This window comes from Coptis chinensis, chromosome 3 (genome assembly GCF_015680905.1).
Source record: "Coptis chinensis isolate HL-2020 chromosome 3, ASM1568090v1, whole genome shotgun sequence".
NCBI lineage: Eukaryota > Viridiplantae > Streptophyta > Magnoliopsida > Ranunculales > Ranunculaceae > Coptis > Coptis chinensis.
The window spans coordinates 40,455,259-40,599,437 of NC_141458.1; the positions used below are offsets into that span (position 1 = coordinate 40,455,259).

The 144,179-nt window shown below is 38.9% G+C and overlaps 3 protein-coding genes and 2 long non-coding RNA genes across 6 annotated transcripts; all 5 read right to left on the reverse strand.

Annotated features, from left to right (window-relative positions):
- Positions 1-20,233: 20,233 nt before the first annotated feature.
- Positions 20,234-26,828, reverse strand: LOC147509608 (QWRF motif-containing protein 3-like). 2 transcript variants are annotated; one of them, XM_086601893.1, is made up of 6 exons: positions 25,326-26,824; positions 25,036-25,155; positions 23,483-23,599; positions 23,302-23,391; positions 23,119-23,226; positions 20,234-23,005 (listed from the first exon to the last, which is right to left on the reverse strand). In XM_086601893.1, exons 1-6 carry the CDS (start codon positions 26,499-26,501, stop codon positions 22,922-22,924), a joined length of 1,695 nt encoding a protein of 564 aa, XP_086458019.1. In that variant the 5' UTR covers positions 26,502-26,824; the 3' UTR covers positions 20,234-22,921. The 2 variants fall into 2 exon arrangements, 1 of the variants encoding a protein (XP_086458019.1); XR_015218531.1 differs by having other exon boundaries at positions 21,705-23,005; positions 23,491-23,599; positions 25,326-26,828.
- An 896-nt stretch (positions 26,829-27,724) lies between these two features.
- On the reverse strand, positions 27,725-35,723 carry LOC147509609 (B3 domain-containing protein Os07g0563300-like). Its single transcript, XM_086597863.1, has 12 exons — positions 35,582-35,723; positions 35,477-35,500; positions 35,188-35,299; positions 34,309-34,405; positions 33,518-33,692; positions 33,161-33,240; positions 31,999-32,046; positions 31,639-31,908; positions 30,949-30,998; positions 30,415-30,528; positions 30,090-30,160; positions 27,725-28,832 (listed from the first exon to the last, which is right to left on the reverse strand). The coding sequence occupies exons 1-12, from the start codon at positions 35,721-35,723 to the stop codon at positions 28,279-28,281; spliced, it is 1,737 nt and encodes a 578-aa protein (XP_086453989.1). The 3' UTR covers positions 27,725-28,278.
- Positions 35,724-35,769: 46 nt separating this feature from the next.
- Positions 35,770-42,687, reverse strand: LOC147509610 (uncharacterized). The gene is made up of 3 exons (XR_015218532.1): positions 42,477-42,687; positions 36,821-37,075; positions 35,770-35,813 (listed from the first exon to the last, which is right to left on the reverse strand). It is a non-coding gene; the product is annotated as an uncharacterized LOC147509610 (long non-coding RNA).
- Positions 42,688-50,503: 7,816 nt separating this feature from the next.
- LOC147509611 (sphingosine kinase 1-like) lies at positions 50,504-81,322 on the reverse strand. Its single transcript, XM_086601894.1, has 10 exons — positions 80,863-81,322; positions 79,529-79,651; positions 79,336-79,436; positions 78,702-78,774; positions 57,181-57,267; positions 56,962-57,039; positions 56,745-56,815; positions 55,257-55,550; positions 51,604-51,726; positions 50,504-51,089 (listed from the first exon to the last, which is right to left on the reverse strand). Exons 1-10 carry the CDS (start codon positions 81,209-81,211, stop codon positions 50,898-50,900), a joined length of 1,491 nt encoding a protein of 496 aa, XP_086458020.1. The 5' UTR covers positions 81,212-81,322; the 3' UTR covers positions 50,504-50,897.
- A 56,910-nt stretch (positions 81,323-138,232) lies between these two features.
- LOC147509612 (uncharacterized) lies at positions 138,233-140,169 on the reverse strand. The gene is made up of 3 exons (XR_015216588.1): positions 139,127-140,169; positions 138,874-139,041; positions 138,233-138,785 (listed from the first exon to the last, which is right to left on the reverse strand). It is a non-coding gene; the product is annotated as an uncharacterized LOC147509612 (long non-coding RNA).
- Positions 140,170-144,179: the final 4,010 nt, after the last annotated feature.

The window sequence follows — 144,179 nt, forward strand, 5'->3', positions numbered from 1 at the left end:
AGATGCAGAACGCATGGTTGTGATTCATCGTGGCATGTGTTCACTCAACACTATCTGCGAAGACCTCCGGACTCGACAGGCAACTATCCACCATAACATCGAGATCCGTACCCAGAGAGAGGATGAGAGGTGGGAACAGATGAGGGCCGAGCTAGAAGCTCGGCGCCCGATTCGACATGCATGCTTTGACACGATTCCCACCTCACGAGGATTCTCCTTTCGAGGACACACCATCGAGGCACGGCGTCGTCGCCGAAACACGAATGGTGCTGGCCCATCGGGAGCTCAGGAGCCATCTCCTGAGCATGTGCCCTCCGCTACCTGTACCGAAGTGGTTAGGGATAGTATAGTTTGATGTTTTTTATTTGTAGTTTCATTATTGTTATTTATTTTAATGTAAGTTTAATTCCGTAATTTGAATTTTGTAGTGAAATGTACTTCGAATGAAAATTTTAATATAATGCGGTTATTTTCATTGTGCGTGGTTGTTTAATATTGATCCCACCTTCCCAAATTGTTTGGGGGTGGTGTTATCTATTCCAGCATGATTTTTATATGACCTTCGTTTTAGAAGTTATTGTGGAGTCAGGGTGAAAATATGGCCGTTTAGGCAGATCTATGAATAAGTATCATGGTAGGATGAAATCTCGATTAAATAGGTAGATTCTATCCTAAATTCAACCTAAAAGATACTAGGTTTGTTTTAGAATCAAGGAAATGAGTTGTTTCCGTTTTCGGGTTTGGAAATTTTAGGATTTCTGGAAACTGCCGTAAAAACTTTTTGGCAACTTCCCGATCCGTTTTAGCAACTTAAAACCTATATAAACTTCATTCATTCTACACTCACAACTCACACTACACCTAACCTCCATCACTCACCTTTCACTCCCACGATTCCCACGTTTCGTCTCATTTTTCGATCTCAAGACCTCGGGCTGGCGCTTGCAGGAGCGCCTTTTCGCTACCTGCACTTTTTCAGAATTTTTGTACAGAGCGCACTCACGCCCAAGGAGAGCGCGACCCGTGCTCAAACACTGGAATTCCAAAATATTCAGAGCGACTCGCTTGAAGTAAGCGCTTTTCAGCCGACTTCCGTGGACCAGAAAAATTCCAGTTTTTCTGGGGGTTGTTCCCGGATCATTGATAACTATAAAATGAATAGTCTACCTACGAAATGAACGATGAATTCAAAACGTAAGTAAACTAAAACTGGACTTTTGAACCTTATTTTTATCAAAGTTTCTACTCTCGATGCGAATTGCACTAAGTGGAGTAGGAAGTTCGTTCCACTCCTAGTTCCCTAGCATGGATTGTTTTCTAAGTCTAAGAAATCAGTCTTAAGTCTCATCGAGAGCTTTACTGAAATAAGTAACTAGACTCTGCTGCAACTTACCCACAAGATACAACTAGTCAATTAAATAAGCGACTATGAAATTACTATGTGATTCTATGATAAGGAGTTAGAGGGGATTGATTCCACCTTAACTCAACTTAATCCACTACCAAATTTAATCGTCAGTATCCGAATCAATGAATCGCACGCTGAGAACAATTGGTTATTCCTAATCCCTAATTACACATGGCATTTCTACCAATTCATAACTAGCATGTGAACAATTAAACCCATTCTCATGGTGAACTAATTATTTACGGAAGAAGAAATAGAAATTACGACGACTACGATAAGCGATTCAAGCTTTCATCAAGGCTTCTCAACCCCCTCAAATGGAGGTTTAGCCTTGAATCATTCGCATAATCATTTCCATTTAGATTAAAACTAAACATAATATAAAGCATTGAAATTTACTTAATTTAAACAATAATGAAATCTAATTTAATGACTAAAATGAAATAAGGACAGAATTGAAATTAGATCTAGAATTGGAAATGACAAAATCGAAATTGATAAAGAATACTACTTTATTGATCTAATCAAATTGAAGAGCAAGATTCAAAGGTTTAATCTAATACAATAATTTAAATGGAACTAAACTTAATTAAAACAATTAAATCTAGATCTAGAAGCTATTCTAATGGCTACTTTCTATATAAGCTATCTACCCTAATTCTCTACTAAATAATCTACCATTAACAATGAGCTTCCTAACCTAACTGCCATTAACAAAGAGTCAAGCTTTTTGTTTTATACATCCAGATCCAAAAATCGTGCATGGGCTTGGAGCCATGTTTTGGGCGGATTCTCCGCCCAAAACCCAATTCTCTTCAAATCAAAAAGGTATCTTGACTAGATTCGGCTTCAACAGACTTTTCGTCCACTTCTGCTCCTCTGATTGGGTCAAGTCTTAGACCATTGCAAAGCTCTTTTTTTCGAGCCGGTCGTTTTGACATAAAAGTAGGCCCAATCAGAGGTCTGAGTCCAAAGATATGGCATTCGGAAGTTCTGGCATTGACTTTTGCTCCTTTATCTCGCTAAAGTGGCACATTTCTGCACATAATGGACTTTGAAGCCCGAAATGCATAAAACACGTAATCAGTATTAACTCTTACTTATTATTCACATAATTGGTCTAACAGTATGATTATTAAGGGGTTAAAACTACAGTTTTGGGCTCTTATCAAACCACCTAAACAAACATTTTGCTTGTCCTCAAGCAAAGATGAGAAATTAGAATAAGTGACCAAAAATGGAGTTCTAACTACTCTCGTTTCGCTGAGTGTGATTGCATTGACCATATGCAACAAGGCCTTAAACCACTAGGAATTCCCTAGTGGACGAGTTATAGCCTCGTGAGAGTTTTCCAGTGAAGGTACTCACAAACTTCATCTATACTACAACGACTAAGAAAATAAAACTATTGTTTCCTTAATCATGCTCAACTATCTATACATCTCTCTAGCAATTGAATAAGAATAACCAAGTCATAAACCTAAGTTAATATATGCATAATAATCTATCATCTACAATAAACATATACACAATGAGTAGTACTATAAAATGTTTAGCGAGGGTTTGTTTCGAGAACTTCGGAATAGTGTCCTTAAGTAGGTTCTCACAATAATAGTCAAGAAACAACACTCGATTTTTCCACTCAAGTTTATTTACTCCGATTAATGCGGTGGGCACACTTTACCTTACAATCTCAATGACAACAAGGAAGTCGGTCGATCAAACACATCGCCACTTACTATCACACTAACATATTCCTAATTGAGCTAGAGGTCTTTATTAGGTGTTGCGGGGATTAGGAGATGGTTTAAGAAGGAAGGAAATGGATATTCAAAAGGACAAGTCCGAGATAATAGAGTCTTCATATTACGTAACTAGAGAAACCTTGTTATTTACTTTTGCTTCTACACTTTGTTTCCATCCTTAGCCATATTTTTCTTTTTTCTTTTCTTTGGCTTTTGACTCCCTTTTATTCTATTTTTGGAGTTTTATTTTATTTCTATTTTTTATTTTCTTTTCTTTGGATGGAAACTTCTTTTCTTTATTTCTGAAGCAACTAACTAATTTTTGTTTACACAGGTTTTCTCTTCTTCTTTTCTTCACTCATTCTATTCTCGGACTTATTCTAAATTGGGTAGGTTGATTTATTATTTTTTTATTTTGTTTTGTTTTTGTAACAGGGTAAAAGAATTGTGGTTTATGGAAGGGCTAATGAAAGGCTCGAGAGGGGCTTACTAAGCGGAACATAATTCATAGGTTTGAATTTACGGCTATATCGATCCAAAGAGGGCCTAAATTCACCGCTTAGGATATGGTTTAGTGATCAAGCAAGTGGACGTGTGATATCTCTATCCGGATTTTACTTCTCCCCTTGTGTCATTTCTCAAATGTTTCGGCTTCATATAAGGCTTTAGGCTATATTCTCACAGGATTTTGTAGAATAAGTACTCTAGCCTAGATTTCAGAAACTTATTGCTAACAATCATAGATACTCATGTAATATATTTATAGATAGATGTAAAGATTATTACCTATATATTAACCTAAGTTTCTAACAATTATTTCGACGCTAACAGCCTCATTGAGACTTCTAGATTGTTAAGAGCATGGAGAAAGAAACAATACCAATATTCCTAAGTGTATAGCATAACTTATTTATTTATATTTTTGAATTTTTGAAATTTTAACTAGAAAACAAATGCATATTATACATATTTATATCCTAACGGATGTCTTAATTACCGTGTTTCTATGCCCCCAAACAAGAAGCATGCTTTGTCCTTAAAGCATTTAAATAAAGAGGGTAGGAAAAATACCATTGAAACGCGGCGTGAAATTCAGAAACATCCGCAAAACAAGGTTAGAACGCATACTAATATAGGAAATAAAACCGACGAACTCTATAAGAGTTCCACCCATTATGGGGTTAACAGAATTAAATTGCTTGGGACATAAGCGGAACACTAATGTAAACTAAAACTTACCTCCACTCCATTTGTTATTCGTCATCTTCATCATCCTCTACTTCTATAAAGAAGTGAGGCTCCTTCGCTGGCGATCTGCCATGCTATGATAATTTGCCGGGCTTCACGCCATTTATCATCTATGGTTGTTAACCTATTAAGTGCCACTTGGTGCGATGGGGTGTAGGGTGCAACCTGGTGAGGTTGTATCCGCCACCCTTGCCAAGTCATTACACGGAAAGATCGAATAATACTATTGGTGGGTCGCACCGTGTCTACCCTAATCCAATCCGTGAAACGTGTACAAAAAACAGGAAAGAAACATAGCATAATACGTGAAATTAGAACAGGCATAAGAAGGTACTTATGCCTCATGGTATGGGCTCGTGCTAAACTAGACATCAAAGTTCTGGGAAGGTCATAGAACCGGGCGTCCCGTGGCTAAAGCAAAGGAAAAACGGCGCAAGTGGGCGTCATTCACGTAAGAAAACGCCATTCCCTAAAATGTTCATGGACAGGCTACCAAGGGCAACGTTATAGTCCCCTTGGTCCTCAATACGGAAAATGCCTGCCCCATAAGCCTCGTGCAAAAACTCATAAGTGTAGACATGCATATTATCGACCCAATAGCACCATGGGTCTTGTATCTCAGCGGGCATAGCAAGTCCAAGAACAAATGCTAGCAAGAACACGGTAATTTCCATTGGTTCATCGTCAATGTTGATGGAGAACACTTGTTCTCCATCCGGTCTCTCAAAGAAAATGCGGTTATTATAAAAATAAGATGCAAGTCTTTGGAGAATAAAGTTCACCGGTTTTACCATAAGAGGTTCCCACCAACGTATGTGATCACCTCATGAAACCAAGCACCCGTAAGTAGTGCTTTGGAACAAATCTTCGAAAAGACTATTCGGTATTATTATAGGAGATGTCATCTCAAAACTACGCGCTCTGGAACAGCTGCAAAACAACCGGGCACAACTTCATGAAAACTGGAATTTTTCTGGTCCACGGAAGAAGTCGGCCGGCCAACCGCCAACCAGCGAAGTCGCTTGACTTGAAAGCAGCGCTCGAAAGCAAAATTTTCGTCGAAGTGTAGCCGCGCGGCTCCGAAGTTGCAGATTTGCGAAAATGGAGACTAAAACGTGGGAATCGCGGGTGTGAAGGGTGCGTGATGGAAGTTAGATGTAGTGTGAGTTGTGAGTGTAGAATGTATGAAGTTTATATAGGTTTTAAGTTGCTAAACGGTTCGGGAAGTTGCCAAAAAGTATTTTGGCAGGTTCAGGAAATCCTAAAATTTCCAAACCCAAAACGGAAACAACTCATTTTCTTGATTCTAATTCAAACCCAGTATCTTGTAGGTTGATTTTATGATTGAATGTACCTATTTAATCTAGATTTCATCCTATAATGATTCTCAATCATAGATATGCCTAAAACGGCCATAATTTCACCTTACTCCGCAATAAATTCTAACACTAGGGTTATATAAAAATAAAGCTTGAATTGATAAAACCACCCCCAAACAAGTTGGGAAGGTGGGATCAATATGAAACAACCACACATACTGAAAATAACCCCTTATATTAAAATTTTCATTCGGAGTACTTTCACTACAAAATTCAAATTACGAAAATAAAAGTTACATTACAATAAAAACAACAAAAATAAATAAAACAACAACCACTATCAATCCTCAGACTCTCTAAACACCTCGCCACCGGGTGAGGGAGGGCACACTCTCTAGTGGTTGCTCACGGGCTCCCGAAGGTCAAAGCAGCAGTCGCTTCCTTCGCCGCGGACGCCATGCCTCGTAGTGAGTCCTCGAAGCGAGTCCGTATGAGGTGGGAAGCGTGCAAGCATATCCACTCTAAACCGGCTGGGCTTCCATCTCAGCCCCTCACTGTTCCATCTCTCATCCTCTCTGCGGGTGCGGATCTCGAAGTTGTGATGAATAGTCGCCTGTCGAGTCCGGAGGTCTGACAGATAGTGTTTAGTGAACGATGCCCCTATGAAGCATAGCCATGCGTTACGATCGAACAACACCTCGGAAGGCATCCGTATCAAAGCAAGTCACATCCTCCTCATCCTCCTCCGAATCATCCTCATCCTCCTCCTCTACCTCATCCCCGTTCCCTATCCGCGGGCAATATCCGCGTTGTTGGACACACTCCCCTATAGATACGCGGTTACGGTGCGGGGTAATGTAAATCCTATCGACGGAGTGCTTGCATCTTCAAAGATGATCTTGGTAATTAACACGGGAAGAGGTGCCAAAGACTTTCCGACCCCCTAATCATGCTCAAAGAAAACTCCAAGATACAGAAATCGTTCTTCGCTCCTGGAGTACCCATAAGATGTGGGAGGCAGGCAGACCGATGTCAACGACCTTGTCCTTCCCTAGGACATTCGACCAATCCATCGAAAAGCCCGGTGGTTGGTCCTGAGGATGCTGGCGAACACAATGGGAGTTTGTATTGTAGCTCCCATTGATGGCGATCCACGCCCATCAAAGGCTCTACCCGTCAAAAACCGGGGCTCTGTAAAGTGGCATCGGATGGATTCTAGGCGGAATGCCTAGAATCTCAGCCAACAAATCGATGAGTCAACTCCTTCCTCTTCTTCCTTACCAACACAAAATCCTACTCCCCAACAACTCTCCGGTGTTGTAGAACCGTCGGACCAAGTCTTTGTGGTAGAAGGCTTCGGTCGAGTACCATAAACTACTCCAGTCTCTACTAGCCATTTCGTCACCGTAAAATGGCGGTAGCGAAGTGGTCGGCAGTGAAAACTTGCTCCGGTAAAATTCGGCGTTGTTGAGCCATTTGAAGTTTGAATACGGTTTGGGGTTTGTAGAAGGTGTAGGAGTAATGAGGAAAGACCTTACTGATAAAAAACGATGGTGGTGGCGATGTAGTGGCGGCACAAAGACCAAATTTTTATTTTTCGGTGGTTTTTGTTGGGTTAAATTGGTGGAGGTGGTGTGGTTTTGTTTTTAGGAGATTTGGGTTGGGATTTGATTTTGAAGTGAGTTATTTTGGTTTTCTTTTTTTTTTTTTTTTTTTTTTAGGTTTTGGAGCTTTGTTAATGGCGGAAAGGAGGAAGAAACGATGAACTGTAGGTGAGGGTAAGGGCGCGGTCGCGCTGTCGGTGGGCGCGGGTTGGGCGCGGGTTGGGCCCAAGCCCAAAATCGAAATTTTTGATTTTTTTCGATTTTTTTGCGAACTTCAAATCAAAATTGCCGCTTCGTTACCGGTCCGATTTTTGCGAATGAGATATGGAAATGATCAGGAGAGAATTTCCTATCCAATGATCCATAAAACACTCTATTCCGACTTCATATGACATACGAGAAAGTGGAAAACGCCTCGAAGTGCGTGCATGACGTAAGTTATGCGAACGAATGAACTCTAAATTAATAGATTATGTCAATCTGAATCGTAATACAATAAAACGGCCTAAGCAACTCTAATGGGACATAAAACATTTTAGTGCGGAAACATTTAACACCCACCCCAAACAAATTTTTTTACAACGGCTTAGAAAATTTGTTTTTAGCGAATGGTCTTTTAAAGTCGATTCCCGAGACTTCCTAGATTACTATGTTTATTTTTATTTTTATTTTTTTTTATTTTTTTTTATTTTTTTTTTTTATTTTTTTTTTTTTTTTTTTTTTTTTTTTTTAGAAGAAAAAACAATAAGCAATAAAGACATAATTCACACCATAGAGAAGCATGACTCAAAAATCCGAGAAAAACATGCAAGAGTGGAAAACGTGAACTATGTGAACCGTGGACTTAGGATCCGGTACTTACAGCCACACACTCCATAGGGAGGGCCCGGTTACCTTAATGGTGCACTCACCAATATATTAAAGTGAAAGGAAGTGCACCAAACACAGAAATTGAGTCGTTTATAGTCAGATACTCGAGACTTCATCTAAAACATATGTATGAATATGCAGTTGATCATATATCAACAACCGAAACAGTTGTGGATCATTCCATAAAAAAATATCACGAAAACATATCCAAACACAATCAAGCACCAAGATTTCCTACGACGCAGCCTAGTGGAATCCAAACGAAGTCGGATAACCCTATTGTGTAACCTATCATGCACCTTCTTTTTCATTTTTGAATGAGTGGGTGTTCTATTAAATAAGTGTGGAAAAGTGAATGGTTGTGGAGAATATGGTGGATATGGATAAGTTGTAGAAGAAAGCACTGTATTACAATGAGGATGTGGTTTTAGCAACCAACTCATTCATTGTGTGTGTAGGGACTGTCTCAATTCTGAAAATGAAGGTGTCAAATAGTTTGTCCTTACGAAAGTATCCGTTTGCTAGGAGGATTTAAAAATTATGAAGCCACGGGAGAAACAAAAGGATCGAGTGCAAACTCAAGATTCCTTTGAAAGGGTGGAAGGAGGGGAGTCGAGGTGGATGTTGTGCAAGTTAGTTCTTGATAGGGTGAATTGTCACCTACTCGAAGAAACTCATCGAATTCCTCATCTAGATTGGTCATATCCACATTACTATGGTAGTCCTCTACATCTTTGAGAAAGTCATCTATCCCGTCCTCATCAATAATATGTGTATCGACTAGTGTAGGAATGAAAATGTTGAGTCCGACTTTCCAAAGGAAAGAATTTTGGGAATATGATTATCGGGAACGTGTTGTTGAAATAATCTCGAGCAAAGCTCTCGATCATGCTAACCTCTCCATCCGTAGGCGAATCGGGTAATGCTTGTGTCCTTGTTTTAAAACATTGACTTCAACAAACAAGATGGCCAAAAGACATGGACATTGAACCATCACGAAATTAATGAGCGCATTGGCGGTTGCCGAGGAAAGGGCGCCCTAAAATGATCGGGACAGAGTCGTTAGCGACTTACAGATCGAGGACTACAAAATCAGCCGGATAGTAGAAATCCTCGAACTTTACCAAAGACATTTTTCGACTACACCCTTAGGATACTTAATAGACCGATCACCTAATTGCAACGCCATTTTAGTGGGTTGCATCTTGTCTAGACCTATTTGTCTATACAAATAAAATGGGAGTAAGTTAACACTAGCCCCCGTGTCTAATAACGCGGTCGTCGTATAGGAATCTCCTAAGGTGCATTGACTGATGGGGCGACCGGGGTCCTTGTACTTAACAATTCCATTATGTTCGATAAGGTTGGGAATTGTTCGTTAAAAAGCGTCTTTTGGTATATTTGTCTTACGCCTAGTAGTACACAATTCCTTAAGAAACTTAGCATGATGTGGTAGCTTTTTAATAGCCGAGGAAGGGTAGGTTTATAGTTAGATTCTTGAAAACATCCCTAATCTCCTCGTAATTTGTATCCCTAGTTAACATGACTAATTTTTGTGGAAACGGTGGTTTTCGTCTATATTTAGCAATGGTATCACCGGATGTTTAACCCGTGACTTTCGTTTCTTAGGTTGTGTTGTAACCGGTACCTCTACGGTGGTAGGCTCTTGGTTTCTATTTCGTATCTAGTAAAATAGTAGGTGTAGGGACTCTTCGGTGGGGTAACCATAGGCATAGTTACCTTGTTATCAACCACTCGCCGAGCGGAGAGTGGTGATGGCATTTATCTCACCTACATTTTCATATTCATTACTAGTATTATCGGTTACCTCAAAGCGTGTTTGTTTGTTTTAGGATTAGGTATTGCGTGACCTGGCAACACACCTTTGGTTTGGGCTTTATCTTGAGCCAACTGTTGGGTTAAATTATTAACGGATTGTAGAATTTGTTGGTTAGATTGAGCCATGGTTTGGAAAAGTTTTTGGCTCACTTGTATGAAGGTGTCAAGGCGATCCGGTTGTGTGGGTGTAGTAGTCACGGGTGGTGTGACTGGAACTATTTCACGTGAATTATTTATGGGTGGATTTTGATAATTATTATTGACCGGAACGATACCTCTATTAGCATTATAATTATTATAATTACCTTGACCTTGTGCTTGACCTTGTCGAGGTTGCACTTGGTTGTTATAATTATTAAAATTACCCTGACCCTGTCCTTGTCGTGGTGGAGCTTGGTTAAAGCGTGTGTTGGCCTAACAAATTGATTATTGTACCCTCGAGGTGTGACTTGTTGGTTATTTCTCCAACCGAGTTGGGATTTTGTCTCCAAGGGGTTAGGTTCACTATTAATGGAACAAGCCCCGTGTTCATAGGCTATAGGGACGATGGGAGTCGGGATGCTTCGGGGACTCCAACGTAAACTACATGGGTTTGAATTTACATTCATGACGGGGGATAGGCTTTTGTTGTACAGAAATGGCCTCTACCTTTTAGTGAGTGATTCGATTAGAGTTTTAAGCTCGAATCGTGTTTAATTTCAAACATACCGTACGGCCTTAATCGTATTAGTAGAACTAGCGGGAGCGGGGAGTAATCGTCGGTGCCCCAATTATTATTTCTCTTAGTTTGGTCCTCTAAAAATTTATAAGCCTCCGAGGCTCCTTTACTTAAGAAACTACCCCATTCATTATATCAAGGACTTCTTTATGGTGATGTTGAAGTCCTTTGAAAAAGGCAACTAACTAACGTGTCTTTTGCTAGGTTATGGTGTGGACACTCTATAAGCAGATCGGTGAAACGATTCCAAGCCTCTGAAAATGATTCATGAGGATTTTGTCGAAAAGAAATGAATCTTGGAAAGCATCTCATCCGCCTTTAGGGGGGTAAAAATTTTCCATAAACAATTTGAACAAGTTTAGCCCACGAGTCCACAGAATTAGGCTTGGGCGGTTAACCAAGACGCGCCTTTTATCGGCTAAGGTGAAAGGGAATACCCCTTAATTTAATTTGTTCCGCACTCAACCGTAGGATGGTGGAATGTTGTTAGGACTTGTTCAATCCTACGATGTAGCCGATAAGGTTTTTCATGGTCTAAACCATGAAAACGGGTAACAAATTAAAAATATTTGGAGGGATTCTCAAATCCCACTGGGTCCGCTAGAACGATGCAAGATTTGGGGCTATCGCCAAGGCTTTGTAGAAGTCCGGAGAGAGGAGTCTCTCTTTCTTCTCCCATTATGTCAGGTGGTGTGTGTGAAATAGTAGCTAGAGGTGTAGTGTGCGGTATACTAGATAGACTTGTTTGTTGCCGTGTAATTACGTTTGTTGTTTTTGTTCGACCAGACCTTAATCTCATGGAAGACTAAGTTGAGCTTAACTAAACATGCAACACTCCAAACAATTCTCGATATACTAGTAGAAAACCTCTAACGGAAATGCGAGGTATGGAAGAAAGGAATACCGATAAGCGTCCTTGCTTCGCTTTTATGAATAGCGTCTTGTTTACGTTTGTTCGGTGTATAGAGCAGGTTAGAACACCGAAAAATATGAATGATCAAAGTTTGAATCAAAATTTGAAAACCGAAAAAAAATTTAACGCAGGCCACAGATAGGCCGCGGCGCTCCCGAAAAGTAATTTTCAAATTACAGTGTTTTAGCGCTGGTCGCCGCTCGGTGTAAATTCAATTGATGTTTGAGCTGGTCGCTTATGGTATCTTGCGCTTGCCTTCGATTGGTAAACGAAATTCCGGTAACTTAGCTGGTCGCTCTCCTGGAAGTGGCGCCCGTCGTATTTTCTCGAATTTGTCAAAGCAGAAATGGGCAACCATAGTATGAAACAACCAAGGGTGGGTGGGTTTAATGGGACTTAAAAATGACTACTTCTACTATGAAAACAATGCTAAAGTGCAACTAAGATGGCAGCGGCGCCATTTGATAACTGTAAAATGAATAGTCTACCTACGAAATGAACGATGAATTCAATCCGTAAGTAAACTAAAACTGGACTTTTGAACCTTATTTTTATCAAAGTTTCTACTCTCGATGCGAATTGCACTAAGTGGAGTAGGAAGTTCGTTCCACTCCTAGTTTCCTAGCATGGATTGTTTTCTAAGTCTAAGAAATCAGTCTTAAGTCTACTGAGAGCTTTACGAAATAAGTAACTAGACTACGCTGCAACTTACCCACAAGATACAACTAGTCAATTAAATAAACGACTATGAAATTACTATGTGATTCTATGATAAGGAGTTAGAGGGGGAATTGATTCCACCTTAACTCAACTTAATCCACTACCCGATCGTAATCGTCGAATCCGAATTGAGCACACGCTTGAGAACAATTGGTTATTCCTAATCCCTAATTACACATGGTATTTCTACCAATTCATAACTAGCATGTGAACAATTAAACTTATTCTCATGGTGAACTAATTATTTTCGTAGAATAGAAATTACGACGATTCTACGATAAACGGATTCAAGCTTTCATCAAGGCTTCTCAACCCCTCAAATGGAGGTTTAGCCTTGAATCATTGTAATCATTTCCATTTAGATTAAAACTAAACATAATATAAAAGCATTGAAATTTACTTAATTTAAACAATAATGAAATCTAATTTAATGACTAAAATGAAATAAGGGCGGGGAATTGAAATTAGATCTAGAATTGGAAATGACAAAATCGAAATTGATAAAGAATACTACTTTATTGATCTAATCAAATTGAAGAGCAAGATTCAAAGGTTTAATCTAATACAATAATTTAAATGGAACTAAACTTAATTAAAACAATTAAATCTAGATCTAGAAGCTATTCTAATGGCTACTTTCTATATAAGCTATCTACCCTAATTCTCTACTAAATAATCTACCATTAACAATGAGCTTCCTAACCTAACTGCCACTAACAAAGAGTCAAGCTTTTGTTTTTATACATCCAGATCCAAAAATCGTGCATGGGCTTGGAGTCATGTTTTGGGCCAGAGAATCAGGCCCAAAACCCAATTCTTTCAGTCCAAAAAGGCCTCTTCAGCTAGATTTGGCTTCAACAGACTTTTCGTCCACTTCTGCTCCTCTGATTGGGTCAAGGCTTGGACCATTGCAAATCTCCTTTCGAGCCGGTCGTTTTGACATAAGGTAGGCCCAATTCCGAGGTCTGAGTCCAAAGATATGGCATTCGGAAGTTCTGCTGACTTTTGCTCCTTTATCTCGCTAAAGTGGCACATTGCACACATAATGGACTTTGAAGCCCGAAATGCATAAAAACACGTAATCAGTATTAACTCTTACTTATTATTCACATAATTGGTCTAACAGTATGATTATTAAGGGGTTAAAACTACAGTTTTGGGCTCTTATCAATCATTCGCAGCTATTCCAGAGCGTAATTTTGAGATGACATCTCCTACATTAATACCGAACAGTCTCTTCGAAGATTTGTTCCAAAGCACTACTTATGGTGCTTGGTTTTCGCTAGGCTTATCACATACGTTGGCTGGGAACCGCTTATGGTAAGACGATGCACTTTATTCTCCAACACTAGCATCTTATTTTTACGATAAGCGCATTTTCTTTGAGAGACCAGATGGAGAACAAGTGTTCTCCATCAACATTGATAATGAACCAATGGAAATTACCAGGTTCTTGCTAGCATTTGTTCTTGGACTTGCTATGCCCGCTGAAATACAAGACCCATGGTGTTATTGGGTAGATAATATGTATGTCTACACTTATGAGTTTTTGCATGAGTCCTATGGGGCAGGCATTTTCCGTATCGAGGACCAAGGGGAATATAACGTCGCCTTTGGTAGCCTGTCCATGAACATAGGAACTGTTATGTTTTGGATCATGCTAAACATTTTAGGGGAATGGCATTTTTCTTCTGTGAATGATGCCACTTGTAGCGTCTTCCTTGCTTTAGCCACGGGACGTATGTGTCATGACCTTCCCCGAACCTTGATGTCTAGTTTAGCTCGATCCCATAGCATGAGGCATAAGTACCTTCTTATGCCTGTTCTAATTTCCCGTATTATGCTATGTTTCTTTCCTGTTTTTTGTACACGTTTCACGGATTGGATTACGATTCGACACTTTAATTGCGACCCACCAATAGTATTATTCGATCTTTTCGCGTAATGACTTGGCAGGGGTGGAGGATACAACCTCATCAGGTTGTACCCTACACCCCGTCAGACCAAGTGGCTCTTAATAGGTTAGCAATAATAGATGATAAATGGTCGAGAAGCCTGGCAAATTATCATGGCATGGCAGGACGAGAAGGAACCTCACTTCTTTATAGAAGAAGAGGATGAGGAAGATAATGAGTAAAGCAGGAGATAAGGTAAGTTTTAATTCTAGTTAGTGTTTGCTTATGTCCTAAGCAATTTCATTCTTGTTAACCCCATAATGGGTAGAACTTCAGATAGAGTTCGTCGGTTTTATTTCCTATATTAGTACGTTCTAACTTTGTTTTGCAGACGTTCCTTAATTTCACGCGTTTCAATGGTATTTTTCCTACACTCTTTATTTAAAATACTTTGAGGATAAAGCATGCTTCTTGTTTGGGGGGGCATAGAAACACGTGTAATTAAGGCATCTGTTAGGATATAAATATGTATAATATGTAATTGTTTTCTAGTCAAAATTTCAAAAATTCAAAAATATAAATAAATAAGTCCATGCTATACACTTAGGAATATTGGTATTGTTTTCCTTCTCTATGCTCTTAATAATCTAGAAGTCTCAATGTAGATTTTGCATTAGAATAATTTTTAGAAACTTAGGTTAATATGTAGGTAATAATCTTTGCATCTATCTATAAATATATTACATGAGTATCGATGATTGTTAGCGAAAGTTTCTGAAATCTAGGCTAGAGTACTTATTCTACAAATCCTGTGAGAATATAGCCTAAAGCCTTATATGAGCGAAACATTTGAGAAATGACACAAGGGAAAAGTAAAATCGGATAGAGATATCACACGCCCACTTGCTTGATCACTAAACCATATCCTAAAGCGAGAATTTAGGCCCCTCTTTGGATCGATATAGCCAAAAATTCAAACCTATGAATTATTTTCCGCTAGTCTCCCCCTCGAGCCTTTCTTTAGCCTTCCATAAACCACAAATCCTTTACCCTATTACAAAACAAAAACAAAAAAAAAAAAAAAAAAAAATCAACCTACCCAATTTAGATAAGTCCGAGAATAGAATGAGTAAGAAAGAAGAAGAGAAAACCCGTGTAAACAAAAGTTAGTTAATTGCTTGAAAAATAAAGAAAAGAAGTTTCCATCCAAAGAAAAGAAAAATAAAAATAAAATAAAATAAAACTCCAAAAAATAGAATAAAAGGAGTCAAAAGCCAAAGAAAAGAAAAAAAAATATGGCTAAAGATGGAAACAAAGTGTAGAAGCAAAAGTAAATAACAAGGTTTTCTCTAGTTACATAGTATGAAGACTCTATTATCTCAGACTTGTCCTTTTTTTGAATATCCATTTCCTTCCTTCTTAAACCATCTCCTATCCCCCATGAACACCTAATAAAGACCTCTAGCTCAATTAGGAATAGGTTAGTGTGATAGTAAGTGGCGATGTGTTTGATCGACTCAGACTTCCTTGTTGTCATTGAGATTGTAAGGTAAAAGTGTGCCCACCGCGACAATCGGAGTAATTAAACTTGAGTGGAAAAATCAGAGTATCAGTATCTTGACTATTATTGTGAGAACCTACTTAAGGGACGCTTATTCGAAGTTTGAAAACTTAACCCGCTAGGCATTTCATAGTATTACTCATTGTATATATGTTTATTGTAGATGATTGATTATTATGCATATATTAGCTTAGGTTTCGACTTGATTACTCTATATGCATTGCTAGTGAGAGGTATAGTTAATTTAGAGCATGAATAAGGAAATAATAGTTTTATTTCTTAGTCGTTGTAGTATAGATGAAGTTTGTGAGTACCTTCATTGGAAAACTCTCACGAGGCTATAACTCGTCCACTAGGGAATTCCTAGTGGTTTAAGGCCTTGTTGCATATGGTCAATGCAATCGCACTCAAATAAACGAGAGTAGATAGAACTCCATTTTTGGTCACTTATTCTAATTTCTCATCTTTGCTTTAGGACAAGCAAAATGCTATTTGGGGTGGTTTGATAAGAGCCCAAAACTGTAGTTTTAACCCCTGTAATAGTCATACTTTTAGACCAATTATGTGAGTAATAATTAAGAGTTAACACCGATTACGTGTTTTATGCATTTCGAGGGCTTCAAAGTCCATTATGTGCGAAATGTGCCACTTTAGCAAGATAAAGGAGCAAAGGTCGGTTACTAAGGAGTTCCGTGATTAAAGGCCAAGATTCAAGAAGACAAAGCCTTTCTAAAGCCGGTCAAAAGCTGAAAAGTCGACGCTGGGTAGAAACAAAGACACAAAGTCGTGAGAACTTCGAAGGGCGTATCGATCTTTGACTCAGACCTCAGAATTGGGCCTACCTTATGTCAAAACGACCAGCTCGGAAAGAGCTTTCCAATGGTCTAATCCTTGACCCAATCAGAGAAGCAGAAGTGGACAAAAATTCTGTTGAAGACAACTGCAGCTGAAAAGGCCTTTTTGGACTGAAAGAATTGGGTTTTGGGCCTGATTCTCTGGCCCAAAACATGCCTCCAAACCCATGCACGATTTTTGGATCTGAAAGTATAAAAACCAAAACTTAACTCTTTGTTAATGGTAGCTAGTTAGACCTAAAATTATAGATAATTATAGATCTAGTTTTCATGTAATAAAATTAAGTTTAGTTTAAATTCAATTCTTGTTTTAGATTAAACTCTTAGAATCATTATTCGTAATTAGTTTGATTAATAAAATAGCTAGTTTGTCAATTTCGATTCTTGTCATTTACAATTGTGTAGATCTAATTTCCCTTATTACGTAGATAGCTGGACTTAGATTAGTTAGATTATTAATTTAGTATTTGAATCATTGTTTTATTATTCATTAGATTAATAAAATAGTGTTCTCCATAAGTTAGTTTCATTTCTATTAATTGTTTAGTTTCAATTCGTAGATTCAATTAATTGTCATTATTAGTTTAATTCAATTATTGCATTAGTAGTTTTGAATTGAGTTTAAACAAGCAAAGTTTCAATCTTTATATCATGTCTTGTTTGAATTCCTTTGGGAATGATAGCGTGATGATTCTCGGCTAAACCCCTATTAGAGGGGGTTGAGAAGCCTTGATGAAAGCTTGATTCCGATTATCGTAGAGTCGTCGTAATTTCCTTTCCACTCTAGAAATGATTAGTTCACCATGAGAATGGGTGTAATTGTTCACATGCTAGTTATGAATTGGTAGAAATGTCATGTGTAATTAGGGATTAGGAGTAACCAGATTGTTCTGCAAAGCAGTTCAATTTGGATTACGACGATTCATCGTTGGTAGGATTAAGTCGAGTTAAGGTGGAATCAACCCCCCTCTAACTCCTTATCATAGAATCGACGTAGCATTCTCATAGTTGTTCTAATAGTCGACTAGTTGCATCTTGTGGGTAGTTGCATCGTAGTCTAGTTGTCTTTTCGTAAATCTCTCATTAGACTTAGAGTAGATTACTTATACGTAGAGAACACAGTATGCGGAAGGACTAGGAGTGGAACGAATCATCTACTCCACTATATCTCATAGGATTGAGAGTAGAATCTTTGATAAAATATAGGCACATAGAATAGTTTAGTTTACTTATGTTTTGAGTTTCATCGTTCATTTCATAGGTAAACTATCATTTTATGTTTTATCAATTGCCAACCCTACTTGCACCTGCATTGAGTGGCAAATGTTAGGAGTGCCTTGTGTACATGCAGTTGCAATCCTCAGACCAAAGAGACCTCAGTGGGCAAGGTACTTCCAAGACTATTAATTTTTGTAGTTTTAAGGTTGCTTTCTTTCAAGACTATTAATTTTTGGGCTAATTTTTGCATGATATTTTATGGCAGGTATTGTAGTCCATATTTCAGTGTGGAGGCATTTAGAGCAACTTATGGAAATTATCTTTACCCAATGGATAACATTGAGGATTGGCCAGAAATTGTAAGTTACTAATGTATTTGTCTCTTTTTAACTGATGCAAAAGATCTTAAATCAAGTAATATAACTAATGTATGTGTTTGTTTCTCTTAACAGGAAGGTCATAATGAACTGGTATTGCCTCTTGAACAAACAAAATAAGATGGAAGGCCAAGAAAACAAAGGATTAGAGGGGAAGATGAACCACATAAGACTCAGAGAAAATGCAAAAAATGTGGAACACTTGGTCACAATGCCTTAACTTGTGAAGCAAGACAGAAGGGGATTTATGGAAAGAAAGGGAAGAGTAAAGACAAAGGTAATTGAATAGATTTCAATTAGTGATGTTTTGGTATTAATTATAAAGGTTTATTGCTTATCATAACTAATGGTAGAACATGACATGTAGGGGTACAAGTGTAAGAAGCAACATCTCAACAAGAAACACCAGATGAACATGTTGAAACTAATGATGGCAATAAGAGAGGGAGGAAAAGGAAAAGAAGTCAAATCCAAGAAGAAACACAACTGTAACATGAAGCACCACCACCAATGCAAGAAGCACCAGCACAAAAAGGAGGTGGAGGAAGGAGTAAAAGGACAAGAGGAGGCAGAACACCACCACAACTTCTAGTTCAGCCACTATCACCACCACCAATGCAAGAACAAGGAGGTGGAGGAAGGAGTAAAAGGACAAAAGGAGGCATAACACCACCACAGCTTCCAGTTCAGCCACTATCACCACCACCAATGCAAGAACAATGAGGTAGAGAAAGGAGTAAGACAAGGGGATGCAGAGCACCACAACCACCAGTGCAAGCAACACCACCACCAATGCAACAAGAACCAACACCACAAGCTGAAAGAGGTAGAAGAGGAAGTAGAAGGTCAAGTGGGCCAACACCAGGCACCAAATCCAGGATAAAGGGTTTGTATAACTTGATATTTGGAGATGATGCAGCAACACCATCCACTCCTCCAGTTAATTCAAGCCATAGAGCTATAGAGCCCCTTACCCAGACACAGTAGGTGGATGAAGTTGGTACTTTTCATCATTTTAGTTTACCAATTTATTTTAGTTTTCAGTTACATTTTGGGCTACACTAGATAGTTTCATAAGTCAGTGGGGAAGAAGCAAAAGGAGCATGATTTTGGTGTTGCATGGTTTTAGGGTTGGTGCTTCAACTTATGTTCTAGGTTGTCACTGGTTTTAGATGTTTGCGTCTGTTGGAATAGCATGTCTGTTTTTTGGATTTGAATCAATCATATCAGATGACTCTTATGGTATGAAGCCATGTTCTTTGTTTCTTACTTGCAGTGATATATATATTAGTTCTTTTGTCCTGTTATACTTCATTTTGCTTACAGAAATGCACACACACACTACACACACTTGCTATATATATGGCATAAATGAACTTTTATTTCATTACTTAGATGTCCTTACAGGGAATACTCCACAACACATCAACACACACACACACACCCTCACTCTGGATACTCCACAACACAGCAGCATTCATGCCCACATGCATCACAATCAAGGACAAATGTGACTTTAATTCTTCTCAATTGGCAGAATAAGCTTGTTGTTAGCAATGGTTGGTTGAACCTTATTGAACCACCCAACCCAATCACAATGGAGCCACATCTCATGTACTTTGCCTGATTTATCTTCATACTTGACCAAATCCATAATGCCTCTACACTTATCCTAATTTCATATCTTTTTTAGGTAAGGGCATTTGGCAGCTGTGTGACCTTCTTGGTAGCATAGCTGACATATCTAAAAAAAACAATTTAAAACAAAGTTAGCATTTGACCCAACTATTAATGTCATCGTTTAGGACATGGTCCTTGCTGTAACTTAAATATTAGGGTTTAGCCATTAAAGAGTTTGAAGGTGAAGTGCAAGTCTACATACTTGTGGTGCAAATGTTTTTTTGAAAGGAGCTCCACCCATATTTCAAACTTCTTGCTTGCTTGTTTTTCTTTTTGGATGATTATTATTATTTTAATTTACTTGGAAAAGAAGTGGAGTATGAAATGCATGAAGAAGAGTACTTTGAAGTTTGAACTATTATACTTTCATTTGCCAACAACTCTTTTTTTTGGGCCGTTGATCCTATTGTGAGATTTTGACACGTGGCACGTCAATTCTGTTGGATTCCAATGGTATTATTTAGGTAAGCGTGTGAGATGCATGCTCAGGAGCATTTTTGCCATTTCAAAAGAGCAGGCAGCACGACCACAATCAACTGAGTTAACTGACGGTCAAGTAGCAGAAGTAACCATAGTAAGACTAGGACCAATGTCTGAAAAACTAACCCTATTTACAACTATGCAGAGCTATAATACATGAATAATATATTGATCACTCATCTAAATTTCTCGCAATGTGAAATCCCCTCTCCATATAAAAAGAAAGAATCTACCTTTTACCCTTGATAAAACCATTTGACTTTTTTTTTGTTGTTTAATAATAAAAGTTTGATTGAAGTTTTGTGAGAATGCCCAATAAAACGAAGATCATATTGATCGAAGCTACTTGAATAGCAATGCATTCCTAATCATAAGAAAAGCGATATGATAAACACCATTTTAAATGCCAACTATACTTGTTGAGACATTCCCACTACATATAATACAACTATATTTTGAGGTTAGTTCAACGCATTTACATCCAATTTCCAATTTCTTGTTAATTATTATTCGAGATTAGTTCAATGCATTTGCATTTAGTTTCCAATTTCCAATTAATTAGTCTTTGAGTTGAGGTTAATCAATGCGTTTGAATCCATTTCCAATTTCCCATTAATTATTCTTTGAAGATAATTCAATGTATATGCTTAAAGTTTTTGATTTCCCATTAATTATTCTTTTTCCGATTTCCCGTTAATTATTATTTAAGGTTAGTTGAACACGTTTGCATCAAGTTTTCGATTTCTCGTTAATTATTATTTGAGGTTAGTTCAATGCATGTGTATCCAGTTTTCGATTTCTCGTTAATTATTCTTTGAGATTAGTTCACTACATTTGCATCTAGTTTTCGATTTCTCGTTAATTATTCTTTGACGTTAGTTTAACGCGTTTGCATCCAGTTTCCAATTTCCCATTAATTATTTTTTGATAATATAGTTCAATGCATTTGCTTTCAGTTTCTGATTTCCCCTTAATTATTCTTCGAGGTTAGTTCAATGCGTTTACATCCAATTTCCAATTTCCTATTAATTATTCTTTGTGGTTGGTTCAATGTAGTTACATCTAGTTTTTGATTTCCCGTTAATTGTTCTTCGAGGTTAGTTCGATGCATTTGCATCCAGTTTCTAATTTTCTGTTAATTATTCTTTGAGGTTAGTTTAACGTATTTGCATCCAGTTTCTTATTTCCTGTTAATTATTATTTGAGGTTAGTTCAGTACATTTCCTTACAGTTTTCGATTTTCCATTAATTATTCTTTGAGGTTAGTTTATTGTATTTACATCTAATTTTCGATTTCTCATTAACTATTCTTTGAGGTTAGTTTATTGCATTTGCATCCAATTTTCGATTTCATATTCATCTAGTTTCCAATTTCTCGTTAATTGTTCTTTGAGGTTAGTTCAATGCATTTGCATCATATCCAGTTTTCGATTTCCCGTTAATTATACTTTGAGGCTACTTCTATGTATTTGCATCCAGTTTCAATTTCCCGTTAATTATTTTTTGAGGTTAGTTCAATACATTTGCATCCAGTTTTCGATTTTTGTTAATTATTTTTTGATATTAGTTTAATGTTTGCACACACAAATATCTATAGACTCACATCATTAGAAAGCTAAGTGTATTGTAGACTGTAAATAATATCTGTGCAACTATGTCTGCTTGCAGATCTGGAGCTCAACTACGAAAACGTCTTTTGTTGTCACAGGCTAATGTACTACCACTTGAATTGGAACCTTATTCGAATAGGCCCGAAAGTTTTTCATCCTAAATAAGAAGAGTAGCAAGACAAAGCATATTAAAAAAAAAAAAAAACTAGGAGCATAAATTGCATACAAAGGGGCATTGTGGTTCTACCATTAGAGGCCCTAATCACAAAGGCAATAAAGGAAAACAATTACTTAAACTTCGAGGACAAACATCAAAATCACCAAAAGTTGATATGCTAATCCATATATACAAAGAGAAAGAAACTATATACCTACCTTTAGTATGTGACTTGCATTAGTATGATGTCATTCTGTTACTTGATTTGGACGTTGTCCATTATGTGAATTTGGCCATAGTCCGATGCCCATAAATTCATTTTTTCCTTTCAAGTATACAAAATCTATATCACCCAATTACGTGTAAAGAGAATAAGATTCAAAACACACACACACACACACAAATCTATCGGTTCAAAACTGGTTCAAAGTTTATTAGTGTAGGTACATTCACTTCATACTTTTGTCAATCAAAGTAGTATCTTTCTCTATCTGTCGATATTAGCATCACATGTAAAAGTACGATAGATGAATAATATATATAATCTCTCAATTTAATCAGCATTATATATATGAAACTTTTGAACAACTCTTAGTATAAGAACTAGAAGTATAATCTACTAGAGTTGTCGAACTTCATTAGAGCATCTCTACGGCTAACTAGGTATAGAAAAAATTTCACATAAATATGTCATGTGGTTGTGGTCTAGACTGAGATTGTTGTTGTTGTTGTTGTTGTACGTTGTGATTTCAATTGAGTAATGCTGCACTGTAGGCTCCTCTCTCGAGTCTGCCATAAAAAAAAAATAAAAAAATGGAATTAAATTGAATCCAAGCATTATATCCAATGCATATAATCCGTGGTGTTATTTTCATTCATATCTTAACATGTTAAATTCTTACCTCAAGAGCTGAAACCGTCCCCAGAAAGTCAAAACACTCTTCCAAAAGTGACTTCTCTACTGTTACCACCTCTGCTAGTTCCATTAGTAGCTCACCCTCCTTTTGTGCCTATTATAGACATAGCTTTCAGGCATGAGCATATATAAACATAACAAATAACAAAAGGTGCAAAGAGAGACATACCATAGGTGAGAAATAAGTTAACATTGTCTTGATCGAAGATGTGAGATCTAGTGCATGCCTTAGAGCAACTGAAGTAGGTTGCGGATCCACCTGAAACATAAGTTGTTAGACTTGGGGATGACATAAAGCATTTTGCATCATATTAATCTGGTATTTTAATAATGGAGTAGCTCTTTGGCACCTTTGCACCTTCAATGAGGGGAACTTTGCACACAACTGAATGTAAGCAGTCTTTAGTTGTTGAAAGAGCTAAGACATGATGTCTTTCCATATCTCCCCATGCTTCCAATGGATCAATCTACATACATATGACGAGTCAATAAGAAAGAATCTACATAAACTTGTGCAACATATTTTAATAAAATGTGAAATCTTTGCTCATATGAAGTATGGAGTGCACAAAATTGTGAAAATGAAGAATGTTATGTTTGTTCATTTTTTTGTGATGAAATGATTCAAGGGGGGAAAGCCTACCCAAAAAAAAAAAAATTGTAGAGTTCATCGTTTGCCATCTAATCAATGTGAATGATTGGATTAGTGTTAGTTTGTTGGAAACTCATGGGCGGCTTAAGACAATCGGGGGCCCTAAGCAAAGTTCCAATAAAATTGTTACATCTTATAGATATGATTTGTTTACGTTATTTCATATGAATGCAAATGCTTAGTTTATTTAACAAAAAATTTAAAAGATAACAATTATTGTAAAAATTGATCTTAACATTTTATTTTTTTCTTTCTTGAATAGTCTCTCCACAAACATTTTTTTTTTATAACAAAAAAATTTAGAAGATATAATTTTTGTAAAAATTGATCCTAACATTTTCTTTTTTCTTTTTTCTTTCTTGAATAGTCTCTCCACAAACTTTTTTTTTTTTAATTGAATTGAATTTTATTGATAAAAAAAACATAAATACAAGGTGGAGTAGAAACATAGGAGTGTTGTGAGGGATGGACATCATCACATCCAGAGAGATCCAAGACAAAACACCATAAATACATGAGGAAGAGTGGAAGAATAAAAAAATGTCCTACACCTAACACTGTAGCAGATCATGGCCAAACAATAATGTCACAAACTTGAAATTTCAATAAATTTATTTAACAAAAAATTACACAAGAGAAAGAGAGAGAAGAAGAAAAAGAATTATACACCAAATTAAACAATATAAAAAAATCAAATAAGGCAAAAGAATAATAAATATAAGATTGGAGTGTTGGCTTCAATGTCTCACATTTGATAAATTGTCATAGGGTGATGAAGAAGTTTAATTAGTTATAGAGGCGTGATTGTTTATTTGTTAGAGAAGGCGGAAAACGGAGGGAAACGTAGGGGTTTAATGCGATATGATTTTCTAATTTCAAATTTTCCAATGTAAAACCGTTTATCTAACGGATTAAAATAAATCAAAACAAATAGTGAGTTTTTTTTACAATAAAACAATAATGGACTTAAGACTGTAGGTGGGCTAAGATATATTGGGCCCCTTAGGTTGCGGGCCCTAAGCGGCTGCTATAGGGTAGAACCGCCCCGTGGAAACTACATCTCTTGGCGTGTCACTGACAGCCCCTCTCTAGATGTTAAAATTATATATAATGCAAACACACACATATAATGCCCAACTGTCTGCCTTTGTAAGACTTTGGCTTCAAGTAAACACCAATTAAGGAAAAACATTTCCTACTATAAATATTTAGTTTTCCTAACTAGACGTGCTTTAATTCCTTGTTGCTGACCTGAGATTGTAGAACACTATTTAGGTTGAACTCTAACTTCTCTTTCTCGAACTGGATGCGCTTTTGTGCTACGGAGGATTGCAAGTTGGATAGGCTAGCCCCTGCATTTAACATGGTCCCCTGCATATCGATAACCACATGCTTTTGAAAATGCCATGGAAGATCTTGATAACCTGATAAGCTTCTCCTATTCACTGATATATGTGTACATAAGAGTTACTCTAGAAATTTTAAAGTCAGATTTTAAATTGATATGTAAAAAGCTGAGTAGAAAAATGAAGATTGAATACCTCTGCCTCCGTCATCTTGGTTGAATTTACAGTATCAGCTCTAGAATTCACAAATCGCCATTGAATCAACCGATTGTGCAGCATCCTTAGCTGATGACTATTTTCTCCTACTCCATGTCCAACCGGCGACGAACACTTAGAAGAAGATTTCTTACTCTTAAACAAATCCAATCCCAAATTAAACAAATTACTAACACCTTTGCTTCTAGATGGACTACTAGGAGGGCGCAAACTAGAAAACGACGCAACAGGTTTCCCTTTATTCTCCACCGACATTGGTGGTGATCCTGTTCTCCCCGGCGACATTGCCCATTGAGATATAGTTGATTTATATGCTGTTAACGAGTTTGCTCTTTTCATCCCATTCTTTGGAGGTAAATTGTTAAAACTGTGAGAGTTATCTGGTGTTAGAATATTCGAATCAGAAGTACCTCGACGCGTCTTTGTTAAAGCATCCTGCATATACCTTGAAGAAACTTCCACTCCAGCCAATCTTCTTGAACTCGCGGTGGAAGCTAGGTAAGTTGTGGAAGAAGAACTCTTTCCAATTGATAAAAACCCATAATCACTACATTCAGATTCAGAACTTAAGTTCTCAGCAAAATTATCTGAGACTCTTCGTCGGTTTAAATTGTTTTCATCCACAGATAATCTTCCTGGTACTATATTACTATGACTCGAAGATTTTGACGACTTTCCTGGAAATAACTTTAACTTTCCAGTGTATCGCATTGATCCACCAAAGATAGGACGATGATTCTCTTTCGAGCTTTCTTTTTCTTTTTCAAACCTATTGAATTCAGAACTACTCTTTTGTCTACCAAGAAACTGAGGTCCATAATTTGATGATGATTTATCGCTATCAAGAAGATCTTTTAATCTATCATTTCCTAGATGATCAGCTAATGTACCTATCTTCTTACTTGACGAATGCGCAGAAGGCCATAATCCTCGAATAGACCCTACTTCATCTACACTTTTATGTTTTCGAGTATCTATAGTAGTTGATCCAGTTTTCCTCTTGGTCGGAGATAAAGTTTGAGTTGGAGAAGACATTCCACTTCCACTATCTATTGAAGATGTTGGGGAAAGAAAACGGGAGCTGACTTCGCGATTCTTCGATCGTCTAGATTTTGGTGAGTAATCAAAAACTGGAGTACTAGTGTCTTTCTTCATGTTTAGTACTTTTGTTCAAAACTATTAAGTACTGTGTTTGTTTGGGTTTTGAGGAGAAGAGAGAAAGACTTTGTTGGGTTTAACAGTTAGAAATAGTGAGAAAAATAAGGAGATGAAACTAACTTATTCAAAATGAAGAAATAGTTTGTTATGTTTGGAGATTTTTGTGGATATTTTGTTTTGTTGGAAGGTGTTGTGATGAATAACAACACTTGTAATTTGGCGGCAAATTAAACACTTGACCGGCCAGGTACAAGAGTGTTTTTGTGAGTTTGTTATGATAGAGGTTAAAACCTTTGCAGCATTTTCTGCCGGCAAAATGTCTAAGCATAGCGTAGTATAATATGGTATGTACCAAACTTTCAAGATGTCAATTGAGAAAATAAACACTTATTACATATATTGATTATTGGGTGAACTAGTATTATCCTCCACTAGATGAGCCAACAAAAAAATTTAGGTCAACCCACTTTGACTTTTTTTTTTTGTGTATTTAGGGGGGGAATCCTAATTGGCTCATCTAATGGGGGCTAATACTAGTTAACCCTTGATTATTTAATAAGAACTTCACTGAATCACTTATCAAAGAATTAGATAGAAAACAATCTCCACTCGTGATTTAGTGTTAAGCACGTAGACAAATGGCAATAGTAAGTGAATACAGGTATGCTGGCCATGTCAACGTTTTCTTTTTCTTTAAACTTTCTAAGCCGGCAATCAATATGACGTGAGGTCCATAAGGCTAGAGAGAAAACTGTGTACAAGAGACTTGGTCAGCTTCGGCAGTTTTGGATTGAACAAGAATTTAGTTCAAGTTCGATAAGGCACTAAGGCAGGCAGCCTAATTGTTTCACTAATTATTCAAAATCAAAACCTATCAAAACCTTAGAAACACAGGATGTTACAGGTCCAGCCTGATCCTACATTTATACCTCTACGATCAGGGGATGTTTTGAATCTGAGAATTATTGTAGTACCACTCTTACACAGTCACATTGACGTTCTTGGCCTAAATCAGAACAAGGTTGGATTATTACCGTCTATATAGTTCACTTCCATACATATAATAGGACGGACTAGGCCACTCTTTCACCAATACAGCCACTGATTCTTCGGTTTAATAGCAAGCCAAATATCCTGAGTCAGGATCTGACCCTTGTACGTTTAAGCTGCATTCTTTGCACATATACGTATACAATAATGGTTACATATTCAGTAGGAGAGAGAGAGAGACTTGGTTCTTGATTGATCCTTCTCTGTGGATCAAAAACAGGTACAGAGAATAATGGTTACATATTCAGTAGGAGAGAGAGAGAGAGAGACTTGGTTCTTGATTGATCCTTCTCTGTGGATCAAAAACAGGTACAGACAGTGTATGTGTATAGTGTATACTCAACCCTCTTTACCGCAAAATATCATCTACTTTTCAGTTGTATATAGTAATATGATTAATGTATAATGTATGCTTCTCCCAACTCCTATCCACGATTCTGTATTTACATGAGAATGCTGTTTGGGACTTGGGACTGAAGCTGATCAGGAGTCACTAGTCAGGACCACTACCAAGTTGGTGCATTAGCTATGGCGACTATGCAAAAATGATCAATCATTAGATCGGGGGACAGTATAAGCTACTTACAGACATAAATCCTGACATGGATAGGCAGAAAGGGCCAGGATGTCCTTGCCAGTACTTGGAAATGTGAAATGTTGAAAACCACTGTCAAGCTCACCCCTTGCACCTCTGCCACCCACCTTCAACATGCTCAGTCTCATATCAAGCCATGTCTACATCACTAGACAGACTTGTTGGCCCATGCAGTATTGAGTAAAACTGATGGTTACCACGAAACAGCCTCACCAAATGGCTAGAATTTAATAGTTTCTTCTCATCAAGGTCAACGTCAAAACTCTCATTGCCTATCATTTTCTGCTGTGGCTCAGCATCATCTGGGTCAAAACTCATCGGACTGATCGGAGTATCATCCTCCAGTAGGGGATTATCAGGCTGCTGGAGTTGCTCAAGTTTCTTCCTAGCTAACTCTCTGTCCTCGGCAAAGTGCTTCAAAAGTGAGAGTCTGCAACGACTCACAATTGAGCAGACATTGCATATACATGTTTCCTTGTGCTCGAGTCCCTTCCCAGTAGGGGGTTGGATGCAGACAATGCATGTACATCCAGAAGAGTGGCAAGGATGCTTTGTGGTGGTCTGGACAGGAGGCAGAGTGTTATCTTGTCCCTGGATGGCAATGTTTCCAAGAGTACAGAGGCCTTCTGAGACTTCAACGGTATTTTCATCTTTGTTGACAGCGCTGGATTTCTTCGAAGGACCTGCTAAATCAAAATAAAAGCAGATTGTGATTTGTTTTACACTAGGTTACATTGACACGGGACGGATACGAATTGTCGGACACAGCAAAATATCAAAATTTGAGGTAAATTACATGCAATATGTGTCCGACACGGACACGTGGATATGTATCCGACAAGAATTTTTTTCAAAATATGGTGTGTCCATGTAACCTAGGTTTTACATGTCTACCACCACCGAAATGGGTTAAATGGATGCACATATACAGGTACCAAAACTAAAGAAGTGAATGTATTTTTCCACAGTAAAGCTAGGGATACCTATTCTGGAAACCAGTGACTCTCTCTCTTCTCTCAATCAAGGAAAAATCTCTCTCCCTATTTCTCTCAACAATTTGGGGTTTGCTTTGGGAGATAATATCGGAATTATCTTGAGATAATTTTATTATTATTATTAATACTTTTTTATTTTTACTTCTATTTTTAATGAGTATCACATTGTATCCATGCAGTATCCTGTACCCGTATCCATATCGTACCGTGGATACGGGTGCAATGGCATAACTGCTATATCTGTGCATCATAGGTTAAATATGATAAGCACCATCATTTTCATTTAAACCATATCCGACTAATTGGATTGCACTCTAGCATTCTGCGATTCCGAGAACATAAATAACAAAATGTTGAAGGAATGTTGAACAAAAGAAAAATAAAAAGAAATAAATAACGATTTGGCATATAAGCAAAGAATTGAAATCACCAATATAACGACATCCCTATAAATTCAATTTAGACCACAATGAACTTTTTGCAATTCAGCAATTGCTTATGGTTCTTTTTGCTGAAAATTGTGATGTATCAGTAAATATCGATAACTAATGTGTCCAGGAATGATATATCACAACAACTGTTTTTACAAGTTATTCAAATCATACGACTCTTTGCAATCCTCATAATTCGTCAGTATTGGTACAAATTGATATATTTGACCTACAATGGTTTTTACCAACTCTGACAAGTTGATTGGATGGATGATTTGAGTGGATCAATGCAAAATGATAACTGAAACAAGTCGGAGTTCGTGATTTGGCGATATATCACAATTTCCACCAATGGTTGAACCAGGATGGACAATGACACAAAAAAAGGGTGGGTGTGTTGCAAACTTACAAAGCAACGAGTGAATGACTAAGGGCAAAGGAAAAGTCATTTGTTGAAAGTTGTGTGCAAGTGTATAGGTCAATTACTGCATTTAATATTCGAAGCAATTCATACCAGTTTTATTAGAAGAGACCACATCTTGAAGCTGTTTGGAGGTAATTTCTTGAGCTGATGAACACAAAGACCTAGCAGCATTAAAAGAAATAAAAACGTCAAATGAACATGAATCCAAGAATTCAAGTGGCACAAAATATTTTACATATAATTGATTGGAAATTGGATAAAAGTAATAAAAGTGCATATGACCAGACATGTTAAATTACAAGATAAACTTTAAGAGAAGAGAAATTAAAGACTAAGAAAAGAAAATTCATATGAAATATGTTCATAGTAACCAAGATATCGCATAAGAAAATAGATCTGCTCGAAGCCAAATTACCTTTTTGGATCCCAAAAATTAGCAGAACAGGTCCATATTGAAGGAAGAATTACAGTGGACGGTAGTTTGTGCCACTTAGAACAGTCATCACACTGAGCCAATTGAATCTTTTCACTGACAATATTGAACAGCATTGGTGTTCACTTAAAATCATATAAACATGTCCAATCAAAGTACTCAATGTTCAAAACAATAAATCAAATGAAAGTCTCTTGGAGCAGTTAAAATTTGTGGTTGGATGCAGAAAATGTGTAACTGTACAACTATGAAGATGTAATAGGTCTGTTTTTTGATATAGTAATGGGGTAATCCAAACAATCAGGCCACACCTAGTAGCTAGTAATTCTCCCCATTTTTCTTCCTGTTTTTCTGTGTGTGGTGGTGGTGGTGGTTTTGTGTGTGTGTGTGTGTGTGTGTGTGTGGGGGGAATAAAACAGTGCATGTGTATCCATGCATTTAAGGATCAAATGAGAAATTAAAACTGAAACAGAAAATATATCCAAGGCAATTGACAACTGAGAAGTAGAGATATACCCATCATGATCTGTAGTGAAAATTGTGGACTTCCCAAGTATTGGCGCCTCCTATTACAAAATAAAGTTCGAATCAAGACATTATTTCGATGTAATGATTTTTTCAATTTTAATTTAAAGGAGTGGTAACAATAACAGTGCATCATAATATCGAGTGAACTAATAATGAGTTATCATAAAAACAAAATAAAAGCATGGCATTATCGCATGTCTTTTGTTTTATCACTTTATGCTGGTTCAGAGGCGCGCAGAGTTCACATAAATGCATGCCCAACATAACATCTTGAGAATGGAAAAACTCGAGGTAGCATTTTCTTTATAGATTTATCGCTGGATGTCTCAAACAAAACTACTACGCAGGGGAAGGAAACTTATACAATTACAGATACAAATAAAAAGAAGTATCTCCAACGTCGTGGAAAGTACGTTCGTAAGGAAAATATATAGCTCTTTTATACTTTAACATCTCTCCTCTTTCTTTTATTTCTTTTATTTCTTTTTTTTACACATTAAAGATTTTGAAACTTGTACTCTGCTTCATTTTAATGGGCAGTATACCAACAAAAAATCTTCAAAGACAAACATGGTCATGCTTTTATTCCTTCTTTTATCAGTAACTGCATACACCTTCCTATTTCAATCAATCCTTAGCACTCATATATTACAAACAAAACTGCATTTGTCATCATACCTCATATTCCTCAAACTCATATCCTTCAACAACCACAACATCAGGAACAAGGTTAGGAGGTGGACAGAGCAGCCCTTGTGCTTCCTCCCATGTCAGTTTAAGTTCTATCAAGTCCTCATTATCTGTCCTTCTACGTTTACGCTTATAGGCAAGACTGCTGCTTTTCCTCCTCCTATTTGAAATAAACAATTTAGCCCCTGCGACATCTTTCGCTATATAACCTGATCTATCAATCTTAGACCAGGTACCAACTGGATCTGCTGCTTTAACCTGGTCGATTGACGAATAACTATTTGAATCTTTATCATTGTTAGCAGACTGAAGAGGAGCTGAAATAACTGAATTAGATATAATACTAGCCTCAGAATCTTTTGAGACGCCACTCCCACACTTCAAAGACTGCTGATCCTGTCAATAGAAAACATCTAATGTAAACAACATAAAGTAGTTAAGCACTCAGATCTTTTCTATTATTACAATCGATAAGAATAATGTAGGACTTGGGATACACTTCATTAACACCACACGTCAATACACATCAACTTAAAGAAAACCAAATCCTTACAACTGAGTTTTAATGGAAATTACAGTGTAAAAGTCAGGGGGGGTGGTGCAATATATATATAACAAGTCATAGGATTTCTATAGTAAATTGGAAATCAGGTCAACAATGAAAACCTCACAATTTCTTGAAATCAACACCAGATTACACATTATTATCATATTTTAAGCTGGCCTACATGTTGAGCCCAAGTTTCTTTAAATCTACTCCTATAATTCCAGACATGTCTGATCCAATCTTTCTCTCACTCTGTTTAGAACACATGATTGCTAAACTCTCTTGTGATTGGAGCTGGTCTCAATCTATAATGCACATGACCAAAATCATCCACTCGCTTTCCAAATAGTTTATGACCGAGTGCATGAAACAGACAGGTCTACCTAAGACAAAGCTGCAGATTCCGGCCAAGTATTCAATAACCACAAGCCGTTATTGTTCAGAAGAGTATTATCAGACAATACTGCAGATCCGTTTGACAATTGATGTTGTGAAAGGAATAGAATGGGAGAGGGGAGCTAAGAGTTTCAAGTTATTACAAAGTGTAAATCATAAATGCAATATAAAAACGGTTAACTGGCAGATGTAGTAGTCCATACTCCATATTCTAAGTTAAAATATTAACCAAGTGAAACCATTTTGAACTTGAAGCATGTGGGGTGACAATGAGTCCATAACCTTATTTCAAATTGTTAAATATTCTGCTCAACAGAACTATCTTTTGGCATCACTCACAAAATGAATGGACACCAGAAAGTCAATAAGAAGTAACAAGAGAAACAATGACACGCGAAACATTAGATCTCATTCACTATACTGCAACTGAGAATGGACACCCAATAAGAGAAGTTTCATGAACATTTGAAAAATGAAAACTAAAATATTTATATATGCCATGCAACAGAAACTATCAAAGCTAGTACTAGTGAATGAGATCTAATGAGATCAATAACCATGTCAAACCTGGTCTGGTGGTGGAACGCTTGCAGCCTTTCGGAATCCAATTACCAAATTTCCTTCGGGATCTATCTGACTGAATGTTACTGAAAGGAAACCACTTGATAATTACTTGCAATTCAAAAGTAAATGAAATGAACAAAAAGTTCATTCAATTGCAAGACAAGACCCAGTTGAAATGTTTTATATCAGCAGACAAGAGGCGATAGGAGGTCAAGGTATCCGATAAGAAAGTGGAGTGCTTCATAACCCCTTGAAAATTGTGTAATTTTTACCAACAAAAAAAACTGGAGCGTGGGAGAAAACCACAAGCCTACCTGTACCAAAAGAGTAGATGTAGTTTCTTATACCTTAGGACATTACCTGTGTCACCGGCTTGCTGTTGCATTGGCTGAAAGCATGGAGCTAACCCCTCTAAAATGTATTGTCTACCCTTAGAAGTGGGCCAGAAGCGAAGTTGCAATACCCACTCATTGCCTTTTGCATCCTGAACTTTTATAGGAAGACCTTCTGGCTTTGTAACTTTAGGGAAATAATCCTATTCATGAAAGTGTGTGTCATTAAAATGAAAACTTGGCTGAAGAGATGTCTGAACGAAGACATGAGCAGGTGCCAGCTAGCTTAGTTGGTCAAACCTTTGGGGTGATGATACCGGAGATCTAGAGTTCGTACCCCGCCAGCATTGCTCAGTATGAATTATATTTATGAGTTATCCATAATCATTAAAGAGGAACACATGATAATGGGAGAGAAAGAGTAAAAGAAGAAGAAATATATAAATAATACTGGCAGTATAATAATACACCTTTCGAGCTTGAGCAAGAACACGATAAACATGCCAGACTTTTGAAAAAATCCGTGTCGGATATGTGTCCATGTATCCGTGTCGAACACGACACACACACATATTGTATGTTCCCGTGTCAGACACTTCATATCCGTGTCAATGTAACTTAGCTGAAAACTGTAAACTAAGTACTATGAAATAAGCTCTTGAAGGGCCACTCTTTTAAACAACCAATCCACCTTACATTGCATTGCATGTGCAAGCCATAAGAAGAAACTGAATTCCATGACTTTTCCAGTGCTGAACATCAAATATGCAAGTTCAAAGAAAGATCTATAAATTGCTTTAAAAAGGAGAAAATGCTTACCTCTGCACATTTTCTTGAAAGCGCTAGATTCCCAAACCGTTTAGCATCAGTAGGAGTTAGCAACTTCTCAAACAAAGGTATGATAACAGAATTTGAACTTAGACATGGTCAAGTTGTAACATGTGGAATCAGAAAAACTCCGATACACAAGAGAGAGACAAAGGAAAAAAGAAAGGGTAAAAAGAAAAGAAAAAAAACAGCTCTATAATCCTATTGTATCTTAAGAAGACCAAATTATGATAATCTTAGAACTTTAACAACAGAGAATCTAAGAAAAAGGGAGCAGATTATTGTAAACCAGAGTGTGATGTGAATGCAAGAAGAAGAGAGCATTTAGCATCTCTTTTTGATTGCAATGTGGCTAAGAAAATGAGGGAATTCTTTCTCTCCCATCTCCACAGTCCACTAGATACTTCTCTTGGGTTGAGAAGTATGTTCGTTAAGAAGCCCTAGGAGGGTTTATATCCTACAGGATAAAACCATTGCTCATGCTAGTACATGGGCCATTTGGCTGTAAAGAAATCAAAGAATATTTGAAAGCAGGTTTTGAGATTAAATACTATCATTTGTATTTGCAAATATATCTTTTGGGGTTGGGCATCTCATCTTACTACTGCTAGGAATGTGAGTTTTGATTCAATTGAATGTAACTTATTTGGAAGCTACAGTGCAGCTTTGATGTAACTAGTATTGGGTAGTAGGAACCTCTCACACTGATATTCTAATACAATCTTGGTTTATCGACCAAAAAAGAATCCTAAGAAAACAAAACACGCAATTAACGACAATACAAATCCAACCAACACGAGTCATTTTTCTTTTTCTTTTATTGGAAAGATCCAGTGTGATGTTGAGGAAAAACAATAGAAGTAAGGATACTCTCCTGAGATCTGTTCCAACTGTCGATAAGTCGTCCAAGGTGAACACTGACTTCGTAACTGGCGTTGTCCTTGAGGATCAACTGGAAGCCTTCCGATGCATATTTGAGTTTCTACATATAAGGGTTATTTGCCTCATTAAATGACAAATAAGACTCTGGAATAACATGTGGATTTGCTACATCATCCTTTGAAAAGGATGACCGTAATGAAATAGTAAAGCATACATTTGGATGGGTCTCATATGTCATTTTTGAAACATAAAGGTTAGCTAGGTTCAGGAAGCTCACCTTTTCTTGGATAGATTAGATTTTCTCCTCAGTGCGTCCAAAAACCTTGCAAGCAATTTAGACTTACTTCGTCCTTATGCAATGCATGATATGCAGATACCATGCCGACAGCGGCATTTTCATTTGTACGACTATTCATCATGGCAAGGTTCAGAGGGTTCACTCTTTCAGATGGATCTTCCTTTCGCACGACTGAAGCAGAAGATTCCCCAGAGATCCATTTTAAATAGTCAACATCCTTTTTCATCCTAGGACTTGATTGAAAATGATCAGCTGAAGTATCACCCACATTGAATGGTTGGGGATATAGTCCAGCAACTGCACTTGGCCTGGCAAGCTGGTTCCAGACAAAAAAACAAGAAAGAAGCTGATTTTATTCATCTTCTAACACCACAAGTCTTATATTGTCAATATGACGAAAACAATGAATCACACTTTCAGATTTACAGAAAAATTCTAGATAAGGGATCGTATCCACATATATAAATCTATGTTACATGGAATATTTAAAAAATAATCAGTGTTGGATACATATCGGACACATATTGCATGTGATATACCTCAGTTTTTGAACATTCGCCATGTCAGACTCTTCATATCCGTGTCGGACACGGACACACCTATCCATGTCAATGTACCTTAGATATGAATCCAAGAATTTTTCGTATTGATCAGAAATTGTCTGAAGATAGTTGCTGAATGATTATATCCAGCAGTAAAATGAAAAATAAGCATCTTGTTATCTTTCTTTACAAACTCATACTCAAGTACCCATGCAATGTAAGCCTTCGTGCTAGGTTCCCTTTGGGGTTGGTGAGCCTTCGGGCTAGGGTCCTTCAATGTAACCAGTGTGGGTCTGCCTTTAACCCTCTAAATATTTCAAATAAATAAATAAATACCCAGGCAATGTGGGACTATCTTAACACCTCCTATCGAACTCTCGATGTCTCACACTGCAAAAGATCCCTAATCCCAATGCCAATGCCAAAGCCGATTTTTGGTACTTCCCCTCCACGCCCTCCACGCAGGGTTAAGGCTATCAATGCAAACACCAATTTCACCCATTGCCTGGGTTGACCCGCCCGCTCCGATACCATGTGAATAGAGTCAATAGACCCATGGGTAGAACTCATCCTTGAAAACCAGCTTCCAAGGTGAGGTTGCTAAAGTGTTTATTTACAAGTTCATACTCAAGTACGCAGGCAATGTGGGGAATATCTTGACATCTTGAACTACTTGTCCTCATATTGGATCCATCAATTTTTAAGTATGTACAATCCAAGTAATTGAATTGAATTAAAACAAAGAAAGGACAAGCATAGACGAATAAAAAGACATCCATACCATATTTATATTGCTGTTTTTCCTAGTACACATCATACACTCGACTCCTCCAGCATCCAATAGAATATAAGATTCCACTGAAACAGCACAACCACAATGTACCCACTGCCGAGAAAGAGACATCATTTTTAAAGAGTGACACCAGAAATAAGGTGTAAAAAAAATGAAGTCACATTTCCACATGACTTGCAAGTGATCCAACCGCCAGTATCTTTGTGGTATGCTTCGCAGAATTTACCTTCCTCAAACACACCACTAGTAGTAGTCGTAAATAAATATGAGTTCAGTGAAGTGAAGTGAGAGTTAGTTGATATATATATAGTGTTGGAGTTATCCCTCACATGAGGAGAGAAACTGGAACTGGACAGAAACGGGCAAACTCGACATCCAGAAGTCAGAGCGCGCCCGCGCTCAGAAGAGGGCGCGCCCGCGCTCAGAGCTCCAGTAACATAGGCGACCAGCTCAAAGTGGCGAATTCAGTGTCAGGTCTTCAGCGCGACGGCGCTCAGAAGTGCAGCGCCAGCGCTGCAGGTCTAATTTCGTGGGCTTTGCTACAGTACCCGCGAATTTGGTTTTTTAACCCTGAACCAAAACAAGTCGGGAGGATTGGAATCGGATCGAGAGACAATAAAGAGATAAAGTGATCTAGTAAGGTGAAAGTAAGGAGAGATTGTAATCTTCCTTCCCGTTTATTAAGAAGCGCTCTTGTGGAAGTAGGCATCATTGGCGAACCACGGTAAATCTTTGTGTTGTGGTTTGTTGTTTAAGCTGCTTTACATTATTATTTGTTGTTGATAGTTGTTTAGCGAGTTGGGCATGTTAGTATAGGTTGTAGTTGATATTTAGATTTTGTCAGGAGTTGAATTGTGTTCATACAAGTTATGTCGTGTAGTGGGGGAACCGATTGGTATTGGTGTAATCCCCAACAAGTGGTATCGAGCCAGGGTTAGAATAGCCTAGGGTGTTATCGAATCTTGGTCGAGGAAGGTGTTTGTGAAATTCCGAGAGAAGATTTGAGGTTAAATAACTTGTAGAGATGGACCATTCGAGTGAACACTTTCGTATGATGAGTCCGAATAGGAAGAACTACACCATCTGGAAAGCCAAGATGGAAGACTTGCTATCTTGCAAGGACTTGGCACTTCCATTGAGAATGAGGGAGTAAAACCTGAGTTGAGAAAAGCTATTGGGTACATTCGACAATGGATAGGCGGCGGTGTCTTTCACCATGTGGCCCGAGAGACTACGACCTTGATCATGGAAGAAACTTCGAAGACCTTTAATGAGGAAGTCGGGTGGAAACAAAGTGCTAGTCGTTAAGAAGTTTGGAACACGAAGTACCAAGAAGGTTCTTGATATGCGAGCATCTTAATGAAGTCTGAGAATATCATCAATCGGATGCATTTGATGAAGATCAATTTGGGAGGCGAAGTTGAGGCTTTGTTTCTATTAGGCTCTACCCGAAAGTTGGGAGACATTAGCGGTTTTCTACATGGAGCGACCAAGGATGGAATTGTTACCATGGAGATGGCTACCACGTCTTTGTTGAATGAGGAGACTAGAAGGAGTGCAAGCGACTCTTCTAACTTCGAGGTCCTTTTCGCGAGAGAAACGGGGGAGAGTCGAAGCAGAAAACCATCTCGTTCTAGAGGTCGAAGTAAATCTAGGGGTGAAGCTAGAACTCTAAGGCGGAGAGGCAATGTTACTATTGTGCCACAAAAGGCCACTTCCGGATATGAGTCGAGAAGAACGAAGAGGGATGAGAAGAATAAGCGTGTACATGAAGACATGGTGCGAGGAGCCAGGCGGAGATACTACCGCACTAGTCGATGACCTAGTGGGAATTGTGTCGGTGTGGTGTGTCTTTGTCGAAAGTACCTCATGTCGAGGGATCTGAGTGGGTGATAGATCTGAGGAGCATCTATCCGTCACACCGCCGCAGGGGATTCTTCACTACCTACGGTTGTGGTGAATATGGTGAAGTGAGGATGGGTAACGATGGCGTCTCGAAGATTATAGGCATTGGAGATGTTCATGTAGAAACCAATGTCGGCTACACCTTGACACTCAAGGATGTAAGACATGTCCACGACATACGGTTAAGCCTAATTTAATTTGGGGAAATTAGATGATGATGGCTTTGTAAACTTCGTTTGGTAGCGGGGTATGGAAGCTGAAAGCGGAGGTTCCATTGTAGCGCCCGGAGGAAAGAAAACTTGCTCTCTTTACAAAACCACGAGGCTAGTTTGTAAAAGAAGAAGCGAATCTTGGAAGAAGAAGAAGCTTCATCGAGCGTGGCACAAGAGGCGTGTCACATGGGCATAAAAGGGATGGAAGTTCTTGCTAAGCAAAAGGCCATGCCGGACATTAAAGGTACACATTTAAGTACATGTACTCATTGTTTGGTAGGAAAGCAACACAGGTGTCTTTCCAAAGATTCCGTAAACGAAAAGGACAACGTCCTTGAGCTAGTGCCACGGACTTATGTGGTCCTATGAGAGTGAAGTCCACGGGGAGCTTCGTACTTCTTGACATTCATTGATGATCGTCAAGAAAGATATGGGCCTATAGTCGAAGACCAAGGATGAAGTACTTGGCGTGTTTGAGAAATTCCACGGCATGGTGGAAAAGAGGCTGGGAAGTTGTTGAAGTGTATTATTTCGGATAATGGGGGGTGAGTACATTGGGCCATTTGAAGAGTATTGCGAGTCATGGGATTCGTCATGAAACCGTTCCCAAGACACACGCAATGAGAATGGAATAGCGAGAGAGAATGAACCGTACCATTGTAGGATAAGATGCATGCTATCTCACTCTAAGCTACCTAGAAACTCTTTGGGTAGAAGCAATCGTCTGACCGTTGGTGCATGTGATCAACTTTGTCACCGACAAAGCCTCACGAATAGTGATTATCCGAGAGAGTATGGTCGTCGGTAGAGATGTTGATTATGGATACTTGAGGGTATTTGGGTGCGGGGCATTTGTGCGTATTAGAAGGATGAGAGATTCAAGCTTGATGACAAAGCCAAGCGGTGCATTTTTTACGGGTTATGGAGATGAAAAGTTTGGTTACAAACTCATGATCCGATTAACAAGAAGGTAAAAGTCGAGATGTTGTGTTCTGGAAGACCAAACCATAGCGGACTTTGAGGAGGGTGAAATTCTGAGGCTTTCACGATGACCTTGTTGATTGAACGAGAAGTTTCACGTGGAGCGTCTTGAAGGCATTGAGAATCTGAGAGAGAACCATGAGTTTGAAGCTCGTGATGAGAATCTATTGCTCATGATGGGATAGAACCTATTGGTATAGAAGATGCGGATGAGATGCATGAACCACCACGAGCAAGCGAAGTGTATCCTCACGAGGCACCGGCCGGATGGGGCAAGGAGGTGCGGCAGGAGGAGAATAAGCTTCAACCGGTATCCACCACATGCGTGCGTCTTCTTATCGGATGGTGGAGAACCTATGTACTATCAAGAGGCACTTGAAGGTACTGAGACAAAGAAAAATGGTTGAAGGCCATGCATGGCGAGATGGATTCTTTGCATAAGAATCACACTTATGAGTTAGTTGAGAAACCCCGGGGAGGAAAGTTCTCAGAATAAGTGGATATACAAAGTCAAGCATGAGGAGAACAATCCTCACCCAAGGCACAAAGCTTCGCCTTGTTGTGAAGGGACGGTCAAAGGAAAGGAATTGACTTTGATGAGATTTTTCTCTCTGTAGTGAAGATGACTTCTATCCGGGTGGTATTGGGTATGGCCGCAAGTATGAACCTAGAGGTTGGCGACTAGATGTTAAGGCGGCTTTTCTTCATGGAGACCTTGAAGAAGATGTCTACATGGACGACCCGAGGGAAGGGTTTGAGGTCAAAGGCAAGGAGCACCTAGTATGCAAGGCGATAAAGAGCTTGTATGGGTTGAAACAAGCACAGAGGCGATTGGTACATAAAGTTTGATTCCTTTATGGTGAAGCAAGGATACAAAAGTCGCTTAGATCATTGTCGTTTGTTGGAGATTTCGGATGGGGATTTCATAGTGTTATTCTTTGTATGTGGATGATATGTTGATAGTTGGCCCAAACATCAACAAGATATCAAAATTTGAAGAAAGACTTGAGTAAGTCCTTTGAGATGAAGGATTTGGGTCAAGCAAAGCGGATCTTGGGATCGCGGATCACTTTCGTGTGAACTTGGTGTTGAAGAGATTCAACATGGATCAAGCGAAGCCGGTCGGTTATCGCTTGGTGGCGGTTCCGCATGACCAAAGAGATGTGTCCTAAGGGTGAGCATGGCGAGTCGGATGGAAAAAGATTCTTATGCATCCGCGATGGGCGGTTTGATGTATGCCATGGTGTGTACTAGGCCGGACATTGCTTTTCGCCCGTTGGGGTGGTAGCGATTTCTGTCAAATCCGGGTAAAGAGCATTGGGAAGGTGTTAAGTGGATATTGAGATATCTCAAAGGCACTTCAAATCATGTTTGTGCTTTGGTGGAAGTAAGCCCTTACTTGAAGGCTAGCGATCACGGAACATGGCGGTGATGTTGTTTTCGATGAAGTCCACCTCAGGTTATCGGTTACTTTTCGGGGGGCGGTTTCTTGGCAATCTAAGTTGCAAAAGTGTGTTGCCCTCTCCACTCTGGCGAGTATATTGCGACCTATGAGTGTTGCAAAGAGTTGCTATGGATGAAGACGAACTAGGGCTAAAGTACGGTTTATGTGACGATCGGGCGCCATCCACTTGAGCAAGAATCCGAGTTTTCATTCTAGATCCAAGCACATACCGCGTCGTTATCATTGGATTAGAAAGTGGAAGCATTTGTGTATCGAGAAGATCCATACCGACAAGAACGGGTGGGATATGATGACCAAAGTCTTAGAAAGGTAAGTTTGATGTTTGTTGTGCTATTGCGGAATGGCGAATTGCTCCTCTCTGATTTGGCAATTGCATGGAGGTATCCCCCCATTGGCGAGGGGAGATTGATGGAGTTATCCCTCACGTGAGGCTGGAAGCTGAAAGCGGGCAAACTTCGACATCGGAAGTCGATTCGATAACATAGAAGGCTTCCAAAGAAAAGCGCGCCAGCGCTCAGTGTCAGTCTTGGTAGCGACTGAAATTTTCAGTGCGCTAAAGAGTCAAATTTAATCGTGGGCTTCTACGGTATCCGCGAATTTGGTTTTGGAGAAAAACCAAAAATCAAGGTTTTGGAAAAGCTAACCTAATGAGAACCAAAACAAGTCGGAGGATTGGAATCGGACTAAAACAAAAAGAGAACCTTCTCGTAAAAGATATAAAGTGATCTAGGAATTGAGAGGCTGTAAGGAGAGATTGTAATCTTCCTTCCCATTTTATTAAGAAGCTGGCTCTTGTGGAAGTAGGCATCATTGGCGAACCGCGGTAAATCTTTGTGTTGTGGTTTGTTGTTTAAGCCGCTTTTACATTATTATTTGTTGTTGATAGTTGTTTAGCGAGTTGGGCATGTTAGTATAGGTTGTAGTTGATATTTAGATTTTGTCCGGAGTTGAATTGTGTTCATACAAGTTATCTGTGTAGTGGGGGAACCGATTGGTATTAGTGTAATCCCCAACATATAGTACTAAAAACAAAGAAACAATTAGTTGCTTACGAGCAACGATGACAAGCGAAGTCACCAACCTTTTTTCAACATTTGAGACGTTGAGTATTTACATTTTGAGTTAAAGCAGCAGCACGTGTTGTTTTTCTTAATCTTCGTTGAGCAACAAGAAGAAGGAAATGTCATTTTCGCAGCTCTCTCTCTCTCTCAACAGTGGTGCTGCTCTACGTCTCTCTCTCTATATATATATGACAGCGAGGCAGAGAGAGAAATGGAGTGTGACTTCCAAGTTTCACTCTCTTTGTCGTTTTTCTAGTTGTCTATAAACTACCTCGCTTGCGGACAAATTGTTTTGGGCTCCGTTGGGCTTGGACTTTTATTTCTCGACAAATTGTTTTGGTTCTTGATTGATCCTTCTCTGTGGATCAAAAACAGGTACAGACAGAGTATGTGTATAGTGTATACTCAACTCTCTTTACCGCAAAATATCATCTACTTTTCAGTTGTATATAGTAATATGATTAATGTATAATACTATAATGTATGCTTCTCCCAACTCCTATCCACGATTCTGTATTTACATGAGAATGCTGTTTGGGACTTGGGACTGAAGCTGATTAGGAGTTACTAGTCAGGACCACTACCATGTTGGTGCATTAGCTATGGCGACTATGCAAAAATGATCAATCATTAGATCGGGGGACAGTATAAGCTACTTACAGACATAAATTCTGACATGGATAGGCAGAAAGGGCCAGGATGTACTTGCCAGTACTTGGAAATGTGAAATGTTGAAAACCACTGTCAAGCTCACCCCTTGCACCTCTGCCACCCACCTTCAACATGCTCAGTCTCATATCAAGCCATGTCTACATCACTAGACAGACTTGTTGGCCCATGCAGTATTGAGTAAAACTGATGGTTACCACGAAACAGCCTCACCAAATGGCTAAAATTTAATAGTTTCTTCTCATCAAGGTCAACGTCAAAACTCTCATTGCCTATCATTTTCTGCTGTGGCTCAGCATCATCTGGGTCAAAACTCATCGGACTGATCGGAGTATCATCCTCCAGTAGGGGATTATCAGGCTGCTGGAGTTGCTCAAGTTTCTTCCTAGCTAACTCTCTGTCCTCGGCAAAGTGCTTCAAAAGTGAGAGTCTGCGACGACTCACAATCGAGCAGACATTGCATATACATGTTTCCTTGTGCTCGAGTCCCTTCCCAGTAGGGGATTGGATGCAGACAATGCATGTACATCCAGAAGAGTGGCAAGGATGCTTTTTTTACCCTTTGTTTTTTTGGTAACTCCAGTAATACGATTTAATCAAGAACCTTGAACTTGATAATCACTATATTGAGATGTTTATAAATTTATTAAATAACAACTATGGTGGAGATTTCTGGTGAATATATAATACCAAGTATCGGATGTTATACTAGATTACTAGACCAGCTACTTCACTAAAACAGCAGCAGTCCATCAAGACATAAAATATGACGTATGGCCAATTGCAGGGGGTTTTGGTAGATGGACCGTGGACAAACATAAGTAACTTTCAGAGCCAACAAAGACAGGAAATCTATAAGGACTATCAAGCTGGATTACTGGAAGCAAAGAATGCAGTCTAGCGTCAGAGTCTTGGGGGGCGGTGCAAATTAGGAATATAAAGCATAAAAATGTTATTGCAACAATATGAAAGAATGTAGGCAAATCTTGTATATAGAGACGGAACTTTTGAGAATGTATCCTTCAGCTCTCCTAATGAAAAAGCTCTCACTGTAGTCTTAGAGGATGCAAAGGGAATTTTGAATGAAAGATTCTATAAGGAGACCTTAAGTAAGGGGTCCTTATCAGTGGCGGAGCCAGGAAAGTAAGTGAGGGTGAGCCAGCCAGACAAAAACTAAGCATACAAAATAATAATAATAATAAAAATATATATATTATATATATTAATGTATTAGAAAAAAAAAATCAAATCTAAACAAGTACTTGTTCATAGTTGTCCTCGGCGGCATTCTTTTTCGTCGTTCTTTTTCATCTTCTGGAAGCGTTGTAAGATCAACTCGGTATTAATGCTATCAAAAACTTCTTTTTCAATGTATGTTATTAAACAATCATTCAACCATTCATCCGTCATCCAATTGCGCAGACAATTCTTTATGATATTCATAGCAGAAAATGCTCTCTCCACAGTGGCAGTAGCAATAGGTAAAATGAACGTCAACTTAATCAACAAATAAACAAGTGGGTACACAATGTCTTTCTTCGTCTCAACCAAGGTTCAAAATATCGACGATATATCGATATCGCCCGATATATATATCCATTTATTTTGGTACGCGAATCGATATTTCGATATATATCCACGAAATATAGTACCCTTATTTTTCCGATATATATCGGGATTTCCGATATAAAAGTTTATATCGCCCGATATAATCGATATATCCGATAACGATATATATCGTTTGACTTTTTGACCATTTTTTAATATAAATCCGATATTTCCAATATATTTTCGATATATTTCCGATATTTCCGATATTATATTTCCGATATTTCCGATATTTTAAATAGTTTGGACTGATCACCAAAAAAATATATATCCGATATTTCCGATATATCCGATATATATCGGTTTTTGGGTACACCGATATATTTATCGATATCGATATTTTGAACCTTGGTCTCAACCATTTTTTTAGCTAGGCCGCTAATTCCATTTATTTCACCAAACTTAGTATTGTAACGTACATCAATGATATAATTCTCAAGCTGATCCGCTAATTCCATCGATCTAAGAAAAATCATCGGGATAAAGTCGAGCAAAAGCGGATCAACTTTTTTTCTTATCGAAAGCAACAAACGATTCACTAAGATCAAGACATGCCATACAAAGAAGTAATTATGTGTTTGCTTCATTAAACCGGTCGTTTAACTCTTGAATTTGCAAATCAATACAGTGATAGAATAATCCAACACGATAGTAATGTAAATTGGTGTTTCCTTCTGCTCTTCGTCAAGACCTCCCTCGAGCCATATACCTCTCTTTCATATTTGGAACAACCATATCATGTTTGGCACATAGTGAAGAAACTTCAGTCAGGAAACTATCTCACCCATCATCTCTCATCACCTGTAAGCGTACCTTTGTTATTTTAACAAGAGCCATGGCATTGACAATGTCTTGGTCCTCACGATGCAAAGCCTTTGACAAATCATTGCTAATTCCTAGTATCGCTTTCATCAAATGCAAATTGAAGATAAATTCAAAAGACTGCACTGAATCCAATAATCCGTAAGCCTCACCTTTTTGTTCCTAGCTTGAACCATTTTCCGCTACATTATCAAGCACATTAACTACTGAACCATAAGTGGTTATCATGCCAAGAAGTGTATAATAGTGTGTGCCCCATCGAGTGTCACTAGATCGTTTAAGACTAGTCTCTTGATTCAACCCTTTGCCACTTGAAATTTCTCCGCTTTGTAACGCTGCAACAACTTTAGCCTTCATTGCATCTTGCAACATATTCCGTCGCTTACATGATGCTCCAACAGTATTTACCACATTAGAGAGAATACTAAAAAGGTTAGCGATTGACTCATGGTTCTTTGCAACTACTACAAGGGATAACTGAAGCTGATGGGCAAAACAATGAATATAAAATGCAAACTCATTCTCCTTCATTACAAGTGCTTTTAGGCCATTCAAATCACCTTGCATATTCTTTGGCCTCATCATACTCTTGTCCACTTGATCTAGATATGTTCAACCCATGCTTGGATAACAACTCATCGATTGCCTTTTAAGTGTTCTTGCACTAGTTTCCTTAACATGCACAACTCCAAAAATCTCTCAATCACGCAACCTTTCTTGTCGACATAACGCAAAACAACTGTCATTTTCTCCTTAATTGATATATCACGTGCTTCATCAACTAAAATAGCAAACAATGAATTTCCATAATCTTTTATAATAGCATTTGTAGTTTCCACAGCAGCCGAATTCACAATATCTCTTTGGATGTCAGGCGAGGTCAATTTTCGATTTTTAGAAGCATTATCAAGAACTTTCTTAATGACTTCGTTATGATCTTTCAGAAATCGTATAAGTTCAAGAAAATTACCTTTATTGATCGATTCATCTGATTCATCATGACCACGGAAAGCTAAACTTTATCTCAAAAGAAACCTAATGCAATCAGTTATTGCAGTTAGGTGTATTCGATAATCCCTTCGAACTTGGTCAGATTGTCTATGAAGAAATGTCTCGATATGCTGCTCTTGATTTAACAAAGCATGTGCTGCCCTGTAAGCAATATTATGAGCATTATTTGGTCCTCCAACGTGCTCTTTTAATTTGGTTTTTCTTTCCCAATTAGTAAACCCCCTGTGAGAAAAAACATCTCCACCTCCTTGTGCCCCCTTATTAGGTTTAAAGAGATAACAATATAGACAAAACGCAACATCCTCGTGAATACTATATTTCAACCAACTAAACTCCTCATACCACTCTTTCTAAAAGCGTCGGATTCTCTTACCTCTTGTTCTTGGAGGAAAAGCATGATTAGGCTGGCAAGGACCCTTAAACAAATATGTTCTTCTCACCGAGTCTTGATCATTAGGATGATAATCTGAAAAAAAATTTCCTTAGTGCAGGGTCTCCTTGAAGACTAGACAAGTCAAGTTCTTCACAATTTTCACGTTGAACCCGCTTTGATGTGGGTTGTTCAACACCACCATCCTCAATTTCTTGGTGATTTCGCTTTGAGGAGGATCCTACTTCAACACGGGCAACATTATTTGTGTTATTAGGTGGTTGGGTAGGTTGAGCGGGCAACGACTTTCCTTTGATCAAATACTTTAACATATCTGTTTAAATAATTAAAATAAATCATTAATCAACTGAATTGAAATTGCACTAATTAAAATAAACCACCAATATTATTATGATATTCACAAAATAAAATTAAATAAAAATATGTGGTTTAATGAATTCACAAAAAGGATACCAAAAAACTAAAAAACATGGTTTAGGAATCAACTTAACATGAAAAGATAAAAAATAAGACAAGAAATTTAATAATATTATGCTTACCTAGCAAACTTTAGAAATTAATCAAATTATGGATAACTGATTAAAATAACAAAGAGAAAAGTGAAATTGTGGAAAAGTGGGTAAGTGGGGGTGTGGGTTTTGTAATTTTGTATAACTTTTTGATTAGGCAGAAAGTCAAACTTGAGTAAGGTATTGGGATTTTTTTTTGTTTGGTTTCGGTGTGTGTGCTGTGCTTTTATTTGGTTTTTTGTCGGTTTTTAGTTCAAGTTCAATACTGTTGAGTCATGGTCTAAATTCTAATTCAAGTTTGAATACTGTTGAGTCACGGTAAGTCGGTAATAGTCTAAAGTGCCATAATCTAAATTCTAAAAGACACTGCTGAGTCATTAAGGACTGTAGTACTTTATGTACTTTTGTCATTTAGTTAGCTGTGTTTTTCAGTTTCTACAAACAGTTAAACTACTTTTTTTTTTTGGTCGAAAATTGAGGGTGAGCTAGGGCGTACCTTGGTCCCCCCTAGCTCCGCCACTGGTCCTTATCCCAAAAGAGTCATAATGGGGACCTTAAGTGGAGAAACATAAGTAACTTAAGAGTACTCTGTTTCTGTGATCTAGTGCACCAAAACACCCTCTTATAGAAAAATTTGGTTAGGTGTTTCGTGTTTATCCTATCTCATCCTCTCATTCTTTTCCTAAAATAGAAACTTCTCTAAGGTGTGTAAGAAGAAAGGTTGTTTGTTAAATATGGCCGCTACAAGTAACAATCAGCAAGATGTTGCCCAATCTAACGGGAGTGGATCTAGGTGGAGTGCTTTATTTGGTCGAAATGGAGCTCAAGAAGCTACTGTAGTGTTTGCTTCGTTCTCCCCCATAATAATCATAGATGGGGTTGCTCAAGTCCCAGAGGATCTAGTGGAACAAGGGATGAAACAATGGGATGAGTATTTGGTGGGATATTTCTTGGATAAACGGCTATCTTTTCCGATGGTAAAATAATTCCTAGGAAAGAAATGAAAACTAAAGGGAGAGTTTGACATCACGACAGATAAGGAAGTGTTCTATATGAATTTTACATGCTCAGATGATCAACAAATGGTTTTAGATGAAGGCCCAGTTTTTATTGCGGGGAGTGTTCGTGATAAAGCCTTGGACAGTAGAGGTAAACAACTATAGGAGTAAGGAGGCTACAATACCACTTTGGGTAAAGTAAAGCTGATGGATGTGCCCAAGGAGATGTGGACACTGGATGGATTGTCATGCCTAGCTAGTTTGGTAGGTGGAGTACCAAAATTTATGGATGATGTTACTGCTAAGAGGAAAAGGTTGTCTTTTGCTCGGTTTTGTATTGAATTTCTAGTGAATCATGAGTACAAAGAAACCATAAAAATCAAAGTTGGGGATCGAGAAATAGTTATACCTCTGGAGTACCCCATGGAAGTCCCAATCTTGTGAAAAGTGTAATCGATTTGGGCATGCTACACAACAATGTGGTGTGAGGAGTATGAGGGTGTGGACGCGAAGGGCAAATGGACGGTCATAATTCTTTGGAACAAAGCGAGAGAGGAAGGAAATCAATCGATTATCGAACTCAAGAAGCGGCAAGTAGCGAGGGGCTCAAGCAGCTCAAAGGCGACAAGAGGGTCGCTTACCCAATGGGAGTAATAGTTCGAGGCGGAACTTGGTTCAAAATACTCCTGGTGGTGTGGATACAGAGACAAATTGTGTGAGTAAGGAAGAAACAGTTTCAACTACTATGGTGATTCACAGTAGTAATGTTCAAACCCCAATCTCTCAAGGGTTGCTTAGAGTGAGTTTAGGGTCGGCTCCTCAGCCTCAAACTCCAAAGGACAATGAACCAATTAGATTGAGGGGAGCGCAATCAAACATAAGGGTGAACTCTGCTCCCCAATTGCAAGGAGCAATTGCAAGTAACTTTCATTTGATCTCACCAGGTGTAGTGGTATGTACACATACGGAAACCGATATTACACAGGTGCAAGGTGGTGTTATTGGGGACCAAAAAGATCTCGAGGAGAGCATTATAGTTACACCTATCCAGAGTCACCAAGATATGATTACTCATTTTCCCCAACTACTCAATAGCCGAGAAAGAAATATGTATGAAGGGTTAGTTGCTGAAAATGAGGAGGTCGATGATATGGATGACCTATCAGATTGTGAGGAAGAATTATTTAATGATCACTTGCCTAAAAGCAGGTCGAGGCATGAAACGTCTTCAGAGGATTGGTCTACTGTAAAGCCAAAAAGAAGCAAAAGAATCCAAGAACATTCTTTTGGAGAAATTGAGCCTACTCTCGTAATGATGAAGAAGGTAAAGTCACTAACCAAAACCAAAAAGAGGTATCTTGAGGATTATACGAAAGAGTTTTGGGATGACACTTTGGGACTCACATACGTGTGTTGTGCTTGCGGGTGTTTTTTCTGTGACGATGAGAAAACGCAACTTCATCTTAGGAAAGATCATCCTAAAATAGTAAAACAATTGAAGGCTAGAAAGTAGGAGATCAAATGAGACGATTCCTATGAATACTTGCTTGTGGTATGTGTAATGATTAATCTCATTTTTGTTAGGGCTTTATGCTTGCTGTAGTCTTTGTATGTGCCATTTAATGATCTGGGTCAAACGGGCGCAATACCATCATGGATTATCAATAGGTTGCCTTAGTGGTATTTGCTCTCTGTCTTTGTTTGGGGCTTGTGGATTGAAGGCAGACGGTCCCTCAGGCTATAGTTGATGGGGTTGCTGATTGTGGTTTTCTTGCCAGTGTTTGTTCCTTCGGGAATGTACATGTAGGGAGAAATCTCAAGTGTTTTAGGCTTGATGCATTATGTTATATGTACCTCCCTCTAATGATCATACTCTTAGGGAGGGTATGTAATATTTCTATATGTGCAATAAACAGGTGGGGGTCTGCCTTAACCCCAGCAAACTTTTCAAAAAAAAAAAAAAAATTCTATGAATACAGGTAGGGCGCTGCCCAAACCCCCAATGTTTCGAAAGAAACAAAACAAATAAGAAACACGGATACTAAGAACATATACCGTTTGTAAACAGGGCTCTAGAATCAAATTACAATCAATCTTTCCAAACACCGAAGACTTGACAATTATGTTAATAAACATGAAAATGAAACCATAATCTCTACGCAAGGGGCTTGCGTTTGTATCTCCAGGTATACCGTTGAATAAGAGATTACTGTTGGACTTGTAGTTCATTTTCTTTACAAAACAATCGGACCATTATTACAGATTTGTCGACTAACAAGGAAAACTATTTTCCTTGATTCAAAAAAATTCCTCTAATTTTCCATTTTATCCTACTTATTCTTTTTGAAATGTATCTATACAGAGAACCTCTTTAAACTCACAACAAGACACAAATATAAAATACTACACCACACAAAAACCGTATATCCAAAATCATCTAGGACAGAAGAGGGTAGCCAAGCCTTGATCCACAGTAATTTTCATTGGACCATAGGTCATCAGATCTTTTACCTCGCACTTGTATGCTCCTTCTCCCCTAGCCAATACTTCACCATCCGAATCAATGATGCCTCCTTTAGATGGGTCCCCAACACGATGACCTGGTTCTAGAATAAAAGCTTTGACCTGTAATTGTTTTCATGGAATAGCAGAACAAGTTTCAGAATGTGGCAGGCCGGCACAGTTAGACTTTGCAAGCCTTCCGTGCACCCGTAACTAGCAGTTTTAGTTGCTCTTGTGGAAAAAGGATATGATAGTCACAGAAAAGGCGCATCAATGAAGAAGAATCAGGATAGTTGAAAGTTGGAAACCCATGTTATAATGTTTCCTCCATTCTTTACAGCCATATGAACTGACTAACCGAGAACAACTATTACGTGAATGTCAACCTACTGAATTTTCCAAGAATTGGTCATACAGCTCCTAAATAAAGAAAAAATATTGCACTTCCATCTGTCCATGTGAATCGTAGCCTACTTGATCATTTTCAACAGTATAGGTAACTTCTCTTAATTCTTTTGCTCTTTCACCACCATTCTTATTCCACTAGTTGTTTAAAATATTGCCAGAATATTGCAGTAACATATGGATATTTATCAATAACAACAGGAACCTCAAGATTATTAAGAAAACTACTGACCTTGAGGTACATGACATACGGTGATCTCACATGGGTTCCGTCATTCAACTTTGTAATCAACATAAGCAAGGATGTCTTTGGGCAATCTTTGATCACTATTAAATCCAAATAGCCATCAGAGAACTGCAAATACAAGAAAATAACAGCATGAAGGAATCCATATCCAAATGAAAAGGAACAAAATGTCTAGTCAAACATCTCCTTTTGTTCAAATTCATTTTGACTTTATTCAGAAATCTGTGTTACAAGATGAAACAATTACATCCAAATATTATGAAAAAAGACATCTAAATTAAATATAACGCAATAAGATATAGGTGAGCTTTTCAACTCCATAGCAACAAATACAGCAACAAAAAACTTCAAGGATTCCTATAGATATATTCTGTTGAGTAATATAACTATGTAATAGATATATAAAAGACTCGTACATCTCTATATCAGGGTAGAATATGACACAAACATATCTTTATACATCCATACATGCAAATCCTATTTGAAAGAGGCCATGAAATCTTCACAGAAAATTCATTTAATCCAGTATTTCTGCCCACAGCTTGAGAGTAGAAGACTGTACAGCTTAACCCTCACAGCCACTTTTGATTAGAAATGTTGGAATTAGCTGCCGAATATGATGATCTTGAAGGGGTATTCATCTTTATTAGCTCTAATCCCTCCAATGCGATGATTATTCTTTCGCCTGAATAAAATCTGGTGAATAGGGATCCCGTAAAAACTTACCTCGACTCGAACTGCAGCCACTGCACCAACACTTTGATTCTTTAGCACAACTCAATGAATTTAGTAGATTCTTTTAGGAGGTCCCAATGACTATAGATCAAACCTATCCCACTTTTACAGTGAGACAGTTGGCTGTTCACAGACAGGATGCACAATATTTGTTCGCAAGAGACAACTTGATCAACTTCCACAGGAGTATGCCTGCATGTTCCAACTCAGAACACTGAGAAACCCCAAGTCAGCTCCACATAAGATTTCCAAAGTACGCTTCAGCAACCGACATGATATATTGTGTCACATTCTCAGACAAGGTCATAATTCGCAGGTCAAAGTGATCCATGGCTTCATGTGCATGTAGCAGGAACTTAGATTAGTTGGTTAGTTTTGTACAGTACTTACTTGCTTAAATCTGAGAATCCATTCCTCTCTCTGTCATCCTCTCTCGCACCCAAAAGAAAAGATCTCTCTCCTTTTCCATATCGCCTGAATGTCTCTATTCGTGCTGAGAAATGACATACTCGAATGTTTATCAGGGATGATTAATGTGACACCAAACTTTATACACCCTTTGGCACCCTGGCTTTCATTAATAACTTAAAGAGCTATGGAGTTAACCTTCCATCCAGTATCTCTTACAATAGCAAAACATTTTTTGATAATGGAAGATTGTGCATGGTCTGAGCCATCTCTTTTATGGCAACTTAACCATCACATTCACTGTGGTTAGATATGTTGGATAAGCTCATAATTCAAATTATATCCACCAGGCATTCAACTTTCATATCTCTAATTCCTTCTATGTAAGGGTGTCGATGGGTACCCGTTTAACCAAAACCGGAACCGTAGAAAAAATCATGGTTCCGGTTCCTATTTTTAGGAACCGTTTAAAAATGGGTACTAAAAAAACCGGACCATATAGAACCGGAACCGAATGGTTTTTTAAACAAAAAAACCGGACCAGAACCAGAACCAAACTGGAACCGAATGTTATCATACTTTTAATATAAAAAAGATCGAAATAAAAAATAGAAAAACTCGAAACGTTCATTTATATATTACTAAATTTTATTTATTAGTGTAATATGTAGTTTTCATAGTATTTAATGTTATAAATAATATAAAAATATAGCTTACAATCTTAAATATATGGTTTTATTTAACTTATTATTGAATGACATAACTACTTATATCAATATTTAAAAAGTAATTCATTCGTGCGGTATTTTTGTGTTTTTATTACACATTTTTTAATAAGACCAATAAAAAATATATGTAAGTAGTGAATCTCTTAAGAACCGAAATGAAAAACCAGAACTGGTAATACCCGTTAAGAACCGATGCTTATGGGTATGGTTCCACAATTTTAAGAACCGTAAAGAACCAGAACCGGAACCGGAAAATTAAATGGTTCTTGGTTCTTACAACATTAAAAACTAGACCAGAACCGGACCGTTGACACCCCCTACTTCTATGTGATAGATCTACGGAACGAATTCCAGGGACACATAAATTTGACACATGATAGTAAGCACACTTTGAAATTTTCGGTTTTGATGTTTTCAATGAAGACGATCTACAAACTTAAAATGTCTTTCTACAATATATTGCCAAATATGAAATTTCTACCCCCATCAAAAGTTATTTAAAAAAAAAAAACTGTGAACCAATTATTTTCGCCATTAATTGGAGACTGCATTTGGCACGGTTAGAATTCTTAGAAACACTTGATTTTGTGTGGAGGGCGGTGTCAAGACTGTCAACCAACCATCCTTAAAGTTGGGAATTAGACCATCTAAAAGCGTAAAGAGGGATGGTCGTTAAGCTTCTAAAGTTGTAGTTCATTTAGGCACACCCATTAAAGTCAACAAAGACCGTATTGGGCCTTGGTAACAATGGCCTGGGCCAGAGGTCCGATTAACCACTAGGTCTATATATTGAGAATATCACATCCACCAAAAATCATGGAACTCTAAAAAATAATAATAGAGCCACTACCAAAACGTACAAAGCCATATCTCATCCTACCAGTTGAATTAAAGGCTGATATTTTGTAAATTTGATCTCCCCACCATGAATAACATGCCCACTAAATTTTGGCTCATTCAAATATGTCTAGCCTAATCAAATGTTATTATGAAATCGGAAAATTCTAGACCGTTAGATAAACGTTCAAAATTGAACACTAGTTTTTGCAAGGTTAGACATATTTAGATAGGATAAAATTTTCTGGGTATGCTATCCATTGTGAGAAGATCATATCCACAAAAAATGGGGTCTTAATTCAATTTGTAAGTCGATGGAGTGGTTCTAATGGGAGTGGCTCTATAATAGACACTAAACCTTTACACCCTTTAACCCTTATTATAGTCATATATTTGAATAAATTAAGGGTCAATTGAGATCATCTTCAAAGATATTTAGTTCAATCCAACATCTCCCACAGGTTTCGAGAACACAAGATTGTATATGGTCAAAGTCGTTTTATGCACAACTATCAGATTCACTGTGGTTATAAATTTTGGAATAAACTGATGATGCGAAGGTATCCATGATATCTTCATCTTCAATAAGCACTACACCCAACAGACACCAAATCCTACCCTCCTCAAATTTAAAAAGTGATATCAACAAGGGTGTCATAAGAAGAGATGTTTCCCTGTGTATGTGCCATGTCCATATTCATCTGCCTACTTTTGTTATTTATATATCACTATTTAATGGTGATTTTTGGGAGTTACAAGAATAAAGCTTGCTGAGTTTCTTAACCTTTCACCCTGATGCTCACAACACTTCATACAGATCTAAGAAACCGGAATGCAGGTTAGGAGGCTTAGTTGCCAAGTCTAAATTCATTGGAGAGAATCAAAACTTAGTTGCTAAAGAAGTAGGAAATTGATAGAGAAGAAACAAACCTGGGCATCGGGTGCTGCCATGGTATCTTCACTTCCCCAAGGCACATTATGAAGCCAAACTGAAACAAAGGGTCCTTCAACAGTTCTCCACTTCAATTCCTCCATTAAGACAACAGGTCCTTGATAGCCATGTTCTTGAACCTTAACAGTATCTTGCTGGTCTCTGAAAAGGATGTCAATGTTAGTGCATCCAACTTTCTGATCGCAGGGATTGCCATAAGCTTCAAACCCAGGTGCAGGAACAAAAGAAACACGTCCATTGTATTTTCGCAAATTAAATACTCGCATGAGTCCCTGGAAGAAACATTCTAAAACAACCATTACTTTGGTTAAAGTGGTTAAAGCATAGCAATATCGTTTGCAATAAAAAAAAGTCCAACAGTTCTGACAGTCCATTTGAATTTTTCAGAGAGATTCTAAAAAAGGAAAATCAAGACGACGAGCAATATCATAGAATTCAAGTTAAAGCGTAAAATCATGATTGTCTATGGACACTTGACTAACTTTTGCATAAATCTTCCGATTAAAGAAGATGCTGCTTCTGGGTTCATGAAGTTCACTAGTGTGTTAAGGTTCAAAAGTTGACACTGTATACATTTCCAGAACAGAGAAAAGCACAAAGTAAACAGTCCAAGTAGCATAACAAGAAAAGAATAACCAATGATTAATACTGTAGAAGTAAGTGTATGTGCCTAAGAAACCAAATAAACTTCGAAGCATGTCACTCTGCCTCCAGTATTTTTTCTGAGCCTTTTCTGTACACAAGTCGGTCAGTCTCCAATATACTTCCAGTTTCCTGTGAAAATTTTGGTAGCTGATCATACATATTGCTTACTTTGTGCCTCACAGGCCTCTGCAAGTGTCTTTGATCATTGGCCTTGTTATAAATGTCTCAGCATATGCTTCCCCAATACCAATCTTATTTATTTATGTTGTTTTCTTAGAAATGGGCTTATGTAAAAAAAAAGTTTGAAAGTGGAATAAAATAACAAACTCTCTGTAATGTTGCATATTTACCCCCTCCCATCACACTCCTTGTTTGGTTTTTCTTCAGCCTTCATATATGTTGTCTTTGCATACAAGTTATTGAGTTAGATGGTGAATCCACCTCCACATCAAAGTCATCAGTTGATAAAATGGGATGCAAACCAGAGTAAATAATTTTAAAGGTATGATCTCTTCTTCTAAGTATCCACCCAAGTCCAAAAGGTATATCTTTTTCCATATTCTTGAACTTGTTTAATAACAGTTAAAGAAAGGAATAACCGACAAGGCTAAAAACTTTTACAACAAATATAACGTAATTCATTTGATGGTATGATGATATAGGGAATAACATGCTAAATTGAAGATAATAATTTCAAACGTAACTCAAATAATAAGAGTGAACATATTTCAACCGTATGGGTGTATGACCAATGAAATGATTACTACAGTAATAGTGTACAGCACTAAAGATTGATCACATACTTAAATATATATACTTACATAAAAGTCTAGGCGAGAACTTCCCATCCATCTATATTTCTCAGATTCAATATCAATATCTGCTATGAGACCTTGAAAAGGCAAAACAAAAACTCTGTTACTAGGACCAAGGAATCACACGAAATTGGTATTATTCTATTTTATTTTATGTTTTTGGTTATTTTGAGTAAGTACTATAGAAAAGTTGATTCAAAGATAACTAGTTTGATCAGTGTACCCCAGGCAAGCATCAAGACGCTGAAAAATCTTGTCTCTCCTTGCAAGACAGTGGCGACGTCCAGTGCTCGTTTATGACCTATTTGTAGTTACAAACAAAGTATGAAGCTGAGAGTATGATTTAACAAAACACAAATTTATATTTAGGAAACCATTCTCCATAGTATACACAGAAATTAATAGATAGAACTAAGGGAGTGACCAGAGAGAGAGGGAGCACCTCGAACAATAGCGAGCACAGCGTTTGACACTGAACAGCACTCATCAACTGAATCAAGCAGTGACTTTACCATGCCATTTCCAGTACCTGCGTGTAAAACATTGTACGCTCACTACCAGAATATTTTTTCAAAATAAGCCCTTAATTGCATTTACTTTGAGAGTCATACCATCACTAAAGAAGTACAAAAGAAAGCATGGCAACCAAAGCATTAGAAAATGTAATGGGAGATATAACAGGATTAACATTTTGGTTGTAGATGCTAGAATATTAATACACTTCAAGAGACTAAAGAAGAAATGGGGATACAATTCTTCATTTTCTGAAACTCTAGACAAGGAAACGAGCATATGTAACTGTTTCGACCCCCACCTACGTGGCAAACGTCCATTAGTAGGGGTCTCTATTTTATTCATTTAATCAACAGGGCTAAAGCCCAATTCGCAATATCATGGATCAATGTACAGGCCTATTAACTCATGTGTCTAAGGCTGAACCTTAGCCACATGGCTTGCCACTAATGTACATTGATTTATGTCCAGATTCATTTTTATCAAAGAGATAATTATCCGATGAGAGTTATAGTCTATCATAATTACTCAAGCTACAAGATTACTTGAGCTACAAAGACTCTCTACTCTACCTCTATAAATACCAAATTATTTTTCATAAGGAACTACGTTGAAACTTGATCCCTAGATAATAGATCTTGGGTACGTAGGCAGCCATTATTTGGTTCAGTTTCATCTCCCCCAACATCAAATTCATCTGTTTCTTAGTGCGTTCTTTACCATTGCTCTCGTTGTGTTGAAGCAGTTTACTGCCGAAACATAATTGGCGCCGTCTGTGGGGATTTAGAATTCATTATCACGTGAAACAATCAAGATGGTAAACACAAGAAGCAGACCAAATAGTCGACATATTCCTCCCGCTAATAATACTGCGCAACCCCGAAATTCAAATCGGGCTAATGCAAGAACCGTTGAACAATCAAGTTGATCCTAGTGGTAGGATCAATTCTCAACATCCGACTATAGTAAATAAGAATCGCACCGCCACCGCCTCCTCCGCGAAAAAAGGCCGTACAACCACCGACACCAACCCCTAATAGCCTTGCAACAAGAAAACCGACAAGTCGGTAATCCTCCATGCGGTCCGCCGATTCGTCCATGTCGATCCTTCCGGTTGAAATGGATATAGGCGTAGACATTACTCTCACGCGTCAACTAACGGAAAATGTGATAGTAAGTACCAATTCACCCCTAATACGGTTGAGCGAGAGTGCCGAGTCAAAAATTTAAATAGGAACTTGAGAAGGAAGCCGGCAAAAGGCAAAGGCGGTGAGCGATGTTGCAAATTCAACAACATCAAGACCACGAAAAGGGGCAGAGCCATTCCGGTGTATGGGACCGTCTTGGCGATCCACTTCGTGCCGCCCGGCAAGAATGCTATTTCTCAAGACCAATCAACGATTACACTCTCTAGGAGTAGTGACCCTATTACCCGTACTTATGGGGAGAATCGGATTGGCAAGGATAACTACTACCCTAGACATATGCGATCTCAAAGAGAAGATTTACCTCGAGAAGCAATTTCGGGGAAGACCACCGTCGTCCGAGATATGTCCGACATGATTGGGAAGGCGGGCATCCCGCATAAAAAGCAACAAAACATGGAGAAGTGGTATAATTATTCCTACCACCCGCCAAGGGTGACTACCGCCTAGACAGCGGTGGTTCTGAGGGGATGAACAAAGACAATCACCGGTCGGAGTCGATCGTGCGTCGCCAAAGATCTCTAACTCCGATAAGAGATAATGGAAGGTATCCTTCTCCACATGGGCACGCACCGGCGCCCGGTTGTTCGAGCCAATACTTTAACTCTAACAGGAACAACGGTGAAAGAGTTAATTGCAAAAGAACTTAATGATAGAGTCGAGGGATATAAGAATGAAAAACTTGGCCGATCAATGATGGCGATTTGATAAATTTTTCGATCGACACATTCAAGAAGCTTACCACCATCCCGACTTCAAATAACCCGATTTTGAACTTTATGATGAGTTGGAAGGAGATCCCGGCTTGCATGTTCTATCGTTCAAAAATAAGTTGGTGTTATGGGGTGGAGATGACCCGCTCATATGTAAGCTCTTTCCATCAACTCTAAAGGGAGAAGCATTACTATTTGGTTTAGTGAGTTGCCTTCAAGATCAATTCACCAATTTAATGAACTAGAAAATCGGTTTGTTAATCGTTTCGCCACAATTGCAAGGCGCCAAAAGATGTCGACTCACTTTTGAACATCAAGCAACAACGTGTGAAAAGTTACGTACTTTTTTGTTACTAGGTTCGAAAGGCAGCCAGATGTTCGAAGTTTCGATGGGATGCTTCTTTTAAGCCTTTAAAGAAGCATTATATTATGAAAGAGATGAAGTTCGAACTTCATTGTAAAGGGATCTTTACCTCTCTAATTAAAGATGTCCCTAAAACTTCGATCACGATCGTATGTTAAATTTGAACAACACATCCGAGTATCAAGGAGAACCTATCGGCGAAAAACAAAAGAGACAAAGATATTCGAGTAAAGATTTTTATAACAACGGAAGAATTCTAAGCGGAAGCAAGCGGTCGGATCAACAAAGATAACGATGGAAAGAATGACAATCGGAAGCAAGTTAGTTTCAATCGTGATGGAAAGACTCTACCGAGCTAAAACCGACCCCATTTCAATGCCAACTACGCTATTATATATGAGAAGTTGAAAAGTGGGAATCTTAACCGCGCCTTTATCCACTTTCGAGAAGATACCAAAGGGACAAAGGGCAAAGCTGCTGCGGTGTAAATTCCATAATGACTATGGCCGTGAGACGTAACTTTGTCGCTCTTTTTCCCGGTCGGATTCGAGAAATTAGTGGAGAAAGGACTTTTAAATGAATATCTTATTAAAGACTCTTCAACGGTGATTCTACGCGACTTATGAGCATGTCATTAATGTTTCCCATTCTCATGTTGAGTCTCTTTCCAAAAGTCGAGTAAGAATCAAAAGCGTTTGAAAGTTAGTTATGTTGGTGAGTTTAACCGTATCAACAAAGTCGATTTTGTCAAAGGAATCCGCACCGAGACTTACGAAGAAGAGCCCCTCCGATTCGCGATGATGATGATCTCCTTGGTGTATATCCCTCACTATGACGCAGTTATAATTTACGTGTCTATAGGTGCTTCTCGTGTTCAACGGGTAATGATAGAACACGGGGGCCACCTCGGCGTCATTTTCGGTGGATGTTATTCTCGGATGCAACCGCGAGGGTATGATCATTGCGAAGACAATCTATCATCGGTTTTGATGGGACAACATCTTCGTGGTTGGAAGAATTACCTTACCAATCAAATTAATGAACAAAGAAGTTGAGCTCGATTTCTTATTGATGGATGGTCGATCTCACTATAACGCGATTTTTGGGAGAGATTGGATACATTCCATGGGGGTTGTAGTCTCCACATTTCATCGGTGTGTCAAGTTCCCATTCTCGGGCATATTTGCAAGGTTAGAAGTAGTGACCCGGTATCGCCCATGTCATGACAAAGCAATGGATGACTATAAAAATCTGAAGTTCGAGGTAATAACGATCCTTGCAAGTGCCCTGCCTAAGATTCTGATTACCGGCGCGTGCCCTCCATCTATAATATTGAGGCTCGTGTGCGGGCGCTATATAGTGGATCGACTTTTAGAAGTGCAAGTAGGAGATTCAACGAAGAAACCACTTTTATTTCATTTGAACTTTCGGCGTAGAACAAAAAGAGTTGGTTTCCTTGTTACAATGTGAAATAAAGCGTATCTTAAGCGGAAAATTGAGGAATCAGGGAATAGACCATACATTTTTGTCATAAACTTGACATTGATCAAGTTTCGGGCCGGTTTAAGCCAAAACCAAGAAGAATGACACCGATCCGGAAGCTCAAAGTTAAAGAGGAGATTGATAAAGCTACTTTGCGGTTAACTTTATCCGACGAAGTTACTTACCCAAAATGGTTTGCTAATGTCGTCGCATGATTAAAAAGAACGGACAAATCAGAATTTGTATTGACTTTACAAACCTTAACGAAGCTTGTCCGATTCATCCGTATCCATTACGCAATTTCGAACTAGTGGATGCCACTTCGGGATTCCAACGCCTATCTTTTATGGATGTTTCTTGGGGTACTACCGGATCTCTTTGAATGTGGATGACAAGAGTTCACCGCTTCATTACCGACCAAGGCATTTTTACGGCTTAATTATGCCTTTCGGTCTGAAAAATGCCGATCTAACCTACCATAAGCTTGTCAATACAATTTTTCCGATCTGGCTGGGGATAATAATGGAGGCTTATATCGATGATATAGTCATTAAATCGGAAGCTTCGGTGATCATCTTTCCGATCTTCAACTTGTTTTGATAGGCTTAACAAGTATAACATGAGACTTCAATCTTGCAAATGTTCTTTTGGCCTCTCTTCCGGAAAATTTACGGGATACCTCATGATTTCGTAGAGGTATTGAAATTTGTCGATCGATACGCGCCGTTATTGATATGCCATCACCAAAAATAAGAAGAAAATTCAACGGCTTCTTGGGTCGTCTTCTTCGCTTTTCATAGATTTATTTCTAAATATTCGATCGTTGTCATCCCTTCTTCCAGATTTTAAAGGGGGCAATTTGGAACGTTGATTGTGAGATGGCATTGCAACAACCGAAGGAATACTTGGTCGATCCTCTATATTGACAAGTCCTTCAACGGGTTAACCTATTGGCATATACCTAGCATTTCAACTCAAGTTGTTAGTCTTTGTTCTTTTGTCGATGATGGTAAACCCGTCTTTTTATCGATAAAGGCGTTAGCGAGTTGAGTCTCGTTATTCAAAGATGGAAAAATTGCACTTGCATTGGTTCATGCCGCATTCGTCGGTTAAAACCATACTTCGGGGGGGAGTTGGTCGAGTTTATAATTGAGTATCCTTTACTTGAGGTCTTTTCGTAATGCACAAGAATCAAGTAGATTAGCCCGAATGGGAAAGTTATCTTAGTGCATATAGCATTATCTTTGAAAGTTAAATGCTGGCTGAAAAAGGACATGTTCTAGCTTCTTTGATAGCTGATTTTCCGATTGATGATTCTCTATTGACAATTTCTTGCGGCAAGAAGAATCTATGGAAGACATTACGCCACCCATGGCGGGGGCGGCGAAGACCAACTTGCAACGCGCAATTCTAATCCCCGTTGACTATGGATTGTTTACTCGGATGGCTCCCATAATAATAAATATGGGTGCGGAATTGGATGCATTTTTGTTAAACCCTACGGAGAGAAGATTGAGAAAATAAATGCGACTTGGCCGCCGCTTCAAATAACGGCTCGGTATGAGGCTGCCGTTTTGTGCCTTGAGAACGACTTTGGAACTGGGGGCGAAAGCTCGGTTATACACGGATTCTCGCCTTGTGGCCAATCGGTTTGGCGGGTATTTTGAAAGCAAAGAGATGACCAGTATGGCGGCTTATCTTGGTTTGATACATAGTTTTACTTTCGACAATTTGATAGCATCTCTATCACTCAAAGACCCGAAATGACATACGTCATCTTTGATTCGATTAACTTATCTCTCCGCCGTTAGAAGCGAAGAGTCAAAACACATCATTTGTGGAGTTCCAAAAGAGCCAAGCATTGACTTTACCGAAAAAAATTGCATGATTTGTATGTACATGAAAGCAATTACTTGTTTTGTTTGTAATGTAAACGGTGAAATCGACCATAACGATAATGTCACCAATCATGACTTCGAAGCGATAAAGGGAGATGGAAAATTCACAACATGACCGGACTTTGGATCTTCCATTAGAATCTATAGATCCATTTGTTCCTCCCGAATCCGGCTCGAAGCGGATAGTGAGTTGGTACATGAAGCGGATGATAGTCGAAGTTCGATGTGATACTATCGAGCCGATTGATGATCTCCGATCGCAAGATTGGCGTCTTCCTTATATCCACTACTTGCAAGTTTCTTCACTTTCGCGGAACCAAAACTCGTTAAAAGAATCAAACGCGATGCATGGAAGTTTTTGTGATATCATTCTTGGCGGAAGTTTGCACTTATATCGCAGGCTCGGACTTAAACCCATGTTGCGATGCCTTTCAAAGCGGGAAGGACTTCAAGTTTTGGAAGAGATTCTCTCGGCTTATCGCGGAAGCCACTCGAGGCGAAGTTTAGCTCGTAAGGCTATGACGGGGGCTATTGGTGGCGAGATGCAAAAGGATGCAAAACACCTATCGAGAGGTGTGAGCTATGCCAAAAGCACGATAATATGAGTAAACTACATTCATCGAGTTGCATCCCATGCTTAGCCCATGGCCATTTGCCAAATGGGGCTTAGACATTATTGACCCTTTACCTAAAGCTCCGGGTAGTATCGATTCCTTAAAGGGCAACCGATTATTTTACGAATGGGTAGAAGCAAAGCGCTTTGGTCCAAATCCATGCTTCCAACGTCCAAAATGTTTTATGGAGAAATATTGTTTGTCGTTTTGGCATCCCCGCGGCACTTGTATCGGATAATGGTAAACAATTTGATCTTTGAAGAAATTTCGGTTTCGTGCTAATTTGAAGATCTGGCATAACTTCTCGCGACCTTATCATCCATGAAGAAGATGGGCGGGGCGAAGCCACCAATAAGGTGATTTTGGCCTGACTAAAGAGGCGTTTGGTGGCGGAAAAGGAAAGGAGTTCAAGGAGTTGTCTTGTGGGCTTATAGGACAACGCCAAAATATTCAATTTGCATTATCACCTTTTAACCTTGCGTATGGTCTTTGGCGATCTTTACCTCTGTAACTGATTTCAAAGTACATCTCGGTCGATTCTTTGTTGAAACAGTTCAATGACACTAATTTGGCTCGGTCAAAAGCTCTTATTGATGAGGTTCGGGCCGAGGGACTACAATGACTTATTAAGTATCAAAGTGACATGAAAGCGGAACTTCGACAAGAAGATCCGATCCCTAAGTCTTTTGCTTCTCAAGACTGGGTTCTGTAGAAACCCAAAACTTATAGAATCGGAAAGTTTGGAGAAAATTGGCAAGGACCCTACATCATAGATCGTCAAAGCATTTTAAGGGGTCATATTTCCTCGAACTATTTCGGAATGATGATAGAAGCCATGGAATGCTTACCACCTTCGCAAGTTTTACCGTTAGGAAATTTTTGCATTTTTACATTACTCCATCAATAACGAATCTATCCATCTATGTAGTTCGCTCTATTTTATCCATCAATAAAGGCATTCAACTTCCATTCTCTTAGTTTGGTTGTCATTTTACATTACTCTATTTTTCTCAGAATTTACTTTCAACAATGTCATTCATTAACGCGTTCATTCTACGGAGGTCATTCATATTATGCCTTTTTCGGTCCAAATAAAAGTTAGATTCATGCCTACTTGGCGAAAATCCGAAGTCAATAAGATGGTTATTTTGCTTTCGGAACAATTATTGCAATACTCCCACAATCTAATATCCGTGCTAATTCCACTATTAAAGGCAATGGCGTTGTGTTTTAGTTTGGTCGATTAACGACTTTGCGACCTGTGGATAACTCAAACGGTTGTGGGGCCTTCGCTTCACGCGTTTTGGTACAAATATTTTGACACTGAATAGCTAGGTTCATTAAGGACGATCATGTCCCCTTTGCGCTTTCAATAACTTTCTCCAATGGTTCTATATTGGGAGGTTTTTCTCTCTACATGGGGGCGTCTCGTTATTTTACATTCATAAATCAACAACACTAAGTTTTATCGCGGTATGTTATCTAACATCACATGATATTCAATAGCCAACACATACTTTATTTTTATTTTCATAAAAAGAATTTTTTAGCTCTATGGTATTACATACCGCGAATCACGTGATCATTGGTTTGGGAAAATCCAATGGTTCCTTCCCAACTTTTTCGCATATACAACTTCGTACAAATCTTTGTAATTCATCTTCTCACGCGTTCTAGTTCATCTCCGTTTCTATTAAAGTCTCTCGCTAATTGTCTTACGGACGATTCACGATTGTGCCATTTGCACGCGTGATCTTGGCCGAGCCGCTCGTTTAAATCGTCATTCGCTTGTTATTTTTTCTCTTAACTTTTGCGCCGCGTTTAAATCGTCATTCGCTTGTTATTTTTCTACTTCTTTTGCGCGCGTTTAAGTTCGATCTTTTGGTCGCCATGAGTGACTTCAATTCTATCATATCTGCTTTTAAGTGTTTGTGTTCCTCCATTATCTCACAGGTTTTCTCAAATTCTTCGTACGATCTCTCCTCTGCTTCTTCCGTCCGCTCGGTTAAGTTTTTGTTTTCGTATTATAACTCTCTGATGGTTCCGCTTAACGCTTTGTTTGCCTCTTCCAATTTTTGGTTGAGTATCTTCACTTTTTATATTTCTTCTAAGGCATTGACTTCATTCGGAACGATATTTTTCTTCGCGACTTTTTCATGAATTTCTTTGGCCCGTATTTCACGCCATTTTAACTCAAGGCGCGAAAAATATCTCGATTTCATCATCTTTCGGACTTAAACACAAGTTTGCAATAAAGCGATAAAAATAATATTATCATACCGGTTTATACTATCGAAAATCATTGACATTACTCTCGTCATATTCTCCGATGTTCTCAGTATTCGGTCATATTTTTGATATTTTTCGAGCCGCTTCCATTGGCGTAATCCCAGGCGATCCCTTCACCGTCTTTTCCAAACTTGAACATCTCTCGCTTCATCCGCCATTTTCATCGGTTTAGTGTTGGACACAAATTTCTTTACCGCCCCTAACGATAGTAAAAATCAACGGTCAACTTCATTGTTAACATATTACGTGGTTTTCCTCTATGAGGTAGTATTACCCCCCCGGCGGTGCTTGCCGGTGGTTGTTGGATTCTTTGCCCCCTGCATTTTGCTTTGCCGTTTATTTTTTTCACCGACTTTGTGTTATTATTTTGCACTATCTTTTGTAAGTATCATCTTTGTTTTGTTCTTTTTCTGTATATACCAAACCGAGGCGAGATATTACATCTCTACACTTTTACATATCTATGTTTTCTACGGTACATACCTTTTCCCTTTTGTGTTGAGAATGTATTATTTTTCGTGCGGGCTGTTTTGTGCATTGTAGTATCGTCCCTCGAGGCATCATACATTGTGGCGTTGGTTGTCTCGTGGTCTCCGTTAAGCCCGTTTTCTTGTGGAACATCTTTTGTACAATTATTTATTTGTATTTGGCAAGCTCGGTACTAATTCTCACCGTGTTAATTCCGTTCCATCTTCTTTTTTCTACTATTTATCGGCCGCCAAATATTACATTTACGGAGACTCTTATTATTCTTCTTCGCGAATTTCACTATGTGTATCCATGGACCTATCGAACGTTGTTCGACCCCATATAGTCCGGAAATCAACAATATCATCAAAGTAGTTCAAATCTACCAATCTTTCGTAAGAACATTTATGAAAGAAGAAACGAAGGTTGTTCTCCACTTCCTTGTCCAATTCAATGTTTGGGAGTGTACTCGATTTTTCGTAAGACACAAAAATAACTCGTGTTAGTCAACAATTTACTCTTAGTACAATTTTCAATACTTATGTTTTGGCTTACCTCGAAATTTGTTCGGCACTCTAAACTCTATCGGATTCCATTTCCCTCGCAAGCGGTACAGAAATCTATCCCATCCGGTGTATACCTTTGGGAACCCTTTAAAACTTCTGTTTGAATCCTTGAATTCAATTTCAAATTTTATGTACCCTTTCGTCAGTATGGCTTTCGGTCGTATCAACGCGAAGATTTCTTGAGCCCCAAACCTTCTGTTAAATTCATTTTGTAAGCGGTGCTTATATCGTAAAGATTAACCAGAACGATATTGGCAGTTGTCCTCGTGCAATTTGCCACCGTTCCAATAATTGCGCAATTTCTTTGCTCAACGGAATTGAATTCCTGCAATTTAATTGTGTGTAAGCCATTACTACTTCATCTTTTTCGACTTTCGTTTCAAATTCGTACACTTCATCCATCTCAAATTTCTCGAGTCCTAGTATTTTCTGTATTTCCTTAAGTGACCATCGACGCGGTTCGGGTAGTCGCCAGATATCGTCACCTTCTTTCCACCTCACCAAGTCTGCGATCGTCATCGAAGTTTTATTCTCGAGTGTTTTTTCGCCAGATATAGATGCGGTAGTTTCTACCGAAAAAAGAAAAGAAAAACGAATCGGATAAGTCAAAACCGGGTCGAGAGCACAAAACCGGGTTCATTTGGGCCATATTAATGTGGCGCAGTGCGGGTGCCCTTCCTTTGTGGGAGCCGCGACCGTATCATGTTTTGGTTCAAAACTTAAAACCGAGATCGCGACTCACTGTTAATGTAGCGCAGTGCGGTGCCGCTTCTTTTGTAGAACCGGCTGCCAGTATCATGTTTTGGTTTAAAACTTAAAACCGGTTTTGTATCTTGGCGCCACCATCATCTCTCGCGACCTCGAGTTTCGTTTTTTTTCTTTCTTTCGTTTTACATCCATGGCGACGACCACAAAACCAACAAACCCAATCGTGTTTTTGTTGTTACGATTGGTACTATTATTGGCCGGGTCGTATACGATTGGAATTCTTCGTCGATATTGCTCCCAAAACCGCTGAAAATTTCGGGCGGTTACGTAATGGTGAACACGAGAAAGGGGTGACACCCGGTTGTGTTTCTTCGGTTGGGATGAAGATGAGAAGAAGAGTTACCTGAAAACAAGAGGACCATCAAACTAAACAAACACCCGTTACTAACCTTTTTTTCGTCGACGACACCAACAACGCGACAATCACGGACACTTTCGATCACTCTCATAGTGGTTTACTTGTATTTTCTTCTCGGTTAACACCGCTAGCTTCGATCACACTTATCTCTCTCTGAGGTTTGTGGTACGTAGGGGTTTGTTTTTCAGAACTCTCTACTTATGTTCTCTCTCTTTTTTTTTTTTCCACGAAAACCATCGTTTTTATAGCTTTTTCGAAACTTGCGATGGTCGGTATCTAAGTCCTTGTGTAAGTCTATTATACAAACCGACTTAAGATGGGTGGCCTTTAATTCTAAGCTTTATCCAATCCGGATTGAATTTTGGAGTCCTAGTTTTATGTGATGTACACTTCTTTTATTTTTCTTTATGCTCATTTATCACTTACTTCGTGTTCATATTTCGAACAAAGTTTTGACTCTTGTACATTTTTCGAATTCCAATTATTTCGTTCACAATAATTCGCGAATTTTTCTCAACAGTTTTCAACGGTCTAATCCTAGTATCGCTATTCCGCTGGTACGCGTCGTCGACATCACTTTCGCATTGTTACGTCTTTGCGTTGATGCGGTTGTTGGCACTCAATTTCTTTTGAAATTTTATTTATGTGCATCTTTTATTTTATCCGTGCATTTTTCGCCATTTTTATTTAACTTCGTCATTGCGTCCGTGATATCGTTAATTTGACATTTTTTCATTTCCGCTAATTCACGAATTTTTTTCAATTGTCCATTTTCTTATCGTTTACGTTCGCACAACACTTTGTTCTACACTCCGCTTACTCTTTTATTATTTCAAGTTTTCCATGATTTTTCTTCTCTTCTTTGGCATGTGAACTTTGTTCGCATAACAAAAAGATGTTCGACCCCACCCACGCGTGGCAAAGCGTCCATTAGTAGGGGTTTCTATTTTATTCATTTAATCAGCGGGGCTAAAGCCCGATTCATTAATATCATGGATCAATGTACGGGCCCATTAACTCATTGTGTCTAAAGGTTGAACCTTAGTCACATGGTTTTGCCACTAATGTACATTGATTTATGTCCAGATTCATTTCTTATCAAAGAGATAATTATCAGATGAGAGTTATAGTCTATCATAATTACTCAAGCTACAAGATTACTTGAGCTACAAAGACTCTCTACTCTACCTCTATAAATACCAAATTATTTTTCATAAGGAACTACATTGAAACTTGATCCCTAGATAATAGATCTAGGGTACGTAGGTAGCCATTATTTGGTTCAGTTTCATCTCCCCCAACATCAAATTCATCTGTTTTTTAGTGCGTTCTTTATCATTGCTCTCGTTGTGTTGAAGCAGTTTACTGCCGAAACAGTAACTTAAGAAAAATGTGAACACTAATACACCATAGACTCATCAAGGATTTAGAATACATATAAGCAATAAACTAACTAAAATGCTCAAGCAGTTGTTAGTAACATTGACACGGATAACTGTGTCACTGTCTGACATGGCATCTAGAAAGCAATTGGATATGGGGACACGACTTTGTTAGTACTCTTTTCTATATTAGCTTATCCCATATCCTAGTAGTATACATTTAACATGCGACTAATCCATTTCTTCAGCCCGCTTATCATAGCTATCTTCAATTTAATCCCAAAATTTACTCGAGTCCATTTATAACCGGAGACTTATAATGGAGAAAATAGTATTTCTACCCTTTGACTTTTTCTTTTGTTTTCTTTCAAATGTAAGAGAGTAAGGTTTTTTTTTTTGATAGGTAAGCAGTATGATTTTATATAAAAAAGTTGGGGGTGGGGGGAGTATGTACAAGGTGACTGTTAAGCCTAAAGGAGTGCTTTTATCATAAGCACTCCAAGATACAAAACCAAAATCACAGCACAGAACCAACCAGTCACCCATTAAGAGTACATTTAGTCAGTGAATCTATAATATGTAGTATCCGGTAATTCCCATCTTCTAAGCCAATGGGGCCTTCCTTCCTCTATCTCCGCTATCGTCTCTGTTGCACTAGCGCCCTGTCTAGCAGCACAATCTGCGGCCATATTCACTTCCCTCCAAGTTGAAGTGATATAAATTCGCTGCATCTCATATTTACACTTGTTCCACATAGGAGTGATGAACCAAGGTAGTCTATTGTGTCCAAAAGCATGTACAGTAGCAGTGGAGTCAGATTCAACCCAGAGCACATACCAACCCCTTTGTACTGCTAGTTCAATGCACTCTATGATGGCTAACACCTCAGCCATGAAGTTGGTTTGTTGGGTGCCAATGTTTCTACTCATAACTAACTTAAACTGACCCATGTAGTCTCTGAATACAGCTCCCACACCCGCCTGACCAGGATTGCCTCTTGAATAGCCATCCACATTTGCCTTAGTCATCCCTTGGTCTCGTAAGAACCATCTGCAACTTTGCACTTTCGATACCCTCCTGAACTTGGGTGGAAGGCCCTAGCTTCTTAGTATGCTTTCATCGGTTGAGCTCGACATAGACTTTGTGGACAGTCTATAGGCCATATGAATATTGGCAGTGAGTATTTTCTGAAAAGTTTGTAGACTAGGCCTGCAATCATCATGATACACCATGTTTCTATGTTTCCATAGGACCACAATGCCGCTAACCAACGCCGCTTGCCATAGTTGCTTAATGATACCATTCTTAGAAGCTGCTGCTGCTCTCCCTTCCTGAATAGAAGAGAAATTTGTAGTAATACCAAATTTTTGAGCCACCCATCTCCACAAGTTTCTGGCAATATGACATTCCCATAGAATATGGTGGAGAGATTCTTCTTTTGCACACCCACAGTAGCATTTAGAAGCTAATTTAACACCTCTTAGCTTATTTGCATCATCCGTAGCTATACCTTTAGAGCACAGTTTCCAAGCCGTAGCAGAGATGTTAGGATGAATAGCGGAATCCCAGACCATAGAAGCCCAATTGACTTGAGGTTTCTTTGTTCTGATCAATTCAAATGCTGACGCAGCACTAAACTTTCCTTTGGAGTCCGGCAGCCACACCCTTGAATCTTGTACTGAAGCATCTAACACAGGCATGTGATCTGGGTCGATTCCAGCTTGCACAAAAACATGCTGAACAGGTATGACCACTCACCTTCTTTTATTACTTGGTCAAGTCTTGCATTGCATCCTTTAAGTTCACCACTAGTCAGTCCCAGTTCTTGCATTATACTTGAACTTCCCGACCAATTATGTCTCCATACATCAATCTTTGAACCATCTCCAAAAAACTCCATTGGTAATTCTGCTCTATATGTTCTAAAGCCCACTTAGAACATCGAGAGAGTTGTTTAGTCATGGGGACCAATTTGGGTGCGACTGGGTGCGATATTACATAAGTTGCGCTTAGGATCCTGTACTCCTCTCTTTTGCCACTTTTAGCTAAAACAAAAGATAAGAGACTCTTCTCTATCTTTTCAATCCTTTTTTTATTTCCTTTTCAGGTAAAATCCTGCACTGCTCAACAGTGTGAGTTCTGAAAAGCTCTTCTCTTCCTGCCTTTTTGGGTCAAATCCTTCACTGCTAACAGTGAGAGTTCCGAAAAGGTTAGGCATTTAGGCTCCTTAATCCTCATGCTCTATTTATTTCGGGTAAAATCCCTCATTGCGCTACAGTGAGTGTTCCGGAAAAGTTTGGCAAGGATGAATATCTATGAGCTTGAGAACCCAACTCCCTCGGGGGTGGTGGGCAACACGAGTGCTGCTGCTAGCACGGTAACTTCCAGGAGTTATGCAGAAGCAACGAAGCAAAGCTCTCTGCCACAAGTGGTGATGAACGAGCTTCCACCTCCAGAATAGATGGGAGACTACTCCTCCATCACTATCTCTCCCTCCGCCTATGAAAGAGGATTGGAGTATTGCAAATACTGTCTCATCGGTCGTATTGATCTGGTGAAGATGCCGCTTGAGAGGGTCAGATGAATCGCAAAGGAAAAATGGCAACCAACTGGGGAGTGGCTTATCACGCCAATTAGTAAGGGTTTCATTTTCCTCCGCTTCTCTAATGCAGAGGACATGAATAGAGTTTGGGCCCAGGGGGCCTGGAACTTTGAAGAGGTCCCTCTCCGTTTAAGCCAATGGAGTCCCAACTTCAACCCTGATTTGCAACGTCAATCACATGCCCTGGTTTGGATTCGTCTGCCGGGACTTGGGCAAGAATTCTGGGTGCCGGAAACTCTGCTCTCTATTGCACGAGGGGTTGGATATCCAATGCAAATAGATGAGAAAACGCTGTGCAGAGAGTATGGGTACTACGCAAGCATTCTGGTGGATGTAGACCTGTCGAAGCCTTTACCAGACCAGATATATGTTAAAATGCCACACTTTAACTTCTGGCAAACAGTGGAAGTGGGGAAGTTACCTAAAATGTGCAACCACTGCAAAATTGTCGGGCATCTAGTAACGGAATGCAAGAAGCTTAAGAGGGCTATGAGTGCAGGTGGGAAGACGGTGGTCACAGACTCGACACCTCCTCCCCCTCCCACAGAAGTCATTCATCCCAAGAGGAAAAGGGGACACAGGCACCGGTGGGAACACGGGGAAACAAGCTCTGAAGTCTGGAAAGTTAAGGAAGGCAGTACCTCAGGTACGGCAAATGAACCTGCAGTAAACAATAGTTTTGAGGCTTTGAACACTATCAGCAAAGAGGTGGAAGGGGCAGCCAAAGAGGTTTTCTTTGATGCTACAGAGCCGCAAGTGGTCAATGAAACTGTGGATGTCGATAAGGAGGAATCCTTGACTACAATGGCTATGGTGATTCATGATACGAGTGGTAATCACACCACGACATCAGCACTGGCAGAGCAGGAGAGAGAAATAATAAATGTGGAGGCAGATATGGTTCTCCATATGGTTGTTCATCAGGTAACTTCATATGGGGTACATGAAAACTTAAACAATATGAACCCGCAACAGGTTGAACCAGAGAGAAATAACGCAGTGATAAGTACTCCACCACAGCTAAGAATTGGGGGTACGCAGCATGAGGAAAATTCAGAGTTGAACAAAGATTGGGGGTTCACTTCCAATAGCTGGGCGGACATGGCGGAGGAACATTTACCACCTGACAAGGAGGACAGCCCAGCAAAGAAAAGAGGCTATATGCCCCAATGGAAGTTGCAAAATGCCTCTCCACCCAAGACAAGGCATCAGTCTGGGGTGAAGGCAGCAAATAAGAATTGAGGCTTGCCTCGGTTGATAATAAACTCATCTCTTTTCCTAATGAGGTGCATATTTTGGAATGTTCGAGGTATCTCGAATGATAAAACAAAATCTAGGCTGGCAAAGCTTGTGAAAAAATGGGAGCCAAAATCATTGGTATAGCGGAGCCTAAGATTGATCCCTCTAGTTTTTCTACAGCTTATCTCCGTTCGCTGGGGCTCTGCACCCAAATTGTTCACAATACTAATGATAACAGGGTGCCTAATCTCTGGCTGCTTTGGAAGAATGACTTGTTGGCTCCAACTCTACACAGCCAATCGAGCCAACACATCACGGTAGAGTCTCAGAATGGATTAATCACTATCATCCACGCAAGCTCAGTGTATGTGAGAAGAAGACAACTCTGGGCGGAGTTAAGCAACATAAACTCTTAGTCTAGAGCATGGCTCATTATAGGCAATTTCAATGCTTATCTTAGCCCAACAGAAAAGAAAGGTGGAAGAATTCCCCTATCTGTGGCAATGTCGGATTTCAGAGACATGGTAAGCTCAAACCAGCTGATGGAGGTGCCTCACTTTGGGTTCGAATTCACTTGGTGGAATAAACAGATGGGAGTGGACAAGGTAGTGGGGAAGTTGGACAGAGCATTTGTAAATAATGATTGGAACCTTTTGCATCCAAGCTGGAGGTACAGGGCTCTGAGTAAATTGTGCTCTGATCATTCACCCCTGGTTGGTTGGAAAACTACAATTCCAAGGCCCAGGAATGTACCCTTCAAATTCTTCAAGATGTGGACCACCCATCCAAGTCTAAAGGACCTGGTGCTTCAGAGTTGGTCTGAGCCCATGGAAGGTCATTCAGTTTTCGTGCTTACACAAAAGCTCAAACGGTTGAAAGGTAAACTGAAGTCCTGGAACCGCAATACCATTGGGCACTTGGGCACAAAAGTGAGAGGGGAATCTGAGGCTCTGGAGATTATGCAAAAAGAGTTGGAGAGGAATTTCACTGATGCTTTGGCTAATGAATTGATTAATCAGGAGAACAAAGTCGAGGGTTTGCTAGAGCAAGAAGAATCTTTTTGGAGGCAGAAGTCCAAGGTTAAATGGGACAATGATCTGGATAAAAGCACGAAGTTCTTCCATGCATTAGCTGACATGAACAGAAACAAAGCATACATCACTGAACTCAAAAACAAAGAAGGGGTGATTCTCACTAATCAAAAGGAGATTGGAGATTTCATGGTGCAGCAGTGTTCTAAGAAACTGAAGAGGGTCGAGTTGCCGACTGACGAAGATCTTATTAAGCTGATGCCAAGGTCTGTAACAGATGAGGATAATGAGAACTTGACTCGGTTGCCTTCCCTGGGGGAAATAAAGAAGGCGGTATTTGATTTGAATCTAGATAGCTCTCCTGGGCCGGATGGGTTTTCAGGCTATTTCTTTCAGACATTCTGGGACATAGTGGGGTCGGACATGGTCAGAGCGGTACAATACTTCTTCATCAGAAGTCGCATTCTGAGTAGTTTTAATGCAAATTTCTTGGTAATGATTCCAAAAGAAAAGGGTGCGAATTAGCTGGACAGATTCAGACCAATATGTCTGGCAAACTTTGGGTTCAAAGTCATTACGAAAATCTTGGCATCAAGGCTGAATATTCTCGCTCAGAGGATTGTCACAAAAGAACAATATGGGTTCATTGCCAATCGAAACTCCTCTCAAGCAATGGGGTTGGCTTCTGAGCTCATCAATGAGCTGAATGTCAAGAGAAGAGGTGGTAATATAGGCATCAAACTGGATATATCGCAGGCCTTTGATACTCTGGATTGGAATTTCCTTTGGGCAGTTATGCAGAGAATGGGATTTGCCGGGAAACTGATAGGGTGGGTACAGGGAGTTGTAACAAATAATACCATTTCTATTCTCTTCAATGGAGGTCCTATTGGATGTTTCACAGCAGAGAGAGGGCTCAGGCAAAAAGATCCTCTTTCTCCGATACTTTTTGCCTTTGCAGAGGGCTGTCTGAGTAAGGGTCTAGAATGGCTTTGTGTGAACAGGAAAATACAAAGAATGGTGATACAGAGCAACTACTCCAGCCCAACACATCTTATGTTTGCTGACGATATCTTCATCTTCTGCAATGCTAGAAGGAGGCAACTCATTAATCTTATGGAGCTTCTAGATTCCTATCAGTTGGCATCGGGACAGCTCATAAGCAAAGAAAAATGCAAGATTTTCTTGAGTCCAATGACACATAGAAGGAAGTAGGACATCGAGGATATCATGGGCATAAACGAGGGGTTCCTTCCGGAAAGATATTTGGGTGTTCCCTTAACTGTGGGTAGGGTTACAAGAACAACGCTAGCTCCTCTGGTCGACAAGATTAGGAAAAGGGCAGCTAGTTGGGCGGGAAAGATGCTATCCTTCAATGGTCATGTGGTTATGGCAAAGCAAGTCCTTAATAGCATACCGGTGTATAACATGGCTATTTATAAATGGCCAGCGTCGGTGATTAAAGAATGTTAGGGCATTATCAGGAATTTCATTTGGAGTGGCAGTCCAGCAGAGAGGAAATTCATCATAGTAAAATGGCAAAAGGTTTGTCGGCCAGAGGAAGAGGGTGGACTTGGTCTCCGAAAGCTCAGAGATATAAATCTTTCTATGCTCATGAAACTAGCCTGGAGTTTACTGAATGACACCTCGGATTGGTAAGAGTTTATGAATGGAAAATACAGGAATAAATCAGGGGGTTGGTCGAGCTACAAGAGATCTACAGTGTGGACCGGTTTGCAATGGGCCCTCAGAGAGATGGATACCCATCAAGGGTGGATCATCGGAAAAGGAGAGAATATAAGCTTATGGAGGGACAACTGGATAGGTGAGGTGATCATTGGAAACTTTATCCAGGACAAGAGGTTACTGTAGAAACTCAAAACACCCCTCAGTGCTTGCATCCAGGGGAACCAATGGAAGTTTCCGGAATCCCTGAAACAAATTCTTATCAATCTTGGGGTGGATTTAAGCCAGCTGCAGCTTCCGGATCAGCACAGAGAAGACAGAAGAGTTTGGCGTCAAACCACTAATGGCTTGTTTTCGGTTGGCTCGGCATATGAAGCAATAAGAGAGAGGGCCAATGGGCCACAGTGGACCAAGTTTCTCTGGTTAGCTGAGGTGTTGCCAAGGACGCTTGGGACAGGTTGGAAAATTCTCCATGGTACCATGCATACAGACGAGAAACTAAGGGTGAGGAAATTCCAGTTGGCATCTCGCTGCTTTATTTGTACGGTGGCAGAGGAAACACAAGACCATATCTTATTTGAATGCAAGTTTGCGCAGAGATGTTGGGAGCTCATAGCAAAGAACATGCAGCATTACTCGAGGATTGTCAATAGGGAGGAAATGTTCATAAAGTGTCGTAATGAAAGTCCTCTCTTAAAGGATCTGTGGAAGGCAACCGCAATCACTTGTTTGGTCGTTATTTGGAGAAATATAAATGGGGTTTTATATGGCAGCAAGAAGTCGAGTATAAGCTCCATCATGTTTCAAGTTCGACGAGTGGTTAAGAGAGCTTTTGACCGTTCGAAGAAACGCATGAATAACTCCACCAGAGACTTGGAAGTTCTGAAGGCCTGGAAGTTACCGGTCAAGCTAAGGAAGGCTCCACGCATCCTTGAATGCTATTGGGTGGCACCTCCAAGTACCATAATAAAAGTGAATGATGATGGTTGTTCAAGAGGAAATCCCGGAAACTCAGGTTGGGGCACGCTTCTTAGAGACAGTACCGACAATGTTATTGGCGCATATATAGGAGGCTTGGGTATTGCCACAAATTTTATAGCGGAGAGTTTCGCGATAGTGGAGGGCATCTCAAAAGTGGTGGATCTGGGATGGAAATTTATCTGGGTGGAATCCGACTCTACTACGGCAGTGAAATCTTTTCAGAATGATCAGGTACATTGGCAAATTCGTGCCGCTTGGGACAAAGTGAAATGGCTAGCGGATTGGATCATTGTGACTAACACTTGGCGTGAGGCTAATTTTGGGGCGGACATTTGCTCTAAAAACAGCTAACCTGGCAAAGGGAGAGAAGAAGTGGTGGGATGGTAGGCCGACATTCTTGCACAAAATTGAGGATATGAACACCACGTACTATAGATTTGTAAACTGAGCTTTGAGATAGTGATTTATTATCAATCCTATCCATTCTTTGTACTTTGAAAAACTTTTTGCATTTTATTAATACAATTACTCTTAGCAAAAAAAAAAAAAAAAAAAAAAACCCCGCTTAATACCGGACAGATAGAAGATCGAGTGCTGTATTTAATAGGCTCCTTGTCTCGTGAGAAATACTTGTGTCTCGTGAACTGTGCAAAGTCATCATCTGCTGTAAGAACATGCCAAGCTAATTTCATGAGTAGTGTCAGATTCATTTCTTTTAGTCTTCGAATACCAAGTCCTCCTTCACTAGTGGGTTTGCAACACATGTCCCATGCCACCACCACTCCTTCACTGTAAGGTTACTCTCATCTCACCTTGTTTCTCGGTTCGTCTATTTTTTTTCATATTTAAGGGTTTTCGAAACCAAATAGCTCTAACACGGAATTGTCTGAATCAAGGCATGTCCATGTATCCTACGTAAGCGTAGGTGTGTCCAGCACAGATTGTTTTGTTTTTAAAATATGAAATGTCTGTGTTACATAAATTAAACGAGTACATTTGCATTGCTAAGGACATTCATGCTTGAATAATAACTAACATTAAAACTCAAAAACAGGTGAATGTCACACAAATGAGTTTATAATCTGAAGACATACCCCATCATGGGAGCACTTGGTGCTCATACAGAAGACAAGATATCTTATGTAACCTGTAAATAATGAATTTTGTCTGACAATAGATAGAAGGGATGCAGTATCTAACGGATTTATGAAAAGGACATAGAAGGACTATAACAGGAAAAGACATTGATCAATCAAATTGACCGTAGATAAATATGTAGTATAGCTTTAGCACAACTTTACCAGGCAAGAAATATTCGAAGTGAATATCCTAGCTACCTGAACATCATCCATAAAATAGGAAAGAATAATAAGATGTTTACAGTGAGCAGTTAAGGTTGCCTAGGCACGTAGGAGCACAGAACCATTAAATAGACTCTTGTACGTAAAGTAGTAAACATTTGTTGAGAAAATTAAAATATAAAGGACACTCTACACAGGTACAGAGACTGAAACAATATAAGCCAAGTTGTTCTCTTTTTTCTTTTTCTTTTTAGGTCTGATGTGGGCTGAATATCTAACAATACTAAGGGTTAACAACATGCACTTTGATTTATTTTAATAATTGAAAACTGTTTAATCATAATGGTCATTTTAAAATAAAGACTAACCAACTAAATGGCATGCACCACATCAGCAACAATTGTAAGTGAAGGAAACACTCTTACTTATGCCCCACAAGGTATTTAAAATCTTTGACTACTTCTACATACTATATCAGCATAGATCTTAATAAAGTAACAAACCTGCCAAAACTATCCCAAGAGGCATTTTTATAGCTGTATCCCAATCTTTTCTTTCGAGCAGTCCATTTACCACCTACTTTCACAAGGCAGAGTTTGTTAGAAAGACGGCCGAAACCCAAACAATTTTATAAAGTAAAGCATTAGAACCAAGTCGCTATCTATCTCTTTTATATTTGGAATTAGGAATATGTTTTAGAGACCCGTTCAACCTCAGATATAGGGATAAGGCTTTATTAAGATGATAACAAGTGTTTGATTGGAGATATTTAAACAACCACTAGGTACAGTGGAAATCCATCCAAGAGTATAAATAAAGGTAACTACCAGTATGGTAAACACATAGCTTTCTATTAATGTAAGATGGTATGTGTGGCACATAAAGGAATTTGAAATCATCCGAAAATGATTCACCAAACTAGAGATCTTAATTGACTAATCACACTGTTTTGCACCATTGAGTAAGCAGAGTTATTCTGATCAAAGTTTTCCACGAATAAGCATTAACAGCATCATGCCATTGGAATGTATCTTAGGGCTTGCACAGAAAGTAGTTAAACAAAGAGTACGACCTTGATTTACTATCAGTAAAACCTACAGAAATTCAGTAACTAAGAAGCAACTAAAGAGAACTAACCTCAACCAAAATTCCATCTCCACTAACACACACAACCCCATCATATCTCGACAAATCAAGTGAACGAACAATTTCCTTTGCATGAAGCTGATATTGAGTTTCTGAAAAATAGATTGAAGCCAAAATCCTCATGGTACACAGTTATAAAGTAGGGAATATTAAGGTAAAGGGTAGGGTGTATAACTATATATACCTTGCATTGTATATTCAATATCTGCAGCATCTAATAATGGTTTCACTTCATCGTTATATATCTTCAATGCAATTCTCTTTCCCCCAAATGGATTCACAATCACTAACAACCTTTTCGGACGATCTGTTGAAGAAAATAATAAATAAATAAAAATAGCATGTTTCAAAAAGCCCAAAAAATACACTACACATTAAATCTCAAAATATTCTCTTTCATTCATAACACAATATTCAAAAATTCACAACATATAAAACTAAACCTATATCTATCTATATATTAATATTAAAGCTCCCACAAGGGGTATTTTTCTAGCTCTCTTAAAATTCCACGTCAACTCCTATTAAAACGGGAATTCCTCTCGTATTGAAAATAGAAATTCTAGCACTTATAATTAAAACGGAAATCCTTATCTTATATATTATAATAAGAATTCCTACCCTATTGAAAAGAAAAATCTACCACTTGTAATTAAAATGGGAGTCCTTCTCCTATTAAAAACGAGAATCACACTTCTACATTAAAATGAGATATCTCCCCAATTAAAAAATTGGTTTTTAAAACTTAATTAAAACAATTTGTTTTGAAATTAAAACGGGTTTTTAAAACTTAATTAAAACAATTTGTTGAGAAATTAAAACAGATTTTTAAGACTTGATTAAAACAATTTCTTAGGAAATTACACCGGTTAGCGACGAAAACAGGAATTACGATTTGTTAGAAAAATTCTATATATATAGTTATGATTGTTGAGTAAGTTTTTAAAAGAGCCGGTGCGTATGCACGGGTCTACTTTCTAGTATGAACTTCACCTTATATGAACTCTAAATGAACTCTACCACCAAAAGTGGATTTATAAGATGAATTGAGGGCTGATTTTTGGTGAAGATAGTCTTCTCATAATAGAGAATCTTCCTACAAAAAAATCAGCCCAACTCCACCATGAAAAACATTGAATTAGAAACTGATTTTTGGTGGAGATGTTAGTTCCACAATATAGATCATCCTTAGAAAAAATCAATACATTTGAAGATGTTTAGACGTATCAAAATTTTCTTGCAATGTTATAAAATTATCCAAGGGTCTATATTTTTCAAATTTCAAAACAACTTTTGATAAGGTTAATTTTTTTTGTTTGGACTGATTTTTTGTAGGAAGATTCTCCATTATGACAAAACTATCTTCACTAAAAATCAGCTCTCAATTCATCTTATAAATCTACGTGGAGTTCATATAACGGGCTTGATCATATAAAACTGCAAGAAATATAGAAAACTAAAAATTACACCAATAATTATTAAAAAAAAAGTTACATATATTAAAAATTGAAGTCTCACCTAGAGAATCAAGAAACTCACGAAACTTCTGACAAAAGATTTTGAAAGAATCCTCGTCGAAAAACTGAAACAAAAAATCTTCTCTCTTACGAATACCTTTACCACCACCTTTATCAATACCCCCTCCTCGAATAATACAAGACCCACTTTCTTTCTCAACTAAAGCCTTAACTCTAACTAAGAATCCTTCTTTTTCTTCTATACCAAATCCAAGAACTTCTCTTTCTATAGTTATACACCTCTCTCTGCTTCCATCATTCCAACGTAACTTTCCATCTGTTGTTGTTAAAGTTAATGTTGTTTGAGTTTTGTTGATTTTAACTTGTGAAGAAATGGGTTGTTGCTCCATGTTTTTTTTTGGTGTGAATGAAGAAGGAATTTGAGGACGCCTCTTTGTTTTTTGTTCGAACAAAGTAATGAGTTTACTTTGGTTGTTTGAGTTGTACGCGAAAGGTCAGTTCTGTTTTGTTTGTTAAAAAACTCATGACGCCGTTGTTTTTTGTTTTGTTCGGGATTTGTTTTTGTTGTGGGTAGTGTGTAGCCGCTTTTTTATGTTCTTTAGAGGAGATGTGACATGTGATCTGAGGTGATTATGGACTTTGACTTTAGCGAGGTCACACTATGCCTTCCACGTTTCAAGGCTGTATATAAAAAATGTAGGCGTTCTTTCCAAGTGAATAGCGAATTGAAAATTAAGCATTCCCCGTCCTAGAGCCAGGAAGGACTAAGTTCGCAAAGAATTTGACAATACAGCGGGACCAATTCTAAAAGTTTTGGTATCAAATCACAATCTGTTTTCCGATAATAAAACTTCATCCCTGTCTCTACACTATATGATAGTCGGGTATTTAGGAGGTCACACTTATCAAGTAACAGTGTATTTCAAATCTCTCTATTTTAAGATTTTAGAACCACTTCTCTTAATTATTCTAATTAGGTCCATCTTTTTTAAACAATTTACAAAAAACTCTCTCATTTTACTAAAATTATAATTAACTTCATATTATTTAAAATAATTTAGAAAACCTTTTTTACGACACTGAAATTATATTCAACCTCTCCTAATATTTTTATATTATTTTTTAGATTATAACTAGAATTCTTAAAATCATACTACCCGAGAGATGTTAGAGCAACATGTTTAAAGACTTAAAACAACACCAATGCGTAGCACGATTCGCATACTTGTTTAAATTAAAACTTGTATGATGTGGACCGCCCACTTAGCCAAATTAATTGCCCAAATGGCATAACATAAACTTATAAAAAAATTAAACGGTTAATTCTAGAATCAGCGTTGAATAAAAGATTAAGTCCGTTGAAAGTGGTTGAAAAGTTTTATTCCAACTGCAGACATGGCCCCTACAAAAAACAAACAATTTGTTACGTTTATACCCTTTCATTCTTTTTCTCCTTCTCTCTCATCAATAGTCTCTCACACCTCTATCTCTCCTTTTCTCACCAGTACTCTCTCCCACCTCTCTAATATTTGAATAAAAAAAAGAACTAAAAACAACAATTTATTTTTAATCCTCTCACTCTAACGCTTCTCTTCGAAAATTAATGTCATTTAAATGATATGTTGAGATTAGAAAAGTTGCTCTTGTGAGTTATGGGAAGGATTATGGGTGCCTCGTTGTTACTGGTGACGTTATCGATTATAATTGGGTATGCTTTCGATTGATTCGCTGTTCAAAGAGATGTGACTAGTGCCCGATGGGCAAATATTTGTAGGAGTGTCCTTAGCATGAGGTGTCCTATTGATATTGATGAGGGGATATTACACACTGAATCAATGAGCAAAGTCAACCATTTATATGTGTTTGTCGTGAACTTGTTGAGGAGTATAGGATGTTTTGATAAGGCCATGAAGTTCATCAAAAAAATGTCGTTTGACAATCAAAGTGTCGTACAAGTGAGATACAATGTCTTACTATGATCATATTTAGTTCAGTTAAATGTATATTTTCAAGTTATCCAAATATGAATTATTTGAGAATGAAAGCCAACTTTTGGTGGAAAACTCATGTAGAGATGGGAATATTTGATGAGTACTGGATTATTGAAAAGAGACCTTAAACAGTAGTGACAATAGGGATGAAAACCATATTAAGTGTGTATTTTCAGGTTATCCAAATACGAATTTAACAACACCACATAATGTCGTACAAGTGAGCTACAATGTCTTACTATGATCATATTTAGTTAAGTTAAACGTGTCATTTAACAACACCACATAATGTCGTACATGTGAGATACAATGTCTTACTATGATCATATTTAGTTTAATTAAACGTGTATTTTCAGATTATCCAAATACGAATATTACAGCACTACATAATGTCGTACATATGAGATACAATATATTCATATATAAATGTTGTGGAAAGATATTAGAGGTATTTCATACTATCTCTGGAAGTAGAATAAATCTTCTCTGTCACATTCAACGAGCTACACTGTCCTAATTTTTAAGGCAACGTTGAATTCAGGAAGTTACCCAAAATTAAAAGAGTCAAATGCAACAATTAAGCTATCAACTATTGGTTTCTAGCTCCGCTCCAGTTGTAGCTCACATATGGGTTGTTGATTATGTTGATCACTCCTTTTGCATGTCCCTAAAAAATAACATATAGAAACTGTTGTTGTCTAGCCACCTCTACCGCAAACCAAGCAGTGACTAGATTGCCTTCCTCCTTTGTGTTGACCTCATCTCTCCTCGTAGCAGCCAACACATACTCTCCATTCGGGTCCTGAAATAGCATACTTAAATCACAATTACTCTAGCGGTTTTAGACTTGGTAATGCAGCCAAAAGTCATCACTTGCATTTTAGTTTGCACAGACAAAATGTGAATCCCACTTGTGTAAAAACCTCGAGATTCTATCAAGAATTATATCAAACCAAATATGAAACTGTCTTTAGGTGTTTTGAGATAATTGCACGCATAGAGATTCAAGAAAGAATCGACGACTGACTAATAGAGCACTGCCAAACCGTTTAGAGTTGATTTAATTTGTTAATCTTGTAATTGAATCCATTTATAGTAGATTTGCAAACCGTACATAGTATTTTGACTATTTTCTTCTTATGAGATATTATTCTCAAATTAAGTATCTAAAATATTCAGGCAATCTACTTTCATAGCCACCACACCGCCTTCCTCAAACATAGAGAATCTATCTTGTTAGGCAAAGCTTTCCCTATCTGACCTCTCCTTTTGGACAAGGTTCTCCTTCCTCTATCTGGGTGAGTCCAGGTTCGTTATGACAGCAATTAGTACAAATGTACAATGGATCTCGCTTCAAACCGTACTCATTATTAATATTAAATATATAAGCAAAGTCTCCCTGATCGAGTACAGAGTTATTTGTGATATTACATGAGAAATATGAGGATAATTGAAAGTTTCCTTGAACATATATATATTGGAATTAGATATATGATAAAACCACCTAACATAGTTATTATACCAACAAGTAGTAGGATCTGAAACTCAAAATATTGTACAGGAGAACCACGAGCCAGAAAGAGTTATGCTTCATTAAGATGTGAATTGTGAAGCATTGACTTGAAAAGTCTTGTGATTGTGTTAAGTCGTGACTGGTATAAACCTATAAACAATTTCAACATGTAAAAATATGATACCTTACCCCCACGATAGTGAATCTTTGGAGTCGTAGCGAATCCTCCTCCATGATAGAGATGAATAGCAATACTATTCACTGCATAATTAAACAACACATTATATTAAACAACAATAATATTTTAATACTAATCGAATAAAATATTGAACACCCACTCACTGTTTAATAATATGTTTTATATTAATCAGTCTATAAAGCTACCATATTATAATACTAATTCATGCATGAAACATAAAAGTGACAAAAAACACTATAAAACTAATTCATGTCATAATAACACATCAATCTAGGTAATTAAAGAATATTATATAATATAGTTTCGAGAAAGATAGAATTTTATGCTTACTTGAATCGAATAAATTCCCAATATTAGTTAACAATGCGAGTTCACAAACAACTTTCTACAATTTTTAAGGTTTTGTGGTTTTCAGGTTTCTAGATGTTGGACAAATGTTGGAAATTAGGGTTTTAAGATAGATTCCCCATTTTCACTTAATTGTTGGAAATGAGCGCGAAAATGAGAAATGAGAGGGAACTTTGAGTCACTTGCTTCATTTTGAGCTTGTGTGGCACAATGTCACATGGAACCCATGCCATGTTAAAAAAAAACATGACACGTGTTGACCACGAGAGCACAAGTTGAACGGAATTTGGCCCATGGTTGTCACCTGAAAGAAAATGCAAAGTACAAAGTACTGTAGCAAAAAAAAAAGTAAAGTATCTAAATTGCAAAAAAATGTAAAGTACGTTTTACATTATGCCCGTTAAGTGTTAAACAAAAGACTAGTTACAGACTTAGGTGGCCTATCACACCAAACAAAGATAACACCCAAATGTATTTGTGAAAGTGTGTTAGACAAGTTTTATCTATTAACCATGGGATTCGACCACCAAGCTTGATCTGAAGCCTGAGGCAGGTTCTTAGTTCGAGTATTTGTGTTAAGTCTTAGTTTGATTGTTTACTAGAATTAATTTTAATATCAATCATATCTTGCAACAAAAGTAGAAATTTTAGAATAAATTAGGCATGGTAGGACTCGAACTCATGATCAATTCATACATAATCAACAATTTTACTAGCTAGGCGGTTAGTTGATAGGCAAGTACTCTTTTTAGTGAGTAGCCACCCTCCCCCTCATAACAGGAACAACTAAGAAAGCTCACTCGAACAATGGGAAGCAACACAAAAAGACAAATAAAGCAATCATGTTATTAAGAATAAATACCTATAGAGTTATATTTATTAAGTAATACACTCTATATAATCCCCAATGGAAAAGTGTCAAAAAATTTGGATTTTAAACTCGGAGTGACGCATCTCTTTAATTTAAAGAGGGAAGTAAAACAATTATGAGTTTCTAGAGAGCAATTAATTTTAATCAACACAATGCGCAACGGTCACCGAAAGGAGTTTCGCGGTGGTGGAAGGGAAGTTTTTTGAATTCGAATGGTGGCACCAATCTTCTGGAGGTGAGGAAGTTACTCTGACTGAAAGAGGTAGAAAGGGGGTGTTCTCTTGCAGTGCACCTTTGAAGAGTGTTAGATGGCTAGATAGTTTCTTATGTCAGTGTTCTCTGGAGTTCATTAATCATGGCTCGCCTCTTACCTAATGGGAAGATGATATGGACGATTCATAACAACACAAGAGGTGAGTTCATCTACATGATGGCCATCACCAGATCTAGAAATGGTAAACCAAAATCCTAATGTTTTCCGGCTGGAACTAATAATGAAGGGTGGGCTGAAGTTCTTAATGCATCATGGTGGTCCTCAACTATTATTTGTTTGGCATCGAATGGAATTCCAGATTGGAGATGGGTACAACAAAATATACTAGCGGAATTTGGTCAAGTTGATATGAGAACCATGGATATAGCGGGGGAGCTCTCGTCTTTTTGAACTCCGAGTTAGAAGCGGATAAACTATCAAAGATGCCGCCTCTTGAGTTCTAGGGAGGGGATATCCGATTCAGAAAGTTGAATTGTGGAATCCAAAGGTGGGAGCTAATACTAGAGAAGTTATATTGTCAAAGGAGGTGGTTTTGCATTTTGTAGGGGTTACTCTACATCTCAAATTAAACAACAGACATTACAATATCTTTGGCTAAAGCATGTGGAGACATTAAGGAGATCGATGGCGTGTCCCTTAATTGTTGTAGATCGAATATAAGAGCCAAGGTGCAGGTCTCTGACTTGGGTTGCATTGCCTTCCTCGCATTATCAACATTGAAGAGAGAGGTTACGTGTTTACCATTTGGGTAGAGGTTGAGTTTAACGGTGGCAATGCGCCTACAGAAGAGGATCAAGGCGGAGTTTGATGGTACTATTGCAACTCCGGCATCTGTTGACGATGATGAGGTGGCAAGCTCTCATGAACTGGAGAGAGAGGACATAGATGTGGCCCCTTCTGTGAATGACACATACCAGGCTGATGCTACAAGCCATGTAGATATGTGCTCGGGACTAAGTCAACCACTTGGTTTTCAAAATGAAGTGGAGGGAACCCCATATTTGAATTTTGAATGTGCTGAGGTTAAGAATGACTTCTTTCTCACCACTCTTGCCCGCGATCAATTGACTATCAGTGTGGGTTTGATCATGTCGAATATGAAGAGGGGAATATTGAACTTGTACCAAGTATCACTTATCAAGTACAAGAGGTTGTTTCTCTGCCTATTAGGCCCCTTCAAAACACAAGAATCAGTAGAAAGGCCCATTCATCTATGGGCAAACAAATGGGTAGATATATGGGTTGGACCCCTTTTGCATGTTCCAATGGGCTTATGAGATGGAGGAATGTGGTTTGGTCGAAGAAGAAAAAAGGTAAAAAGAAGCCCAAGATGAATCAGTTTAAGTTCAAAAGAGGTGGTAATGATCCAGGACCTTCGAAAGGAATTGAAGATTGTCTTTCTTCGACAAACAACAATATTTAGTCTCCTTCAATTCCACCTCAATATTGAATCTCCTGCCTTGTTCTTACCTACCTACACCTATCCATGTAGGCGGGAACACCTTGTGTTTGGCTGGATCTCAGAGACACGGATCAGATCAAACAGGAAAGGTGTTAATTCGATTGATGTGGGTAAATTGGCAAGCAGACTTTACAATTGCCAAAATGTGGTTGACCTCAATAATTGGATACAATTCATGGTAGTGCCTATTGCAACAAATTTGGGAGTCTCTTCTCGGTCCGGCGATATTAGGTTGGTCAGATTATTCGAAGATTTAGTTACAGAGAACATGAGGGAACACGACCAAATAGGTGTGTAGCGGGGAGAACTAGCCCAGGAATGGAACAAAAGGAGTCAAATGATGCTAATGTCATTTAAACTAGTGTCATGGAACGTGAGGGGTCTTGGTAATCTTGAAACTTGTAATAATATACGGTTGGTGATGACGGAAAATAAGCCTAGCATTATGATACATGAAACTAATTAGGGGAAGATTTGAACTACTAGTTGGATGATTTATGGTGCCACTACACCAATGGAAATATACCCATGTACCAGCTATCAGCTATTGGTATCTCTAGGGGTATGTTGATTGCATGGAATTCTAATATTGTGGAGGGTGGAGATTATCTTCATGGGGCTTTTTATTGTTCAGTGGAATGTGCTTTGAAAGCAAATAGGTTTACCTGGTTGATGACAAATGTATATGAGCCAAATGATGATATTTCAAGAGTTCACGTTTCAGAGGAATTGGAAGATGTTCATGCCATGGTGTTTGGGTGGGGATTTTAACATGGTACTTTTTGGTTGTGAAAGGGAAGGGGGCTATAGAATCAATACTTTGATGATGCAGTTTGATGAATTTGTAAACAAAAACAGTCTTGTTGATTATCCCTTGAATGGTGCACTCTTTACTTGGTCAGATTACAAAAGTCAAAGTTGTATCGACATATTTTTGGCATCCATTGATTGGGATGATCAGTTCCCAAAATGCTAAGGAGATGGTCTTTCCTAAGTTTTTGTCGGATCATAGGGTTATTATGCTAAACTACTTAACCTATTAGGGGGTCTATCCTTTTTAGATTCGAGTTAATGTGGTTCGAGGATCCGGATTTAGTCAACCTTATGGAAGAATGGTGGCAGTCTTTCAATTTTGATGGTTCTCCTAGTTTTATTATATGGTGGTAAAAAATCAAGGAATTGAAAAATAAATTAAAGGTGTGATATAGAGAGTCAATTGGGAGCATTGATGTGCTCATCAAAACCAAATCTAAGGAGATCAATGAGTTGGATATCAAGGAGGAAAATATAGCTTTATCGTCAAATGAGGAGGTGCATAGGGAATATCTTAAGAGTGAATTACAAGAGCTGATGCAAAGGGAGGAGATTTCTTAGCGATAGAAGCTAGTCACGGTCGAAGTACTTTAAAGAGGGTGATAACAACACAAAGTTGTTTTTCACAAAACAATGAATGCCAGGGCTAGAGTAAACAATATAAATAGTTTATTGATTGGGGCCAGTGAGGTGACTAACAAAGACCAGATTAGAGACCATATTGTCGAGTTCTATGAGTCCTTTTATTCTTAGGATCCGGTGGTTAGTCCCATAATTGGATGGGCTGGGTTTTAAATCCATTTTAGAGTTACAAGCTATAGATTTGGATTTGGATTTCACTGAAGAAGAGGTTATTGCAGCGATAAATGAATTGGCCTGGGTGGGGGTAAAGCTCTGGGTCCAGACGGGTTTCAAACGGTCCTCTTCAAAAAATGCTTTCACTTTTTCGAACAAGATTTTATGGCAGTTGTAAAAGTGTTTCAAGATCACCCCTTCTTTGGAAAGAAGAAACAATTCCACATTTGTCACCCTCATTCCAAAGAAGACCAATGCTAACTCATTAAAAGACTATAGATCAATAAGTCTTGTAGGAGGCATTTACAAGGTGATTTTGAAGATGCTATCAACAAGAATTCGTGTAGTGTTGCCTCCTATCATTTCAAGTCATAGTAGTGTGCTTTTGTAGGGGGAAGACAGATCCTTGATGGACCGTTAATAGCAAATGAGTGCATCGATTACCGTTAAAAACTAATGAGAAGGGTATTCTATGTAAAGTGGATACCACAAAGGCTTATGACAATGTTAACTGGGGGTTTTTAGACGTACTATTGTCTTAGAAGAATGGGTATAGGTGAGAAATATAGGAATTGGATACACTTTTGTATTAGTTCAACGACATTCTCAGTGTTGGTGGATGGTTCTCCAGTAGGGTATTTTCGAAGCCAAAGGGGATTATATGTCAGGGTGATCCCATTTCTCCGTTTCTCTTTAATGTGGTAATGGATGCTTGACCTTGCCTCTTTTTGTGTATGTAGATGGTGTATGGTCGTTGAACAAAACAGAAGCGTATCAAAGCCTAATTATCCCTCAATAAGTAAAGGATGAGTAGGATATCGTTCCACTTAATTTTAAGTGTATGTTATGTGAAGGACAGGACTGGAAAGGGGGTTTAAGGGATTAAAAACTATGATTGTAGAGATTTTAGATTCTAATGCTAAACTAAACTAAATTACTAAACTATTGAGAATTTATAAGAGAGGGAATTCAAGAGATTAGAATCCACTAATACTTTTAATCTATGACCTTCTGCTTCATGGTTGTTCTTACAAGTAGACTACAATTAGGCAATCGAGCCAGTGTCGATGCCCTCTTGGACGAAACATCGTTAACAATTAACTCTACTTAAGGTTGTTCCTATGTTTATGCTATTGATATCTTCTTTCCTTTTATGTAAGCTCGGGCAGCCATTCAATGTATTACCGAGAGTAACATCAAGGAGTACTTCCTAATAGGGCGGCCATTCAATGAATCACCACATAAGGCAAACACAAAGAATACTTCCCCTAGGCAGCCACTCCCTGAGCTACCCCTTCTAAGGCAACACAAAGAATACTTTCCTAACTCTAAAGAACTATACTACTAGAAGAAAAGTAAAGAACACTAGCATGATATTAATATTGCAAAACATAAACCCTATTCTATACTTCCATCCCCTGGTGTGGGTAATGGAACTAATAACTAAAAACATAAAGAACTAACCTGATTGAAGAACACCATGAACCAGAAGAATCATTAAACCTTAAGCACTGGCTTCATCTCCTCCCTTGAAGGAGAAGATTAGCCTTCCATAAAGAAGGAAGAACACGAAGAACAAGAAGAAGAAGAGTCGAAGAACATAAGACTAGAAAAACTAATTTATTAAGACTCAGCTAGTTAAAACCGATCTTTTATTATTAATCTCTCTCTGCCTCAAGTTTTGGAGACAAGAATATAAGTGAATTGGCAAATTACATGAGGCACTTAAGTCCTCTATTTATAGAGGTTACAATGAGCTCTAGAATCATTCCAAACCGTCATTTGTTTCCTAATACAAATAGACTTCTTTCAGAGTCCAACTTCGTCTCTAAAACTGAGAAGAAATTGGCTACAGTGTCGATCCATGCGTCTGGACGCACTATTCATGCGTCTCAGACACGATCAATGCGTGTGGACGCTCGATCCATGCGTCCCAGATGCGTAAGCCTATTTTGTCTCTTCTGCTCAATCATTCTATCCTCTTTTGCGGGTTTTGGTCCAAGCAACGAATCCTTTGGCCTTGGGCTTCCAAATAGGCTTTAAAATAGGTCCATGTCACATTTTTAATAGCTCCAATTCCTTGGCCTTCTCCATGATTGTCCACGGGCTTCCCATGTGATCCTTAATGCTCCGAATTGCTCCGTTTTACCCATTTTTCTCTAATATTCCACAAAATTCTCTCTTTCACTTGTAGAATTATATAACATAACTTACAAACACTATTAGTCCACTAAGATGGCTAAACAAGAGGCATAATCAAGGGTTAAATAACACTTTTTGAGCACTTATCAATGCTCTTAATGTATTGGTTACAAAAGCTATGGAATTGGAATACATAAAAGGGTTTAGACTAGCATTAACTGGGTCTAAAGTTGCGATGCTTTTGTTTGCCGACGATACTCTTTTCCTTCTTGAACCATCGGTGTCACAACTTCTTATGATCAAAGCCATTCTCGTAATCTTTCAAGCTGTAGTTGGCCAGGCTTAAAGCACATATGGCTAAGACTTCTTTATATCATGTTGGTACGGTGGAGAATATGGAGGACCTAACGAGGATTATGGGATGTTAAGTTGGTAATCTACTGATAAGCACCCAAAACTGTAATATTAAACCTCGAGAGACATAGCATTTTGGTCAATTATGTGTTTAATAATCATGTAATAATTATATTTTCGTGATTTTTTGCGCAGGGTTTCCGCAATTAAAATGAAGATAGCGATAAAAGCGTGCATCAAAGTACGAGGAATACGGGAATATTTGGAGTTTCCCACTCGACCCGTAAAGCGAAGTTTTCAAAAAAAACGAGAACCGGTCGCGAGCGGGCCCACATATGAAGAAGCAGGAAACTTCCGATGCTCAAATCGGATAAATCTAGGTGCCGACGTTGGCTAGTGAAGCTGCCAAGTACAAGAATACGGGAATATTGGAATTCCCGCTCAATCCCCGTAAAGCCCAAACAAAGCCTGACTAGAGCCGAAGTTTCCAAAAGAACGAGAACCGGTCGCGAGCGGGCCCACATATAAAAGGCGAGGAAACTTCGAAGCTCAAATCGGATAAATCTAGGTGCCGGCGTGGGCTAGTGAAGCTGCCATAGCGACGAGGCGGCGAACTCAAGCAAGGACAAAAAGTCGTAAAAACGCTTAATTTTGGGCGCCGTCATCTGACACACTAAGTGGACACATTATACGACCCGAAGACATGATGAGTCGGCATAGGCGGTGGCAAATGATGGTTTCAAATTGATACCACTGGCAAGAGAGAAGACATATCAATTCAAACCGGTGGTTTGAATTGAAATGAAACAAGACAAAACAAAAAAAAGCGAAAAAGGCGAAAAGTTAAAACAATTAAAACAAAACTTTGATTCTCAAAGTTTTGAACCATTCAATTAGCATAAGGCCAAAAGCAAATTAAATCGGTCACGGATGGTCATCCTATGATGCCTATAAATATGAAGTTTCAGCTTCATTTAAGTGCACCGACATTTTCATGCTTTAGCTTCATTTCAATTTAGTTTCTTTTCGGTCTTTACATTTCGTCATTTTTATTTGACTTAATCTGATAAGTTATTTTACCCTTAATATGATCATTTCTTTTCTTGTTTAATTTCTGTCGCATTTATTTACTTAATGTATACAACAAGTTTTATTATTCCTCCTATGATGATGAGCTAATCCCCACCGGGGGGTTATCTTTGCTTCGTGTAAAATCGGATTGACTCGTTAATATTCTAGAATCACTACTTAGGAATTAGACATAGAATTAACATCCGGTCCCAAAATGGCCGAGGCGTACAAAGTTAGATCTTGATGCTCAGGTCTGTAGCGATAAAAAATGTCGCCAAGCGCCGCGACTCTGCAGTGTCGATGACTCTCCAATTCGTCGGTGATGTGAACTGTGCTGGGGAGCGAAAAATAATATACCGGAGATGAGGTATTATCGAAACTCCTTATGCTAGTGAAATCGACCTAGAGATGTGGGCATGCACTAGGGATCAATACTTCGGCGTCGTCTCGAAGCGAGGCGAACTAGAGATGTAGTGATTTAGTAATAAAACTGTTGAAAAATGATTCTTGCATGAGTATGATTAACTCTCTCCCTGTTTTCTACTTTTATTTACCTACATATAATCGCCATAGTAATTTATATTATTTGCATTACCGTTATTTTAATTAAAACCAACTAAAAGAAACCTAAAAATCCTACTCACCTAAAGTTGTAACTCGGTTGTGAACCTATCCGTGCCCTAAGGTTTGGGCGATCCCTTTTCGACCTATCCTACCAATCCCCGTGAGTAAGGTAACTTGACTAAAGCGTCGACGACTATACGGACGTTGGACTTTGGACTTTGGACTTGGACTTGTGGACCTCGGACTTTGATTTTGTGGACCTCGGACTTAAGAAATAAAATGCTTGAAACCAATAAGCGTGCCTCTAAAAGCGTTTTATCAAATGGCGCATTGCCACGCACGAGAAAGGACTCGGACATAACGTAATAAGCGGAATACATCCATAAAAACCCTCCCTTACCTCATCATCTTTTTAATTTTCATTTACATTTACAATACTAACTCTTTACCGTAATTTTTTTCTACTAACAAATAGCGTGAGCCAAGTTTTGTTTATTTTCATTAGCACGATCTAAAGTACTCGGTAGGAATTTGAAGTACTAAGCGGACAAAAGAGTCGGGACGAGGCTGAATTAGTAAAGCCGCGAAACTAACACGGAGTATCAACACTCGGTTTTCAGTCTGAGCCACTTTCCTTTTCAGTACTCTTTTGGGCTCTTTGGTCCTGTTTTTTCTAGTAAGCATAAGCTCGGGAGTAGTCGATCGCTATACGAGGAATCGCGGGACGCCAGGTTTCAAACTCTTAACTCCTCAAACTTTGTCGAGGATATTATTCGCTATAACCTGTTTTACCTCGTATATTTGTATGTTAACATGAGAACTCTGTGCATGTAAAGGTGGTTCGTCATCACATATTCACGTAACACAATTAATATGATTCGAATATATTTTGATATATGCGTAGCATCAAACCACCTGCTTAGAATATTTTTGTATGTGTATGTAACATCAATTCACGTACACGGTATTCAATTGCATGAGTTCATTCTTGACATTCCCCTAGCTCACGTATAACTTACACATAGTTGCACGTATATGTAATATAGATTTGCATGGGTAGACTTTTCTGCGTAAACTAGTATATGTTAGTTAGTTTCTATTTTGGCATTTATCGTTTTTAATTGCATATTTCGTAATCACGTCTCCATAATACACTAATTACGTAAACCAAAATAAAAAAAAAAAAAAAAAAAAAATTAAAATTAAAAATTAAAAATTAAAAAAGTTAAAAAAAAATTAAAAATTAAAAATATTAAAAAAATTAAAAATTAAAAAATCATAGTAATTAAAAATTTTCATCTAAATCATCTTAATAACACCCCGCATAATACACCATCATAAATCATCCTATTCCATCAGTGCCTAGGAAACTTGAAAAAATTGAGGTTGCCTAATTAAGGAGCGTGCTTAGCACGCGAACAACCTCCCTCAATTCTCTCGGAGACACTGGCTTTGGAATATTCACCGATTATCCTAGCTTCCCCGCTTTCGAGTTAGCAATTTCGGGAAGGCGTGTTTCAACTCCATTCTAAAACCTCCGGTCATTATTCGTTTCCTTATGAGCACTAAATTAAAATTCATATTTGTATGAGACTACGATTACGGTAAACATAAGGAATTAGAACTTACATATCATCGTCGAAAATACAAGAAACAACTGTTTATGTTATCTCCTAGGCATAGTTCCTCCTCTGTAAATCAACCTCGTCAAACATCTCCGTTTCCATTATCTCCTATAATTATGGCTGAAGAAAACCTCTCAGTCGAGAAACCCCTTTCGGATTTCTATCGCCGCCTACGGGGAAGGACACGCTTCTGCATTAAACTCGATCGCGATTGTAGGTGATTTTCAGTATTCCGCCAAACATTTTCGGTTTGTTACCTGTTTACCATGGTTTAGACCATGAAAAACCGTACAATCATCTTCGTCGGATGCAACAAGTAGTCACCACTTTCCGCCATCCGACTGTTACCAACGAACAAGTCTTACTTAGGTTGTTTCCCTTCACCCTAGCTGACAAAGCTTCGGTTTGGCTCGCCCGGACAAAGCGCCCGCCAATCCATTGACACATGGGCCAAACTAGTTCAAGCATTCATGATAAAGTTCTATACTCAAAAAGAAAACTACAGAAATGCTTCAAAAGATTCAATTCTTTCGCCCGGCACCCGGGGAATCCTTTTCGGGCGTGGAGCGATTTCTTGATCTACTTCTCGAATGTCCCCATCATCAACTTCGACACGCTGTATTAGTCCGTTCATTTTTTTTTAATGGTCTCTCGACCATCAAAGGAAACATTAGACATCATGAGCGGCGGTTGTTTCATGGACAAAATTTCTTGAAGCATACACTTTTCTTGAGAAACAGCCCTCCGAAGCACCCATTGGGGAAACACTGATTCTTCTAGATCTTCTAAAGACCCTCCTACCAAAGTTACGTCTATGATCGAGGTCAAAACCGATCCGGAATTAAAAACTCTAATCGAATCCTTAAACAAAAAGGTCGATGCTCTTTCGGTACAAGTAAATGAACAAAAACCCAAACAGGTCATGGCCGCCAACGCTTCCCCATGCCCTCTTTGCTTAAGTCCTGAGCACGCCGATTCTTATTGTCCTTTGGTATACGAGTGTCCTCCCCAACCTGCTGAAGAGGTTTATGCTTTCAACATCCCTAATGCACCTTGGCGACAACATCCGAATTTAGCTTGGGCACCCCCTGTCCAACAACAAGCTCCTTCAGGTGGCAACAACGTTCCTGTACGACCACCCGCGAACTACAATTCCTATCGTCAAGGAAATCCTCCACAATTTCAGCAAGGGCAAAATAATTTCCCCAATAACGCAAATGTGGGATACCAAAACAACCGCAACCTTGTTCCCGCTAACCAAGGATATGGCTACCAAAATCAACCCGTAAATAATAACCGTGAACTAGTTCCTGCTACTCCTTTGGTACAATCCACAGCCGATAAAACGGCTGAAACTTTTCGACATACATGAATCAACAGAATCAAATCCTAGCTTCTATCCAGCGGTCTCTTGTTTGTTAGCTTTCGGGATAAAAGTCAAAAGCGTGTTCCCGGCCAAGCGGTTCCAAACCCTAAGCCTACAAAAACGCCTTTGAACTCAACAATGCACCGGGACCTAGTGATCAAAGCCGGGGTGAGGTAAATGCCATTACCACTCTTCGTTACGGCGAACCATCGACAATAATATCATTATGCGGACGAGGAATCGGCCGAAGTCACGGATCGACATCCTTCCAACTCCTACCTCATGACCTATAACGGACGAAGTTGTACCTTCAAAATCTACACCTACGCCCCTAGGGAAAGATACCACCGATCCCTATCGCGATTTCGTCCCAAAGCTCCGTTCCTGCCCGTTTGGTAAAGAACAAACGTGGCCGAACATTTTGATGAGATCCGTGAAACCTTCAAAAATTTGACCATAAACTTACCTTTCCTAGATGCGCTAAAGCATTTGCCCAAGCATGCCAAGTTTTTGAAGGACATGTGCACCACCAAACGACGATACGAATGTCCCTCAACAAGCGTTTCCTCGAAAGCGGTTTCCCTCGATTACCACTACCAATGGTGTGGTAAAGTACAAGGACCGTGTCGACCAACCTGCGGTACCATGCGTTGGGCGACAAATATACCGCCATCTGCGCTTTTAGACCTAGGTGCGGTGTTAACCTACTTCCCTACTACTTATTTAAGCGGTTAGGTCTTCATGAATTGAAACCTACCAATATGACTCTGCAACTTCGCGGATCGCTCCATTAAATACCCAAAAGGCATAGTAGAGAACGTTATAGTAAAGGTCCAAGATTTTTACTATCCGGTTGATTTTGTCATTCTAGATCTTGAAATAGCTTGTGACTCCATCCCTATCATCTTGGGGCGTCCTTTCCTTGCCTTCGCCAACGCTCTCATAAATTGTCGGGATGGTTCAATGACATTGTCTTTCGGGAACCTTTACGTCGAACTCAGCGTGTTCAAATTAATGAAACAATTTCCGATCCTATAATGGGGCGAGATTAACTTGGTTGATAGTCGGAACATGATTATTTCATAAACTCTTTTCCCCGGACGAGATACACCAATTTCTTTCTTTTGATAATCCGGAGTTTGGTGATGACTTCGTACATAAGGGATGTCCATGCATTATTAGAGTCGATTACCACTATTGACCCTAATGCTTCGGTGCAAACTAATTGAGGAAGGACCGGATAAGCTCTTTTCCATTGAAGAGATGATCCCTCACGAATCCTTGATCCCCAATCCTCCAACTCGGATTTAAAACCTCTACCCCCGATTTGAAAGACGTACATCTCGATCCGATGGTAGTCACCCCATAATAATTTCTGCTCACTTGACTCTGCACGAAGAGACACGCGTTTGATTCATGTCATTCGTGAACACCGCTCCACTATCGGATGGTCCTTAGATGATATCAAGGGAATAGACCCTAGCATATGCACGCATCGTATACATCTTGATGACGGCACAAAGACATCACGAGAACCACAACGCCGCCTTAATCCCGCTATGAAGGAAGTAGTGAGAGAGGAAGTTCTACGTTTACTTGATGCGGGTATCATATACCCTATCTCAGATAGTGACTGGGTTAGTCCTGTCCACGTTGTTCCCAAAAAGTCCGGCATTCAAGTTGTGCAAAATGAAAGTGGTGAGTGCATCTCCACTCGCATTCCTTTGAAATGGAGAATTTGCATTGACTATCGCAAACTTAATGCCAGAACCCGTAAAGATCATTTTCCTCTCCCATTCATTGACCAGATGCTAGAACGTTTAGCCGGTCATGCTTACTACTATTTTTCTTGATGGCTATTCGGATACTTCCAAATTGTCATCGATCCCGCCGATCAAGAAAAGACAACTTTCACGTGTCCCTTTGGAACCTTTGCTTCTGGGGACGAATGCCTTTTGGTCTTTGTAATGCCGGGCACTTTCAACGGCTGCATGCTTCACATTTTTAGTGATATGGTGGAGCGTTATATGGAAGTCTTCATGGGCGACTTTTCCATTTACGGAAATTCCTTTGATTGTTTATCCAACCTTTCTAAAGTATTGACGCGTTGCGAAGAGAAAAATCTGGTACTCAATTGGGAGAAGTGTCATTTCATGGTTACCAAAGGACTTGTTCTAGGTCATATTGTTTCAAAAGGCGGGATAGAGGTTGATAAAGCTAAAATTGTTAAAATTTCTTCGCTACCCTTCCCACCACGATTCGGGATATCCGTGCCTTTTTAGGCCACGGCTGGGTTTCTGGGGAGATTCATTCAGGATTTCTCTAAAGTTGTTTTCGACCTTTAACCAATCTCCTGCTTAAGGATGCAGTATTCGACTTCAATTTCAATTGCAAACAAGCTTTTGATACACTAAAAACCGCTCTGACTACCGCTCCTATTATTCAACCCCCTGATTGGTCTCAACCATTCGAACTGATGTGTGACGCTAGCGACTTTGCTATTGGTGTCGTGCTAGGCCAACGACGTGACGACAAACCCGTTGTCATTTATTACGCTAGTAAAACTCTTAACGACGCTCAACGTAATTATACCACAACTGAGAAAGAGTTCCTAGCTGTTGTCTATGCTTTGGATAAGTTTCGCCCCTACCTAGTTGGAACATCGACCATAGTATATAATCGACCATGCATGATTCGGTACTTACTCGCGAAAAAGGACGCAAAACAACGATTGTTCCGCTGGATCCTTCTCTTACAAGAATTCACCCTGGAAATCAAAGACAAGAAAGGAACCGAAAATGTCGTAGCCGACCATTTATCAAGGCTGGTTGGTGACATCGATAGTGATTCCGAAGCTATCGGTGATTCCTTCCTGGACGAATACTTGTACTCTATTTTCTCATCTCCATGGTACGCGGATATCGTTAACTACCTAGTTACTGAGGAAGTCCCCTCCTTTTGGTCACGTCCTGATCATAAAAAGTTCTTATCCACTGTAAAATATTATTTCTGGGATGAACCCTACCTCTTCAAGTATTGTTCCGACCAACTCATTAAATGGCTGCATTCGGTGGGAACACACCGACGTATTATCCTTTTGCCATGAACAATCTTGCGGAGGGCATTTCAGTGGAAAGAAAACTGCGGCCAAAGTGTTACAATGTGGTTTTTACTGGCCTACCCTTTTTCGCGATGCACATGAACATTGCGTAGCTTGCATTCGTTGTCAACACCTAGGTCGAATTACCAAAGCGAAATATGATGCCCCTAAGTCCTATCTTGATTATGGAAATTTTTGATGTTTGGGGCATTGATTTTATGGGACCCTTCCCTATTTCTCAAGGTTTTCTATACATTTTAGTATTTGTAGACTATGTGTCCAAATGGATTGAGGCACTTTCGTGATGTCGCTCGAATGACCATAAAGTATGCGTGAGATTTGTAAAAGAAAACATTTTCTCTGCGTTTTGGTGTTCCCAAAGCTATCATCGTGATGGGGGTACACATTTTGTAACAAAATTTTTGGGTTTTAATGAAGAAATATGGAGTTACTCACAAGGTTGCTACTCCATACCACCCACAAACGAAAGTGGCCAAGTGGAAGTCTCCAACGAGAGAGATAAAGTCTATTCGGAGAAAGCTGTCAACCCATCAAGAAAGGATCGTGGTCTCTCGCTTATCGGATGCCTTGTGGGCATACCGAGCAAACATTTAAGACACCTATAGGGATGTCTCCTTACCGCATTGTTTTGGAAAACCTTATCATCTGCGGTTGAACTTGAGCATCGTGCCTTTTGGGCCATCAAAAGCCTCAATTACAATATCATCGAGGCAGGTGAAGTTTAAAACTGCAATTAAATGAGCTTGAGGAGATTCGAGTGATGCTTATGATCTCGAAATCCTACAAAGCTAATATGAAAAGAGTGCACGACAAGCACATTTTGGCGTGGGATTTCAATATTGGCCAAAAAGTTTTCTTGTAGAACTCCAGATTACACATCTTTCTGGTAAATTGAAAACACGATGGTCCGGTCCTTTCATTGTGTCGATTTGTGAAACATTATGGGGCAATCTCTTTGCTTAATCCAAAAGATAACGATGAATTTCAAGTCAATGGACAACGCCTAAAACATTACCCGAATTACGCCACCGGATGTTGAGCGGACTCTTCTTGAACCCGGTATCCATCGACTAGATGTTTAAGTTTGGCGTACATTCAATCTTGTTCTATAGAGGTGCGCCATTTTGGTAACGGGCCATCTTCTATCTTATGATCTCCAAAGTTCTTTGAAGTGTGTGGTTGCAAGCGCCCGAACCTTAGTCCACGGAAACTCTTTTTGAGCGAATTATAAATGTATACGCAACCACGAGCAAACGTGCTTTTCGGTAAACGATGGGTACCTAAAATTTCACCTCCTTCCTTTTCTTCCCTTTTCTACTCTCTACCTCGCGAACTTCAGCTAATCATTTGGTGTAAGTCTCACTCATCACGAATAGGGAATGGTCGTAGTTCTTTTGCTCGTAAACGACGTGCGCGAAGGATGGGCTGGTGTATGCATTGCCAAACACCCTTCTGTCTAGGCTCTGACTTCCTATCCGATACTAGCCAGTTTAAGGTATACTTTTGTCTAACACCAGCTGCGCAGGATAATCTTCGTCGCCGCGCCGTTTCTCCTACAGGATGGGATTCGTCTTGAGAATCTGACAATAAAAGACTCGATTTGTCTTGAGAATCTGACGTTAAAAGACTCAATTCGTCTTGAGGATCTGACGTTAAAAGACTCACCTTGTAAATATGTTTATTTTGTTACCTCTTCCCTTTGCATTAAGTTTTGCACAAGGGATTCGTGTCAAACCTCAGATGTTGCATACTTGGAACACAAACGGGCAATGGATTCCACCAGACCAACCCTAGAATTGGTTACTTTGAGTCACTTGGGGCGGTTTGAGGATAGCCGTATGTAAAAAGGGCAATTTTATTAGACCGTAGCGCGCACGGTCCAGGATGGTACCGTCCTGCCCCTAACCCCATAATACATAGAGGTGAAGCCACGATCGGCTGGATTGGGTTCGCCTCGAGCCGACATGACAGTTGTCTATGATTTAAGATGCTAACTCCCGGACATTCAGTGTTTTCACGATATCTCCCTTGTATGTAAATAAAACCCTTACACTTTCCTAAAAAAAAAAAAAAAAAAAAAAAAATGTGACTTTCAAGAATGACTCATACAATTGGATAGAATTTTTCGTGCCGATCATTTCGATATCTCATTCGTCCAATTCGGAGCCCAAACGAGTCATGGGTACGCATTTAGATTTTTAGGTTTAAATCAGGCTTTAGGCTTGATTTGGGCTTCGAGAAAATTTTTGGCCCAACCCAAATATCGATTTCTCGGCCCATTTAAACCCAACCAACCCGGTAACACGCGTCACTATTCCACGATTCGTCTCCCTAAAAAACCGGATCTTGCCCCCTCTCGCATCAGTCTCGCACGAGATAGGCCCACACTAAAACCAGGTCTCGCGCGAGACCCTCACAGCTCCGATCAAAATTTCCTTCCGTCAGATCATCCCAATTCTCCCCCTCATCAATAATCCATAGCCATCCTCCCTCTTAGATCAGCAATGGCTGGAAACAGACGGATTTGTGTGGAAAAAATTTTTGGAAATTTGTTTGAAAACGGGATGTTTGCTCCATTCTTTGATCACGAAATTCACTCTAGAGGATGGGAGAGTTTGTTATATGCCAATGGAGGGCTTTATTCTAAGGATTTGGTGATGAAATTCTACGACAATGGAAGCTTTAATGGCGACCATTTTTGGATCACCGTCGAGGGTGTGCGACACGAAGTCACACCGGTGTTGCTCTCCGGGATCACGGGCATTCCATCGGGTCGACCCACGGATCGACTTCAAAGCAGATCCGTGTACCCACGGACTTCGACCTAATGCTCGACACGCTTATCGAGGGAGAGTACAACATCGACGGAAAAATGCGCGTATCGGCCGGTCGGTCGACGAAACCAGCTTGATAACTTCAATGGCTGGGGCCCGAGCGTCATTGGCACCTCGAAGCCTTCCGACATCAACAAGACCTTCCTCCACCTTCTTTGGATCCTCCAGAGGCGAAAGGGTAACTTCGCATCGTTACCTTTCTTTTTGATATTATCACACATGCCACTCTTGGGTCCGCGCCCCTTGCCGTTCTAGTAACGCAAGTCATGATTAATCCGGGATTTTTGTCGCCACCCCACTACTCCCTATACCACAATATGAGAATATCTTTGGTGTTTAAGAAATGCATACAAGACCCTTTGGGAACCCACAGCACCTAGGGCAGCCGAAAGCACGCTTAGCGTAGGATCCTCTCACCCACCATACTTTGATGAGACGCCATGAGTAAGATCACCCAACCCATAGAGGCCCTACGTGCGGTGAGCGGTGGTCCGAGAGACATGTACACTCGCCCGGTATCGATGAGGGCGTACCTTGGGCGCGAGTTAAGGACGATATGACCACTTCGCCACGAGTCGATGACGATGAGCGGCATGGGTGAATTCCAGCGAGGAGATGAGAGCCTCCATGACTACATTTTCAGGCCGGTATGCTTACTCGCCGGAACCCGGTTTTATTGAATGTTCATGGCGAGCGGCTATCGATTCGAGCTCGGTGATGGATACTCTTGGTGATATCCGGGAGCGTTAGCCTCCCGCGGAGCTCGTCTGCCGCACGACGTCGCGGGACTCTCGGTTCTTCTTCTGCAGCCCCGAGGACTCGCTTTCTGATTACAAAGACAAGGAGGATCATCGGTAGCTAGTTTTATTCTGGTCTTGTATAATATTTTTATTAGATACTTTATTTACGTGTTTGAATTTTCTAATAGTACATGGTTCCTAAATATTTTTATCTTCATATATTAGCTATATCTAATAGTATATAGGTAGGAACATATATTGCTAATAATAAATTATATACATATATATATAAATATATTTCATATGTCATACTTAAACAACAAATTTTAACGTAACTAACACGTTCAGAAACCGATAATGAAAACGCATCAAAAAACGGTCAGAAAACGGTCATGAACCACATCTAAAAGCGGTCATGAACCACAACTAAAAAGCGGTCGAAAAACGGTCATAACCACATTTAGAAAACGGTCGAAAACGGGGTAAAAACGGCAATTTTCTTTCTATAAATAAGTTCAACTCTTCCTCCATATTCACTCATTTCTTATTCTTCCCTCTACACTTCTTATTCTAAAAAACGTTTTTAGATCACTCCAAGTTCAAGATTCATGGATGCACTAGAAAAGTTTGAGCAGCAGCAGCTTGAATATGCTACTCAAGTTTTCATGCTCGGTTGTTTTATTATAGTCATGTTGTTAATGTGGCATATAATTCTATCTAATATTTAGGTTTGTAGTTAAGTCATCGTATCATTATGTTGTGTTTCCATACCATTGTACGTTCTTACATCCTATTGTGATAGTATATCTACATTTTCCTTGTCCTTCTACTTAAAAAAAAAACAAACAAACAAACAAACAAACAAACAAAGGGGCACTACTTGTCACATGCCCCATTCTTCTCATCCACACTTCATCCACTTTTGCGCATATCTTAGAAGATACACGTGGAGGCATATCTAGACAATGCAAAGAAGAGGAAGTGGAGTGAAGTCTGGAAAGCTATGATAGATTGGCGGGACGCGAAGGAATGGCATTTCTACAAGGACGAGGCAAGGAAGGACTATCCCCCAGTTCAAGGCTGGGGCAATGTGAGTTGATGCTTGTACATATTTGTTTTATGTTTTGATGTGAAATAAATAAGTGACCTAACAGTGTGCTACTCTAACAGTGTGCTTCTACTTTTATGATGTATAATATATAGTGTGTTACAATAAATTTCTGTGAAAGATGTCAGCTTTATTTTTGCTCAAAGCCTCTCAGGTATACTCTTTCTTCCTCTTAACACTTTGAGGACACAGTGTCCGACTGTTTGGGGGTGGTGAGAACCTTTTGCAAAAATTAGGCATGCATAGTTGTACATGGTTACTTAATGTCTAAATAAACGTATTTAGTGACAAATTCTCGTTTCTCTTTATATGATGAAAAATATTTAGAAATCTCACCCTAGCATCAAAATTAGGACTTGTTCTTAGAAACTTAAATTAATACGTATGCAATAGTTTTTACATCTTTTCATGAGCATTCACGCACTGACTATCATTAAATGTACACAGCAGTAAGTTTCTGGGACCCACGGTTAGACAACTTAGTTTCCATATCCTGTAAGAATCTAACCAAAAGCCTCAAAATGTATGATATATGAGTAATGACACAGAGGAGTAGTTCTTCCGAATAGAGAAGTTCACACGTCTACTTACTTGATCACTACCCAAATCCTAGGCGAGAATTTAGGCCTTCTTTGGATCGATATAGCCAAAAATTCGCACCTGTAAATTTTTTTTTTTTACCGCTAGTTGCCCACTGAACCTTTCATTAATCCTTTCTACTTCACCAATAAAAATCATTACCCATCTAGTAACCACAAATAAATAAGCCTACCTAGATGATGAGTATGAGAAATAGGATGAAGTGCAGAAAAATGAAGAGAAAAACCTTGTCACAAATCAAAATCAGTTACCTGTTTCAGAAGAAAAGAAAAATAAAAATAAAAATAGAAATATGTTTCCAAAAAATCAAAAGAAATATCAAGGTTAGAATTCCCCCCAAAGATCAAATAAAAAGGGAATACAAAAGCTTGAAAAATCCAAGTGTGGAAACCATGTTAGAAGCAAGAAAGAAAAAAAAAGGATTTCTCTAGTATAAATATCTCGAAGACCTTATTCTCTCATACTTATCATTTTTTTGAATTTTCCATTCCAGTTTCTTTTACACTACCACCTAAGCCCCATAACACCTAATAAAGACCTCTAGCTCAATTAGGAATAGGATAGTGTGATAATAAGTAGTAGTTGTGACTTCGACCTCGGCTCCTCATTTGTCATTGAGTATGTGAGGAAACGTGTGTGCCCACTTTTACACCTTTGGAGATAGCAAAGCTTGAGTGGAAAAATAAAGAGAAATTGTGTTTCGACACATACCCGTGAGAACCTACTTAAGGACGCTATCCAAAGGATCGAACGGCCCCCGCTTCGTACATTTAATTATTAGATCTTTGCATGCATGCTCATGCGTAGATGTTTTGATTATTGTATGTATATTAACTTGAATTTCGAAAGAATAAAATCCTTGTTTCCCTTGCTAGTGAGATGTCTAGATATCTGAGATTAATTAAGGAAACAAGCATTTGTTACTGAGTCGTTGTAGTATAAATGAAGTTTGTGAGTATCTTCTCTGGAAAACTCTCACGAGGCTATAACTCGTCCACTAGGGAATTCCTAGTGGTTCAAGGCCTGTTGCATATGGTCAATGCAACCGCGCTCTGCTGCGAAATGAGATTTAGCTTAGGACAACACATTTTTGATCACTTATCGTTTTAATGTCTCTTCTTTGCTTGAGGACAAGCAAAGTGCTGTTTGGGGGTGGTGTGATAAGCACCCAAAACTGTAATATTAAACCTCGAGAGACATAGCATTTTGGTCAATTATGTGTTTAATAATCATGTAATAATTATATTTTCGTACTTTTCGGGTTTCGCAATTAAAATGAAGATAGCGATAAAACGTGCATCAAAGTACAGGAATACGGGAATATTTGGAGTTTCCCACTCGACCCCGTAAAGCCGAAGTTTCCAAAAGAACAGAACCAGTGCAGAACGGGCCCACATATGAAGAAGCAGGAAACTTCCGATGCTCAAATCGGATAAATCTAGGTGCCGACGTTGGCTAGTGAAGCTGCCAAGTACAAGAATCTGGGAATATTGGAATTCCCGCCAATCCCCGTAAAGCCCAAACAAAGCGACTAGAGCGAAGTTTCCAAAAGAACGAACCCGGTCGCGAGCGGGCCCACATATAAAGAGGCGGGAAACTTCCGAAGCTCAAATCGGATAAATCTAGGTGCCGACGCGTGGGCTAGTGAAAATTTGCCATAGCGACGGGCGGCGAACTCTCTGCAAGGACAAAAAGTCGTAAAAACGCCAATTTTGGCGCCGCCACTGGACACACTAAGTGGACACATTATGCGGGCCCAGAAGACATGATGAGTCAGCATAGGCAGGTGGCAAATGATGGTTTCAAATTGATACCACCTGGCAAGAGAGAAGAAGATATCGATTCAATTCCGGTGTGTTTTTGAATTTGAAATTACTAAAAACCGAAAAACAAAGAAAAAGACGAAAAGTTAAAACAATTAAAACAAAACTTTGATTCTCAAAGTTTCGAACCATTCAATTAGCATAAGGCCAAAAGCAAATTAAATCGGTCACGGATGGTCATCCTATGATGCCTATAAATATGAAGGCTTAGCGCTTCATTATTACCCGCCCGGCATTTTTCATGCTTTAGCTTCCGCTCAATTTAGTTTCTTTTCGATTACTTACATTCGTCATTTTTATTTCAAATTGACTTAATACTGATGAAGTTATTTTACCCTTAATAGCGGTCATTTCTTTTCTTGTTTAATTTACGTCACTGCATTTATTTACTTAATGTATACAACCAAGTTTTATTATTCCTCCTATGATGATGAGCTAATCCCCCTCGGGAGGGTTATCTTTGCTTCGTGTAAAAATCGGATTGACTCGTTAATATTCTAGAATCACTACTTAGGAATTAGACATAGAATTAACATCCGGTCCCAAAATGGACGAGGAGACCGCATAAAGTTAGAGGCCGATGCTCCGGGGCGGTCGCCACGCGACTCCAAAATGTCGCGACTCTGCAGTGTCGACTGACTCCCAATTCCAAATTGATGTGAACTGTGCGGGGAGCAGAAATAATATACCAGAGATGAGGTATTATCGAAACTCCTTATGCTAGTGAAATGCGACCTAGAGATGTGGGCATGCACTAGGGATCAATACTTCGACGTCGTCTCCGAAACGAGACGAACTAGAGATGTAGTGATTTAGTAATAAAAACTGTTGAAAAATGATTCTTGCATGAGTATGATTAACTCTCTCCCTGTTTCTCTACTTTTATTTACCTACATATAATCGCCATAGTAATTTATATTATTTGCATTACCGTTATTTTAATTAAAACCAACTAAAAGAAACCTAAAAATCCTACTCACCTAAAGTTGTAACTCCAGTTGTGAACCTATCCGTGCCCTAAGGTTTGGACGATCCCTTACTCGACCTATCCTACCAATCCCACGTGAGTAAGGTAACTTGACTAAAGCGTCACGACTATCACGGACGTTGGACTTTGGACTTTGGACTTGACTGTGGACCTCGGACTTTGGATCGTGGACCCGGACTTAAGAAATAAAGTAACTTGAAACCAATAAACGTGCCTCTAAAAGCGTTTTATCATCTACCATGTAGGTATCTAGGCTCGCCACTTGGTGCTACCTTTAAGAACAAGAAAGTTTGGGACCCAGTTATCAAAATGGCGAGAGGAGATTAGGGGGATGGAAGATGAGATTACTTTCTAAAGGGGTGAGGCTAATTCTAACACCATGGTGTTTTAATTTATATAGCTTGTGGCTAAAGTTATTGAACGGTTGATTCGTGATTTTATATGGGGTTTGATAGAGGCTAAAAAGAAAATACCTTTTGATTTCTTGGGAGAAGGTCTGCTTATCTAAGGAGGAAGGAGGTCTCGATTTTTGGTGTTTGGTACTTGTGAACCAGGCCTTGTTAGGTCGGCGGTTATGGAGGTATATGACTAACGAGCCTTCTTTGTGGCGTGAGGTGATCACTACCAAGTATGGTGATAATGTGCATTCTTGGTGGTCTAAAGTTACTACACATGCCTATGGTTGCAGCTTATGGAAGGGAATTCTCAATGTTCTTCCAAATTTCAAAGGTGAAATCACGTTCAAGGTTGGGGATGGACGCAAATGCCTTTTCTGGACAGACAAGTGGATTGGCAATAAACCCATGGCAGAACAATTTTCTCTCATTTTCCAGGCAACAACTAACAAAAGAGGTAAAATTCATAAGTTTGCACAATCCGATAATGATCAATTAGATTAGAATTTGTTTCTAAGAAGAGATAGCAATGATTGGAATATTCAACAATATACGGATATGACATTGTTGCTAGCTAGACTCAGTGAGAATGTCAACTCGAGAGGATATGTGCTTATAGAGTGGTACAAAGGAAGGCGTCTTCACAGTAAAATCCTACCACGTTCTAGCAAAGCAATATCAAAATGCGAGTACACAATCTCGACCTTTCCTTTCTGGGTTGGTGTTGAAAGTTTCCATTCCTTTGAAAGTCAAGTTCTTCTTCTGGGGGGCCATTCATGGGAGGACTTTGACAGCGGATGCACTCATTCATATGGGTACAATTGTATCTCCAACTTGTGCAATGTGTAATATGCTGGAGGAGAATATACCACACCCTTTTCTTCATTGCCCTTTCACTTTGCAACTCTAGACCCTTATGTTGTAGCTAGTGCAAGTGGCTTTTCCTTTGTTGGCATAAGCCAAATCGGTGGAAGAATTGCTGACAAAATTGCCAAGGAGGACGGGTAATAATTTTGGTGCAAACTTATGGTGCCTATTACCATATGTTGTGATGTGCTCATTGTGGAAGGCGAGGAACAAACTTGTCTTTAAGCATAAAACACCATCTATGAAGGAAACGATACTTGCAGTAAAGGGTTTGTTATGGTATTGGATGTCGTCCTTTATAAATAGAATAAACTACCACTTTAGGGATTTGGTTTTGCATTGGTTGGTGGTGTTATTGGGTCTATGAGCATTTTTAGATGTAAGGGGTTTTTTCTGCATTGTGTAGATATGTAGTCTTTGTGTGAGGACCTTACTTACTGTTGTACTGATATATCTCATCCATGTAAGTTTCTTTTGTGCTTATGCGCTTTACATCAATAAAATTAACTTATCAAAACAAATATATTAAATAGGGAAATCACTCGAAGAGTTTAAAAATTACAAAAGAACTAGAGGGTCGAACAACATATTTTAAATTAAGCGTCACTCCAAGTGCAGCCAAGCTTTTTAACAACTTGTATCTAAGTGGGTAATTCCCCACTTCTTCTACTAGATATTAGCTTATTACCTACGCTTTACAACCCCCATTGGAACAAGGTTTTGGAAATTGGAGGTGTAAACTCTACACCTTATACGGTTTACACCCCCATTAGAGATGCCCTAACAACTTTTGTGGTTCCATATGCAAAAAGTCATTACTATGTTTTCTTCTTTCTTTATTTTATTATTTTTTTTTGGTAAAGATTACTATGTTTCATGTTTGCTTTGCATAGCCAAAATGTGAATCCAAATTACGTAACCTATGTAACCTCGGGATTCTATCAAGAAATATGTCAAAAGAAATATGAAAATGTCTTTAGGTGTACGTGTTGCGAGAATTGCACGCATAGAGATTCAAAAAAGGATCGACTAACCAGTAGAGTACGTACAAATATCAAAGTTCTAGAGATATGGAAAAAGAAATTATCTCCCACAAAACTTGTGATTGAAACCATTTAGAGTGTATTTGTAAACTGTACAAAGTATTTCCTTACTGTAAGAGATGGTTCTCAATATATCTGTAATATTTTGTACTCATTATAAATATGAAATACTAAAGACGTACATATGGAAGTATTTGTGAAGAATAAGTAAAAACATGATAAATAAGTTGATAGTTGAAATTATCATTATATTGAACATAAATATATATAATTTGGAATTCGATAGCTGGCTTATTCTCTAATTTACATGATAAAAATGTTAAATATTTTATAAAAATATGATTTGCCTATTAAAAATAAACAATTTTATCAAAATATTTATTAGAATTAAATGATTACATATTTTTGTAACTCCATTTTTTGTGTCTTAAAAGTGCACTTAATTGTGTAAGAAATGGCCTGAGCCCCCTCGTTTGGGTCCGGGTACATGCAACCCCTTTTGCTAAATAACCTCCTGAAAAGAAGTAGTTTGTGCAGGAATTTGGTTTTAATTAGTTGAAGTTCATCATAAATCTTAAATTGGGAAAAATGGTTGATGACTAAAAACAAGAATTTCTTCAATTTTTCTTATTCATTGTTCTAACTCTAAAGGGTATTGAAAAAACTAGTTGTCTAGGAAGGGAAAAATCATTGAAAACATTGAAGTTGATTGAATGGATTAAAAACTTGAAAAGGGAAATAAAAAGATGTGACTTTGTTAACAAGTCACACTCATTTGATGTCTTGAGTGTAACTTGTTTTCTTTAGATTTAAATGACAATGAAAGTTTAGAAACAAGTTTGATTGAAATGACAAGATTGAAAACAATGATTGAATACAATGAAAGACTTGAAAATAAAAGAAAGCAATAAGATTGAATAAAAGAAAATAACAAGACAAGAAAATAAATTTGCAATAATATAAATCTATCTAAAAAAGTATGATAAAATGATCTCAATTCTTGGGTTGTCAAACCAAGAATTGGATAATGTTTTTCTCGACACTTTTGCTTTTATACACCTACTTTTACAATTACATATTTGTCCTCTTCCTCTATATTTAAGACACCTCATACACTTGCTTTTTACTTTTCCTTTTTGTTTTATGTTTTATGTTTTCTTCTTTCTTCTTGAGCAAGCTAGGGTTAAGCAAGGCTACTTTTGAGCTAAGGCCATAATCTTCAGTCTTTTGAGCTAATGACATAATCTTTAGTTTTTTGGGCTTGAGTCCTTGACCGTTGACTTTGACTTTGACATTGACTTTGACTTTTCAACATTTTCTCATATAAGCTCGAGTCTTCCTAAGAAGTGTCAATAGAGCTTCTTTTGGCGCTAAAATGCATCTTTTATGATAAGTAGTCTGAAATGGCATATAACCTGCAAAAGACAATAAAAGCTATGAGTTGTATGTTTATTAAGCGTAAAATGACTGTAATTGCAGTAATGTAAATGGATAAATATGCACATTTGGGGTCTGATCAACAACCCCCAAACAACATTTTGCTTGTCCTCAAGCAAATATGAGAGAGAAAAACTAAGATCACAAATGTGTGATTTATTATCCAAATCTCGTTTCGCGGTGTGCGATTGCATTGACCATACTGCCGCCACATATGCTAATGCATCAGCATGTCTATTCTCTCCGCGGCCTAGATGAGTGAATTTGATCTTAGTGAATTTGCTCACCTTTCTTTGTAGAACCTCCAAGTACCTTGCCATCCTTGGGCATCGGGTCGTAAACCCTCCATTCACCTGACATATCACCAGGTTAGAATCGGAATAAACTGACAATTCATTCACCCCCAGATCCCTGGCCAAATCCAATCCCGCTATCACTGCTTCATATTCGGATTCAGTATTAGAAGCCGCAAACCCCAGTTTTATCGACAACTCTAGACGAGTGTTCTCTGGTGTGACCAATACTACTCCAATTCCGTTTCTAGTATCGGTAGCGGACCCATCCACAAAGACCCTCCATCCATTCTGCATATCCCAAAGGTCCAAGGGGTTGTGATTGGTGTCGTCTTCTTGTTCCATGATTATCTCTTCCCCCCAAATAGGGTCCTAAGTGGGGAACTCCTCTAAGAACTCTGCCATGGCATGTGCCTTTTCCATCGTCCTAATTAATCTGATACTCAATGTCGTACAAACTTAGCATCACGGCCCATTTCAACATTCTCCCTAATTTGTCGGCCTTCAATGCATGTTTAAGTGGCAAGTTTGTCACTACAACTACCGAGTGGGCATCAAAATAAGGCTTCAACTTTAACACGGAGAAGATCAACGCTAAAGCAAACTTTTCGATTCGGTTGTATCTCATCTTTATGACTAACATCATTTTGCTTTGGAAGTAAATTGGTTTCTCCACCCTGTCCACCACCCTTATTAATATTGAGCTGATTGCATACTCAGATACCCCCAAGTATAAATACATACAATTTTTTCCCTTGCCTTAGGCGCGACAAGAGTGGGGCTTTTATTAAACAATCCTGTAACTCTTGGAAAATCCTTTCACATGTCGCGGTCCACTAGAAGTCGGTTGTCTTCTTTAAGAGAAGATACAAAGGTCTGCATTTGTCCGACGACTTCGATATGAACCTATTCAATGCTGCGACTCTGCTGGCCAATCTCTGAACCTCCTTTACATTTTTTGGCAACCACATTTCCATTAAAGCCCTAATCTGGTCCAGGTTTGCTTTTATTCCGCGATATGTAACAATGTATCCCAAGAACTTCCCGAACGTCACTCCGAATGTACATTTCTCGGGGTTTAGCTTCAGCTTGTGCTTCCGTAGTATGGAGAAAGTTTCACTCAACCCAGCTAGATGTTCTTCTTCGGTCATACTTTTTTCTACCATATCATCTATGTATATCTCCATTCCCTTCTTGATTTTATTCTCGAACATTTTCTCCCCCAACCTCTAAAATGTCTCCCCTGCATTTTTCAACCAGAATGGCATTCTCGTGTAATAGTACGTCCCACCCTCCACCACAAAAGTGGTCTTCTCCTGATCAGGCCCATACATTGTTACCTGGTTGTACCCCATCGACGCATCCATAAAAGAGAAAATCTTGAATTCGGCTATTCGGTCCACTAACTCATCTATTCACGACATTGGGTAGCAATCTTTCGGGCACTCCTTGTTGACATCTGCAAAGTCAACGCACATTCTTACTTTCCCATTTTTCTTTGGAATTGCGACTGTGTTCAAGAGCCACTTCATAAACTTGCATTCGTGGATTATCCTTGCCTCCTTTAACTTCTTTACTTCCTCTCGAATTCTTCTGCATACTGCAGTCTGATGCCCCTCAACTTCTTCCTCACAAGTTTGGGCCCTCTCTCATGTGCGAGTTAGTGGCATGCGAACTCGAATCCAATCTCACAATGTCATCTATTGACCATGCGAACACATCATTGTTCTATGTTAAGAAGGTCGTCAAACCGGCCTTCCATTCCTCCGGCAGGCTTACCCCGATAGCTGTGAATTTCTCTTCTTTTGCGCGCCTATATTCACCATCTCAATCTCGCCCCATTGTCTTGGACCCAACGGACAATCCCATATCCACAGATGCAATCTGTAATTGTTATGCTAGGGTATCACTTTCACCCGTCGCATCCTTTCTTGGTGAGCAAACTAAACTTTTAACTGTAATCTGGTGAATGTTTTGTGCCGCGACTTGGTCACCTCTCATTTCGTACATTTTCCCATTCACAGGGAAGCAAACCACCTGATAGTATGTGGATGGGACCGCCTTCATTTCATGTATCCATCTCCTTCTTAGGATTGTGTTGTACTGCGAGTTGATGTCCACTACCATAAAGTGGGTGAATGCCGTCATTGGGCTCACGGTGACATGTAACACTAGCTCCCCCATGGACTCTGTCATACTGTCGTTGAACCCGAACAGATTAGTCTACGGGGGCTTTAATTGTTCCTTTTCAATGCTCATTTCTTCCATCGCGCCCCTGAATAACAAATCCACCGAGCTTCCACAGTCTATCAGTACCCTCTTCACCATATAGTTTCCCATTGCTATTGTGATTACCAAATAATCCTCATGAGGTGAAATTACTAATTCCAAATCCTTTGGAGTAAACACTATTTCTCCCATGGCAGCTCCTCAAGAATCGGGTCACGGACCACTCGAAACCTTATTTGTCTGTTGCAGACTTGTTGTCCTCCTTACCTTGTCCTTGTGTGCATTCCTTCCCAATGTTTCTCCACTGAAAATGACTTTGATAGTACCCAAGATTCTAGCTACTGCCGGCTCTCTTTCGGCTTGGCAAATCTCTCTGACAAGCTCCCTAAGCATCCCTTTTTCTATCATTCTCTCCACCAGCCACTTCAAGGCTTAACATTCATTGGTTCGATGATTCGATTTGATGATGTTTAAAATAGTTTCCCTTCCAACTCCCCCGGCTTACTTCGCGGACCTTCGTAATGCCGCAACCACACTTTATTAATGGTAAGATTTCCTCCAAAGGCCTGTTTAGAGGAGTTCGCTCTATTTCACGGTATAGTTTCCTCTCTCTGGTGTCCCTCCTGACTTGGTCCCTACTCTTTTATGCTTTTGCGCTCTCTTCCTGTAGGATCTCTCTTCTCTTCCCGTGGCCCTATCTCCGTCTTTTCTATCCTCCTTATCAACGCCTGCAGACCGCTCTCCTCGATTTCTTATGTTCCTTCGCGATTTTCTGCGTGATGATGTCCTCGTATCGTATGTACCTTTCTACTTTCGGGTACAAAAACGTGTAAAGTAGTAATTTCAATTTTGGATCTGATTCATGGACCCTAGTTCCCTACCTCAACCCGTGCTAGAAAGCTATGACAGCGGTATGTTCATCGAGATTCTCCACTCTCAAGGTCTCTTCCTTAAACTTGCACAGAAACTCCCTGAACGTCTCGGCTGACCCCTACTTAACATTGAAGAGTGATGCTATATCGACTACCATCCTCTTCTGATGAATGGAATGGTCTACAAATGCCTATTCTAGTTCCTCAAATTTATGTATGTTTTACGAGGCCAACCGATAATACCAGCTAGGAGCTCCTCTTTTCAGGTTAGCGGGGAACATCATACAATGGAGCCTATCATACCTGCTTTCTTGCCACAGCGGCATCTGTTGCCTGAAGTGGTGTAGGTGATCAGTGGGATCTCATTTCCCGTCATACCTCTCGAACCTTGGTTGTGTGAACCTCTTAGGCACTTCGGAGTTCCATATCGAGTCAGCTAGCAGGTTCTGGTTGAGACTTGCCACCACTTTCTTCGCCACGCCTTGGTTTTCCCTATCTGTGGTGCGGTTCACTTCCCTGTCCCCTGCGATCATTGCTTGGACTACCTCCAACGTGATGCCTCCCCTTGGTTCACTCTTGGTCCAGAAGAGCTTCCACATTCTCACCCTCTACTTCACTACCCTCCGGTACTCCCGCTTTCTCCCCCCTATGTAGTCTCTCTCTCTCTTCCTAACTCCTCATTCTCGTCTCTCGGTCTACCTATTTCTTCTTGAGAAGTTTGGTTGCTTTCTACCTATCATCGGCTTCTTCCTCTCATATCCATTCCATCCCTTCACTTCCATTTCTTCCTCGGTTTCTTGAACTCTCACCTTTTCGGGTCTCCCCTACCTCTTTTGACTACTATAGCCATACTCTATATCTTCTTTTTACCACATGATCATAGGCAACCTCATCCCCACAGATGGTGCCAAATGTGTGAACCAAGATAACACCTTTGAACCTTACTAGTGTTTTTCGTGGATCCCTCTTTGGATTATGGTTGCGATCTCACCCTTTCTCCTTTCTCTTTCTTTTTATATTGCCCTTTTTTCCCTTTTTGTCCATTGATCCTCTTTCATATCATGCGGTTGCGGCCTTCCCACATGCCACTCTGAAGACTACGTCATGTTAAGGTTCCACGGACCCGCTACCGTGCTTCATGTTCCTCTTTCCTTATTATGCATTCGGCCTGGTCACAGGGAACCCCTCTGGGTCATGTGCCACTCTGAAGACTACCTCACATTAGGGTTCCGCGGATCCGTTATCTTTTCTCCCTGTCCTTCTTTCTTTATTCTGCCTTGGTCCATGTGACATGTCACCTTATTGGTCATGAATTAGGCTGTTACAGAAGTATTAACGTTTGCTCCAAGGAATGCCATTACAATGCTAGTGGCAAACAAGGGTGACAAACCAACGTAAAAAGAAGTGGTTTGGGGTTGTGCCGATTTCCAGTGGCATGGCACTTGCTTATAAGCACAATATGAATTCATGGAGACTAGCGCAAAGACTGGATTAAATGTGGATCGGGCTTTCATGTCAGCAATAGGAATACCATGCCCCCCTGAAGTTTGAGGGACCCTATGCGAGTTGCTTAAGGGCATCTCCAATGGGAGGTGTAAAATTACACCTCCACATAGGCTCCACCTAGGTGCCATTAGGATTTAACAACTCCATTTACACACTAATTTATAGACTATATATATCCACACTCTATAGCTCCCAATGGAGAGATGTAAAAAAAAAAAATATTTAAAACTTGGTTGTCACTTGCGGTGACGTTTGAGTTTAATTTAAAGAGGGACGCCACTTGGAGTGGCGTCGGGACATACTTTTAAAGTCGGGGCGTCATTCCAAGTGATGTCCGAAAGCTTTTAACAATTTGTATCCGGGTGTGGAATTCCCCACTTGCTCTATTAGCTATTAGCTTATTAACTACAGTTTACAACCTCCATTGGAAAGGATTTTTTTAAATTTAGGGGTGTAACTTTACACTTTATACGTTTTTACACCCCATTGGAGATGCTCTGGGGGTGGCTATATTATTTTCTTAAAAAAAGGTCAATTCTTCAAGAGTTTAACTATGGTGGACGGCCAAGTACAACAAATTTCAGCTTGTTGTGGTTCTTAAGAGGTCGTGGCTCAATGCTATTGTAATTTCACTTCTGAAGTTTATAATGTCCTTTAATCTTTAAAATATTGAGTAGCGAATTATATCTCATGGTCACATGGACTAGACAAAGGAATCGAGTGATATTTATGGTTACATGCATAAGGCATTACGACTATTAGGTAACTTCACCAAGATGCGTCTCGATTTTATTTCATTAAGAGGTACCACATGGAGGCACTTGATAGGGTATGTCAAATGTTGTTTGCATAGATGGAACTCGGGGGGTGTGTGTGGGGGCGGTCACACCCCGTGAGCTTTGAAAAGGTCCACTACCACGTAAGTCATTGCCGAGAAAAATATCCAAACTATAAGGACTCGCACCCCCCAAGATTTTGTCCAAACATCCATTACCGCACCCCCCAAAAATTTCATAACTATAGTGAGATTATAATCGACAAAAAACTAATTATAAAAATAAAATAAAATAAAACCCAAAGCCTTTTTTCCACTTCTCATTTTGCCCTTACAAAAGTAGCCTTTATTTTGAGGCCAAAATGATTAGAAGGGGACAATTGTGTCTTTGAATGTTTGATGGACTTCACTATACTAAAACAAATAGAAAAGCCCAACATCCGGTTCCAATTATAATCTCCCAATAAGTCAATAACACCTTGAACTCTCTCTGTCTTCTTTCACTCTCAAACTGAAACACGCAAACTCCTTAACAAAAAATAATAATAATAATAATTTTTTCTCCCCATGACCACATGAATACATGATATGTGGACTAGCCGACTAGGATATGTAGATAATATCAAGTTATGGTTTAACTTCATTATATTTGCATTCTATTATTTTTCTCTTTCTTGACTTTTTGCATTAAGTTTTTGGCAATTTTAGGTTTTCATTGAATTGCTTTATTTTTAGGTTCTAATTTGGTGAATTGGTGCCAAGTTTATATAAATGTTGTTATATGGAATTGTTGAATCATGGTGTTAATCACTTAAATTTGGTTTTGATAAATAGAATTAGGGGGAAAACAAAAAGTTTCTTTGTCCTTGGTTTGATAAATTGATATTGTTTTTTTTTGTCTAGAAGTAAGAAGTGGTTAATCATGGTGACAATACTCAAGTACTCCTACAATGCCTCCACCCCATAGTGTTGAAGCGCGTGTCTACTAGTCATGAATGTCGTCCTTCCGAAACTCCAAGAGTTGAGTTCGATGAGGTTGAAGTTGAACATCATCCTTCCAAACTTCTAAAAACTTATGCAAAAGAAGTTGAAATTGAACAGCATATTCCGAATTTTCTTGGAGTTGAGTTAGAAGAAGAACACCATCATCTTCCAGAAGTTGCTATTGTCGAAAATGTTGATACAACTTTGGTACGAGATCCGGGCTTAAGACAACAAATATTGAGTTACCCGCCATCTAAACAAGATAAGATCAGGCGTGCTTATATCAAATGGGGTCCTTATTAGCCCAAGCCTCCAAAATCCAAACCTTATCCTTCAGACAAGTTTGGTCGACGTTTTCTAGCTGATTGGTACAAGTTATTTCTCAAATGGCTTGAATACTCTCCGCAAAAGAAGTGTGTGTTTTGCTTTCCCTGTTTTTTATTTGCAAAGTCATCCGGATGACAAGGGCCTACTGCTTTCACAATTGATAGGATTTCTACTTGGAGGAAAGTCAACGAAGGAAAGAAGTGTGCTTTCCTATCTCATATAGGAAAAGATCCTAATTCACATCGCAGGGCTACTCTTAGTTGCTACCACAGTTTAACAAATAAATTGCAACATATCGAAAATGTTATTCAGAAACAAGTATCTAAGAAGGTTGCAAGAAACTATTTGCGGGTGATGACAATGATACTGTGGTAGTTAAAATTTTTACACTTCAAGGATGTGCTTTTAGAGATGATGATGAAAGCAAAGGTTCAAAGAACAAAGAGGATGTTATTGAAATGGTAAACTTATTGGCTTCTTACAATGCAGATGTGGATCGATTTGTGTTAGGGAATGCTCCTAAAAATCGACATATATTTCTCCTCTTATTCAAAAACAGGTTCTTAGCATTCTTGCACACAAGACACATAAATATATTCGTGAGGAGATTGGTGATGGAAAATTTTGCCTTCTTGTAGATGAAGCTTGAGATGAATAAAAAAACGGATGGAAATTGTTTTAAGATTTGTTGACAAAGATGGTTTTATACTGAACGCTTTTTGACATAGTCCATGTCAAGGATACTATGTCGACAACATTGAAAGATGAAATATGTAAGGTTCTTTCTTGCCATGATCTTAATGTGCATAATATTCGTGGTCAGATAAAGGTGCGATGGTGCTAGTAACATGAAGGAGAATGAGCGGGTTGCAAGCCTTGTTTTCAAAGGAGTGCCTTTTGCATACTATATCCATTGCTTTGCTCACAGGTTCCAATTAGCATTGGTTGTAGTTGCCAAAATGTTAAGGATGTTTGGCAATTTCTTTTCTAACTTGACTCTCATAGTTAATATTATTGGAGCTTCTTGCAAAAAAGAAGTGATCAATTGAGAGATGCTAAGGTTATAGAAATTGCGGAAAAAACTTGCCATTATTGATGAGTTGGAAATTGGTACGAGAACGATGAGTTGGACTCGGAAGTTGGTACAGGGGAAAAATCATATTAAAACATTGAACGAAATGAGATATACTTGATGTGGTTCTCGCTTGGGATACATTTCTAGTTTGATGAGTATGTATAGTGCAACACTTACAGTCCTTACATATATAATTAAGGATGGAGCCATTAGTAATGTGCGTGCAGAGGTAGATGGAGCTTATGATACTATGACAACTTTTGAGTTTGTGTTTGTCTTGCATCTTATGAGGGAAATTATGGAGATTACAGATGATCTTTGTCAAGCTTTGCAGCGCAAGTCTCAAGACATATTGAATGCAATGCATTTAGTGTCTACAACAAAAACACTTATTCAGAATTTGAGGGAAGATTGATGGGTACCTTTACTGGAGAAAGTTAAGTTATTTTATGGAGATCATGGCATAGATATTATTGATATGAGTAGTGTTTATACAAGAAGTCGAGGTCGCTCCCGTTCTTAGAAAGGCACTAGTAATGAGCATCACTTTCGGGTTCAAATTTTTATTCGTACGATCGATTCACAGTTGCAAGAATTAAACCACCGATTTCAAGCGGATGTGACCGAGTTACTTATTCTCATCTAAGCTCTAAATCCTAGTGATGATTTTAAATCATTCAAAGCGGATGAGATTTGCAAGCTTGCAAATAAATTTTATCCTATGGATTTTATGGAGCAAGAGAAGATACATTTGGGATTTCAATTGCAAAACTATAAACTTGATGTTCTTGTACACCCTGAATTCCAAAAGTTGTCAACCGTTTCTGAGTTGTGCCAAATGTTAGCAAAATTGGAAAAAGTCAATAATTTATCCTCTTATCGACAGGTTGGTTCATCTTGTATTAACTTTTCCAGTTTCAACTGCTACCTCGGAATGTGCTTGTTCAGCTATGAAGATTATCAAGACTAGATTAGCGCTTATATAAGCGTTTTGCTCCAGTAGGTCAAGGGATCTTTTAGCGCTTATGGAAGCGTTCTGCTTGAGTGAGCGTAGGTCAAGGGACCAGGAGTTCTCATGTCAAGTGATAAAACGTTAAATGTATGTTTATTGGTTTTTATACTTAAGTCCAAGGTCCACAGTCCGAAGTCCGTATAGTCGTCCGTTTAGTCAAGTTACCTTACTCACGTGGATTTGGTAGGATAGGTCGAGTAAGGGATCGTCCAAACCTTAGGGCTCGGCAAGGTTCACAGCTGGAATTACAACTTTTAGCGAGTAGGATTTAGGTTTTTTAGTTGGTTTAATTAAATTAACGATAATGTAAATAATGTAAATTACTAACGATGATTTCGATGTGAATAAACAAAGCTAGAGAAACATGGAGAGGGTTAATCATACTCATGCAAGAATCATTTTTTAACAGTTTATATTACCACATCACTACAGCTCTAATTCTTCTCGAGTTCATAGACAAACCCAAGACGACGTCGAGTATTGATCCCTAGCGAAACACGTACATCTCTGAGTCACATCGCACTAGCATAAGAAGTTAAACTAATATTTCATCTCTAGAATATCATTCCAACTCCTGGCTTGATTCTACATCAGCTGGACAAATTGGAGAGCTGTCTGACACCAGAGAGTCACGCGCGAGACATTTTGGGTCTCTCGTGAGACTGTTATGGAGCATCAGCACTCCAAATTTGTACAGTCTCAATCATTTTTGGACCGGATGTCTAATCTACACCTAATTCCTAAGCAGTGATTCTAGAATATTAAATAGTCAATCCGGATTCTCACACGAGCAGCATAACCCTCCCCCTGAGGGGGGGGATCAGCTCCTGGTCATTGAAGGAATAATTAAACTTGTTGTATACATTAAATAAATAAATGCAGGACATGAATTAAACTTGAAAAGAAATGACTATTATTAAGAAGAAATGACTTACAGTATTTAAGCTACTAAAATGAAAAGGACGGAATTTAAGCTGCTGGAATGAAACTAACTAACTACTGAGCGGAAGCTAAAGCATAAAAATGCTGAAGCCAGAAATATCTTAAGCCCCCTCATATATATATAGGCTGGAGACCCTCGTGAAGGGATTTTATTTGGTTTTGTCTTTTAGTAAATTTAGTCGTTCAAAACTTTGAAAATCAAAGTTTTGTCTGTACCTTGTTTAATTTGCCTTATCTTTTCCGTATTAAGGTTTTGTCTTTTAGCCAATTTCAATTCAAACCACCTGCTTTGAATTGGTACGTGTCTTCCATATTGCGAGGTGGCACAAAATTGTGACCATCACTTGCCACCTGCCTATGCTGACTCGTCATGTCTTTTGGGTTCGCAGAGTGGGTCCACTTAGTGTGTCTAGTGGCGGCGCTGATTTTGGCGTTTTTACAACTTTCTATCTTTGCATAGAGTTAAATCAGCCCGTCGCTCTTTGTAGTTCACTAGCCAACGTCGGCATCCAGATTTATCAGATGTGAGCTTCAGAAGTTTGCTGCTTCTTTATATGTGGACCCGTTCTGCACTGGTTTTGTTCTTTTGGAAACTTCGGCTCTAGTCAAGCTTTGTTGGGCTTCACTGAGGTTGAGTGGAAAACTTCAAATATTCCAGTATTCCCGTACTTTGATGCATGTTTTATCATTATATTCATGTTAACTGTAGAAACCTGCAAAAGTATGAAAATATAATTATTACATGATTATTAAACACATAATCGATCAAAATGTTATGTCTCTCGGGGTTTAATATTATAGTTTTTGGTACTTATCACACCACCCCCAAACAGCACTTTGCTTGTCCTCAAGCAAAGAAGAGACATTAAAATGATAAATGGCCAAAAATGTGTTGTCCTAAGCTAAGTCTCATTTCGCAGAGTGCGGTTGCATTGACCGTATGCAACAAGGCCTTGAACCACTAGGAATCCCCTAGTGGACGAGTTATAACCTCGTGAGAGTTTTCCAGAGAAGATACTCACAAACTTTATTTATACTATAACGACTCAGTAACAAAGGCATGTTCCCTTAATCAATCTCAGATATCTAGACATTTCACTAGCGGGGGAAACAAGAATTAATTCTTTCGAAATTCAAGTTAATATACATACAATAATCAAAACATCTACATATGAGCATGCATGTAGTGATCTTATAATGAAATGTACGAGCAGGGCCGTTTCTAGATCCTTTGGAGAGCGTCCTTAAGTAGGTTCTCGGTGTAATGTGTTTAAAACACAATTTCTCTCTTATTTTTCCACTCAAGTTTTGCTATCTCCAGTGTTCAGTGGGCACACGTTTCCTCACATATGATGTTTACTTTTTTACTACGTTAGAGATTTGACTCTCTAATTTGATGCAAAAGCGAATTCAAAGTTCCTTACTCACGATCTTAGCGTTCGTATAGTTGAAGTAAGGATCGAACCAACCTAAAGGTTAGGACAACTACAACTTGGTTGTTACTCTTAGTATAACACCCCGTCTTTTATTTGCTTTTCCTATAATAATATTAATAGTAATAATAATAATAATAATAAGGTAAACAGTTAAAACAAAAATAGGATATCCAAAGAGTTAAAAAAAAAAGCCCGTAAGCAAGTAGATAGGTTTAAAACCCCTTTTTTGGGGGAGGTTTTAAGAAACTAGAAAATAAGGGTTTCTCACGTAGAGTTTTTTAGGGAAAAACAAAAAGGGGAGAGTTTTACTGAAAAAGTTTGGATCAAGGAAGATAATCTTTTTGCGTGACAGTAGACGTCGGGCTTTCGGGATTTCGATTTCGGGGAGCTGTTCGGGCTGTTCGGTTTATAACGGTGAGTAGAAGAAATTATTTTACTTTTTCATTAACTGCTGATCATATACGAATTAGTGTTTTCATTAGTTGATACCTCGTTAACTGCTAATAATATCCCAAATGTGCCGGCTGTTAGATCAAATTTTGGAAGTACTACAGTTGTATAAAAATTCTAACAAAATCTAAATTTCATGATTTTTATGCTGTGATGAGGATGAGAATATGTTTTAGTAAATACCAATTTCATTGTTTAACTTGATTTGAATAGAATTCTATTACTAGGGTTTGTTTTACTGCTATTGTTGGTCTGTAGGAATTGGGTGGTTGATTGGAAGTGTTTTGTGGTAAGGGGATGAACTAGATAGGTTGTGTGGGTTCGGGCAAATGGGCAAATGATGTGGAGGTATGTTATGAATGGTGGAGGTATGTTAATGGCTGTTCAAACAAGAACCCAAACCGTCCTAATTTTTGGTGTTGTTTGGAATGTTTGTTGTGTATGACTTTTGTTGTTGTTGTTGTTGGGTTTATGTTGATGGTTGGGGGTTGATTTGGGTGCGCAGAGGGGGTGATTGAAGCTTGAATCAACCTTTAATGGCGTCGGTCGAATTTTTTTGCAGTATAACAGAATCAAGTATTTTTGGTATAGGCACCTTGGGTTTTTCTCCCCGAACCAAAACCGAGGGGTTTCTTTTGCCATGGATGGCGGTGGTGGCTGTTGTGGTGGTGGTGGTGGTGGAAGTTATGTTTGAGGAAGGAGATGAACAGGTCTGCAACACGATTTGGGCTTGGGCCAAATCGTGTGGGCTCATATGTTTTAAACTTTTGGATATTATTTTTGGGCTTTAGTGTAGACTATGGGCCTTAGACTTTGGGCCTTTGGGTTAGAAGAGTTTGGGGATGGTTGACTTTGACTGATTGACCGAGTTAACCTTGATTGACCGAGTTGACTTTGACTTTGACGGGGTTGACTTTGACCGGTTGACCGAATTTTAGACTTTTTCCTAAAATTATGATTAGGTCTAATAGGATAAGTCTAGGACTATTAACGTGTTTGATTTTTGGCTAAGACCTTTATAAATATACTTGTAATGCGTGTATTTCTTGCTTTGTGATTTTTCAGTCTTTTTGAGATATGGCGTTATGACATTTATACATCCATGAAATTAATAACGCGTAAACCCAAAAATAATTGAATCAAGGTATTCCTACGTTCTACGAAATAATAATCTATGCAATAAAGTACAATAATCGTAAACAAAATTTACCGCACCCTTTTAGAACTCTCCTCACCTTCAAGTTTTGGAATTGAGTTTTATGACCGATGATGTCATATGTTAGGTGGGCATTTATTGAATGTGCCATAAATGGCCCGTTAAGCGTTATATAAGGGTATTCATTGAATGTGCCATGAATGACCCGGTATTCATTGAATGTGCCATGAATGATCGATTGTAGTGGACCGCCCTAAAGAGGAACTAAGGTATTCACCTTGCGGGTTAGTTGTATTCCTTGAGTGTGCTGGGGAATGTAGGATTGGGTATTCCTTGAATGTGGCAGGAATGACCGGGGCATTCATTGAATGTGCCATGAATGGCCCGTTAGTGATATGATAGGTATTCCTTGAATGTGGCGGGAATGACCTAAGGTATTCATTGAATGTGCCATGAATGACACGAGTTTTGTGCCCAAAGAGGCTGAAAAATATGTGTATGAAAGCCCAGAGATGGCTATGATATTGTGGTATTCGGTGGGAGAGGCACACGGGGAATGTGTGATTTGGCAAATGTGTGGAGTGCAAATCGTGGAGTAGGTACTAAAGGGTGGGTGTATAAGAAAAGTAATTGATTAATTTTACAAGAGAAATTGATTTGATTATGTGAGTGTGTTGGGCTTACTTTTGAATGCATATAGGATATTTACATATGTTATATATACAAGTTCTAACTTTCTTTTGCGGGAGGGTAGGACTTAATAATATTTTCAGGCAGGGACGCCGGTCCTACCCCCTTATCTGGTGAGATATCGGTAAGTGTAATTCAATTATTTAGATATAAAAGGAGTTATTAGAATGAGTAGTAAGATGGAAGTTAATAAAATGGAAGTTTTGCTTGGGAAAAAAACTATGCCGTTTGAGATGGCCGGAACTACTTGTCTTCAAGCCGAGAATGATTAGGTTATGATAGATTTAAAGTGTTAGTGGGATAAGTAAGGTTTTGAAATGTTTATATGTAGTTAGTCTACTCATACCAGCAAATTCCATTTTTGCTGACCCATGTTTGCTTTATTTTGGCAACGTGGGTGTGTTCTTGGGAACATAAGTGGAAGGCAGTGGAACCGCGGCGTGTGATTGGGATTCGTGCCTGGAGCGGTCCGTTAGTTTTCTTTTAGGTTTGATTTTCTTGGTTGGAAGAATGTAATAACGTAGTTTACTTTTTTCATGGCATGAGGACATGGTAGTGATGAATTTTATTTGGAGAGTTTGTTTGATGTTTTATTTGGAAGGATGTTATCTTAATAAACAGATTTCGGATAATTGTTGGGATTATTGTTATTTAAGTTGTTTCTTTTATGACATGGCTATTAGGGTTTGTATGTGTAGTATTCTCCGTCATAGTCTGGGTTTTTAAACAAGTGAACCTAGTGATGTTTGAGATATTTATATTTCAAATATTCACTTTGTTATTGTTTAGAAATTCGGGCTGTGACACTTAGGGAACTAGTGAGTAAGTTTATATTAATACTATGTTTCTTTCCTACACAAACATTAAAGAAAAACATTAAGATTCGAAATATGCAACTAAGACAAAATACAATTTAATAAAGAAAAGGTGGAGAGCTAATCCTCTTCATGTGAAAATAACATTTAGTTGTTGATTTGAAAATGTTGATTTGATTCTTCCTAGACTCATAGACAAGCCCTAATGGAAGAAAACTTGATCCATAACATGTATGGCTCATTTCTAAACTCATATATGTTAGCAATTGGAATCAAGCAATGACTTATCTCTAAGCTCATTACTTGATTCCTAACTAGATACTACACCAACTATCATTTTGGGATAGGATGTAGGTCTAGTTGTTCTTCCTAACAACCTACCAAGCCAACAACAATTATTTTCCCTCACATGAGTTGGATTAACTCCCCAAAAGGGAAGTTAGCTCATGATCCTTGGGATAAAGGATTACAAACTAAAAGAACAAAAAGAGAGAGAGAAAGAGGAAGAAGAAAAACTAACTAAACTCACTTGCTTTTTATTTATTTTCTAGAAGAAAACCAAAGTCTCCTCCATTAAAACTATTACAAGCTTTTCTTACAAAAAACTAAAACTAAAACTAATAAAAATGGCTAAGGAACTAAAATAATACAAGGTAAGGAAAATAAGTCAAGGGAGTAAATGGAGTGTTACCCCCTTGTTTTGTTTTCTTCTTCATTTGAGAGACATCTCATTTCCTCCCATGTGAAACATCAAACCATATTTACTTCATTTTTATCCACCACATTAAAACAAAGTGACACCTTGCCTTTTTTTTCACTATTAACACCTAATCTAATTAATTACATGCAAGGTGTCAACTTTGCACCAATAATTTGTCATTTTTGTCTTGACATGCTCCATGATTGATGACTCATCCAATTTTGTGGGTCCTCATAGTGGGTCCTATGTGCAGTCCAGTGGCGGTCCGATCTTTGGCCAATTTTACAACTTCCCGCTTATGCGTAGAGTTCATCGCCCTGATTGTCTGAGCAGCTCACTTGTCACATTCGGAGTCCCGGTTCAAGAGGTAGGAGCTTCGGAAGTTTGATGCTTCTATTCGGATTTGGAAGAATTTATATATATGTCGTTCCTCGTGCTTTATTGCAGGTTTAAACCATATTTCCATGTTTACTGCGAATACCTGCAAAAGTATGAAAACATATTTATTTCATGATTATTAAACACATAGTTAACCAAATTTATATATCTCAACGGGGTTTCATAATACACTTTTGGGTGCTTATCACACTACCCCCAAACAACACTTTGCTTGTCCTCAAGCAAAGAAGAGACATTAAAACAAATAAGTGGCCAAAAATGTGTAGTCCTAACTAATTCTCGTTTCGCAGAGTGCGGTTGCATTGACCATATGCAACAAGGCCTTAAACCACTAGGAATTCCCTAGTGGACGAGTTATAGCCTCGTAAGAGTTTTCCAGAGAAGATACTCACAAACTTCATTTATACTACAACAACTCAAATGTGAAGCTTCGTTTCCTAAATTAATCTCGGATATCCATACATCTCTTTAGCGGAGGGGCGATGATTGATTTCTTTGAAACTCAAGTTAATATGTATTCAATAATTAAAACATCTACAATATGATTATGCATGCAAGTGAACTTTTCATTGAAATGTACTAGGGGTTGTTTTGAATCCTTTGGAGAGTGTACCTAAATGGGTTCTCACGGTATGTGTCAAAACACAATTTCACTCAAAAATTTCCACTTAGGTTTAGTTAACTCCGGTGTGTAGTGGGCACACGTTTCCTCACATCTCAATGACGGTCGGAGGAGCCGATGTCGATCAATCCGTCTCTACTACTTATTATCACACCACCCTACTCCTAATTGGAGCTAAAGGTATTTATTAGGTATTGTGGGGATTAGGTGATAGTGTACAAGAAAATGGAAATGGATAATTAAAATTTCACAGTATGAGAGAATAGGGTCTTCATATATTTACACTAGAGAAATCTTTGTTTTCTTTTCCTTCTTCTAACCGAGTTTTTCAACCTTGTTCTTAAGCCTCTAATGATTTTTTTTTTTTTTTTTTTTTTTTAGATGGCTTAAGAACATGATTCTATTTTTCTTTCTGAAGCAAATGGTGACTTTTATTTGGGACAAGTCTTTCTCTTTATTCTTTCCACATTTCATCCCTCTCTCTCATACTCATCACTTAGGTAGGTTCTTTTATTTGGTTTAATAGATGGGTAAGGAATTTTTTTGGTGAAAGTAAAAGGTTTGATGGAAGGTTTAGTGGAGTGACTAGCGGTAAAATTTGTAACAGGTAAGAATTTTTAGCTATGTCGATCCAAAGATGGCCTAAATTCTCGCCTAGGGTTGGTGGTGATCAAGTAAGTAGATCGTGATTTTTCTAATCGGAAAAACTACTCCTCTGTGTCATCACACACAAATCACTCATGTCAAGGTTTTGGTTAGATTCTCACAGGATTTATAGTTTAAGTAACTAACCGTTGGTTCCAGAAACTTAATGCTATGTACAATCGATGATACTCAGTACATGAATGTTCATGAAAAGATGTTTAAACTATTGCATACATATTATCTTAAGTTTCTTAAAAAAACAAATCCTAATTCGGATACTAATGTGAGATTTGTAGACAATTTTCATCATTGAAAAGGAAACAAGACTTTGTCACTAAGTACAATTATTAACATGAAAATAAAAACTATATACAGGTTACAATTTGCCTAATATTTGCTACAGGGTTAAAGCACCCCCACCAGAATGATGCTTAGTCCTCGAAGTATCAATAATTAAAGAGAGAAAGTACCTGAGAACCATGAGCAAAATTAGGGCTAGATTATTGCTGGAACAGAAAGGTTGGAGAACATAATATATTATTCAGAAAGAACAAGAAAATGTTCAATAGCACACTAAACATAGCACACGAAATAAAAACAATAGCATACCAAACATAAGGTTTAGCTAGATGTATGTACAATGGCAAACTCAAGTTTACCATCCAGCAGGATGTGAAGTTCTGGCGTCCTCTTGAAGGAAATGCATTTCCTTAGCATCGCGCCAAAAGATAATAGTCTGCTAAATTTCTGCCCATTCTTCATTTCCAGATTTCCTCAAATGTGTATTCATATTTTCATCCTTCGGGTAACAACGAACATGCCTCAGGTACCGAGCGGGACGCTTTCATTGCCGAAACCTTAATGAACGAATGATTCGTTTCTTTGGGCACATAGAATCTACCTTGACCCGATCATGAAAAGTAGCTGCAAACCGTGTGAAATGTGTCTTCATGATTGATTGCAAGCGGTGACCGGTAAAAGTATATCGCGATCACGAAAAAGTCGCGAGCTCGTTTCAGGTTGGAGATAACACAACCTATGATGTTAAATAATGTATGACCTTAAGCTAGTGCACCGAATCGACCTTAAGCAGCCTCATTGGCAGTAGAAAAATGCCAATCTCCCATAATGTTCAGAGTACAAATAACATCATGATCCCCATGTTCATGGTCATGCTTGCTAAGGGAATAGTGACGTCACGCCATGCCACATGGCCATTTCCTTCTCGTTTAATCTCAAGACCATCACCGTAAGTTTCACGAAATGCTTGCCACTGAAAGGAACGGTAAGAATTATGATAGATGTAATGCCATTGTCACACCCCGAATTTCGACAGAATTCGGAAAAACATTATTTGTCCCCGACTCTTCGATCTCCGAGGTGTGACGCACTCTCAACTCCCAAAAACCCATAAACAGTTTAAAAATGCGGATAATAAAAACCAATAAAAATTTTAACTTAAACAAAAGTCTTCTTCATGACAAAGATTCACAAATAAGATTAGGTTACAACTCTCCTTTCAATAACTCTTTAATAAAATTTACAAATGAAAATACAAAAACATTGTCTAGACTGAAATTCTATATCACCTCAAGGGAAAACAAAACAAATCCTGAGATGCAACGATAACGCAAACCACAAGCAGCAGCCAACCTTCTTCAACACTAAACCTATCAAGACTTATCAACTATGTTCATTGAATGAACACACCCGATAAGCAAACATGCAAATCGGGTCAGCATTATAAACAATGCTGGTGTGAGTAGCCCTAAAAACAACATATACTTATACAAATATAAACACAATCCACAAGGCAGTTAGTTCCTCCACCGAGGCGCCTTAACTTTCAACAACAAATACAACATCCTTAAGAATAATAATTAAGGCATGTAGTTCCTCCACTGAGGCGCCTTAACTTCCCACTAACCACACAACAAACTATACACATAATAAATAAGGCATGTAGTTCCTCCATCGAGGCGCCTTATGTTCAACTAAACAAATAACCAAACAAACATATTATATACGTACCTCATTTCATGCTCAATCACAGAGTGGGTCGTCTCTGCCCAAGTAATTAGTTTGACCCACCCTTCTGCAAAACCATATATAATCATCTATCTACATATATGTTTCGACCCCCACCTACGTGGCAAACGTCCACTGGTAGGAGTCTCCACTTTATTCGTTTAATCGACAAGGCTAAAGCCAATTCGCAATATCATGGATCAATGTACAGGCCCATTAACTCATGTGGCTAAGGCTGAACCTTAGTCACATGGCTTGCCACTAATGTACGTTGATTTATGTCCAGATTCATTTCTTATCAAAAAGATAATTATCAGTTGAAAGTTATAGTCTATCACAATTACTCAAGCTACAAGATTACTTGAGCTACAAGGACTCTCTATTCTACCTATATAAATACCAAACTATTTTTCATTTAGAACTACGTTCTTGAGACTTGATCCCACTGATAATTTGGGTACGTAGGCAACCGCGAAGGTCTGATCTCATCATTCCCGATCACCATCATTTTTCTAATTACTTTTCTCGTTCTTCATCTTTTTCATCAACACTTGGTGTTTTGATCATATTTGGTCGAAACATAATTGGTAGCCGTCTGCGGTTCTTATACTACACCCTCGATCACGTTCTCGCGAAAGTTATGGCGATACTCGAAGAGCTCAAGGTCCCGATGTGATTTCTTGGCGATCATCACGAACATGATGGTCAAGGACAACTTGGCGCCGACAAATAATACCTTCTAATATTGTCGTTCCACCAATCGCCAAATTATTGGTGAGGTTATTGCTTCCGGACGATTCTCCGATTATCTCGATCGCGGATAATGTAAGTCATATGTCTCGAGAAGCACTTCTTCAAAAGTTAAAGACCGTCCGCAAAACGCGAATAATTACTACTCAGCGTCATCTTAAATGACGTGCTCCACTCGTAGATGATGTTGTATCTGTCACACCACAACGTCACACCGCCAGCGACATAATAGTGTGTGAGATCGTTTAAGTGGTGAGGATGAGATTCGCGATATTCGCAACAGCCATCAACGAGTTAAGAATAATGGGCGACGAATTCCCCGACCTCCGTCGAGAAATCTCCACCCACTTGGTCGCGTTCTCGGTAGGCAAGGTACTGCTAATAATCGTCCGACCGCACCCCACGATCCTACAAATTTTTCGGCAAGTCGAGGAATTCAAATGGCGAAACGAGAATAATGATCGCACTCATGATCGTAACCATCAGTATGGTGAAACACTTCAGAGAACGCGGTTCTTATCATTCGAACATTATCGTACTGAAAGCCCAACATACCATCCACAATCATCTCGACACGGAAACGATGAATCTTCGTCGTTTCTTCTTCTCGTCGATTCACTCCCATAGGGCGTCATCGTGACTATGATCGCGATCAACGAGATCTGGATCGATGACTCCTCGGCGTGTCGAGAAATGATTAAAAAAGCTCTTACTGGACAGCGATCCTTTTGAATCGACACTAGAAAATCTGGCAGTTGAAGATGGTATTTTGGACAAATTTTCTCTCGCCGTCCAAAGGGCTACTCATAACAAAGACTTCAAACAACCAGAGTTTGATCAATATGATGATGTCGAGGGTTGCCCTATGCTTCATGTGATTAATTTCACAAACAAACTGGTTTTATCGGGAGGTGATGATGCTTTAAAATGCAAACTTTTCCCTTCTACATTAAAAGGGGAAGCGTTGGTATGGTTTAGCGAATTACCTCCGCGCTCTATTCGTCGATTCAAGGACTTAACCGAAAAGTTTTCAAGACGTTTTCATCATAATCTCAAACGTCCAAATGGAGTCCGAGTTCTTTTCAACATCAAGCAACAACGTGAGGAAACTCTTCGTAGTTTTATCGCGCGTTTCCGCCAAGCTGCGGTGAGATTTACGAACAATCCGATCTAATGGTGGTTTATGCTTTTAAAGAAGCTATCTTGTTTGATAAAGATGGGTTATACAACTCTCTTGTTCGGGATATTCCATCTTCCCGACGTGCGTTATACCAGCGAGTTCAACAATTTATCAATGTTGAAGACGACACGGCTGCTCGAACTTCTCGTGACAAAGATAATAAAGGAAAGGATTTCAATGATCAGTTGAAATAAAATGAAGAATCCGACTTTTGATCAACAATAACCAAATGTAAGAAGCCTCCGTATAAGAAAGAAGACTCCACGAGCAGGACCGGAAAGCCTTTTACTGATTTTGAATTAACTCCGCTTAATACCAAATATGCGGTAGTTTACGACAAAATCAAGGATAAGAGTCTACTAACTCCGCCGTTTCCCTTGCGCGACGACACTAAAACAACTCGCGATAAATCGTTATGGTGCAAATTTCATAATGATTATGGTCATGAGACGGAGAATTGTCGGTCTTTGCGGGGAAGAATTGAAAAGCTTGTGCAGAATGGGAAACTTGATCAATATGTGCAGAAGAAAGTAACAACTCAAGCTTTAACTATCACTGATCACAATGTCATTAAGGTTGGACATGCCATCATTGATTCATTGTCCAATACTTTCGGAAAACCTTTCGTCGTTCTAAAGTCAAATATCATCTAATTTGTACGAAGTTAACGGGATCAATTTCGTGGAAGGTTTTAGCACGGAGACTATTGAAAATGAACCATTATGTTTCATCGACCAAGATCTAATGGCGTGCATGTTCCTCATTATGATCTTTGTCGCGTGATAAGCTGCATGATATATCGGTTTGTATCGTGTACAACGTATAATGATCGACACTGGTAGTTCAGCTAGCGTCATGTTTTCTGGGTGTTATCGCAGTATTCCTTTTATTGATAACTTGGTCACCCCTGAAAATGCGCCTATCGTTGGTTTTGATGGTACCGCTACTCATTGCGTTGGAAAGGTGTCTCTCCCGGTCACTCTTATGCAGAAGGAAGTCAATATTGATTTCTTATTGATGGATTGTAAATCCCCTTACAATGTCATCCTTGGCCGAGATTGGATTCATTATATGGAAGCTGTCGTCTCAACATATCATCAAGCCATCAAGTTCCCATTCAATAAAAAGTATGTAAGGTCTTGCCGATCAACGGCATCTCTAATTTGCCCGACAATGTTCTCGATGATTATAAGAAGTCTGAAGTTGTTGGGCCGAACTATTCTGAGTTCCAACGTCAAATAGCAATTACAAAGCATCCGGGACCTTCAGTTTACTCGCCAATAGAAATGTTGAAGGACCCCGACGGTCGATCCACTTTTAGAAGTTCAAATTGGCCAACTCCACGAAGAGACTATTTTTATTTCAAATAGAACTTCCGGAAGAGGAGGACAAGAGCTTATTTTGTTATTGCGGAAGAATAATCATGTGTTTGCTTGGCAAATAGAGCAAATGCTTGGTATAGATCAACCGGTGGCTTGTCATAAACTTCGACATTGATCCTAATGCAAAACCGATTCGACAAAAGCCCCGAAGGATGGCCCCGATAGAAAGATGAAAGTGAAAGACGAAATCGACCGTCTCTTGTCCGTTAACTTTATAAGGCACGTGACTTATCCAACATGGATGTCAAATGTTGTATGATGCCTAAAAAGAACGGCAAATTACGTGTTTGTATCGATTTCACAAATCTCAATAAGGCTTGTCCGGTTCATCCATATCCATTGCCTCGTATATCTGAAATGGTCGATGCAACATCTGGTTTTCAGCGTTTGTCTTTTTTGGATGCTTATTCTGGTTATCATCAGATTCCGTTATTCATTGAGGACCAAGAATTCACTGCATTCATTACAGACCAAGGCATTTACTGTTACCAGGTAATGCCTTTCGGTCTGAAAAATGCTGGAGCCACATATCAAAAGCTAGTCAACACTATTTTTTCTGACATACTTGGAAAGACAGTCGAAGCATACATCGACGACATGGTTGTCAAATCTACGTATAGCACCTGATCATCTTCTCGATTTGCAAGCTGCTGTTTTTGACAGACTCTCAATTTCAACATGCGTTTGAATCCGGCTAAGTGTTCATTTCGGTTTATCATCTGGTAAATTCTTAGGATACATGATGACTAGACGCGGAATTGAAGCAAATCCGGATCAGATTCGAGCTATCCTTGAAATGCCTTCTCCGACGTCAAAGAAAGAAATTCAACGACTTACAGGACGCTTGGCTGCCCTAAATCGCTTTATCTCTCGGTATTATGATCGATGCCGTCCTTTTTTCCAAACATTGAAAGACGCATCAATTTGGACGGAGGACTGTGAACTTGCATTTCGTCATTTGAAAGCATACTTAGTCCAACCTCCAGTTCTTGCTAGTCCAGCAACGGGGCAGCCTATAGGTCTGTATTTAGCCGCCTTGATCATCATGCCGTAAAGTGCCGTCTTATTTGTCAGCGGTGGTGATGGTCGCCCCTATATTCTTTGTTTGCAAGACTCTTACAACGCTGAAACAAGATATTCTCGAGTAGAAAATTGCATTGGCTTTGGTTCATGCTTTGCCCGGCGTCTTAAACCTTATTTCGAGGGATGAGTCGTCAAAGTTTATCTGGAATATCCACTGCGAAAGCTTTTTCGCAATGCCGGGGAATCAAATTAAGCCTCATGAGAATGGGGAAAGTTACCTTTAGCGCTTATAGCATTGTGTTTGAAACTTCGCCTGGTGAGAAAGGACAAGCTTTGGCTTCGCTAATGGCTGATTTTCCAATTGAGGATATTCTTATGTCTGACGCATTACTAGACGAAGAGAATGTCGTCGACAACACGCCATTACCTCTCAGGGACGATGATTTGCCAAACTTATCAGATGTATCTGCTGATTGTTGGATTGTTTACACTGATGGTTCGCATAATAAGTATGGCTCCGGTATTGGGTGTGTAATCTTGCAACCGAATGGAGAAAAAATTGAGAAGTCAGTGCGTTTGGGTTTTGACGCTTCAAATAATGAGGCCGAGTACGAAGCTGTCATTTGCGGCTTGCGTACTGCTCTTCACTTGGGGGCGACTAAACTACAATTATTCACAGATTCTAAGTTAGTCGCTAGCCAGTTTGGTGGATCGTATGCAGCTCGTGACGATAGAATGGCAGCTTATGTGGACTTAATTAATCGGATTGCTCGAAATTGTGATTCTATCAGTATTGTGCAGCGTCCGCGTCATGACGTGCGACATGCGGATTCGCTTGCTTATTTATCCGCGGCAGTTAAGTCAGATAAGCCTCGCCAGATAACCATTGAATTTCAAAAGGAACCGAAAGTATCGACCGTCCATCGAGGATGTCGCGATATGTACATCACTCGAGTTGTTTTTCATCAAGACATTTTATGAGGAATCACGTTATGCCAATTTGATATCTCTCGTGGCCGATTTCGGGCGCAAAGCGTGATCTTGATAATCAAGCTATCATTGCGAGAAAACGCTTGATCCACAACTTATGCTATCGGATGACCACAATGATCATCAATGATATTGTCTCGGTCCATACCGACGACGATCATGAAGCTGACAATGCTCCAAAGGTTCCTGATATAGAGCTAAGTTTTCCACTTACACCTTGTGACGAAGATGATTGGCGTCTTCCTTATATCATATATTTACATGATCACATCTTGCCTCCCGATCATAAAGTGGGTGATCGTGTCAAACGCGATGCTTGGAAATATTGTCTCATATCGACTTCAAACGGTCTGTTGCAACTTTATCGCAAAGGCACAAGTCTTAACCCTATGCCGTTGTCGCCAGAGTGAAGGTTTGCTCGTCCTGGCGGAAATTCATTCAGGCCTATGTGGGAACCACTCCCGGGGGCGAAGTCTCGCTCATAGAGCAATGACACAAGGATACTGGTGGCCGTACATGCAAAAAGATGCTAAGCGTTTGTCTGAGAAGTGTGTTCCTTGTCAGAAATATGCTAATATGGGAAATCTTCCAGCAACGGAACTTCATCCAATCTTGAGCCCTTGGCCGTTTGCAAAGTGGGACATCGTCGGTCCTCTTCCGAAAGCTCCTGGCAGTGTTCGTTTCTTACTCGTTGCAACTGATTATTTTACCAAGTGGGCTGAAGCTATGCCCTTAGCCCGGATCCATGCCGGATGTTAAAAATTCTTATGGCGAGACATTGTTTGTCGTTTGGTATTCCAACATCATTGACCTCCGACAATGGCAAACAATTTGATCTTTGAAGAAATTCGACAATTTTGTTACGACTTAAAGATTAACCACAATTTCGGCACCATACCATCCTCAAGCTAATGGACAATTTGAAGCTACTAACAAATCCATTCTTGCAATGCTCAGCGGACGACTTCAACGGGCCAAAGGGAATTGGGTTAAGGAACTTCCCGCGGTTATGTGGGCTTATCGAACCACACCTAAGCATTCAATTTGGATTTTCTCCGTTTAATCTTGCTTACGATGCAGGCGGTCTTTACTGAGTTGATGACACCAACCACCACGAACTTTAACGTGGAATTGGAGTCGAATGATCAAGCACTTGCTCAAGCCAAAGCCTTGATAGATGAGAAAAGAGATGTTGGTCTTCAAGCGGTTAATTCGTTATCAAGGCGATATGAAGCGAAAATATGACAAGAAAGTTCGACTTAAAGTGTTTGATAAAGATGATTGGGTACTTTCTGTCGAAAAGAGCGAGGTTGATAGATTCCGTAAATTTGAGAAAATTGGATTGACAGTCCATACATCATAGATCGCCCTGCCACCAAAGGATCTTATTTTCTCCGAGATTTAGATGGGAATGTTCTCGATAAGCCGTGGAATGCGTTTCATCTGCGCAAGTTCTATAAGTAGATTTTAGTTGTGTTTTTCCGTTATCCTGGAGAAATAAAATAATACAATATTTAGTTTGTTTCCAGTTCAGGCATGTATTTTCCGTTGTTATCTTTGCATTTTTGAAGACTTGGTAATCAATAAAGAAGCAGTTCTTTCACTTCCATTCCAATGGTATGATCACTACAACAAAATCTGGCGAAATTACCACGTTTAATTTTCGATCGAGTCCTAAGTCGAAACGTTTTTCGCTTAGTTCGATTACTATCGCTCACGACAAAACCGGCGAAATTACCGCGTTTAATTTAAATGGAGTCTAAGTTGAAGCAGCTTTTACGCCGCTTAGTCGTTACTATCGCTATCATAAAAATCGGCCGAAATTACCGCGTTTAATTTCGTCGGTCCTAAGATGAACGCTTTTATTTCCAGCTTAGTCGTTACTATCGCTACAACAAAATCTGGCGAAATTACCACGTTTAATTTCGTCAGTCTAAGTTGAACGCTTTTACGCTCGCTTAATCGTTACTATCGCTACCACAAAATCTGACGAAATTACCGCGTTTAATTTCGTCAGTCTAAGTTGAACGCTTTTACGCTCGCTTAGTTCGTTATTATCGCTACGACAAAATCGGACCGAAATTACCACGTTTAATTTCGATGGGTCTAAGATGAACGCTTTACGCTTCGCTTAGTCGTTACTATCGCTACGATAAAATCTGACGAAATTACCACGTTTAATTTCGTCAGTCTAAGTTGAACGCTTTTACGCTCGCTTAGTCGTTACTATCGCTACCACAAAATCTGACGAAATTACCGCGTTTAATTTCGTCAGTCTAAGTTGAACGCTTTTACGCTCGCTTAGTTGTTACTATCGCTACGACAAAATCTGACGAAATTACCACGTTTAATTTCGTCAGTCTAAGTTGAACGCTTTTACGCTCGCTTAGTCGTACTATCGCTATAACAAAATCTGACAAAATTACCACGTTTAATTCGTCAGTCTAAGTTGAACGCTTTTACGCTCGCTTAGTCGTTAATATCACTACGACAAAATTTGACGAAATTACCACGTTTAATTTCGTCAGTCTAAGTTGAACGCTTTTACGCTCGCTTAGTCGTTACTATCACTACGACAAAATCTTACGAAATTACCACGTTTAATTTCGTCAGTCTAAGTTGAACGCTTTTACACTTGCTTAGTCTAATTTTGCCGAGTTAAGTTAGCATTGGGGGCGTTTTTCTCTACATGGGGGCGTCTCGTTCTATTTCATTTCAAATGCATAAATCAACAACATTGTCAGTTTTCCACAGGTATGTTATCTTTCAAACAACAACATTCAATTGCAAACACATACTTTATTTTTATTTTCATTACAAGAATTTTTAGCTCTATGATATTACATTCACACAATCACATAATCATTGGTTTGGGAAAAGCCAATGGTTCCTTATCAGTTTTTTGTTTATACAACTCGTACAACTCTTTCCGTTTCAAGCGAAACTATATGCCAGCTTAATTTATTTTTTCTAAGGCATTGAGCCGATTTTTCCGGGCGAATCTTTCCGAGTTAAACTTTCCGACAGCGCTATAAGACATTGAGTTGATCTTTCTTGACGAAACTTCTGTCAGCTTCTCTAATTCTTCAACGGCATTAACTGACACCTTTCTGCACGAAACTTTTCTACGTCGACTATTTGTAAATATATTTGGCTTGTAAAACCACCGTTTTTACGTGTGGCGAAACTTCGCATTACGTCAAATATCAAATTTTCTGAGCGAAAATTTTCTCCAGCTTCTTTCTTTTTTATAAGGCATTGAGATCTTTCCGCTCGAATCTTTTCTTTGTCGACTTTTTCCTCGATATTTTTCGCCCGTATAATGCAGTCGTTTCTACCTGCGGCAAAAACATCAATAAAATAAATTTTTTTCGTTAGAGTCTTTCAGACTTAACCAAAATTTTAAAATAACTATTAAATTCATACTTGTTTCATATTATTGAAATTCCTTGACACTGTTTGTCATAATTCCCAAGATTTTCCGTAGTTTGGTCACACTTCACGAATGGATCGTACTGTTCCATAACCTTCTTGCCAGCTCATTGTTTCAAACTCCAATTTCCTTACGCCTGTGTAATCTCCAAGCAACACATTCTTGTACAAAGAAAAAAACGGTATATACAAAAACACTGAAAACAAGGGAAAGTATGCGACTCTGACATAATATTCAAAAGCTCACGGCATGGTTTAATGGCTCTTCTTATGATTATCACTGGTTGCGTCGGATTGGATTTCTTCGATGCCGTTAAATCTTCTTTTCACCACTGCTTGTATAGTTGATTCTGTTTGTGGTCAGGTTGAACTGTAGACACCAACTTGGAGATCAGCACAAACAATGTGGAGAAAAAAGTAGAGAAACAAGAAAGGGAGCTTCATTTGTTCTTTATTTACTGAACAAGTAACATAAATATGGAGATTTGAAGTGTGGCTTTGTCACTGCGATTTGATGCTTCCAAAAGAAGAGATGGTACAATTATTGGTGTCAACTATGGGTTGCTAGCGAACACTCTACCACCCCCAAAGGATGTAATAAAACTCATCACGAAAAAGGGCATTCAAGGTGTCAAGATTTACGAACCAAATCACAAAGTCTTAGTAGCATGAAGAGGTACCGGCCTAATTGTCGCGGTAGGCGTTAAACATGTAGATTTGCCAGTTCTTGCAGGGAGCATGGAAGCTGCGAATAAATGGATTCAAGCAAACTATGTTCCTTATTACGAGGACGTATTCATCGAGTATATCTCAGTCGGCAATGTAGCGATACCTGGACCATATGCCAAATACGTGTTTCCTGCAATGCAAAATTTTGTTTCATCGAGTATATCACAGTGATGTAGTTGAAAATTGAGGAAAAAGCATAAATCAATGTGAGTGTTGTAGGGAGTTGCGTGACTGCAACCATATTTGGTTTTTCGGTTTTGGCTTGTTTTTTGAGTTAAGACAGGAGACCGTATTCCTTTTATACACCCTTTTATGGTTTCGCCCACCAACAATTAATCACCCCCAACGTATTTTGGATGGATCAAATAGAAAAACACTTATCTAATCTAAACTCTTATCATCTAATCCAAACTCTTATCATCTAATCTAAGCTCTTATCTAATCTAAACTCTTATCTAATTCAAACTCTTATCTAATCCGAATTCTTATCTAATCAAACTCTTATCTAATCTGAATTCTTATCGTCTTTAGTCGCCTTCGAATTCAATTCGTCTTTAACGTTTTTTTCTTCCTATTATTACTATACTGCCCTTACGTTTAATTTTTAACGATATAATCCAAGTATCGCTATTCCGCTGGCACGCGTCGTCGAATTCAAATTTCGTATTTTTACGTGATGCGTTCGGTACAGTTTTCGGCAATCAATTTCTTTTGCAATTTTATTTCTGTGCATATTTTATTATTATTATTATTTTTTTTTTCTATGCATTTTCGGCCATTTTTATTTAATTATATTGCGTTTCGTATATGTTAGTTTGACATTTTTTCGTTCCCGATAATTCACGATTTTTTTTTCGACAGTCAATTTTCCTATCATTTCCTTTCGCACGACACTTCGTTATAATTCCGTTCATTTTTCTTTCTTCTTTGCCATATGAACTTTGTTCGCATGCCAAAGAGGGCGGTGTTCGACCCCACCTACGCGGGCAAACGCCCATTGGTAGAGTCTCCACTTTATTCGTTTAATCGACAAGGCTAAAGCCAATTAGCAATATCATGGATCAATATACGGGCCCATTAACTCATGTGGCTAAGGTGAACCTTAGTCACATGGCTTGCCACTAATGTACGTTGATTTATGTCCGATTCATTTATTATCAAAAAGATAATTATCGGTTGAAAGTTATAGTCTATCATAATTACTCAAGCTACAAGATTACTTGAGCTACAAGGACTCTCTATTCTACCTATATAAATACCAAACTATTTTTCATTCGAACCACGTTCTTGAGACTTGATCCCATCGATAATTTGGGTGCGTGGGCAACCGCAAGGTCTGAGTCTCATCATTCCCCGATCACCATCATTTTTCTAATTACTTTTCTACGTTCTTCATCTTTTTCATCAACACTTGGTGTTTTGATCATATTTGGTCGAAACAATATACATCATTAACAAACATATTACCATAATTATATTAATTAAGGTTTTCTTTGCGTGTCCCTAAAATCACGTCAGTATCTATGTCTTACCTAGTTTCCCTGGCTACCACAATCGCTACCCAACCGAACATGTACATCCACATGCCTCCCTTACATAATGAACCACTCGATGCGTAACCACCCCGAGGCGGGATGCCGCGACACCGTAAATCCTCACACGGAAGCAATTATGTAAATCGCCACTATTCGGCATAAAATATTGCGCATCATCGTTCTATTTTCATGGTAAAGGAATAATCAAGCCACTATTCGCTACGCGGGGAGGGCCATTCAGCTTTACTGAAACACCAGAAGGGCCGCCCGAAGGCCATTCAGATTAACTGAAACGCCAGAAGGGCCAATCACATGAGTTGTGGTAGTCAGGTTCTAGGATTTTCGTTACGTAATTTATTCAGGTGTCATACGTTAATGACTCATAAACATTCCACTATATCACGTGCAGGTCAATTACCTTATTGCACTAAGCCATAATATTTAGAAACATCTCAATTATATCTCATAACCACTTTCATTCTTTCACGTGCCAATATATTATTGCACTACACCACACTCCCGTGGGCAAATATTCACCAATACTATATTAGCATCTCACATATAAAATAATGGAGTGTATATACATTTCTCCAAGATATTGCATTAATATAACTATCCCAGCATATTATATTATGTCACAATGCTTCCACGTATCGCATACATCTTTATTATGGCGTATTAGGAATATAATGTCTCATAACATCTCAATATCGCCACGTGTCAAAATACACAACATCAATGTCAAATCTTTCTTAGATAATGACAACCAAATATATACAAGCTTCCACAAAGATTTTATTACTACATTTGTCCATATAATATACAATATAAATCGAAGACAATTAAACAAATCCACAAATCCCACAATCAAAGCCCAATATATATATATGTTTTACACACTACTCACGTTAAATCTAAATTAGATAATGACCAACCAAGTTATACAATATCGATAATATTTTATTACTATATATATCCATATAAACAAACATATGAAAAACTGGAAAAGTCAACGGTCAACAGTCAAAGTCAACGGTCAACGGTCAAAGGTCAACACCTCATGGTCAAGGTCAAACTCAACATGTCATGGTCAAAGTCAAACTGTCCTAGTCAAAGTCAACATGTCATGGTCAAAGTCAACATGCCATGGTCAAAGGTCAAAGTCAACCATCAAAGTCAACGGTCGATGGTCAAAGTCAAACTGTCCTGGTCAAAGTCAACATGTCCTAGTCAAAGTCAAACTGTCGTTTCCGTGTTCGACAGGTTCAAGGTCATAGCCATGGTTCATGGCTAAGGTCAAGGTGCATGGCTCATGGGCTCATGACCAAGGTCATGGTTCGGACCCAACTGGCCAAGCCCAAACCTTAGAACCCGAAAGTCTAAACATTGAAAAACCCAAAAAGATCTATTTTAAGTCCTATGGACTGGCCCCAAACAATATTAGAAACGGGCCCAAAAACTTTAGACTGAACTGGCCCAAAACAGCTAATTAGTTTGGCCCAAATCCGGAATAGAACTCGGCCCACAACTAACACTAAACTGAAATTTCGGTCCAACCACTATTGAAATTTCGGCCAAGCCAATAAAACATTTCGGCCCAACAACTTAAAATAGAAATGGGCCCAACACAACTTAAAAATGAAATGGCCCAACCACTTAAACTAGCTAAGCCCAAGGCCCAAAGCCCAAACCGTCAACAGTGCTTCTTCCTCACCCATTCTCTCCTCCACCACCACCAAAATCCGGCCACCACAAATTCTAATCGCCTACCCATTCCAACCTAGCGGTTTGACTCCAAATGAAAAACCCCTCCTCTTTACTGAAAACGAAAACCCCCAATGTTAGTAAATCCCAACTCTTCTCAACCTAGATCTAAAAATCATTCCCACCGCCATTAATGGCTTCCACCACCTTTCAACAGCACCATTAGCATCCCCACACCCACACGACACTACCCCATCAATCAATCAATACAAAACACAACAATCACAAATCCTCATACTTTTATCGGCGATTTTCGCCATCGGCGATCGTCGCCATTAACGCCATTGTTGAAGCGTGAAAGCTTCACAGCCACCCCCAAGCTCTCCACAAAGCATACACACATGACCCCATCATCATCAAACCCAAACCAAATAAAACCAACCCAAGAACAGAAACCAAACCGTTCACAACAACGAAATCCCAAAACCCCAATCCTCAAGTATCACAAGAACGCCATTCTCACGCCCTTGAAGTTTCAAGCGGCTAAACTCCCCACTACCACCGACAGTTCAACATACATCCACAACCCATTAAACTCTAACATCACAAGATATAACAAAAAAACAGAGTTTAAACAAGACCATCGTATGCATTTGTCCCAATGGCTTGGCGACGACGCCATTGACGTCTGTCGAGATTCAACAGCTTTAATAAAATCCGATATTGAACGAGTTTATTAAATACAACACGCACAACGCCGAATAAAACAGGATAATGAACGATTATCAATCAAAGAGAAATCTTAGGCAAGATACCCCGATATCGTAAGAACTAAAAATCCGTGAAATAGCAAAATAGCTACTCACTGTTCAATACTTCGACCAATTCCTCCGAAGTCTGAATCGTCAGGCTTCCACCTCCACCAAACCAGCTTCTCGCCTCCATTTTTTTAATATTTTATTCTTTCTGCAACCCTATTTTCTAGAAAAATGTGTTTATATACTTGGGTCCGAAACCCAAGCCCAACACCGACTCGGGCCCAAAAACCAGGCCCACATATCCCGAGTCCGGTCCGATGAATTTTGAAAATAAATAATTTAATTAATTAATAAATATAAAAATACGTATTAAAAAATACGGGCGTTACAGCCATGATGCAACAGGTTCATGAAATGGAAGATCCAAAGTTAGTGCAAGTTGTTGTTCATAAAAGATATGAGGTGTGTCACCAACTTGGATTGTGAATCTGTCTAAGTAGAAACCATGCACATGGTTGAATGCTGGTGTGTCTTCCATATTAGCATAAAAGTATGCAGCCAAACTCGGAGAATA

Bases quoted from the DNA above. Each gene is read 5' to 3' on its own strand.
- LOC147509608 (XM_086601893.1), bottom strand. From the start codon at position 26,501: ATGAAGAAAGACACTAGTACTCCAGTTTTTGATTACTCACCAAAATCT. The intron at 23,600-25,035 runs GTCAGCAACAAG...ATATGTATGTAG, and splicing joins ATAGTGTTCTACAATCTCAG to ATTGATCCATTGGAAGCATG. The intron at 23,392-23,482 runs GTGCCAAAGAGC...CTTATGTTTCAG, and splicing joins CCCTCATTGAAGGTGCAAAG to GTGGATCCGCAACCTACTTC.
- LOC147509611 (XM_086601894.1), bottom strand. From the start codon at position 81,211: ATGGAGCAACAACCCATTTCTTCACAAGTTAAAATCAACAAAACTCAA. The intron at 51,727-55,256 runs GTTTGTTTCTTC...TTGTATTTGCAG, and splicing joins TGGCAGCACCCGATGCCCAG to TTCTCTGATGGCTATTTGGA. The intron at 51,090-51,603 runs GTCAGTAGTTTT...AAACAATTACAG, and splicing joins CGTATGTCATGTACCTCAAG to GTCAAAGCTTTTATTCTAGA.
- LOC147509609 (XM_086597863.1), bottom strand. From the start codon at position 35,723: ATGAAAAAGGATGTTGACTATTTAAAATGGATCTCTGGGGAATCTTCT. The intron at 33,693-34,308 runs GTAAGCATTTTC...TTTCATGAATAG, and splicing joins TTTCAAGAAAATGTGCAGAG to GATTATTTCCCTAAAGTTAC. The intron at 32,047-33,160 runs GTTTGACATGGT...TTCTATTGACAG, and splicing joins GCGTTCCACCACCAGACCAG to GATCAGCAGTCTTTGAAGTG.